The sequence below is a fragment of the Globicephala melas genome, chromosome 2 (assembly GCF_963455315.2).
Source record: "Globicephala melas chromosome 2, mGloMel1.2, whole genome shotgun sequence".
Classification (NCBI taxonomy): domain Eukaryota; kingdom Metazoa; phylum Chordata; class Mammalia; order Artiodactyla; family Delphinidae; genus Globicephala; species Globicephala melas.
The window spans coordinates 60,372,410-60,512,963 of NC_083315.2; the positions used below are offsets into that span (position 1 = coordinate 60,372,410).

The following is a 140,554-nucleotide window of genomic DNA, read 5'->3' on the forward strand; positions in this document are numbered from 1 at the left end:
TTCAGGAAGCAGCTCTCTTGCCACATTCCCTTTCAGCCTGCTCTCACCACAAAGGTCCTTTCCAACCCTGTGATTCTGGGATTTGCCAACATTTTGGTGAACTGGACTATGTAGTTCTTTCCCTCACCTGGGAATAGAAGAGGTCAGACCTCCAAGGCAATTGCTTCATCTTTGAAAACACTGGATCATTTCACTCTTGTTGACACTGAATTGAAAGCTGTCTTTGCAAAGCTGCACCCAGATTTCTGTGGTGGCCCTGGCACTCAGCAGTCCTGTAGACTTCCAGAGCAAAAAGGAACAGGAGGCCGTTCAAGCCATCTGTCCTAGAACGAGACATCTGGTCTCAGGTCTGTGCCTCTCGTCAGGGCTCTTTGGGAGCCATGTGGCCCCGCATCCAACAGAGCTGTTATAAACCAGACACCATCAAGTGCTGGTGAGACTAAGAGGAGAGGGTGCCCAAGCTGAAGTTGGCCGGCCAGTGAGGCTGGTTGGCTGGGAGAATTGTGGGTCCAACTGGTTCCTGTAAATGTGTCCACAGACACCTACACATGCCCGGGGGCTTTAATCCATCAAAAATCTTTACTCCCAAGCACCTGCACTGAAGGTTGAGTTCTCAAGAATAGTAATATACATTTTTCTATTGTCAAGGTTGGCCAGGACTCTTGTCCTTTCCATGTTAAAAGAAAAAAAATCAAGACAAGTGTACAGATGTTATGGAGGAGACTAGGCAAGGATCTTGGAAACATGAGCTCAGAAGATGCAAGGTATACTGAAGAAACTTCAGTGGAAAAGAAATTTCCCAAATATAGGGAGGGGAGCACTTGCTTTTGTGATGTTTGGGCACCGGGTTCATCATGTATTGCTCCCACACAGCACGTGCACCACAGCTGTGTTTCTGTTGCAAGCTTAATGCTAGTTAATCCTGAATCTGAGCTAAAGGAAACCAAGTATAGTTTAATGGGAGTTCCTGACATTTTATTAAGGTGAAATATATTCAGTGCCAGAGAAGTTGAAAAGGTTGTCTGTTCTCCATGCCTTCATTTGCTACTTTATGGCAAGAGCACATGTTGAAGGCTTTGATGGATTCAAACCAATCTTAACACAGGTTCTTAACTCTGCTGCAATTTCAGGGAATAGGAGATAACCCCATTTGGGAATCTGTTTCAGAAACTTCGTCTTAAAGAACTGAGCTCGGTTTTCAGTCTCTCCACTTAAAGTGAAAGTTTGATTTTATAATGCTTATAACTGCACTGAGATTAGGTTGGAAGAGAATAGAGTGGTTATAAAATTGTTAGTTTTACTAAAACTGATTTACTAATAATGTCCTCCTGACCAATTCCCTTTAATGCCTCCTCCTACCCTCACAGTAAATAGGGCAAAATACTTAGCTTAACACTGTGGTCATCAAGCATCCAGTCATTTCCTAATATGGACAGTCGAACCCTCCAGTTTCACTTCTGGAATTCAAGTGCTAGGAGAATGGCATTTACGTTTGTGTATGTTTTCTGTAGCTACTTCCCTCTCACTCTCCAACTCAATGAAGCCTCTGTGTTGTTTGCTTTAACATTAATTATGGCATCTGCAATGACTGAATTTCCTGAACCTGCAATATAGCATCAGCCTGGACCCAATACAATCTAACCCTGACAGTTTGATACAAAATTCAAATGAATAGTCACAAGATTTGAGGGCTCTCTCCTCAATAAAAAGGAATCATCCCCCACCCCCCAAATTACAGTCTTTAAAAAGAATGAAGTCAGTACATTTCTACTGACATAGGAAGTTGTCAGTTGTAGAATTTAAAAAGAGACTAGCAAGTTACAGAAAAGTATGTAAAATAAAATCATTTTGAAAAAGGAAAAATGATGTAATCTTTTAAAAAACAATTTCCCATCTTAACAATAAAGATAGTTATGATACATGTCCTAACCTTAGACTCAGGGTTAATTTTTGCTTTCTTTGGTAATTAGAAAAAAATTGTACATTAAGGAAAATTCTACAGTGCTTATTAACTGATGGTTGTCATGCACTAAGCACTTCACTTACATTATCATTTAATCCTCAAAATAACCCCCATTTTACTGGTGAGAAAACTAATGCTTATAGTAGTTAAGCAACTTGCCCAAGGTTAAGTTACATGTTACACGTAGCAGAGCTGGGATTTGAATCCAGGACTGTCTGACTGTAATTCGTGCTACTAACCACCATGCTATATTCCTCCCATCAATGTAAGTATTTGAATTTGTAACCATTTGAATTTTACAATAGTAGGCCACAGAGAATCAATATGGTCAAATATTAGCTTTGTAATTTGTCTAAAAGAAACTAAGTAAAGTCCTAATTCAGAGAGTAAAACCAGACACTGCTGGACCTGAAGCTGAACTGTGCCTTGCATTTGCAGAGTACCAGCTGAAAGAACTGCAACATAGAACACTAGCTATAGATTAGAAAAAGCCTAGATGTCCATCAGTAGGGAACTGGTTAGGTAACATTGTACTTAAGCTGTCAAAAGGCAAAAAGGAAAGAATATAAAAATGAAGTTTTTAATGTACTAATATGGAACACTTTCCAAGACATTAAATGAAAAAAGCAAGGCTCGTTACAGGATGTTTAGTTTGATACTATTAATAATTATGTTTAAAGAGGATGCATATATATAATCATTATGTTGAACAAGCATGACTCATGGGGTGTATATCAGTTAATGCAGGCTAAACTACTGCAACAAATAGATCCAAAACACGACTCAGCAAAATTGTTTATTTCTTGCTCACCTAATAGCCCTGGACAGTTATTCAGGTCAGGGAGGAAGCTTTCCTACATTGCTGTCATTCAGGGTCCTTGGATCTGTTCATCTTGTGGTCTACCATCCCCAGAAAGTGGTAAATGTTGCTTCCACTCACATTACATTGGAGAAAATTTGGTCATATGGCTACACCCAAATTGAATGGGAATATGGGAAGCTACTCTAGTAGTCCCAGAGACTAATAGCTTTCGGTAGACAGACAAGGTCTCTGTTACAGTCAGCCTCTCTGGTCACCAAATATATTCACCCTTCCCCCAAGGGAGAAGACAAAAGTCCCATTCAATTATTGAATTTCATATCAATATCTGGATCACAGTCTTTTCTAATTAGCCTGGACGAAACACATGAAAAGATGCTCAATCATTAAGGAAATGCAAATCAAAACCACAATGAGTTTAATAGTTAAAAAAAAAAACCCACACTGAGCTATCACCTCATACCTGTCAGAATAGGTATTATCAAAAGACAACTAACACAACATTGTAAATCAACCATATCTGTTCAGGACTATTAGGTGAACGAGAAATAAACTATTTTGCTGAGTCGTGTTTTGGATCTATTTGTCTATGTCTCTCTATCTATCTATATATCTATCTCTCTCTCTATATATATATCTCCTTCCACATACACACACACAATGTAATGTTAGTCGGCCTAAAAAATAATGAAATCTTGCCATTTGTAACAGCATGAATGGACTTAGAGGGTATAGTGCTAAGTGAAATAAGTCAGAGAAAGACAAATACTGTATGATCTCACTTATATATGGAATCTAAAAAAAACCACAACAAATGAACAAACAACAAAATGGAAACAGACTCATAGATACTGAGAGCAAACAGGTGGTTGCCGGGGGGTGGGGGGGGAATAAATGAAATGGGTGGTGAGATTAAGAGGTACAATCTTTCAGTTACAAAATAAATGAGTCACAGAGATAAAATGAACAGCATGGAGAGTATAGTCAATAATTATGTAATATCTTTGCATGGTGACAAATAGTAACTAGACTTATCGTGGTGATCATCTCGTAATGTATAGAAATATCAAATCACCATGTTGTGCACCTGGAACTAACACAGTGTTGTAGGTCAATTATACTTCAATGAAAACAAAAAGTTAAATGGGGGCGGGTAAAAAAAGACACCCTTTCTGGGCAGTGAAGGAAGTTCTCATATTAGACCCAATTTTGCTCTCGAAGAAGAATTCTCTTGTCATTGTTCTCCTACCCTGGTTCTGCCCTCTGGCAAGTCCTCCCTCAGCCATTTTTCTCCCTGGCTGTACGTGAAGTGGGAGCATGCCTTCCTTGGGGACTATACAGCTTTGACAGCCTGCTTCCTGATGGTGCAGGGTTGGAGACCCAAGTGTTGTTTCATGGCTTTACTTATTTATTCAGGCCAGGCTTGTGGGGTTTTTTGGCAACACAGTTCCCTCAGAAACTTCAGATCTATTTGCTTTGAAGCAGCTTGTATTCCCAAAGTTCTCTCAGACAGGTTTTAACATTATCAAAAAAGTGAGAGAAACTTCAAAAAATTTCAGAAGGTAACAACCTGGTCTATACTCCTTGTCTTATTACCATAACTTAGGTCAAGAAGAGGATCTTGGGACTTCTCTGGTGGTCCAGTGGGTAAGACTCTGCGCTCCCAATGCAGGGGGCCTGGGTTCTATCCTGGTCGGGGAACTAGATCCCGCATGCATGCTGCAACTAAGAAGCCTGCATGCCTCAACTAAAAAAAAAAAAAAAAAAAGAAAGATCCCACATGCTAAAACTAAAGATCCCGCATGCCTCAGCAAAGATCCCGAGTGCCACAACTAAGACCCGGCGCAACCAAAATAAAAATAAATAAATAAATAAATAAATATTTTTTTAAAAAAGAAGAAGAAGATCTTATCTGGCGGTTTAATCTGTGAAAATGTGAATTATGACTTTGGTGAACTTTCCAGTCCCTCCTTATTCTACTAGTTGTATATTTATGTTGCAGTCATATTCTACGTAGTTGGTGTTGGAATTAAACTCTACTATGTGGTGGCTGCCTCATCAGATAGTGCAACAGATGATCCTGAGTCAAAAACAAAATGAAATCATGATGATCACTACAACCACCATTTCACCCAGCAGGGAAAACCAAAACCATATCTAACCTAGATAGATTAGATCTAGAATTCTAGACTAGGGGTCAGCAAACTATGGCCTGTGGATCAAATCTGGCCAACCACCTGTTTTTGTAAATAAAGTTTTATTTGAACATGACCACACTTATTTGTTTACATATTGTCCATGATGCTTCTGTGCTATAACAGCAGAGCTGAGTACCTGCAACAGAGACCGGATGGCTTGCAAAGCCTAAAATATTTACCTTCTGGTCCTTTGCAGGAAAAATAATTGCCCATTCTGTTTTTCTGATTTTTAATAAAATGTGTCCTATCATATCTGTGCACATATTATTTTAACATTCTTTTTTTAATATCTTTTTTAAAATTGAAGTATAGTTGATTTACAATGTGTTAGTTTCAGGTGTACAGCACAGTGATTCAGTTATACATATATATATGTATATTCTTTTTCAGATTCTTTTCTCTTATCAGTTTTATAAAATATTGAGTATTGTTCCCTGTGCTACACAGTAAGTCATTGTTGGTTATCTATTTTATATATAGTAGTGTGTGTATGTTAATCCCAACCTCTTAATATATCACTCCCCACTTGGGTAAGCATACTTTTGTTTTCCATGTCTGTGAGTCTCTTTCTGTTTTGTAAATAAGTTCATTTGTACCTTTTTAAAAAATTGCCCATTCTTGTTCTACACAATATTTAATAGCCTCTTCCATGATCTGTCAATGAGGACCAAAAGGGAGCTGAGACTGGAAAATTCCACTCTTTACATTACAAAGCTACAGTAATCAAAACAGTATGGGGCTTCCCTGGTGGCTCAGTGATTAAGAATACGCCTGCCAATACAGGGGATATGGGTTCGAGCCCTGGTGCGGGAAGATCCCACATGCCGCGGAGCAACTAAGCCCGTACACCACAACTACTGAGCCTGTACTCTACAGCCCATGAGCCACAACTACTGAGTCCACGTGCCACAACTACTGAAGCCCGTGTGCCTAGTGCCTGTGCTCCACAACAAAAGCCACCTCAATGAGAAACCTGTGCACCACAATGAAGAGTAGCCCCTGCTCGCCACAACTAGAGAAAGCTCGCACAGCAACGAAGACCCGACACAGCCAAAAAAAAAAAAAAAAAAAAAAAAATGCAGTACGGTACTGGCACAAAAGCAGAAATGTAGATCAATGGAACAGGATAGAAAGTCCAGAGATAAACCCACGAACCTATGGTTACCTAATCTATGACAAAGAAGGCAAGAATATACAATGGAGAAAAGACCGTTTCTTAAGTGGTGCTGGGAAAACTGGGCAGCTACATGTAAACGAATGAAATTAGAACACTCCCTAACACCATACATAAAAATAAACTCAAAATGGATTAAAGGCCTAAATGTAAGGCCGGATACTATTAAAGTCTTAGAGGAAAACACAGGCAGAACACTCTTTGACATAAATCATAGCAAGATCTTTTTCAACCCACCTCCTAGAGTAATGAAAATAAAACTAAACAAGTGGGAACTAATTAAACGTAAAAGCTTTTGCACAGCAAACGAAACCATAAGCAAAACGAAAAGACAACCCTCAGAATGGGAGAAAATATTTGCAAACGAAGCAACCAGCAAAGGATTAATCTCCAAAATATATGAAGAGCTCATGCAGCTCAATATCAAAAAAGAAAGAAAGAAAAGAAACCCAATCAAAAAATAGGCAGAAGATCTAAATAGACATTTCTCCAAAGAAGACGTACAGATGGCTAAAAAGCACAAGAAAAGATGCTCAACATCACTAATTACTAGAGAAATGCAAATCAAAACTGCAATGAGGGGCTTCCCTGGTGGCGCAGTGGTTAAGAATCCACCTGCCAATGCAGGGGACATGGGTTCGAGCCCTGGCGCGGGAAGATCCCACATGCTGCGGAGCAAATAAGCCCGCAAGCCACAACTACTGAAGCCCGTGCGCCTAGAGCCCATGCTCCGCAGCTAGAGAAGCCACCGCAATGAGAAGCCTGCACATCACAACAAAGAGCAGTCCCTGTGAGCCGCAACTAGAGAAAAGCCCACGCACAGCAACAAAGACCCAATGCAGCCAAAACTAAAATAAATAAATTTATTTTAAAAAACAACTGCAAAAAAAACCAAAACAACAACAACAACAAAAAACAACTGCAATGAGGTATCACCTCACACTGGTCAGAATGGCCATCATCAGTCTACAAACAATAAATGCTGGAGTGGGTGTGGAGAATAGAGAACTCTCCTACACTTGATGGGAATGTAAATTGTACAGCACTGTGGAGAACAGTATGGAGGTTGCTTAAAAAGCTAAAAATAGAGCTACCATATGATCCAGCAATCCCACTTCTGGGCATATAACCAGAGAAAACCATAATTCAAAAAGATACATGCACCCCAGTGTTCATTGCAGCAATATTTACAATAGCCAGAATATGGAAGCAACCTAAATGTCCATCAACAGAGGAATGGATAAAGAAGATGTGGTACATATATACAATGGAATATTACTCAGCCATAAAAAAGAACGAAATAATGCCATTTACAGCAACATGCATGGACCTAGAGATTGTCACACGGAGTGAAGTAAGTCAGACAGAGAAAGACAGATATCATATGATATCACTTATATGTAGAATCTAAAAAAAGGGTACAAATGAACTTACCTACAAAACAGAAATAGAGTTACATATGTAGAAAACAAACTTATGGTTAACCCAGGGTAAGGGTAGGGGGAGAGATAAATTGGGAGATTGGGATTGACATATACACACTGTTATATATAAAATAGATAACTAACAAGGACCTACTATATAGCACAAGGGAACCCTACTCAATACTCTGTAATGGCCGATATGGGAAAAGAATCTAAAAAAGAGTGGATACATGTATATGTATAACTGAATCACTTTGCTGTACACCTGAAACTAACACAGCATTGTAAATCAACTATACTTCAAGAAAAATTAAAAAAAAAGAAAAAGACTTCCACCTTTTGGCTCAGAGGAGGCCAAGGTGCAACTTTCTTCAGTTGTCCCGAATCCGGGTTCATCCGACACCAGCTGCCACCATGTTGCCTAAGTTTGACCCCAACAAGATCAAAGTTGTGTACCTGAGGTGCACCAGTGGGGAAGTCGGTGCCACATCTGCCCTGGCCCCCAAGATTGGCCCCCTGGGTCTGTCTCCAAAAAAGGTTGGTGATGACATCGCCAAGGCAACTGGTGATTGGAAGGGTCTGAGGATTACTGTGAAACTGACCATTCAGAACAGACAAGCCCAGGTTGAGGATTGATCATCAATGCCCCAAGGAACTGCCAAGAGACAGAAGGAAGCAGAAAAGCATTAAGCACAGTGGAAACATCACTTTTGATGAGATTGTCAACATTGCCTGACAGATGCGGTATCGATCTTTAGCTAGAGAACTCTCTGGAACCATTAAATAGATCCTGGGGGCCATCCAGTCTGTGGGCTGCAATGTTGATGGCCGCCACCCTCACATCATAGATGACATCAACAGTGGTGCAGTGGAATGCCCAACTAGTTAAGAACTGCAAAGAAAAATAAAGGGTTATTTGACAACCAAAAAAAAGAAAATTCTACTCTTGCCTGAAGAACGTTACTCATGTCCTCAGGTATTTAAACGGGAAAAGGAAAGACCATTCAATATCAGTCTTGGGCTGAATCACCCACAGAAAACCAAACCCTGCTACAATAGGTCTGCTCTTGAAATCCACCTAATCAATGACTAACCCCACTTCATTTTGAGCCAGTCATAGCCAGTCATTCATATTTAACTTAAACCCCACATTTCCCCCAAGCCCTATATAAACCCTATCTTTTACTTTGTTCACAGAGATTATCTGTCTCCTTACAGTTCTCCCTTGCCTGGAAAGAAATAATTTCTTAAATAAATAATTTTGTGTGTTTGTTTTTCTTTCTAGATTTGAAAGAATTGTGATTCCTTTAATACAAGCAAACCTAAAATGCAACGAATTAACAAAATAGAAGTTTAGATTCTGCTCACCTAGCAGTCTTGAACAGGTGTTCAGCTTGGTGGGGCAGCTCTCATCCTCCCTGTCACTCATGGACCAAGATTCCTTCTGTCTGTCATCTTTCATGGCTCTGTCACCAGTTGCATCCATCTGGGAGGAGAGGAAAGAAAGAGTTTCATTGTGTGTGGGTATGGGGGGAGGTGTTTACTAGGCCAGTCCTGGAAGTGGCACCCATCGATTACACCTTAATCCATCTTACATCCCCTTACAGAGAATTTAGTCTAGAGGTTATATCAAATTGTAAAGGACAGAATGTATATAAGTAGGGAGCTAGAGGTCTCCATTACAGGGTGTAAATCAGAAAGCACCTTAATTTTTGTCTTCCACTGGCCCTTTAGTTTACTCTCTATGGCTGGTTTTCCCTTGCCCCTTTCACCTTGGTCAAATCCATCAACTTTGCTAATTACTCTTACGTATTAAGATTCCTCCTGAAATGCTAGGCTCCCAAACAACATCAGTTAAGTAACAGAAATGCCCAGCCCCCTCTAATAGTCATCACTCTAAAACTGATTTAAGACTGAGGCTTCTTCCTGTCTCCCAGCGTGGGCCTCTAGGATGTGAGTCACCTCCTATGGAAAAGGCGTGTGTGATCAGTTTCATTCTTTCTTCATTCAATGCTTCCACTTTCCTCATCTTGTTGCTACTGTCTCTAATCTTTCCAAGCTGGGTGGCTGCTAGTTCCTCTGGTGTCTTTGGATAGATTAGAAAAAGGTTCTCCCTTCTGGGTGAATGCAACCCCATGGTGAGAGAACTGCACCTCTGTGTGAAGTAGGAACAGGCAACTCTTCCTCCAAGTAGACACAACCCCGTGCCAGGGCATATGGTTTGGAGAGTGGAAAGCAGGTTGGATTTCAGCCCCCATTAGCACCTACAGTCAGGTGCCATTTTCAGTGAATAACTTACACAACCATGAAGCCTGTTAAGGTTGGAACATATGGAGGAAGTCACAAGGGAGACTGTAATGTTTGTACTTGACCAGTACTGTCATGAGTGGCATCTACATTCTCTGGGGTTTGCAGAGGTTTAAGGCTTACTCTTTTTTTTGCAGGTTGTATCTCTGAGTTCTTTAAAGCTCCATCATTCCATCTTTGGGGATCTCATCTCTGTACTTTCCTTTGCATAGATGAGTACATTGCTTTTGTGGTTGTTTGTTAACAATTCTTTCTTGAGACCCCAGGCATCTGGTGATACGACTGCACCTTCCTTCTGCTGAAGTCCACTCACTTCTTTTGGCAGCTTTCTTGAACAGGATCCAAGACAATGCTTCTCCAGAGCTCTTGCATGTATGTACCACATTTGGACTAGAGAAAACATGCTCCTTTGACCTATTGTTGGCAGTTCTGTTATATTCCAAACCATAGCCTCATCTCTACCCCACAGGATGCCTGAGCCAGTCCTTTACCTTTTATATATCCCAAATGTAATTCAGACGTCAGCCACCATGTCTCTCAGATAGGAAGCAATATTACATATTGCTGTGTGTTCCCAGCAAAATTCCTTACATCAGTGTGAGTGAGGCAAAGGGCATACACACCTCAGGATGAGGTTGAGGATGGTGGCAATGACTCAGTACAAAGTACAACAGCTTCCTCTAAAAACCTTGACTCTCCTATCTTTTTTTTCAGCCTCTCCAATGCCTTTTGTAAGCTGGAGGTAGGTGGTGAACTAAGAGTAAAAAGCTGGTTTTCTACACTCTCCCTCTGCAAATCCTGTGTTGGTGAATTTGCATCTAACTTTGAATATGACCTTACTGTTTTGGGGTCTCAGCCAAATCTGAGACTAAGTGAGGTTCATTTAAGCATCTTATCTATACATATCTCTGGAAGTATACAGATGGAACAGAAAATATTCATTACCTTTGGAGGGAAATTTGTTGGCACAGGGAAGCTGTGGGAGGGAGAATTTTTCACATATACTCTTTTGAACTGTTTTAATTTTAAACTATATATATATGTAGTAGCTATTTAAGAAATTAATCTTCTAAATGTATATTGAAGTACATTCCTGCAATAGAGCACTTTCCAACTCTTAAGAAGAATGAACTAAAAATTCTGATGTAGAAATATCTCAAAGATGTTGTTAAGGAAGATACAGAACATTTCATAATGTACCTATTTACATACAATAAAATTACACATAATTACATGTTTTTTAATACATGAGGAACATTTCCAGGGTAATTTTATTGGGATAGACTAAATTATGTTGTAGCAACATGTTAAACTTGAAATCTCAGTTGTTTACCACAGAAAAGGCTTATATTTCTGGTGCATACACGTGTCCATTGAGAGACAGGCAACTCTTTTAGGGCAGCTGTTCTCCATGTGGTAACTCAGGGATCCAGGCTGTTTCCATCTTGTGGCTTCCTCACCTAAAGGCATGGCTTCCACAATTGCTGCAGCATGGGGAGAGAGAGCTGGAGAGTCACACATTAGCACTAAATGCTTTGGCTCAGCAGGGCACATATCACTTCTGTTTATAGTTCTTGAAGTAGAACTAGTCTCATGAGCCCTGCCTCACTACCAGGCAGGGTAGGAAATATTGTCATTCTTCATGCCCAGGAAGAAGAAAACAAAATGGGTTTCAATGTCATGTTGACATTGTCTCTGCCACAGGACACATACACAAAAAGGTAACAGGAGGAGGGAATCTGAGGATCTGAAATCAGAAGACTTACTTTTCACAGTACTATTCACTATATTCACTGTATATTAAGTATGTATGTTATTTGGATTTTTTTTAACCATTGGGTCATGTATACTTTTTCAATGCAAGGAATTATTAACTTTAGCATCAAGGGATACTGAAACTAGTTTTATGAGGAATAAGGTATAGTATAAAAATATCTCCCCACATGATACTTATTAATTACAAATGGACAAAGGATAAGTTTACAATGGAAAACCCGACAGACACCACCTTAACTTAGGGATCAAAGTTAAAAAACATCACCAGTAATGGGACAAATAGATATCTTGTGCCTCCTGATTTAATGAACTGAGAAAAACACAGCATCATTTTTGTGATATTCCTGCCAAAAATGCATAGCCTGAACTTAATCATGAGGAAAAAACAGATAAACCTAAATTGAAGGACTTTATACAAAATATCTTGCCTGTATTCTTCAAGTGACAAGGTAATGAAAGGCAAAGAAAGACTGAGGGATGAATTTAGACTGAAGGAACTAAAGAGACTAGTCAACTAAATGCAATATGTAACCCTGGATTGGATTCTGAACCAGAAAAATACTATTTTCTTCGTTGCTACAAAGGACAATATTGAGACAATTAATGATATCTGAATAAAATCCGTGGGTTAGATGGTATTATTGTAACAATGATATTTTTATGATTTTATAATTGTGCTATTGTTATATAAGAGAATGTCCTTGTTTTAGGAAATATACACTCAAGTGTTTAGGGGTGAAAGGGCATCATATCTGCAATTTACTCCCAAATGGTCAAATGGTTCAGGAAGTAGTTATATATTTTATATATATATATATATATATATATATACTTATATACACATAAACATACATGCATATATATGTGAGAGAGAGAGAGAAAGAAAGAACAATAAAGCAAATGTGGTAAAATGTTAACATTTTGAGAATCTGAATAAAAGGTATATGGGAGGTCTTTGTACTTTTCATGCATCCATTCTGTAAGTCTGAAATTCTTTAAAAATAAAAAGTTTGTAAAAGTGACCAGTAACTAACTACACTTATTAAGTTTGTGACTTCTAAATATAATGCTGATCATCAAATTTTATTTGTAATAGAATAAAGGTGCAGAGTAATTATTTCAAAATTATATCTCACAGACTTATGGTGAGGGTCAAATGTTGTAATATGTATAAATACAGTCTGTTGTCATTATTGCATTGTTTATGTGTGAATACATTATTTTCATTATTATTATTATTTTCATTTTGGCTGAAGTGGGTGATTCCTACTGGAGAGTAACAGAGGTTGAGGTTGAAAGAGTGACACGAGAAAAAGACAAAATCTTTTAATTTTGAAAAAGATACCGATGAGACTTCCCTGGCGGTCCAGTGATTAGGACTCCAAGCTTCCACTGCAGGGGACCTGGGTTCGATCCCTGGTCGGGGAACTAGGATCCCACAAGCCACACGGCACAGCCAAATAGATACAAATAAATAAATACATAAAATTAAATTTAAAAAAAAGAAAAAGATACAGAATGCCAGGCAAAGGGGCTTGGATTTTGCCTTGTAAAAGTCACTTTTGGGATACTGAAAAGTCGTTGCTTACCAAAATGGGATGGGAGAAGCTGAATTCTTAGCAGTGCTGGTAGTCTCCTTAGGGATCAGCTGATGAATGGTCCAACCTCCTCATTTTAGTTAAGCTGGCGGGTTATGCAGATGAGGCATCTAGACTAGAGTCTTGAAGATGAAGCTATGAAGATTCAAAGATTGAGAGGGCAAATGAAGAAAAACAAAGAGACGAGAAATGTCACATTGCCAGGACCAGCTACATAATTTGGGGGGCCCATTGTGAAAAGAAAATTCAGGGCCCCTTGTTCATAAGTTATTAAGAATTTCAAAACAGTAACAGCAGAACATTATACCAAGCAGGGGATCCTACTGAGCATGGGGCTTCATGTGACAGCACAAGCCACTAACCCATGAAGCTGGCCCTGCACACACAATCCACCAAGGATGTCCACATTACGTCATTCACCCAAGGTCACTAGCAATCACGATGCCCCTCCTGGAGCTCAGAGTGGGGCCATCTTCCCTTGAAGCACAGGGCTACATGGAGGGAGGCGGCACCTGAACAAAATCAGGGCTCTGGTGGGAAAGAGGAGAAGGAGTTTTTGCATTGGTCCCTGACACGCTGCTGATTCCAGAACTGCTGATACAAAGGCAGGGTGGTGGGTTAGCAACGTCATGCTGTGTGAGAAGGAATGATGTTACACAATTTAACCTTAGGTGGGTCACAAAAGTATATTTTTATTTCAGTAAAGACGTGTTTATTCTTATGTATATATTTAAAAAATAAATTGTAAGAGGAACACAGAGAGCACTAAGCATAAAGAAAAAACTGATAATTCAAACTTATTAAAATGAAGAATTATTGTTCATCAAAGACTCCATTCAGTGAGCAAAAAGGCAAGCCATATATTGCATATATGTACATGCAATACATATATCTGACAACAGACACCAAGAGCACGTGCATACACACACACACACACACACACACACACACACATCAATACGTATACGTGCATGGGGTGGGGGTGGGGGGAAGATGGGAGAAGATGCTGTAATTGTGTAATTTGTGGCAAGCCAAGAAGGGTCCTTGGGGTTCTAGAGCAAACCCATGCCATCTGCAGTGGAGAATTAAACACCCTTTGAAAAATATACACACATGCTACAATACAAAAAATCAATACGAAAAAAACTAGACAACTCGATTAAGAAAAGGGCAAAGTACATGAATACTTCACAAATGAGGATATGCAATTGACTGACAAACATGAAAAGTTTTCAGCCTCATTAGTCATCAGGGAAATGCAAATTAAAACCACAATGAGATACCACTTTATGCCAATGAGAATGGCTAAAATTAAAATGACTGATGATATCAAGTGCTGCTGAGAATGTGAAACAAGTGGAACACTCATTCAGTGCTTCTAAAAGGGTAAACTGGTACAGCCACTTGGAAAACTATTTGGCAGTACCTAGTAAAACTAGGTATGTCTATGACTCGGCAATTTAACTCTTACGTATGTGTCCTCAGACAGGCATACATGTGTACAGTAGAAGACACGAATAAGAACGTGAATAGCAGTGCTTTTCATAATAGCTAAGACCTGGAAACAACCTAAGTGTCCATCAATGGTAGAATGGATAAGAAAATTGAGTTGTGATCACACAACAAAATACTATATATCAATGAGAGAGAAGAAATTATTACTATACAAAACAAAATAGATGAACTTCACAAACATAATGTCAAGAGAAAGAAACCAGCCACAAAAGAATACACATGCTGTAACTCATTCCATTTATATAAAGCTCAAACACAGGTAAATGAGTACACTCATACTCATAGCAGTGTTATTCACAATAGCCAAAAGGTGGAAGCAACCCAAGGGTCTAGCAACAGAGAAATGGATAAACAAAATGTGGTGTACACATACAATGAAATCACTCAGGCTTAAAAAGGAAGGAAATTCTGACACATGCTACAACATGGATGAACTTTGAGGATATTATGCTAAGTGAAATAAGACTATCACAAAAAGACAAATACTATATGATTCCACTTACATGAGGTCTAAAGTAGTTAAAGTCATTGAAGCAGTAAGTAGAATGGTGGTTGCCTGGGGCTGCGGGGGAGGGAGGAATGGGGAGTTGTTTAATGGGTCGTTTTAGTTCGGGAAGATGAAGAGTTCTGGAGATTGGTTGCACAAGAGTGTGAATGTACTGAACCCTACTGAACACTTAAAAATGGTTAAGATGGTAAATTTTATGTTATGTGTATTTGACCACAGTTTAAAAAAAAAGGCAGATAAATGAATCTATGGTGATAGAAGGATAGTGGCTACCTTGGGGGAGAGACTGACTGAAAGGAGGGATGAATGGGGCTTCTGTGGTGCTGGTAATTTCTGTTTCTTGAGCTGGGTGATGGTCACCTGGGTGAGTTCACTTGGGATTTATGCACTTCTATGTATATATATTATTGTGGCATGCATGGTGGTGTGTTTTCCAGATCACCCTGCGAGGAAGGACCTGCTGCCCAGCTGCAGCAAGAGTGGTCAGCAGAGAGTCTCCAGCTGTTAATTCTCTCAGAGCCTACAGAGGGCCGCCTTGCCTGAGATCACCCCCTTGCTGGGCAGCCTGAATCTGGTGACTGAGCAAAGTAGGGGTATAAAGGTCCAACCATTTAGACTTGATGCTAGACAAATCTGATGGGATTTCTTACTCCAGAGTGAGGAGCTGATTGGCTGAGACTCTTCTGAGTCTGCAGCACAGGTTGACTTTCCCTCTACCAATCCTGCTTTCACTCCCTTCCTTTCACAGGTGTAGATCTCTAATAAGCATTTTACACCCCAAACTCTATCTCAGCATCTCCTTCTTGAGAACTTGACCTTTGACAGTTGGTACCAGAAGTGGATGAGAAAGCTGATGATAAGATGGGTTTTTGGAAACTGATGACCACCCATCTGACAAGGAGAACCCCATTACTGGAGGTAGGTGGAGCACAACCAGGGGTGAATTGGGAGGGTGAAACGATAGAATGGAATGCTCTATCCAATGGAATAGAGGGCACAATGTACCAGATGCTTGAGCTGAGTGGAGGGAATAGTGCTATACGGATGATGGATTGGATGTATTGCTAATCCAACTGGATGTGCACATCTCATGCTAAAGTCAGGGTCCTGGTTGGAAAAACCTGAAATTCTGGCACATGGAATGGAGATATCAAGGTGGATATCCCTAAAGATTTTAACTCCACGAATTCCTTTGAATCTTCTGAGCCTGCAGAAGTGGCCCACTTCTCTCTAGTAAGAGCCAACTTTCCCTTTCTGCTGAGAGACAGTGCAGATGCCCCTCCCTCACAAAGCAACAAGTACCCCTGTCATGATCTGCCCCTACTCCCTTCCTAGCCACTTGGCCTATACTAGGTTAGCTGCAGCATAACCGAGCTATGGAAGTGCTGAGCCTGATAAGGGAAGAAAGGAATTGTGACCCATAGGAACAGCAAGGTCTAGCCAGCATGTACCCAGGAGCCAGAGAGGATAGATATGGAACTGGATTCTGAGGGTACTTGATGAAGGGGGAAGCAACATAAAATTGGAAATGGAAGAGTTTATTGACTTGGGATCCCTCTCTTGAGTTACAAGATTCAATGTCCTGGCAAAAACCAGGAGATGGTGCAAACTCACCACTAGGATGGATCCTAGAAGCATGGAAAAAGCGATGACCCATGCTAAAGGAAGCTTAAAGTTAGGACTGCTGTGGAAGTTGATGGAGGTGGGGTTAAAAGGCTCAGATAAGTGAGAATGCTGAATAGACTATGGATAACTAGACCTGCCAGATAATTATGTTCTATGAAAAGAACCCAAAGACACACTATTTACCAAGGCCATAAAAAATTTGCTGGTGAGAGGCTACCAGAATCTCTGAAAAAGTTAAGTGGTAGCTCTCCTCTGTATACCAGGGCTGATGAAAGAAGAAATTAGCTTTTTTTTTTTTTTTTTTTTGCGTCACGCGGGCCTCTCACTGTTGTGGCCCCTCCCGTTGCGGGGCACAGGCTCCGGACGCGCAGGCTCAGCGGCCATGGCTCACAGGCCCAGCCACTCCGCCGCATGTGGGATCTTCCCGGACCGGGGCACGAACCCGCGTCCCCTGCATCGGCAGGCGGGCTCTCAACCACAGCGCCACCAGGGAAGCCCAGCACTGTTTATTATTTAATCATCCTTTTGTCATTGAATTAAAAATTCATCTTTCATATGTTATATTCTTATAATCAGATATCTGTTCCTGGATTTTCTAGTCTGTTACACTGGTTCATTTGTCTATCCCTATCATATGGATTTTTTTATGGTAACTTTATAGTGTCCTCTGATATCTGGTAAGCCAAGTGCACCTTTAGTGTACTTCTTCCTACATTTAATGGCTATTCACAGGTACTTTATTCTTTCCAAATGAATTTTAGGATAATTTAATCCAATTAAAAAGAAATATGTGGGGATTATATAGGAATTTTATTAATTTTACATAAATTTGTAAAGTTCACCTTTGTGTGACATACCCAAGAATGAAACAATGAAGGCATTCAATGCCTGTTCATTGTTCAGATCTTGTTTCATTTCTTTATCCAACATATACTTTTGTTGACCACCTACCACATGCTAAGCACTGTTCTAGATGCTGGGGATACAGCTGTGAACAAAACAGACAAGGTCCTTGCCTTTTGCAGTTTGCATTCTAGTAGGGGGAGACAGGTAATAAACAAATATATAATACATAACACAAGTAAATATGTAATATATCCGATGGTGTTAAATGCTATTGCCAAAAAAAAAAAAAAAAGAATCCAGTTAAGAGGGATATAGAATGCTGGGAGGAGGGTTGCTTTTCTATTTCGGGTGATAAGGTGATGTGGTGACATTTGAGTATCGCTTTGAAGAGGGATCCATGCATTCCAGTCAGAGGAGCTAGCAAACGTAAGAGCAGGAGCATGCTTGGTGTGTTATATGATCAGAGGAAGAGCAAGAAGCCCAGTGAGTGAGTAAGGGGTAGTTGTGTTGTGAGGATTTTGGTTTTAACTGTGAGTGAGAAGAAAAGTGATTCCTGAGTTTTGAGCAAAGGAGTAACATGATCTGATGAAAGTAATAAAAGATCATTCTGGTGGACAGGAGTGGAAGGAAGGAGACCAATTAGGAATCTCTTAGGATAATTCTCACTCGAGATGATGGTGACTTGGACAAGGGTGACAGAGGTGGCAAGAAATGGGGGATTCTGGGGAATTCCCTGACGGTCCAGTGGTTAAGACTCTGAGCTTTCAGTCCCGAGGGCGCAGGTTTGATCCCTGGTCGGGGAACTAAGATCCCACAAGCCGCGTAGCGCCAACCAAAAAAGAAAAAAAAAAAAAAAAAGTGGGGGATTCTGACCCGTCTGACTCAAGTGCCGCCATAGTCCACCAGAGGGCACTACATACGTGTCCTGGTGAGGCGGAGCTGTGACAGCCGGTCCTTCCTTCACCCTCCCATAATGATAGGTTGTGGTATCTACCTACATAACAGCTACCCCTCCCCTTTTGATTTTATTCGAGACTGTGGAGTGCCCAGCCTCAAAGGATGAGTCATGATGGTATAAGCACCATTTCCATCTCCATGATGCTGTTATCTAATGTCCTAACCTTCTTTTCTTTCCAAGACCTTCCCTCTATCAACCTCTCCTATACACGTACATGCATCAACTAGTTTATTAAGGCATCTGGGAGAACAGATTCACTGGTTGTGACTAGGAACTCCCTTCTTTGCCATTATTTCTTTTGGGAACATTGCCTCTCTAAACCTATAGTGTTGAAAAGAAAACGAAATAATGTTTTTAAAAATTTATGTACATGTAAAGAAAAATTGAGACAAAAGAATTTACAGCAGCACCGTCCAATAAAACTCTAATGGGAGCCACGTATGTAATTAAATTTTAACTTACACATGTAACCAAATTTTTAAAAGTAAAAAATAGTTTGAAATTAAGTTTAAGAATGTATTTTACTTAATCCAATATATCAAAAATATTATCATTTCAAAATGTAAACAATATATACTTAATGAGACATTTTACATACATTTTTTTCATACTAGGTCTTCAAAATCTAGTGTGTATTTTACATTTACAGCAGGTCTCAGTTTGGACTGGCCACATTCCAAGTGCTCAATACCCACATGAGGCTAGTATCCACTGTATTGGATAGCGTAAATTTTCAGTGTGTGGAAAGACATCTTATCATCTCCCCAGTACTCATTTTTCTCTTTCTTTCACTGTAAACCCGCCCCCTCCTTCCCCCCCAAGTTTAACAATGCACATGGATGTCCTACCGCAGACACCATTTCCCGGCCTCCTTGAGAGTTGTGTGTGTATTCATTTTCTATTGCAGTGTAACAAGCTACCACACGCTTAGCAGCGTAAAACACCTACTCATTATCTCAGAGCTCTGTAGGTCAGAAGCCTGGGCTTGGCTGGGTTTTCTGCTCAGGGTTCCACAAGGCTGAAATTAAGGTGTCCACTGGGCTGGGCTCTTACCTGGAGGCTCTTGGGAAGAACCTGCTTCTAAACTCATTCAGGTTGTTGGCAGAATCCAGTTTCTTATGGCTACGACTCCGAGGTCCTGTTTCTGGGCTGACTGGGAGCTGGGAGCTGCTCTCTGTTCCTACAGGCTGCCTGGACTCCTTTTCGTGTGCCCCCAAACTCCTCACGCTTTGAATCTCTCTGACTCCCCCTTCTGCCCACCAGTTGGAAAAACCCGTGCCTTTAAAGGGCTTGTGATTAGATTAGGTCCACCTAGATAGTCTTCCTTTTGCCATATAACATAACATAATCACAGGAGTGAGCTCATTCAAAGGGGATTATACCAGGGCAAGGGGCGTTTGGGACGTTCTAAGAATTAGGCTTCCAGTTGCTCAGGACAACATTTTGGGTGTCATGCTTGTTCTCTTGCTTTTCCTCAAACCTCACCGGTCAGTGATCAAATTCTATCAGCTCAACTTCCAAAACACACTCAGAATTCAACCACTTCCCATCACCACCTCTGCTGTATCTTGGGCCAGCCATCGTCATCTCTCATGTGGTTAGTGCAGTAACCTCCTAACTGGCCTGCCTTCAGCAATCTGTTCTCAATACAGCAACCAGAGTGATCCTGGTACAACATATGCCAGACCACGTCATTCCTCTGTCACCCCTTAATGGCTGCCCATCTTGGAATAAAAGCCAAAATCCTTAATATGTACTGTAGCCACATTGTAGTCCTTGTAAGGTTCTACTTTGGTTTCCTTATTAGCTCTGCATGTGACCTTCAAATCCTACCACTTGTCCCCTCTTTCACTTCACTGTAGCCTCACATTCTTTCTTTCTTTCTTTTTTTTTTTGCGGTACACGGGCCTCTCACTGTTGTGGCCTCTCCCGTTGTGGAGCACAGGCACCAGATGCCCAGGCTCAGCGGCCATGGCTCATGGGCCCAGCCGCTCTGCGGCATGTGGGATCTTCCCGGACCAGGGCACGAACCTGCGTCCCCTGCATCGGCAGTCGGACTCTCAACCACTGCACCACCAGGGAAGCCCCTCACACTCCTTCTTGCTATTCCTTAAACATGTCACGAAGTCCTTTAGGGTTTTTGTACTTGCTATTCACTTTGCCTAGAATGTTCTTTCCCCAAGATATCTGCATGACTAGCTACACACACACACACACACACACACACACACACACACACACACACACACGAGACTTCATATACCCCTACCTTGCTTAATTTTTTTGCTTCTACTGTAGTAGTTTTTGCTATACTACATACTATATTTTTAATTTGTATCTTGTTTGTCTCCCCGCTAAAATATAAACCCATTAGAAAAGGGACCCCTGTGCCCCGCACCTGCCAGACACATACCTTTTGTTCATTATTATATCAACCTGGCACACGGTAGGAACTCAAAATTGTTTGGTGAATGAATAATAACATGAGAGGGCGCTGATGGGAGTTAAAGCATTCTAAGGTCTTTATATTGTTTGGAAGGAAGGTAGCATATTGATTAATTTTAGACTTTGCTAAGCTAAATGTGCACGCTACATTTTTCAGGGTTACCACTAAGAGAACAGAAATAGAACTGTGACTTCAATGTCAATGAGAAGGGAAGGGCAAAAGAGAAAATTTCAGCCAGTGGAAGGCAGGGATGAAGAGAAAGCAGCAGAGATATGATAAAAAAGAACTTCCTGATTCCTGTAGAATAATGGCAGATGCCTAAATCCCTTCACAATCTTCCAAAACCCACACAGATCAACAAGGAAAGCAAATTACATCACCCCAGCCCTCACTACAGCATCCTAGGAGAGGGAGAGTACCTTGAGCCTCAATTTACATGTAAATGGAGAGAGAAATATCTGAAACCAGCAGAGCCACAACATCAGCTAGAATTATCCCAGAGGGAGAAAATCCTATTGTGAGAGGGGAAACACTGAGGTCAGGTCTGAGACTCGGTGGATCAGAGCACTGGCTACTTGGTAATCGAAAAGAACATTCGTGAAAATTGATGACATATTAGGTCACAAAAGAAAATCTCAGTAAATTTATTTATTTATTTATATTTATATTTTACTTTTGGCTGCATTGGGTCTTCGTTGCTGCGCGCCGGCTTTCTCTAGTTGCGGCGAGCGGGGGCTACTCTTCGCTGCAGTGCGCGGGCTTCTTACTGCAGTGGCTTCTCTTGTTGCGGAGCACAGGCTCTAGGCGCGCGGGTTTCAGTGGTTGCAGCACGTGGGCTCTGTAGTTGTGACTCGCAGGCTCTAGAGCGCAGGCTCAGTAGTTGTGGCACAGGGGCTTAACTGCTCCTCGGCAAGGGGGATTTTCCCGGATCCGGGATAGACCTGTGTCCCCTGCATTGGCAGGCAGATTCTCAACCACTGCGCCACCAGGGAAGAGTCCTCAATAACTTTAAAAAGAGCAATAATATAAACAGCATTCTCCAATCACAATGCAATAAAAGTATAAATTAATAACAAAATTAAAAGTAAAAAGTAACTTTCACCTAGAAAATTTTAAAACTCTGTATTAAGCAACTCTTGGGTTAATAAGATAATATAAACCAAAACTGCAGAATTTTATAAAATAGCAATAATGGAAACACAGCTTATCTGAATCTATGTGATGCTGCAAAAGTAGTTGTTAGAAGAGTATTACACTAAATATCTAGGTAGAATTAAACATCAATTTAAAGGCTACAAAAATAAAAGCAAAGCAAACCAAAAGAAAGCAGAATGAAGGAACTATTAAAGATATAAGCAGAAATTAATGAGTTTGAAAACAGAAAAATAAAATAAAAAGAATAAATAAATCCAAATGCTGGTTCTTAGAAAAAAAAGAAAAATCAGTCAAATGGACAAACTACTAGCTAACTTAATCAGGTAAAAAAGGGAAAGAGCATGAGTATGCAAGGTAAGAAATGACAAGGAAATAACCATTGAAAGAGAAGAAAAATTAAAAATCTTAAGATACTACTTTTCACGAGTCTAGACAAAGACATCTGAAAATGTAGATTAAATAGATAACTTCCTAGGAAAATATTGTTTACCAAAATTGACCCTAATAAACATAAAAAATTTAAACAAATTAAATAATTACTCCTCAAAAATTCACAAGGCCCAGAAGAATTCATAGGAGAATCTACCAAACCTTCAAAGCTACTTAAAAAGTTCCAGAGCACAGAAAAAAGAAACTCCCACATTATTTTTAAATAGCCACATGCAATTTAAAGAAATCAAGAGGGAAGAGTAGTCTTTGACGTTTATCCACATATTTACCATTTCCGATGCTCTGCATTCTTTCCTGAAGATTAAAGTTTCCATCTGGTTCCAGGCAAGAAAAGGAGAAATAAGTGAAAAGGAGAGAAGTAGTGATACTTATAACCAGAAAGCAAAGCTTTTCGAGATATCTTTGGGAGAGTTTTGCTTATGTCTCAATGGCCAGAAAACTTGGATGTGATGTTTAGATGGGCACGTTGCTTTCCTAAACAAATTCAGGGTTCTGATGGTAAAGAAGACATGGAGAATGCTTACTGGGTAGAAAGAAAGCAGTGGCTGCTTATTGGGTAGAAAGAAAGCAGTGACTGCCACAGTCCACCCTTTAGGGTATCCATCCTTCCATATACAGAATATGCTCCCTCCCTGATGTGGACAGTTCCAAAGTCTCAGCCAGACACTGCATCCATCTCAAAAACCAGAGTCTCTATCCCATATGCAGTTTTCTCCACTTAGCCCTGATGTGAATCCTTATACAAAGTCCAGTAACCTACAAACTAAAAGCCAAGTTATCTTCCCCCAACATATCCCATATATAATATTGGAGAAGGAACAAAATTAAACTCCCACATGGGAAAGGGAAGAATAGGAAACACATCAAAGCTACTGCAAATATTAGAGCTATGGGCAAATACCGGATTCTGCTAGACAGGAGCAGCCAGGACTCCCTGCCGGACAGTAATTTCCTTACTCAGCCAACCTACTCTCTGGGTGGAACTTTTTCGATTGTGCTCCATGGTCCAAGTTCCGTCTGCTTTTGAGATGACTTCTTGTGTATTATCCACTCGAACCATATCTGAAGTGTAACTTTGGGGTGGATGCCCTTTCTGTTGTGTGTGTTCGGGGGCCTGGGGTTGAAAAATGATAAGGTTTTGCGGGTCAGGTCCTTACATTTTCATTGCTGGTGATATGATTCCCTCAAAAATGTTGTACGCTTCCAGTCTATTTGCTTCTTCTTCAATCCTATGTGTGAGTAACCACAGCAGAAGCTCCTATGTAGCCATAGTCTGTAAACCTGAAAACCCTCCTCTATTACGTGTTGGCCTCTGTGCTCTGCTTATCCTTCTAGCCTTCAACTTAATGCTCACTGACTTGAGACAACTGGAAACAAAAGTCTCTAGGAGGAGGAGAACACTTTGCAGAGTCCACTTCCTCTGTGGAGTGGTGATTCTTAAAGGAAGGTGCTTAGGAAAGGCCCAGGATACCAGTCTCATCTTCTATTTGGAGAACAGAAGCAATGATCTTTTTCAGCCCTGCAAGTCTCCAAATTATGAGATGTTCACTCAAAGGAAATTTGTAGGCCCTAGCCAGAGAGCCTTCCTTAGTGAAGCGGTACTTCCTTACCTTTTTTATTCAGGCTGCGTAACTCTAGCTCATTGGTCTCTCTCAGGACTTTGTTGAAAATAGAACGAAGTCACCAGCACGTGCCAACAATCTGAATCATTCCAGCTATTTTCCCTAACACAACAGACTTGATTGGCATGTGGGGTATCTCCCATAGAAGAACAAATTGACCAAATGTTCCACCACTGCCTAGCAAGGTCATTGGCATTCCAGTCTGTAACACACGTACACTCAGAACCCAAAAGCCCTTCTCTGCCACTCAACAAATCCACGTTTCAGATTATATTACTTGCAGCATCCCACTTCAGTGTACTGACTTCTCTAAGTCAGTATGCATTTGGCTGCATTTAACAGAAACCCAACAAAGTGGCTAAACCTATAAGGGGTTTACTATTCTCATGTTGCAAGGAGTCTGGTATAGGCAGTCTGGGAACTGGTACAGCTGCTCAAGGAATCAGGCTCCTTCTATCTTCTTCTGCCATCCTTAGTGTGTCTTTCGGCTTCAAGATCATAATTTGGCTGTTACTCTTCCTGCTTTGAAGGCAGGAAAAAGGGGCTTGGGAAAGGCACAATGCATGTGCCAGTTGAATCTGCCCTCTTTCTTTTTTAATCAGGAAATAAATCACTTTTCCAGAAGTATTACCAGGGACTTTCAGTAGTATCTTCTTGGCCACATTGCCACGCTTAGCTCCAGGGAAGTAGGGGAGACAAATATTTTTAAACTACGAATAAAAAGGGGGTTCTGTAAGTAAAGAAGAAGAGACTAGGGACTTCCCTGGTGGCGCAGTGGTTAAGAATCCGCCTGCCAATCCGCCTGTCCCCTGCAGGGGACACAGGTTCGAGCCCCGGTCCGGGAAGATCCCACATGTCACGGAGCAACTAAGTCCGTGCGCCACAACTACTGAGCCTGCGCTCTAGAGCCCGCGAGCCACAACTACTGAAGCCCGTGCACCTAGAGCCTGTGCTCTGCAACAAGAAAAGCCACCGCAGTGAGAACCCTGCACATCGCATGGAAGAGTAGCCCCTGCTCTCTGCAACTAGAGAAAGCCCGCGTGCAGCAAAAAAGACCCAACGCAGCCATAAATAAATGAATAAATAAATATTTATTTTTTAAAAAAAGAGAGAGAGAGAGAAACTAGATATTGGATAATCAGTTAGTTCTGCCAGACCAATTCAAACTGTTTTACACAAGAAAAGGAATATCTTGGCTCAAGTAACTAAAAAGTCCGGAAGCTGTGCTTACTTGATCCAATGGCTTAAGAAAATCACTAAGACTCCGGTTTCTCTTCAGCTCTCCACTCTGCCTTCCTCCATGTCAGAATGAACTGAGGTTGATTCCCCTTGTGGTCCTCAGATGGCTCCCAAGGCCATAAGCTTTCTCATTCATGCCCAGTGGGAAATATAGACTATCAGCATCCCAGCATCTGTAGCTGACATGCTCAGCCCATCACTGAGCTCAGAGGATGGAATGCACGGATTGGCTTGGCCTGGGTGGTGAGCTCCAAACCTACATCTAGGATGGAACCATTGCAGGAACTGCAAGGATCGGATTCCCCAATGGAAAGTATGGTCTATTGAAAAGGGGCCAGGGACCTCTGGGGAAGGAGGTGGGGAAATGGATAATAAGAAGACAACCAACATATGTCCTTAGGGTAGCTAAAGAAGAAGGAGTCAGTCAGAAGGGGGATTAGTTAACAGTGGAAACACTGAAAAAAAGGAGGGTCTCTGAAGCGACATTGTCAGTGTTCATCTGAGCATTGGCTGGGGACAGGGAAGTCTCATCCCAGGTCATATCCTGTCCAGTTCCAGTGGCAGATCCATTTTTACTGTGAGGGTCTTGGAAGCACACTCCTGCTCTTCTCGGCCCCCCACTCCCATTCTGGTGCTCTGGCTCCAGCTCACCATGCAGCCTTCTGATTATATTTGACCTCCCAAGTTGTTTTCTTACAGGGAGGGAGTATCTTAATCAGAGACTGGAATGCTTGGCAATTCTGGTTCATGATGGGAATTAAGACATCAGCATTCTGATTTTTAAATTTGCTTTTTTTTTTTTTGGCTGCACTGTGCGGCTTGTGGGATCTTAGTTCCCCAACCAGGGATTGAACCTGGGCCCTCGGCAGTGTAAGCATAGAGTCCTAACCACTGGACCGCCAGGGAATTCCTCAGCATTCTGATTTTTTCATTAATTGCTGACTCACTGTGTCAGCAAAAGCTCTTTTCTGAGCCTGTGTGGCTGAGGACCAGACCCCGAAGTCCTGGTGTTTCCAGAACATCTGACAACTTGTGAGTCTATTAGCAACAAGCCAATGGGTTTTCCTTGAAGATCCCCACATTGTCTACTTCTTGCTTACTGATTTGAGGTTTCCTAGAGTTCAGGGTCTTATGCAGGAATCCCACTGTATCATTCCTGATGCTGGAATGATGCAAAGGCTGGGTTAGAGCTGATGCAAAGTTCTTTTTCATCTTCAGGATCTCTTGCTGTGAGCCTCATGACCCGCCTAGCTGCCCTTTTGATCCTACAGTAGAAGAGTCTATGCAGTACAAACTTGAATCTTACATGAACAGACACTTCACACAAGAGGATATTCAAATGTTCATATGAAAATATACTCATGCTCATTAGTCATAAGGGATATGTAAATTAAAATCAAAATGAGATATTACTACATACCCATCAGAATGGCTAAGATTAAAAAGACTTGGGAATTCCATGGCAGTCCAGTGGTAGGACTCTGCACTCTCATTGCTGAGGATCTGGGTTCAATCCCTGGTCGGGGAACTAAGATCCCACAAGCCACACGGTGTGGCCAAAAATAAAATTTTTTTTTAATTTAATTAAATTTAATTATTTATTTATTTTTGGCTGCATTGGGTCTTTGTTGCTGCGCGCGGGCTTTCTCTAATTGCAGCCAGCGGGGGCTACTATTTGTTGTGGTGCGTGGGCTTCTCATTGCAGTGTCTTCTCTTGCTGCAGAGCACAGGCTATAGGCATGTGGACTTCAGTAGTTGTGGTTCGTGGCCTCTAGAGCGCAGGCTCAGTAGTTGTGGCACAAGGGTTTCGTTGCTCCGCAGCATGTGGGTTCTTCCCGGACCAGGGCTCGAACCCCTGTCCCCTGCCTCGGCAGGTGAATTCTTAACCACTGCGCCACCAGGGAAGTTCCAAAAAATGTTTTTAAATCCTTGACAATACCCAGTGTTGGCAAGGATGTGGAGAAAGTGGGACTCAACATTTCTGCTGGGAGTGTAAAGTGGTACAGCTACCTGGGAAGTCTGTTTGGCAATATGTATTAAACTGAACATACATTTATCCTATATCCTGGCAATTCTACTCTTAACTATGTATGGAACAGAAATGCTCACCAAAAGACATATGTAAGAATAGTCATTGCAGCATTATTCCTAATAGTTCTAACTGGAAAATAATCCAAAAGTACATCAACAGTAGAATTAATAAGTACATTGTGTTATATCCAAACCATGTTATACTATAAAGCAATGAAAATGAAGGAACTACTACTGCTATTCACAGCAAACTGGAAGAATCTCATTAATATGATGTTAAATGGAAGAAGCCAGACACGAAAGACTATATATGGTATGATTCCATTTAGAAGAAGTTCAAGACCAGGCAGAAGCTAATCTATGGTTAGATGTCAAGGTAATGGTTACCTCTGGAGGAGGAGGTGGGTAATGACTGGGAAGGAGCCTGCGAGCTGCTTCTGAGTGCTGCTAAATTCTCATTTTTTGGGGGGTAGTGATTATATAGATGTGTACACTCTGTAAAAAATTCATCTGGTTATACAAATGATAATTTGTACACTTTTCTTGGCTGGGCTGAGTGACATGTCTATAGGTCGTCTGATAGACAGCTAACCTAGGCTGGCCTCTGCTAGAGCAGTTTAGGAGACTCAGCTCTGCAACGTGTCCTCCAGCAGGCTAACCCAGGTGTGTTCTCCTGGTGATGGCAGTGGTGCAAAAGGGCAGCTCCCAATGTTCAAGTCCATTTCAAGCCTCTGCTTTCATCATACCTGCTAACATTCCATTAGCCAAAGCAAGTCATGTGGTGAAAGCTAGAATCAAGGGGAAGGCAGGTTACTCCGCTCACGGGCACTGCAAAGTTATGTGGTAAAGGGCATGGATCTAGGGAGGATGATGAATTGGGCCATCAACACAATCTACAACTCGTGGGAGAAAGAAAAATCAAGTTAATGACAATATAGTGAAACATAAACGATAATTGAGAGAAGTACAGGGTGCTTTAAGGGCGCAGAAAAGGGCACATTTTATATCTGATATTAAAATTATTCACGGAAAAATTTATGCATGGACATTTCCCCTTCTAGACCGTGAACTTCTCGTATATGCTTCATTTTCACACCTTCCACAGCTCCTGGCATAAAGTAGGCACTTGAACATTTGTGAAATAAATGTTCAGCCATAAAGGTAGTAATTTCTTCTTTGCCCATTTTTATTTCAGGCTCTAGGAGAAGAAAGAGACCCACATATGCAGCAAGACATATTTTTATATTTTACAACCATTTTAGTGAACTCATAATCTCCGTTACAGAATAGGCTCCACTCAAGCGAAGGGCTGGAGGAGTTCCAGCAGAGAGATGGGTGGAATCATTCAAATTTTGATGTGTTCCCTTTTTCTGGTGGTGGTTGGGCTGTCTTCTATGTATTTTTTAATATTGCAGTTAAATATACATAACATGAAATTTACCATCTTAACCATTTAAGTGTACAGTTCAGTGGCATTAAGTACACTCACATTATTTTGCAACCATCACCGCCATCCATCTCAAGAACTATTTTATCTTCCCAAACTGAAATTCTGTATCCATTAAACAACAACTCCCCATTCTCCCTGCTCCCCAGCCCCTGGCAACCATCATTTTACATTCTGTCTCTATGAACTGGACCACTCTAGGTGCCTCATAGAAGTGGAATCATACAGTCTTTTTGTGACTGGCTAATTTCACTTAGCATAATGTCTTCAATGTTCATCCATGTTGTAGCATGTGGCAGAATTTCCTTGCTTTTTAAGGTTGAATGATACTCCATTGTATGTATATACCACATTTTGTTTACCCATTCATCTATTGATGGACACTAGGGCTGCTTCTACCTTTTGGCTATTGAGAAGTAATGTGCAAATCAAATTCCACCCAAGTATGGAATTCTGGGGTGGAAAGTGCCTCAACACTCAATCTGAAAGTGAGATGAGGGACTTCCCTGGTGGCGCAGTGGTTAAGAATCCACCTGCCAATGCTGGGGACTCAGGTTCAACCTCTGGTCCGGGAAGATCCCACATGCTGCAGAGCAAATAAGCCCGTGCGCCACAACCACTGAGCCTGCGCTCTAGAGCCCACAAGCCACAACTATTGAAGCCCGTGTGCCACAACTACTGAGCCTGCGAGCCACAACTACTGAGCCCATGCACTGCAACTACTGAAGCTCTTGCACCCTAGAGCCTGCGCTGCAACTACCGAGACCGAGAGCTGCAACTACTGAAGCCCACGTGCCTTGAGCCTGCGCTCCGCAACAAGAGAAGCCCATGCACTGCAACACAGAGTAGTCCCCACCCGGGCACAGCAACAAAGACCCAACACAGCCAAAAAAAAATCATAGCTACATTAGGACCATATAGCTAAGACTCATGGCCTGATTAACTTTCACCAGAGTTTTCTGATAATGATACCAGGAAAAAAATAAGGATTACTTTTCTGAGGGGACTTCCTTGGTGGTCCAGTGGTTAAGAATCTGCCTTCCAATGCAGCGGACGCAGGTTCCATTCCTGGTTGGGGAACTAAGATCCCACAGGCCGTGGGGCAACAAAGCTCGCGTGCCAGCACAGCCAAAATTTAAAAAAAAAAAAAATTACTTTTCTGAGGGTGATAAATCTGGCTGAGAATTTAGGTATAGGATGAGATATTAAGCCAAGCTTCATTATTAACCCCATCAACAATATCCAGAGTGTGGCAGACACCATGATTTCAAACTAGTCTCTGGGGTGGAATGTCATAGGTAGACTGACACAGGCCATTTCTAAGGTTGGCTGCCTCTGCCTGGACACCATGCCCCCTCAACCAAACACCCCTTCCCTGACTGGCTAACCTCTAACTAATTCTTTGACAGTCAGTCCAAACACCCCTTCCTCAGAAAAGGTTTCCCTGACCTAGGCCCTCACCTCAAGCCTGGGCTGGGCTTCTCGCCCTGTTGCTCCCTTACTGCAGCAACTGCCTGGCACCCCTCCATATCAGGGATGAGCACTGGCTCGTCTCTACCCCAGGAGCTGGACCCAGGCCCGGTATATACATGCTCAAGGCTCAGTCACCACTCACAAAATGGATGAGTTGTCTCTTCAATTAAAACTGCCACAAGTATTCAAGCCAGGTGGTCAGCGGAGCCAGGCCGTGGTCACTGCGTGCAGGAGTGGAAGCCACAGGGACAACTGCCCGTGCTGGGAGCATCCTCTCCTGTCACACTGCCACGCCCCAGCTGTTCCTGGAGCAAAGCAGGCCAAGTGGGAAGGGCCTCCAGAGAGCAGAAGAAAGCTCAGTGTCCAAAGTAACTAAGAAGCCATGTGAACATCAGGAGTGGGGAAGACTGACCTGAAGGCTGGGCTGCCCGGAGGCCTGCAGCGCATGCTGGAGAGCTTGGCTGAAGAGATCATTGGTGATGGGCGTCCCTGACTGGACGCCGGATGACACCGGGGAGGTCCCTGAGGAATGGCCCTAGAGACAAACCAGGGTCAGCACCACGCTCAGAGACACCTCAGTCTCCCAGCACATACCCACTGCTGTCACATCACCCAGGGTGCCCCTGGGTGCCCCACGACTGCCTCCCAGCAGGGGCCTGCATGAGACAACCACACAGAGGTACCCAAAAGCTCTCTATGTGGGCGGGAAAGGTTCTGTTCTCTTTTGCTCCAGGGAGATGGAATGGAGCCCCCGACCTAGCCTAGGACCCAGCACTGGGAGACATGGCCTTGCAAGCTGGAGTGACCGTCACCAGGAACGCTTAAGCCTGTGACGTCTGGCCACTTTCAGGGACAAGTAAGGGTGTCCTATGTGACGGAAGGTTCTTCCAAAGTGCTGGCAGGAGTTAATCAGGCCCGTGATGAAATCAGGCCCAGACTTCTAAGCCCTAAAGACTGGTGACGGGAGGTCGCCTGAGCTGCAGCGGGAAACCCACCAGGCTCCAGGTAGAGTTCGGCTCAAAGCAGATCCAGCACCAGGATCAGCAAAGGTCAATCCATTCTACCACTGGGACCTTCTCCCTTAGGGGCCTGGCCTTGATCTTCCCGCCCTCTCTCCATACCTGGGTGCCAGGAGTTGGCATGTGAGAGCTGCTCTCCGGAGTGCTGGCCAGGGCCAGGGCGGTGGCCAGCTCGCTCTGGGTGATAGGCCGGGGCCCGGCAGCTCCACTGTACCCCAGGGAAGCTGGGCGGGAGCCGGGTGTGCTGCTCGAGGGCGTGGACCTGGCGCTCTGAACAAGAGAGGCACCAAGCATCAGGGAAGCAGCCTGTGACGTTCTCAGATGAAGCCCACCCCCGTTCCAGGAACAGTTCTTGGGGAACCTCCCCAACCTGCCAGGTTCAGACAGCAATAGTATGACATAGCTGGGTCACCAAAGGGCCTCCGATCACCTCCCAGCTGGGGCGTGCCAGGTCCCAGGGAGAGGTGCATCCCCAGCGCCATCCCCCCCCAATGGCAGGCAGCCAGGCCACTTACTGGGTGAAAGTCATCCTCATCATCAGAGAGCCCTTCAAACAGGAAGCCACCTGGAGGAGGGAGAACAGATTTCAGGAGGAAGAACAGAGGCAGAGGCGCAGCTCCAGAATCTCAGCTCCAGTTACTCTCCAAATTCATATTTTCATCTCTCCCCTTGGAAAATTACAGGACAGATGTACTCCTTGACTCAAATTGAGAGTTCCCAAGGAACGCCCTCTGCCAGCACTATACATAGCTGCTGAGTAAAGCAAACCCCTGGACCACTGCCCGCTCCCGAGGGGGCCTGCGTTCCACTGTCCTGGGGCTCACCTGGCATATCCCGGTACGAGCTGGAGGGCATGCCCCGGGAAGAGGAGTCGCCCCTGTGCTGTGGCTACTGGCTCCCGGCGTACTTTGAGCCTTACAGCTCTCTCTGGCGTGGCAGCTTGCACACTCACACACTCACCCAGACCCACACGCTCCCCTCCCCGTAGGAACAGCCCGGGACCCGCAGAGCCATTTGCACGCACTTCCTGCGGCGCCGCACACTCCTCACTCACCCAGGCAGCATCTAATCTTGCGCCCCGCCACTTGCGCCACGCTTCCTACCTTTCCAGATAGCAGAGTATAAAATATATTTATAATTTGGTATACAAAATATCAATTTGCAGAGACGTGGATGGACCTAGAGACTGTCATACAGAGTGAAGTAAGCCAGAAAGAGACAAACAAATATCGTGTATTAACGCATATATGTGGAATCTAGAAATATGGTACAGATGAAACTTTTTGTAAAGCAGTAATAGAGACGTAGACGTAGAGAATGGACATGTGGACACAGTGGGGGAAGGGGAGGGTGGGACGAATTGGGAGATTAGGTTTTAAATATACTACCATGTGTAAAATAGCTAGTGGGAATCCCCTATTTTCTTGAGAACTAGGATTCTCAGTGTGGAAAAGGAAAGAAACATGTAATATACAAAAGGTTACATAAACCCCTGTAGTCTTGAATTTGAAGTAGCACTATAAATTATTTCTATTTCTATCTTTTTTTTTTTTTTTTTTTGGCAGTACGCGGGCCCCTCACCGCTGCGGCCCCTCCCGCCGCGGACCACAGGCTCCGGACGCGCAGGCCCAGCGGCCGTGGCTCACGGGCCCAGACGCTCCGCGGCACGCGGGATCCCCCCAGAACGGGGCACGAACCCGCGCCCCCCGCATCGGCAGGCGGACTCCCAACCACTGCGCCACCAGGGAAGCCCTCTATTTCTCTCTTTATAAGCATAGATTTATATATAGATATAGATCTATCTCTCTCCCTAGCTCTCTCCACTGAAGCAGCTTAGAAATAATGACCAATCCAGTAGAAATAAGCATCCCTAGTGCCCAGATTGTGTTCTTGAAATTCAATTTCCCACTAAAACCCATCTGAGCTTTTAAATTAAAAAAATTTTTTTTTATTCCGCCCACCCCCCCGTCCCCTTTAGAGCTGATCAGGCTCTAATCCACGTGTAGAGACGTATATGCTCAGGCTATGAAGCTCAACACTTTGCTAACTGCCCTGAATGTTCAATTTGGCCCTGGGTTAACCTCAGCCTGTTGGATCCCTAGAATCTCTGGTTCACTGAGGGGTGAAGGTTTGTTCACATGTGAACCTGGAACTGCAATTCAGTTCGGACCTGTTAGTGTACTGTACCCTTAAAAAAATTTTTTTTTTTTAAATTGGGGTATAAAAAAAATTGGTGTATAGTTGCTTCATTTATTTTTTATAAATTTATTTATTTTATTTACTTATTTTTGGTTGCGTTGGGTCTTCGTTGCTGCGCAGGCTTTCTCTAGTTGCGGTGAGCAGGGGCTACTCTTCCTTGCAGTGCGTGGCCTTCTCACTGCGGTGGCTTCTATTGTTGTGGAGCACGGGCTCTAGGCGCGCAGGCTTCAATAGTTGTGGCTCATGGGCTCTAGAGCACAGGCTCAGTAGTTGTGGTACTTGGGCTTAGTTGCTCTGTGGCATGTGGGATCTTCCCGGACCAGGGCTCGAACCCGTGTCCCCAGCGTTGGTAGGGGATTCTTAACCATGCGCAACCAGGGAAGCCCTATAGTTGCTTTATTTATTTATTTATTTTTATAAAGATTTAATTTTATTCATTTTTGGCTGTGTTGGGTTTTCGTTGCTGTATGAAGTCTTTCTCTAGTTGTGGCGAGTGGAGTCTACTCTTCCTTGTGGTGCACGGGCTTCTCCTCGTGGTGGCTTCTCTTGTTGTGGAGGATGGGCTCTAGGTGTGCGGGCTTCAGTAGTTGTGGCACGGAGGCTCAGTAGTTGTGGCTCGTGGGCTTAGTTGCTCCACGGCATGTGGGATCTTCCCGGACCAGGGATCGAACCTGTGTCCCCTGCATTGGAAGGCGGATTCTTATCCATTTCGCCACTGGGGAAGTCCCCATCTGAGCTTTTTGAAGAAATGGCTCATTGTTGTGTTTGGGGCAGGAAATGTAAAGATGAGCCTGGAACTCTTGTCATGCCAGATAGTAAGGCAATGATTAGAAAATTTTAGGTTAAGTGTTAAAATGACTCAGCCACAAGTTGAAGAGGCTCCACTGTGATGGTTACCATGGTTTTCAAGATAAGCAAATGCAGGTAAATATATTGTGGAAAATGGGAGCCATTTTGGAGACTAAAGGTAAAATTATAGAGGAGGGGAAGACTAGAAAAGACTATGTAGGGCTGAATTGGAATTTGAAGTATTGGTATTAGAACATATATAACAAACTATACTCCAACAAAAATTAATGAAAAAAGAACATATACATATTATTTCATATATGTAACATATATATGAAACAGAAATATAGATGAATGGGTTTGTGTGTGTAAATATGTATTTCATAGGTCTATCCACTGAGAGGAACTGGAAATAATGACATCTCAGGGACAATAAACACACCCAGACTTGGATTCTAAATACTATTCACCACTAAAAGAAACCAAAAGTGTTTGGGTTAATGACTGATATGACCAACTTTGTGAAAATCTCCCAAATAATTTATGAAAACAGCAGTGAGGTGATCAGTCTCCACCTACCTGCGACAGTTGATGACATTTAAATTACATCTGTGGATTAGATGGTAGAACTGTATTAATTTCTTGATTCTAATGGGTTGTACTGTGGTAGGTAGGAGAGTGTGTCCTTGTTTTCAGGAAATAGCCACTGAAATATTTAAGGGTAATGGGGCATCATATCTACAACTTGCTTTCAAACAGCTTGGGGATGGGGGTGGGAGAATAATATATACAGAGAGAGGGTGAGAAAAAATGATAAGGTAAATGTTATAAAATGTTAACAGTTGGGGACTTTGGGTGGTTAAGAGGGAATTATTTCATACTATTTTTGCAACTTTATTGTAAACTTGAAACTACTTTAAAATAAAAGTATTTTAAAATATCACATTCTCAAAGACGATTTGAGCACATGGGGAAATATTCAAGTTAAGTGAATTATGCAGTTTACTAACATATGCAGTATAATCTAAATTTTGTTGAATACAAAATTTATTTAATTCAATAAAATTATATTTTTAGAAACATTAAAAAAGTTAACAATTGTCCTCTATTAGTGATAGAGCCATGTTAAAGCAAAATAAATTTGGAGGGCTTATGCTACCAGATGCCAAGACCTACTCTAAAGCTACAGAAATCAAGTTGCACAGTTAGTGGCATAAGGATATAAAAATACATTAGTGGGACAGAATAGAGTCAGAAATGGACCAATAGATAACAGTCACCTTATTTATGACAAAGCTGCCAGTAAAATTCAGTGGGGATGGGATTAAAAAAAAAGTAGTTCTCATCAATTGATACCCTGTGGAAAATAAGAATCTTGATTCCTTTCTCACTTTATACATAAAAATTAATATGAAATTAATCATAGACCTAAATGTGAAAGATGAAATTTACAGAAGAAAACATAGGAAAATATCTCCATAATTAGGGCAGAGATTTTTTTCTTTTTTTTTTGCGATATGTGGGCCTCTCGCTGTTGTGGCCTCTCCCGTTGCGGAGCAACAGGCTCCAGACGCGCAGGCTCAGCGGCCATGGCTCACGCGCCCAGCCGCTCCGTGGCATGTGGGATCTTCCCAGACCGGGGCACGAACCCGTGTCCCCTGCATCGGCAGGCGGACTCTCAACCACTGAGCCACCAGGGAAGCCCTAGGGCAGAGATTTTTAAAATAGGACACAAAAAGCTCTACCCATCAAAATAAAATTTCATAAATTAGACTTTCAAGAAATTTTTTAAAAATCCCATTAAGAGAATAAAAATACAAGCCACGAACTGAGAGAAGATATTCACAATATACATTTTTGACAAGGACCTACATCTGTTAAGTTCTTAATTTTAGTGACAGTACTTCTTATTTCTAAAAGTTCTTTTTGGTTCTTCTCAAATCTGCCTGTTCTTTTTTTTATCATGTGTTATTCTTTCTTAAAGTCCTGATAGCTTCTTCAGTGACTTTAATAAATTTTTTCATGCTTATTTTACATCTTTTTTAATTGACTCCCTAATATCTAACATTTTTGGTGTTGTGACTTGTTTGTTCTGCTCTCTCTTCCATGAATATTTGTTAATTCTTTTTGTGAAATCTTCAGTTTAGCTTTCTTCTTTCCTGTTGGATGGCATGAGTTTTGGTAGTGTTGCTCCAAAAAGGATTTATATTTGCTTTACCAAGAACCCCAGGACCAATTCCTTTTAAGCATACTTTTTTTTTAAAATAAATTTATTTTGTTTATTTATTTAGGTTGCATTGGGTCTTCATTGCTGCGCACAGGCTTCCTCTAGTTGCAGCGAGCGGGGCTACTCTTCTTTGCAACTGTGCAGGCTCCTCACTGCGGTGGCTTCTCTTTGTTGTGGAGCATGGGCTCTAGGCATGTGGGCTTCAGTAGTTGTGGTTGCGGGCTCAGTAGTTGTGGCTCACGGGCTGTAGAGCACAGGCTCAGTAGTTGTGGCACATGGGCTTAGTTGCTCCACATGATGTGGGATCTTCCCAGACCCGGGCTTGAACCTAAGTCCCCTGCTTTGGTAGGTGGATTCTTAACCACTGCGCCACCAGGGAAGTCCCAAGCATACATTTTATTGTATGTAAATTATTTCTAAATAAAGTTGACTTAACAAAACTTGAGAAAATACCTAAGATAACATTTTGAGGGACATCCCTGGCGGTCTAGTGCTTAAGACTCCACGCTTTCACTGTAGAGGGCACGGGTTTGATCCCTGTTTGGTGAACTAAGATTCTATATGCCACACACCATGGCCAAAACAAAACAAAGATAACACTTTGAGCATGCTAACTTATTTTATTTTCATGTCTTTAGTTTTTATATTTTTTATTCATACAGATCTGGTTTTTGTTGCTTTCTGTAAAAGAATGAACTGGATTAAAAATTTTAAATTGTAGACCTCAAGTGACATGTTATTTGCCTTTTTCTCCCTTAATAAAAAAGCAGGGCAGCTAGTCAACTTCACTCACCCAAAAGTCACTGATTATACATTTCCTCCTGCCACTGAATCTTTAATCTAATAGAATGCCCTAGTTTAACTGTATGTTAAAATGCAGACCCAGGGACCAATTTTGGACATTTCTGGGAAAGTTTGGCCACAAACTTACACAAAGTACAGGTCTAGGGTTTCAAATTCTCAGGGAAGACTGTTCTTTCACACATCAACTCCCCTTTCACTGACCTGCCTTCATAGCAAGCAGAGAACTTTTCTTATCTTCTCTTAGTGCCGATGCATGGGTTTGGGCTTTTGGTTTTTTGTACTCTGCCCTTTTACTTAGGAGGCATATCTTTTAGTTTTTAAAAAATATTTATTTATTTATTTATTTGGCTGCATTGGGTCTTAGTTACGGCACGCAGGATCTTCGTTGCGGCATGTGGAATCTTTAGTTGCGGCACGTGGGATCTAGTTCCCTGACCAGGGATCGAACCTGGGCCCCCTGCATTGGGAGTGCAGTCTTACCCACTGGACCACCATGCAAATCTTTTCAAGGTTTCAACTTTATGTAGTGGTATCAGTTTCAGTTGCTCAAGGGCCCAGCCCAATGTTTTGGTGGTAAAAGAAAAATCTCCAAGCAAGGCTTCCAGGACCACTATTCTCTCTGGAAAGGTGCTCATCAGCTTCCAAAGCTCACTGCTTTTTTCCAGTTACCTCTTCATTTCTAGCATCTGAGGATTTCCTATTTCTCCTGTGACCACAGTTACGTGATTTTTAAGATGTATTATTTTATACATTTTTGTTTGTAGCAGGAGTACTTGCAGATGATTTTCATTTGCTGTCTTGCCAGACCCAGAAATCCCCATATTAATTTTATAGTTATTTTAAAAATGCAAATGTACACTTTTTTTATTTTAATAAATTTATTTGTTTGCTTTTATTTTTGGCTGTGTTGGGTCTTCCTTGCTGTGCGTGGGCTTTCTCTAGTTGTGAGTGTGGGCTACTCTTTGTTGTGGTACGCAAGCTCCTTATTGTCGTGGCTTCTCTTGTTGCGGAGCACAGGCTCTAGGCACGCAGGCTTCAGTAGCTGTGGCGCTTGGGCTCAGTAGTTGTGGCTCGTGGGCTCTAGAGCACAGGCTCAGTAGTTGTGGCACATGGGCTTAGTTGTTCCGCGGCACGCGGGCCAGTGCTTGAACCCGTGTCCCCTTCATTGGCAGGCAGATTCTTAACCACTGCGCCACCAGGGAAGCCCAAATATGCACTCTCATAATTTGTTTTCCAATAGCAAATGATTGGGCAAATAGTCTCTTGAAGGTTTAATGAGAAATTGTCCACCACTTTCTCAGAGAAAGCTAATGAGGGTATAAGTCTCCAAATATGGACTGACGGAAGGACTGGGCCTGGACACTTTCTTTTTTACCATGTCTGGTCATTTGTCTTGTGTCCAGACTTCTAATTTTATCTAGAACCTGACCCTTGCATCTGGCCACCGCACCTATTTGGTAAATTGGTTCCCAAAGAACCTGTTCGGTCCTGGGTTATTCCTTCATTCATTTACTCATTTAATAATTTATCATTACAATGTACAATTCAGAACTCAGAGAGGCGTACCTCCTTTCCTGGGGGCAACAAGCTACAGCAAGACAGCCACATTTGGTAAATGAATTCTTTATTCAACACATATTTATTGCTCACCTACTATGTGCCAGGTCCTGGTCAACTGCTGAAGATAAAGTGGAGGGTAAGATAGTCATTGCTTATTCTCCTATGGAGCTTATAATGAAATGAATCAAAACAAGAAACTCATAAGCACCTAGTATATTCAGTTCTGCTATGAGGAAAATCAGATGAAGACAGGGTCCCTGTCTTCTCCGGCAGGCAGTCAAGGCACAGTATTGAACAAAGTTTAATAAAACACTAAAGTATGTGGTTCAGGTGCAAGTACCTTAGTAGATAAGAGAAGAAGGAGCTTAAAGAGGGCTGGATAGTTAGGAAGGATTTCTGAAAGAGGTTATATCTAAAAATGGGTAGGATGGGGGAGAGGTTACTTTGGGGACAACTATGAGGAACCTAGGGTTCAGCAAGAACCCTAGTGACAGACTTTCGTGAAAATCTCCCGTATTAGAAGAGCAGAGGAGTGACTAGCCTCCAGTGTCAGGCCCTCCGAGACCCTGCAGTTTATCTGCTCTCCTCAGTCAAGCTATCCTGCTCACAGTTGCTGCCCCAGGCTGTACATTGGGACGTTGCAGAGTCATCCTTTTACGTTTGTGCACACCGGATCAGCCTTTAGTTGCTAGGACCAACCTCATTATTTTTTTATTCACCTGTGTTTTTTTTTTTTTTTTTTTTTGCTTTCCTTAGTCCTTGAATTAATTCCTCGAGTAGAGTCTAGTCAGAATAGTTGGCTAATCCTAACCTCTGTGCAAACACCATCTGTTCTAATCGCGCATCTAACAGTCAGCCCTCGGTACAGGCGGGCTCCGCATCCGAGGATACGGAGGGCCGACTGTACTATGCCATTTTATATAAGGGATTTAAGTATCCGCGGGTTTTGGTATCCACGGGGTGGGGGGTGGGGGTCCTGGGAGAAAGCCTCCGCGGATACCAAGGGACTACTGTATGCAGTTTCTCTAAGAATTCAGCGGAAATTGCCCTCCCCGAATTGATTCCCACCATTGCATGCTGGGGCGTAAGAGGAACCCGGCTTGGTAACTTCTCTCTACGAACCAACTTTTGGAGGAAGTCATCGCTGGGTTCCTGGTATGCCCTCAAAGGTAGGGTCGCCACGAGAAGCCTGAGGCGAGAAGCACAGAAGAGGCTGACTTCACCCGAAGGCAGGCCGTTTTCTGGTGACGGCTGCAAGGTTGAGGCGTGTCTGAAGAGGCCGCTCGGGAAAGGGCCCTCTGGGAGCGAAGGGTCGAGGCAGGAGGGGATCCGGGGTCCGCGATGTGCCCAAGAGCCCGGCAGTGGGAGTTCCCACCTGCGGCGCTGTAAGGACCCGGAGTAACCGAAGGACTCTGCATGCGTCCCAGGACAGTGGGGGAATCGCAGGGCTGTAAACCTCACGCCAAGCCCCGCTCTCGTGACGCGCGCCTTGGAACACTGACAGCTCTAGACTCCTCTCCGACGAAAGCACGAAGACGCTCTCGCGCCGGAACTTTCAAACCGCGGAGGAGCCACGCCCTCCCTGGAATCGGAAGCTTTTCAACTAGTGCCATTTGCAGGCTGCCTATTTATAAAGGGGCGGGGGCCATAGTAGGAACTGCAACTCCCAGAATGCAGCGCGGAGCTTCCTGTTTCCGGCGAGAGGACCTGAGTGAGTGTTTACACCGGCGGCCCTGCGGCCGGGTTCCTTCCGCGGGACGGGTGAGGGCGCTGGGTCCTGGGTCGCGCGGGCTCGACGTGTGTTGACTAGTTAGCTGGTCCCGTGGGAGCGGTGGGGTCGTTACTCAAAAGGTAGTGTCCCTGTCCCAATATAAACTATCAGTGACCTTGGGCCACTGACTTCACCTTTCTGAATCTCGGTTCCTTTGTCTGTAGAATGTAAATGAGAATTCCTGTTTCAGGGAACAGTTGTGAGGATTAAATGAGATATGGTAGATTAAAAGCCCCATTTCCTTCCCTGCCATAAACCTGGAGATGGACGGTTTGAGGATGCCTTAGGGTCTGCTGGGCAGCCTCTGAAGCCTTTTCTTTCCTCTTACAAAGAAGCCACTTTGGAAGCAATAATGATAATAGCAAGGGCTTATCTTGCCTTACAAGGTTCTTCCCTCAGGTTTTTGATTCATTTTCTGGGCACATAAGTACTGGGCATTGGGACAGTAGCGACCAAAAATTCTGGTCTTTGCTTTCAAGAGCCTCTAAGAATGGGATGCGGGGGAGATTGAGAAGTAAATAGATATTTGTAACCCTTTGCCATGAGGGAATATGACAACAATAGAGGGAAGAGAGAGGGGACAGGAGAGGTTGTATTTGGGTTGGTCTTGATGGGAGTTTGCTTAGAGATGGAAGAGAGAAGAGGAGTTACGTGCAGAGTTAGCAGATGAGTGGAGGTATAAAGTGGGGGAGAGCTTTGTTTTGAATCCAGGCTTGGGGAGGGTGGGGCAGCCCAGAGCTCTTGAAGAGGAAGGCTGGCAGAGAGAACAGTTGTGAATGTCTTTTAAAGCCAGGCTGTGCCGTTTAGACTTATTCATAGAGGTGGTCTGGAGTCATTGGAGGGATTCTAAGCAGAGGAGTGACTTGATCAGATCTGTGTTTTAAAATGATGGCTTGGGGGCTTCCCTGGTGGCGCAGTGGTTGAGAGTCCGCCTGCCGATGCGGGGGACGCGGGTTCGTGTCCCAGTCCGGGAAGATCCCACATGCCGCGGAGCAGCTGGGCCCGTGAGCCATGGCCGCTGAGCCTGCGCGTCCGGAGCCTGTTGCTCCGCAACGGGAGAGGCCACAACAGTGAGAGGCCCGCGTACCGAAAATAAATAAATAAAAAATAAAATGATGGCTTGGGTGGCAGCATGGATATTTGGTAGGGAGAGGCCAGAGGCAGGGAGCTTGTTGTAAAGCTGTGTGGTAGTTAAAGCAAGAGTTGATGAAGAAACACGGAGTGTACATAAGGGAGAGTGTTGGATGATCTCATTTGAACCTCACAGCATTCCTATTAACATGACTTTTTTTTTTTTTTTGCGGTACGCGGGCCTCTCCCTGTTGTGGCCTCTCCCGTTGCGGAGCACAGGCTCCGGACGCGCAGGCTCAGCGGCCATGGCTCACGGGCCCAGCCGCTCTGCGGCATGTGGGATCTTCCCGGACCGGGGCACGAACCTGTGTCCCCTGCATCGGCAGGCGGACTCTCAACCACTGCGCCACCAGGGAAGCCCCTGGCATGACATTTTTATGTCCACTTTAAAGCTGAAGAAACTGAGGCTTAGAGAGCTGAAGTCCCTTGCTGTCTGTCATAGGATGAGTGAAGAGAGGACCCCAGGTTCTAGTTCTGGCCTCCTGATGCTGCATCTTGCGCTTTTCCAAGTGTCACCCTGAATTACCTCTCATTCAGCCCCCTGGTGGGGTGGGGGCAGTGTAGGGTCGTGGTCTGTCCTTTAACCACTAAGGCTTTGTTCCTTTACAGGGAGAAAGAGAGAGCGCGAAAGAGAGAGGATGTCTCTCTCAGATTGGCACCTGGCGGTGAAGCTGGCTGACCAGCCACTTGCCCCCAAATCTATTCTTCGGTTGCCAGAGACAGAGCTCGGAGAATACTCACTGGGAGGCTATAGTATTTCATTTCTGAAGCAGCTCATTGCTGGCAAACTCCAGGAGTCTGTTCCAGACCCCGAACTGATCGGTGAGTCTCTGTGGACTAAGGATGGGCTGCTGCTCTGATCTCTTTTGGGGGAGAATAATTCTGGAATTAAAGGGTAAATTAAGAGTTTGGGATTTGTCTCCTAATGTTAACGCTCCAGGGAGTTGATTGTTGTTGGGTGAATGGAAACACAAATCATAATGGAAGTGATTGTTGTTGGGTGAATAGAAACACAAATCATAATGGAAGTGATTGTTGTTGGGTGAATAGAAACACAAATCATAATGAAACTATTGTTGCCATTTTAGTCCTTCATTATACTGAGCTACTTTATCACAACATTCCTTAACTATGACATTGTTGAATTATTTCTCTGATAGAGCAAGAGTTTGGGGTAGGGAGACTTCCCTGGTGGTCCAATGGGTAAGACTCCGTGCTCCCAATCCAGGGCGCCTGGGTTCAATCCCTGGTCGGGGAACTAGATCCTGCATGCGTGCTGCAACTGAGAATTCGCATGCCCCAACTAAGAAGCCTGCGTGCTGCAACTAAGACCTGGCACAGCCAAAAGAAAAAAAAAAGAATTTAGGTTAGGAAGGAGGAGCTGGCTAGGGAAAGCCCCTCAGTATATGGCATTTGAGCTGGGTATTAAGGGGTGGTTAGAAGGATTTTTGGTTGGTTCGTTGGTTAGAGGGAAGGCAGTGAAAAAGGACAGATGGCAAGGGCATTCTAAGTGGAGGAAGAAGGAATTTAAGTATAATTTCTTCCTTCCTTCCTCCCTCCCTCCCTTCCTTCCTTCCTTCCTTCTTCCCTCCCTCCCTCCCTCCCTCCCTCCCTTCCTCCCTTCCTTCCTTCCTTCCTTCCTTCCTTCCTTCCTTCTTCCCTCCCTCCCTTCCTCCCTCCCTCCTTCTCTCCCTTCCTTCCCCTCCCTGCGTGGCTTGCGGGATCTTAGTTCCCCCACCAGGGATTGAACCCAGGCCCCGGCAGTGAAAGTGAATATAATTAAATTATATTACAAACTCAATGTCATATAAACTGACAAAATGGTATATGCTGGCAAAAAGTGTGTTTTCAGTCATAAAAATATGGGGTTCATCCTTTTTTATTGTTGCATTTTCCCATTCATTTAAATTGAGCAGTCTCCATGGTGTTAAGCTCTATAGAGTTTTCCTGCATAGCTTCTGTGTTTTATCAGTTTGTGCTCGCTAACCGTTGTTATTAAAATGTATTTATTGGGCTTCCCTGGTGGCTCAGTGGTTAAGAATCCGCCTGCCAATGCAGGGGACACGGGTTTGAGCTCTGGTCCGGGAAGATCCCACATGCCACGGAGCAACTAAGCTTGTGTGCCACAACTACTGAGTCCACATGCCACAGCAACTGAAGCCCGCGCACCTAGAGCCCGTCCTCCGCAACAAGAGAAGCCACCGCAATGAGAAGCCTGCGCACCACAAGGAAGAGTAGCCCCCGCTCGCCACTATTAGAGCCTGCGTGCAGCAACGAAGACCCAACACAGCCAAATAAAAAAAATTAAAAATGTATTTATTAAGTAAGAGTACTTTTAAAAGCATATATCATTCTCTAGCTATCTGTCCAATCAAGATAAGGTTCTTAGGGGACAAAAATCATTTAAATTGTTTTGAGGAGCAAAATATAAATGAACAGTTCTTTTTTTTTTTAGATCTGATCTACTGTGGCCGGAAGCTAAAAGATGATCAGACCCTTGACTTCTATGGCATTCAGCCTGGGTCCACAGTCCATGTTCTGCGCAAGTCCTGGCCTGAGCCTGATCAGAAACCAGGTGAGAGAGTGCTGTCTGTTAGACAGGCAGGGCTTCTGTAATATCTACAAGGGAAGGAGGGTCTGTGTGTGTTCTTGAGGCAAGGGCCTGGGTGGAACAAAGGGGTGATTTACTGAGATGATAATAGAGGCTATCTTTATTACTTATTGGATTAGACCACATTGATTAACAGAGTACAATTTTGATCTTGCTGCCAGTGCCACTAACAGAAAGGGATTTGTTTCTCTACTTTTAAGTTCATTACCCACTGTTTTAATGGGGTGGGGTGGATGTGTCTATTTAAATTCCTTTAGGGAGTGAACTTTGTATTTTTGTTATTGTTGTTGTTGTTCTCATTAGAAAAAAGCTGGAAACTGCCTGCTTTCCTCTAAATGCTGTAGTGTGCTCTCATGTTAGCAAATCTTCGCACAAACTGTTGGAGGCGGTGATTTGTTCAGTCACCTCACTCCTGCTATACTGATAATTTATTTTCCTGAAGTTTGAAAATATTCGAGTGGTATGAAAGTAGCTCTTGGAGAAAACATACAAAGCTTGTAATGCTTCTTTGACTTATTAATAAAAGGTGCTGCTTGGAGTTTAAATTTTGCATCTGTGTTTTAAAAGCGTCCCCAAAGATAAGGCTAAGCTGTGTAAGAGATTAGCTTTGTTAAAAACGGGCAGTTTGACATATTTTAATAATGTTCACGATTGCTTTGACTGGTTATCAGCTTGAAATTTTTCCTCTTTTCAATTCTAAACATAAAGGACAAAAAGATCTTCTTTTGTACCCTGATGGGAAGTGAGAAAGAGAAAGGCAGTCTCTGACATCTGGGGGCTGGCCTGGCCTTCAGCTAGGCCTTGAAACATGAACAATTTCACAGGTCACCAACATCTACAAGGCCACTCACTCTGGGACTGTAATGGATCAAGACAAAAACAAGATTCTTCTCATTTCTGAGCAGAGACAAAAACATGAACATTGTCCAAACCACAAAAATGACCAAATATCCCTCTATCCTGGCTATTATGAATTACTGCTGCTTCTTTACCAATTACAGCTTTCATCTTGCGCTAGTTTTCCTTCCTTCTAGATAAGAATTATTAAGATACGTGATCATAAAATCACCCCCACTTCCTGACAGCCTCTAATCCGGAGCAAAACCCTGCTTCCTTAAACTTCACCCGCCAAGTCACCCAACCAAAGCCCAAATCCTATAAGTTCTTTCTGACTCCCTCTTATTGAGATGCCCCATGGTTCTCATGGTGGCATTCTCTCTGTAAGAGCAGTAAACGCAACTTGCTCAACTGTAGGTGTACCCCTCTGATCTTTGGCTGGAGGGGATTGACAGAAGGAAAGTAGCATTTGTTGCTTCTTCCAGCCAGATTGTTTCTCTTTGATATCTCATTTAATCATTACAGTGGCTCAGCAGGGTAGGGTAACAGCATTAGCATTTTATAGACAAGAAAAAGAGGGTTAGAAAGGTATTTATTCAAGGTCACCTGCTTAGAAAATGAATGTAAGAGCTGGGATGTGAATCCAGGTTTTCCTGGCTCAAGAGTCCATGTTCTTTCCACTGAGCTGGCTGCCTCTCACTTCCAAAGGGTGAAACTAGCTCAGAGATGTTAAAGAGACAAGCATAACTCTTAGCTGATTGTGGGCTTAAGATTTTGAGTCCTTTTCATCACTCCTTCTGCCTGGAGATTTATTTTTGAAACAAACGGACTTTTTGTTGGGAGGTGAAAATAAACTTTTGGATTTGAAAATAAACTTTTGTGACAGCATTTTAGGTATTTTATCCTTGAGTGTTCTTCCAAAAGGAAGCGCATTTCTTTTATCTTCCACCAGATTAGATCCTGTAGGAGGAAAAGGTGTCAGTTTCTTCCTTCCCACCTGGATCCTTTTGGTGGTTCTCCGCAGAGCGTTACAAATTCCTTTAGGATCTCACTTAGGCCTGCTGTTTGAGCAGGGGTGTGTACCCCGGGCTCCAGCCACCAAGAACGACTTACTGTTCCTTTGAAGCACCTCTTATATTCTTCCATGCCTTTGCACTCGTTCTCACTTAGGCCTGGAATACCTTCTCTTCCCAGTAAACATCTGCTTTACCTTAAATATCCCTCTCAAACGTTCTCTTCTGGGAGGCAGCTCTGTGTGGGCCTCCCTCTCAGTAATGGCTGTCTGCCTCCATGTTCCTAATGCCCTTGCTGTGGTCTGTGCCTCTGTTGAAGTCCTCAGCATGGTATTTTGTAATTGTGTGTGTGTGTTTAATTCAGTCTCATTTCTCCTACTGTTAAGTTCCTTGATGGCAGGGACTCTCACTTTTTGTATTCCTGTGCCTTGCACAAAACAAGATTTACTCCAAAACCATGGAGTAAATGCTTAGCACAGGTTTGTTGAATGAATAAATTAGGTAATTTACTTGAGGTGAATATTTTTCAAAAGAGACAACCCTCATGATTAGAGCTATAGGTAAGGATGTGGTTGCCACACTGAACCCTAGGGGTGCTGTTCACCTTGCTCTGGGAATGATGCGTCTGGAGTTGGGCAGTACACAGTCCATATAATCACAAGTAGCCGTTTTGGGTGAGGGTCACCACACTTTTTAAAAGTGTGACCGAGGGTGGACTTCCTGCCTACTCCCCCTTCTTTTACCCAAATTTCTTTACCTGTGAGATGGGCTGATGTCCTAAATAGTAAAGTGACCAAGTAAAACTAAGACAACTGCTAAACTTTCCCATATATATGAGTCATTGTGTCCAAAGATCAAAAAGGAGCTTTGAGTCCCAGTGACATGCTTGTTTTTGGACATGTGATGAGTTTGTTAAGAACCCTAGGAGTACAGTGTTTTCTTGGTCATTGTTGTATTTGTTTTTTTTTAATCAAAATAATATTACAGAGGCCTGAAAGAAAATATCCAAAAGAAAAGAGTTACCCCTGATCCTGTCACCCTAGCTTGTTCCCTTCCAGCCTTGGCCCACGTGCACACTGACACACATCACAAAGTTTTACTAGAGAATGCGCATACAACTATGTTCTATTTCTTTCTCTTAACATATTGTGTCAACATAGCTCCATATTGTTCAGATGGCTTGCAGCACTTATTTTAAATCATTGCACAAAAGTCTGCTGAGTTCCTTATACCCTCCTCCTTTTCAAATGTGAAAAGTCTAGAACTCCTGCAGTGGGATATTGATCAGAACAGTCTCTTTCATGTGGTAAGATTCCCCTCTGCTGGAACTTGAATTTGTTTATCTACTGAAGATACTTAAATGAGAGTGCAGTTTTCACATCTATGGCGTAAATGTTTTTTTTCTGATCGGGTGCCCATTTTTAGTGGGGTGATGAGGGAAGGGAACCTGCATCTGGGCACTTGCTGAAGTGATGTTGTGCGTCTGCAGCAGGGGCAGGGCCGGGTTGTAGGGTAACTGAGTGTCTTGTCCCCAGAACCTGTGGACAAAGTGGCTGCCCTGCGGGAGTTCCGGGTGCTGCACACTGCCCTGCACAGCAGCTCCTCCTACAGGGAGGCGGTGAGTATGTGCCGAGCCCCCTGCGAGATGCTTGCCAGGACTGCTGGAGAGGGGTTGAAGTGGTGTAGAGAGGGAGCTGGAAGCCGGTTGCCAAGGCTCCCAAGGGTTCCTTGGGGAGTTTTTGCCATGTCTGTGGGTCTCAGTAGAGCCCTATCTTCCCCCAAAGAGGCTCTCAGCTAGGCATTGTTGATTCCCTCTAATGATAATGATACAACCTCTCCTGACATTGGCCTCATGGAATGAATATGGTTACAGCAAAGGATGCATATACTGTTTCTGCTGGGCCTCATTCTTTGACTTTGGCTGAACTGCCTGCCCCCCACTCCTTACCAGGATTTCCTCACTGGGAAAATGCACTGATGTCTTTCTATAGGAGAGTCGATAATCAAGATTAATACAGCTGCAGGGCTTCCCTGGTGGCGCAGTGGTTGAGAGTCCGCCTGCTGATGCAGGGGACACAGGTTCGTGCCCCGGTCCGGGAAGATCCCACATGCCGCGGAGCGGCTAGGCCCGTGAGCCATGGCCGCTGAGCCTGCGCGTCCGAAGCCTGTGCTCCGCAACGGGAGAGGCCACAACAGTGAGAGGCCCGCGTACCGCAAAAAATAAATAAATAAATAAATAAGATTAATACAGCTGCAAACTTCCCAATATATATAAATGTGAAATGGTAATTGTGTGGAGATTGAAAAGGACTTTTGGGATCTAGAGAAACCTTTGTTATTGGGCTTTTAATGAGAGCTTTTATTTTAGAAGCACTAGAACTGTAAATGGGGGAAAAGACCAGAGATTGAAGGTTTATTGTGCTCTTGCTTTTATATTGTTTGTTTCCCCTCCAGTAAGCCATGATCTCAGAGAAAAAAGAGGTTCATCTGTTTCCTGGGGCTACTGTCCCATTGCGGTTGTGTATGTGCAAGCACTTAGAGGGAGGAAGTACTTCAGCAGAGTGTGGGTATTTGCTGAGTGCATTGAGCTAGTTGGAGTGCTCAGCCCTCCCCACTTCTCTTGCAGGTCTTTAAGATGCTCAGCAATAAGGAATCTCTGGATCAGATCATTGTGGCCACCCCAGGCCTCAGCAGTGACCCCATTGCTCTTGGTAAGTGCAAGGCTGAGCTTAAGGAAATAGGAGCTGTTGGAGAAGGAGAAACCAGGAGGAGGCAATGACCTTAAAGAACCTTTGACCATCTTGTGAAGAATCACTGGTCTTGTGGCTGGAGGGGGAATAATCCAGATGTATTCCATACACCCAGCCCTCCAAGAGTTGTCAGTCCCACAGCGAAAATATGGCCTAACATCAGAAATGAGACTATGAGGAAGCCATGTGAGGGCAGCTGTTAGCCCAAACCACAGCCATCAGGGAAGACTTCCTGCACACCTTGATGGATAAGGGAAGAACCCAGAGATAAGGGGAAAAGAGGCTGGTGTAGTGGTACACAGCATGTAACCTAAGTGCGGGGGGCAAGTAGGGAGCAAGATGGAGAGCACGTGGTTGTGCTGCTGGGGCTTTGCTTCCCCCTCTTCTCGTGAGGGCTGCTTTGTAGTCTCGCGTCCCTGTTAAGCCGGTTGCTCTGAGGCCTGAAAGTCTCTTCTCCCCACTGGATCTGGCTAAATTTCCAGTCTCTGAGGTGAGCCCTGTTCTCCTTCAGGGGTTCTCCAGGACAAGGACCTCTTCTCTGTCTTTGCTGATCCCAACATGCTTGATACGTAAGTATACCCATCTTATTAAGGGGACCCTATCTCTCCTCATGGTCGGGCCAGAAACCTAATCGTCGCCCTGGATTCTGCTCTTGCAGCCCATCCCGCAAATCTGTCTTTTAAATGTGTCAGGAGGTGAGAAGGAGCAAGGGCTATGGGGGGAATAACAAGCCCAAGGGCAGGGGCATGCAGAGATGTTGGGATGAAGCAGCGTTCTGAGGGAGGTGGCTTTGCAGGCCATGCTCACTTTAGATCTCATTCAGTAGATATTAGGGAGCCTTTGAAGGATTTTAAGCTGGGAAGGACACAGGTGCATACATCCCAAAATTTTAGAGCTGGAAGGGACAGTAGAGGTTGTGTCCCCTTATTTGCAAGTGAAGAAAACAGCCAAAGCCTGGAAAGAGAAGGGACCTGTCAAAGATTGCCCAGTGAAGTAGTGGTGGAGTCCAGACCAAAAACTGACCCCTGAGCCTCCTGGGCTGTGCATGTCCCATCATACATTGCCAGAGGGGAAGGTGAAGCATCTGCAGGGGTGCCCGGGGGTGAAGGCCTTGCTGTTCCTGGGGACAGAGCAGCAGGAGCACAAGCCGACTGGAGGGAGGTGCTGAAGACTGGGAAATTGAAGGGCAGGCGTGGGTGACTTGATTGTTGTTCGGGGCACCCAGAATTCCTGTCATGGCCAAGGGTGCTCTTTCCTTCTTAGTCACACTTGGGTTTCTTCCTGCCCCATCTCAGGTTAGTGCCTGCTCACCCGGCTCTGGTCAATGCCATTGTCTTGGTTCTGCACTCGGTGGCAGGCAGCACCCCGCTGCCGGGGGCCGACTCCTCCTCCCGGGGCATGCCCTCCAGCTCGTACCGGGATATGCCAGGTGAGCCCCAGGACAGTGGAACGCAGGCCCCCTCGGGAGCGGGCAGTGGTCCAGGGGTTTGCTTTACTCAGCAGCTATGTATAGTGCTGGCAGAGGGCGTTCCTTGGGAACTCTCAATTTGAGTCAAGGAGTGCATCTGTCCTGTAATTTTCCAAGGGGAGAGATGAAAATACGAATTTGGAGAGTAACTGGAGCTGAGATTCTGGAGCTGCGCCTCTGCCTCTGTTCTTCCTCCTGAAATCTGTTCTCCCTCCTCCAGGTGGCTTCCTGTTTGAAGGGCTCTCTGATGATGAGGATGACTTTCACCCAGTAAGTGGCCTGGCTGCCTGCCATTGGGGGGGGATGGCGCTGGGGATGCACCTCTCCCTGGGACCTGGCACGCCCCAGCTGGGAGGTGATCGGAGGCCCTTTGGTGACCCAGCTATGTCATACTATTGCTGTCTGAACCTGGCAGGTTGGGGAGGTTCCCCAAGAACTGTTCCTGGAACGGGGGTGGGCTTCATCTGAGAACGTCACAGGCTGCTTCCCTGATGCTTGGTGCCTCTCTTGTTCAGAGCGCCAGGTCCACGCCCTCGAGCAGCACACCCGGCTCCCGCCCAGCTTCCCTGGGGTACAGTGGAGCTGCCGGGCCCCGGCCTATCACCCAGAGCGAGCTGGCCACCGCCCTGGCCCTGGCCAGCACTCCGGAGAGCAGCTCTCACACGCCAACTCCTGGCACCCAGGTATGGAGAGAGGGCGGGAAGATCAAGGCCAGGCCCCTAAGGGAGAAGGTCCCAGTGGTAGAATGGATTGACCTTTGCTGATCCTGGTGCTGGATCTGCTTTGAGCCGAACTCTACCTGGAGCCTGGTGGGTTTCCCGCTGCAGCTCAGGCGACCTCCCGTCACCAGCCTTTAGGGCTTAGAAGTCTGGGCCTGATTTCATCACGGGCCTGATTAACTCCTGCCAGCACTTTGGAAGAACCTTCCATCACATAGGACACCCTTACTTGTCCCTGAAAGTGGCCAGACGTCACAGGCTTAAGCGTTCCTGGTGACGGTCACTCCAGCTTGCAAGGCCATGTCTCCCAGTGCTGGGTCCTAGGCTAGGTCGGGGGCTCCATTCCATCTCCCTGGAGCAAAAGAGAACAGAACCTTTCCCGCCCACATAGAGAGCTTTTGGGTACCTCTGTGTGGTTGTCTCATGCAGGCCCCTGCTGGGAGGCAGTCGTGGGGCACCCAGGGGCACCCTGGGTGATGTGACAGCAGTGGGTATGTGCTGGGAGACTGAGGTGTCTCTGAGCGTGGCGCTGACCCTGGTTTGTCTCTAGGGCCATTCCTCAGGGACCTCCCCGGTGTCATCCGGCGTCCAGTCAGGGACGCCCATCACCAATGATCTCTTCAGCCAAGCTCTCCAGCATGCGCTGCAGGCCTCCGGGCAGCCCAGCCTTCAGGTCAGTCTTCCCCACTCCTGATGTTCACATGGCTTCTTAGTTACTTTGGACACTGAGCTTTCTTCTGCTCTCTGGAGGCCCTTCCCACTTGGCCTGCTTTGCTCCAGGAACAGCTGGGGCGTGGCAGTGTGACAGGAGAGGATGCTCCCAGCACGGGCAGTTGTCCCTGTGGCTTCCACTCCTGCACGCAGTGACCACGGCCTGGCTCCGCTGACCACCTGGCTTGAATACTTGTGGCAGTTTTAATTGAAGAGACAACTCATCCATTCTGTGAGCGGTGACTGAGCCTTGAGCACATATATACCGGGCCTGGGTCCAGCTCCTGGGGTAGAGACGAGCCAGTGCTCATCCCTGCCATGGAGGGGTGCCAGGCAGTTGCTGCAGTGAGGGAGCAACAGGGCGAGAAGCCCAGCCCAGGCTTGAGGTGAGGACCTAGGTCAGGGAAACCTTTTCTGAGGAAGGGGTGTTTGGACTGACTGTCAAAAAATTAGTTAGAGGTTAGCCAGGCAGGGAAAGGGTGTTTGGTTGAGGGGACATGGTGTCCAGGTAGACACAGCCACCTGTTTGAGTGAATGTGGAGGTACAGGTGACAAAACTCAAATAGGCAAGCCCAGAAGGCGGTGTCCTTGTGGAGAAGATCCTGAGATGGAGCCAGAGTAAAGGAGAGCAGGAGCCTGAGTGTGAAGGCCTCATTGGGTGCCTGCGTAAGGAGATTAGTCTTGTCTGTGGTCACCAGGGAGCCGTGGAAGATTTTAAGCAGCAAGTGACACCATCTCCCCTGCCTCGCGGAATGTGGAAGCTTAGCTAGCAGCACACCCAGCTCCCGCCCAGCTTCCCTGGGGTACAGTGGAGCTGCCGGGCCCCGGCCTATCACCCAGAGCGAGCTGGCCACCGCCCTGGCCCTGGCCAGCACTCCGGAGAGCAGCTCTCACATGCCAACTCCTGGCACCCAGGTATGGAGAGAGGGCGGGAAGATCAAGGCCAGGCCCCTAAGGGAGAAGGTCCCAGTGGTAGAATGGATTGACCTTTGCTGATCCAAAGGTGCATGACCCAAGGGGTCCACATTGTACTGCATGCCTCTGTGCACAGGCTGTTTGCTTCACTCTCTTTCCTTTGCTCCTAAGCCTGGGGCATGAAGGTCATTTCTGGAACTTGTCCACGGTCATCAAGCCATTAGTGATAGAGACAGGGTCAGGCTGTGTGGTTTTCGGCAGCCCACGTGGCCCTGGTCGACAGTGAGGGGAACGGGAGCAAGACCCGTGGACAGCTGGTCTTTTCCGTTCCTTCATCTTCCCCATCCTGATGCCTGTTCACTCTGCTCTCCAGCTCAGAAGCTTTCATGTGTCTCCCTGGCCTGTAACATGAGTTTGAGTTGGTTTGTGCGGTTTTTTAAAAGCCCAGCACATCCTCACCCTTGCCTGCCTACTTCTCTGAATTTGCATTTCATCCCCACTGCCTTCTCCTTCCCATAGTGTGAACACAGCCTTTTCCCTCAGGTGTGCACTTCCTTCTGCATGGGTTAGAGAAGCTTTGAAAATATGAAATTTCTTTAAACCCTTATGGTAGAGAAGGACTTTCATAGCTGAAAGTCAAAATCGAGGAACCATTGTATAAAGAGTAAAAGATATTTTGAGTTAATAAATGTGAACGTTGCTGCATAGCAAATCAAACCCAACCAACCAACCAACAAAAAAAACAAGCGAAGTCTGAAAGCTAATAACAAACCGGGCAAGAAATCTGCACGTATCAGACAAAGGGCAAAACCTCCCTGAACTATAGAAGTTCTTGTGGTTTAGGACCAAGAATGCCATAGAAAAATGGGCAAAGACATGAACAGACTATTCATGAAGAAGGAAGTACAGATGGCCCTTAAAGCTGTGTAATTCCTTGCAGTCCCATTTCTCGAAATTTATCCTGAAGATGTATGTGCATGTAGAGGATGAGATTTGTACACAGTCAGTCGCTGCAGTGTTGTTTGTAATGGCAAAGACTGGGAACAGCCCAGTTGTACATTTCAGGACATCCACAAGTTGGAATGTTATACAGTTATTAAAAAGTTCTTTATGTATTGGCATAGGGAGCTCTCTAGGATACATTAATATGTTGGGGAAAAAAAAGGAGGGGTGTAAGGAAAGGGTAAATATAGGAATATATATTCATATTTCTTCAAAGAAAATAAAATATGTTATCGGGGTGGGGAGGGGAGTAGATGAGAGCGAGACTTTTCACTGTGTATCATAGTAAAAAGCGAAGTTAATTTAAAAATGTACCCCCCCACCCGTTTGTGTGTGTTTGTGTGTCTATACATACAGCAGGAGAAAGAAACTTAATCTTTTGAAATTTAGGCATTGAGTACTTTGTGATTTCTCTTTTGATCCTTATGTTACATTTTCCCCTTTTTTATTGGAAAGACTTTTACTGTAACTTGTTCTCTAAACCCTCAGGCCTCTCTTCTAGTTCTCCTAGAAGCGCTGTGTTGTATGGAGCTTCACATCAGCAACTTTACTGGGGGAACCCACCTTTCTGTCTCCCCTACTGCAAGTCACTGCAGTAGCCTAAGTAACAGCTTCTGCCTTTCCTGTCTTTCTGCAGAGCCAGTGGCAGCCCCAGCTGCAGCAGCTGCGTGACATGGGCATCCAGGATGATGAGCTGAGCCTGCGGGCCCTGCAAGCCACTGGGGGTGACATCCAAGCGGCCCTGGAGCTCATCTTTGCCGGAGGAGCCCCATGAACTCCCTGCTCCTCCTGAGCCCCCAGCAAACTGCCAAGGCCGCTGCCCATGGGAAGCACTCTTGAAGGTGCCCCATCCCTCCTCTCCCCAATACACCTGATGGTCGACCTTCTGCTTTGCCCAGTGCTTGGCCTTTCTGGCTGATCTGAGCTGGTAGAGGCAGTGGGGCAAGCATGGTGTGCAGGTTTTGGTGCCGTGGCATCAGGGAGCACAGCTGGTCCCTGCTTCTGGGCCCTGGGTGGAGAATTTTAGATCCACATCCTGAGATGCTGCGTGATGCCCACACTGGTATTTTGGCAGAAGTTTCCAGCGGTAGCCCCCAGAGCCTTTGGTGCTTTGGGTGTGGCATCCTCAGGATGTGCCCAAGGACTGCTGCCCAGTCTCCATGTGGCTGCTGTGTTACAGCTGTGGCCAGAAGAGGCTGTGCTTCTGAGGTGACCGGTCTCAGGAGGGGCCAGGTGGACTTCCGGGGCAGCAGGTCGGGGAAGCTCACCCTCCACATCGCTCCCTCTCCCAAAGGCTTTCAAAAGATTTCTTGTCCCTCCCCTGGCCTAGTCTCACCAGGCACTCTTTGATGCCTGTTGTGTAATGATGCCAGAATCCAGGCCTCAGAGCCATGCCAGGAGGCAGGGCCCTCTTCCCTCTCCTGAAGATGTAAATACAAGAGCAGTTAAATAACAATACTAAACAACACCACCAACACAAACAGGGCCCGGCTTTCATACTGAAGAGAGGGCACGAACCCCCGAGCTGCTGCTCCATCTGCCCGAGCTCTCATTCCCCTGGCACAGTGTTCCCTGGCACGTCGCAGACATGTCCAAGTTGAGCGAGTGGGTTTCATGTGCTTTGACTACTTTGTCAGGAAGAAAATCCTTCAGCTGGTGTCTCGGTGGGAAGTTGCTCAGAGGTCTGCTCCTGCTGTGTCCTCTTGCCAGAGGTTTCATCCACAGCATCCGCAATCACGGTCGTTCGTCTTCTGCTTGTCACCCCCTGGGACAGAAGTTTTACCACTGATGAGGACTGCCTGCTCTGTCCTTTGTTCCCCAGAGCGTTTACCCCTTGGCCCCCTTTCTGTCTTGAAGGACCACACAGAACAGGCCTGCTCCCTCCGCTCTGTGAGCTGGGCTCCGTGAGTTCAGGAGAGTGGTAGCAATTCATTTGTCCTCTGACCTGTCCTCCTGGTTTTGGTCCCCAGCACGTCCTGTTTCTCTCTCTGGATGACCACCAGTCTATCAGCGATACTCTTAAAGAGAGGTACTTGGGAGGCCCCCCTATTCCAGACATGGCCTGAACCGCAGGCCATATCTGGAATAGCGGCCTGCCAGAAAATGTGAAGTCTCCACATGTCCCTCTCCATCCTAGAGTTAACGTTGAGGGGTGTTTGAATTGGCTGAAGAGACTCAGAGCTCACCAGGCTTCTTGGTGCCAGGTCTCTGTGCCTCAGTGGTCTGCCTGGAACCCAGCTGCCTCTTCGTGGTCAGGAGCAAAGACCAGGAAGCTCTTTGAACCTGATGTCTCTGGTTTGTGATGGAAATAAAGGCCAGTTCCATCCTCACAGGCTTGCCGTGGTCACATGGGGCTGACACAGCCCATCCCGTGCCCGTGATACAGCCTGCCTAGGGCTGATTTCCATTCTGTGGCAACTTGCACCCTGCCCCCAGGGACTGTGCTGGGGCTTCTTAACTCCCCCGGCCCATTATGCTGCTAAACTCTTGGGTGACCTTGCCCTGTCCCTGGAACTGACTCCCAAGTACCAGTTATACTGTTTCCCAGAATTGAACTGTCCCACGGTTTCCCTTTCCCTTCTTTGTCAGCTTTTTCCTCCAGGGTCTTGGCATGTTGGCTTTGCTTCCTGTAGCCATGTTTTAAATAATATATGTTGAGTCTGGTAAGTTCCTCCGCCGAGCCTGGGGCTTTCCATGGGCCAAGGACTCCTTCCTTGCCATTGTCTGCTTTACCCTTTCAACAAACATTCAGTCTCTGCCTTGTGCCAGGTAAACATGACAAGGTCCTTGCTCTCACAGAGCCATGCCATTGGGAAGACAGACCAACAGATGTTTACACTAAAGCCTGATGAGAGTGGGCCGGGCAGATCCTGTGGGCTTGGAGCTCATAGGAAGGGGCACTCACTTGGGTTAGGGTGGGGCTGTGTGTGAGGGAGAGCTGCTTGGAGAAGGTGGCGTCTGACTTGAGACCTGCAGCAGGTGAGGAGGAATCGGGCAGGGAGGTGTACGTGCAGGGTGGGCTGGGAGAGGAGAGGACACAGCTCCTGGAGCCCTGTGTGTGAGGGTGGACTTCAAGGTAGGCAGAGGCTAGATCACTTTCAGCTATGCAAGGAGTTTGGACTTATCCTAAGGACAGTGGAAAGTCACAGGAGAATTTGAATCAGGGGAGAGAGTCAGGCTTGCATCTTAGAAAGGCAGCTGGCTGCTGTGTGTGAATAGATGGGGATTGGGGCGAGCTTGAGGAGGGGCGACCAGCGAGGAAGCTGTTATCCTCTTAGAACTGACAGTGTGTGACGGGCAGTGTGGCAGCTGGGAAGGAGAGGAGTGGGGGGGCGGGGAGACTTCAGGAGTTAGTGTTGATAGCACATCTTGGGAAAGGTGAGTGTGTTATGATTAGCTCCATTTATCCGATGGAGACACCAAGGAGGAGAGGTGAGATCATCTGTGCACAGTCTCATGGTGGGGCAGTGGGCAAATCGGCCTTGGAAACTCAGGTCTTACTCCAGAGGCGGCACCCTTCCCGCTGCTGCCTTCTGAGTGTGGAGAAGTGGGAGGCGGTGTGTGGGTCTCATCAGGCTGAGGAGCTTGGGCTTCATCCTGAAGGCAAAGAGCACCCCTAGGATGGCTCTAGGCAGGGCAATGGAGGACCAGACTCGTGTGTGAGAGAATCTGACAGCTGCGTGGAGGCTGGATTTGTGGGAAGTGAGATTGGGAGTGGGAGACCAGCTAGGAGGCCCATTGCCTCCGGATGGGACACAGTGGGGGTCTCGACTAGAGCTGCAGTGGGGGAGCTGGGAGGAGGAGAAGGAGGTGAGATGTGAAGGACTCGATGGGGGGGGCAGGCAGGTTGTGAGTGGGTAGATGGTGGTGCAGCAAGAATGAGGGAGTGGGGGTGGGATCTGGAGTGCAAGACCAGTTTTGGAGATACTGAGCTTGCGGTGCCATGGGACGGCCAGGTGGGGATGTCTTGTAGACAGGTGGAAGTTTCTAGGATGGAGATAATGATCAGGAAGTTTCAAGTTGAAGGCTAGGCCTGTGTCAAGTGCAAAGGGAATCCAACTTTCCGGGGAAAGGTAGAGGAAAAGGGATGCCCACTAAGGAGTTAGACTTTCTAGGAGATAGTGCCTGATGGGCATGGGCGTGGAAGGGGGAGATGTGCTGCCTCTGGGAAGGCGAGAGCAGAGGTCATCAGAGCTGACGGAGTGCAGAGAACTGGACAGTGGGGCATGGTCAGTGGTGTGGAATGCCACAGAGAAACGTCGTGACCAGGGGCTGACCTTTGACTTGACTCGTTTAGCCATGGTGACCTTGGGGACGTGTCACAGAGCTCAGTTGCAGGGGTTGAGGCCTTGAGTAGGTGGGAGCGGTGGAGGCAGGGAGGGCAGAGAACTCTGGAGTACCTTTCCAGGGAGAGGGTAGTTGGAGGGGAGATGGGATTGAGAGTGAGCTTTTGCAGTTCAGCAGAGGTGAAGTTGGAATTGATCTCGAGAACTTTTCTAGGAAGCTAAGGGGAAAAAAAAGGAAGAGACCCCAAAATAGAACATGCAAATATGCAGAGATGGGTGAGTTTTCTGAACAGATCCCTTCTCCTGATATAACTCATATTTGGCTGGGCTGGCATGGGCTGGGCTGGCACAGCTTGCTGGGCACATGGGCCCCGGTTCTGCTCCTTGCCTCAGCCCCATATGGCCTGGGCCCCCGACCAAGCTCTGAGTCCTACCCTGAGGTGGCCTCTTGTTGCCTCTGCCACAGACTTCGGCAGTGAATGTTTGGTGGGGGTGGGGGGGTGGTATTTAGGCTTCCCTCTATCTGCTTACCCAGCCTCTGCAAACCCCCTCTGGCCCTGGGCTGGGGTGGGGTCAGCTTGGCTGTGCCCCTGGTTTCCCTGGGCTCAGCCGCGTTTGGCTCCTGTATCCTCTGCAGTTGCTGGTGACAGAATTCGGCCTCTATGCTTGAAATGCATTTTGCAGAGACCCAGGCACTGCCCTATTCTACCTTGGCAAAAGCGGCTCACAGCAATGCAGTGCAATGGTGCTCACTTATCAAGCACCCTCTCTGTGCCAGTCATTGAGCTAGGCATCAATACGCCATCTCAGTTGATCCTCATAACAACCCTGAAAAGTAGACATTATTATCCCCATTTACAGATGAGTGCTTCCTGTTAACCGGACGTGACTGTTCTGGGAAACTGGTCTTTCTAGGACTTGGGTGGGATTGTATCAGCACAGTTCCATCAGTGCACCCACCTGGGACCTTGTGCCTGGCTGGCAGGTCGGAAGCTACTCAGAGGGACTGAGGGTCTGTTCACCACTCATCCTTCCTGGAAGTGGCAGCTTGAGTCCTGGAGGGAAATCGGTCTTCTAAGTCAGACTGACTGAGCTGTAGGTCTCTTTTCCACAGAGAACCTAACCTCTTGGAGCCTCAGTTGTGTCCTGTTTGATATTTCCCCTCAATTTATATAAGTGGATGTTGACAATGTGTATATCTGAGATGCCAAGGCACTCAGAGCTGGACTGGTGAATGTTCTAGGTGACCGAAAGAGTCCGGATCCTGACAATTAGGCATCCCTAGCAAGAGGGAGAGTAACAGGGACACTGAGGTCCTGTGGTGGGGACTAGAAAACCATTTGCTCTTCTGCAGGATGGGGTCTCATTTCTTCCCCACTTGAACCCAGATTCACACTCAATCTTTCTCAGCCAGTATCTCAGAAAGCCACTGCTGATAGATGGGAATGGCTCAAGGATGACCCTAGGCTAAGATCAACAGGATTTAACAGCCCCATGTCTCAGCCCAAGGAGGCAGTGCCTTTGGAGGGGCTGTAATAGGAGCCCTTTACTTTCCACCTTTCCAGCCCTTTACTCCTCCACCTCTCTTCTAAGTGCTGTGTTCTGATCTGACACCGACCTTTGAAGGAGATGGTCATAAACCAGACTGCCTAGCACCTAGGAGAGCCTCAGTAGAAGTTTGTTAAATGACTGGCTGATGATGTTGTAGGAACCAACCAGGATTAGAGAGACCAAGCAAAGCCCCACGGGGGGACCTAGTTGGAACTGGGGTTATTTACCCTGAAAAAGAAGTAGATTTAGAAGGACATGACCTCTATGTTGAAATCCCTGAAGGGTTCTATTCCAGGAAGAGGGATTAGACGTGGTCTGTGTAGCCTTGGAGGATAGATTTAGGACCGATGGGTAGAAGTCTTCCACTGGGGAAGAAGACTTTGTGTCAGAGCTAAACAAGAGGGGCAAGGCTGCCTTGTGGCTAAGCTCATCGCCACTGGAGGTATGTTAGCAGAGGCTACATGACATCCAAAAGGGCTGTTTGAGGGGCTCCCAGGTTGGACTGAATGACGTCTGAGAGTTACTTCTGATCCCAAGAATTGGGATTCTTGGATCACGGTATCCATGAAAGAAAGTGAACTGTTTGTGGGAAACCACATGTCTGCATGCATTTCTTTTCCTCACTCAGGTGGCCCCAGCAGGCCCAAGGATCACATCAGAATTGGGTGGGTCCTGCGACACCGTCCATCCTCCAGAGATTTAAAAGCATGTTTATTTCAGCCTACAAACAAGAAGGAAATGCAGAAGATAGAATGAGAAAGTTTTGTCTACTCTGGTCCAGATAGGAGATAGAAGAACTGCTGATTTAGCTCCTTTTTCTCATTTTGTAAACAAAGAAATGGAGGCCTGGCCTGGGGTAGGGTCTTGCTTAACTTGGGTCAGTGATCAAGCTGGGGCTTCATCTTTGGCCTCCCAGCCATGTCTGGTCAGGAGACTTCGTTAGTCTTGATGGGTTCCGCATGACTCCCACAAGATCCTGCTCTGCCTCAGGCCTTGGGCACTGAGAATGGAGGCTCAGAGATGGATTTTGAGTGGGGCGGGCAGGAGAGGGAGTAGGGTGGAGTGGAGGGAGGAGTTTGTCTCCAGAAAGGCTTGGGAGTGTATATAGTTGACCCTTGAACAAGCCGGGTTAGTGGTGCTGACCCTCTGTGCAGTCGAAAATCCACGTATAACTTACAGTCTGCCCTCGGAAACTGCTGTTCTGCATATGAGGACTCAACTGACCGGGCATAGGACTGTGTAGCACTGTAGTTTCTATTAAAAAAAAAAAAATCCACGTGTAAATGGACCCACGCAGTTCAAACCCATGTTGTTCAAGGGTCAACTGTGTTACCTACACACTTGGTCTCAGCTAAGACTCTGTTCTTAAGTGGCCACCAGGTGGCACTCCCGCCACAAGCCCCGTGACATATGGGCAGAGTTTTGGGGCTGGGGATACCGGGCTGTCCTTGGAAGCCATGGGAGGACTTACCATGTTTTGGAGTGAGCTGAGTGCCCTGACAGAAGGAGAAAAGGTCTCTCTTCTGCCAGTCTCCTGTTCATCACTGAATATCCCCCTGTGGATTTTTACTTTTTGTCTCTCAACTTGACTGGCCAGACTCCGATCTTAGCAGTTTAGGGTAGGGCCAGTCAAATAAAAATGCATCTAGAATGACTAGGACAGAGAACAGAGATCCAGGAATGGGATGCTCCTGGGAAGTAGTGACCCTCAGAGCTAAGAAAGGTGGTGGCAATTCTGAGAAGTTCTTCATTTAGGGTGGCTCTGAGCTGGCCTAGAAGGAAGAGGAAGCCTGGGGTAGGAGGGGAGCGGCAGGCACTAGAGGGGACATCCTGTCAGAGGTTTAGGGGTGGGCAGACCACTGAGAGAAGGGTGAGATGTGGTATTAGCGTCTGTATGAGCCGAGGTGGTTTCCTCTGCGTGCCTCGCTTGGTCCAGCCCTGAGCCCTTACATGGTCTTTCATGAGTTAGGCCAAGTCCAGTGGTAGCTGAGGCTATTATGACCATGCCTGTGCCTGTGAGACAGGGGCCTACACACCATGAGCACACAGTAAGTTGGAATTCTCAGATGTGGCCTACATGACCATCAATATCTTAATTTTGAATTATTTGCAAATATTTTAAAATTGGGAGTGTCAACAAAAACTCATTTTTAGCTTCTCTTGAAAAATCAGCTGTCTGTCATATTGAGTGTACTTTCCCATGGCCCCAGGGGCTGGAGCTGTCTACAGCTGCCCTGAAGACAGATCACCCTGGTCTCTCTGCCCCTGCAATGGGTGGTGGTGGTGATGGGGGGACAGGAAGAGTTGGCTATTATTAGTAGCTGCAGGTCCTAGGTGGGCACCAAGCTCTGAGGCTTCATGAAGGGGCTGTCGTGGGCTTGGGCTCCTTATACCTCCCACAGGCCTGTTGTTAGGGGTGGGTCACTCCTTTGAAGACCAGGTGTAGCCATGGGATCAGGGCTGAGGAGGGGTCAGAGGAAGCCTGGAGTGTGAGGAATGCTCTGAGTATGGCCCTAAAAGGTCTTACTTGGAAGGCTGGGGAAGGCTTCCAGGGCCTCTTGCGGCTTTGGGACCTCAGGTCTATGTGTGTCCATTTCTCTGACTCCCCAGGGGGCTTCTTGGATTTGGCTGTGCCTCCACTGCCCACAGGGAAGACCTCTACAAGGTAGGTTTCTCCTAGATAGAAGCCCCCGCATCATCTCTTTCTCACAGCCTCCTCCCCCTATTCCCCCCATGTGGAGTGGCAGGGAAGGGGAAGGCAGGACTGTGCCTCCCCCTCAGACCTGTCAGCGTCCACATCTGTTGCTTCCTCTGCTGATCCATTTCCCATCATTGACTCTGAGTGTGGATTGTGCCCCTGTCCTTGGTTCAGGCCCAAAAGCCAGCCTTGGGCCCCAGTGAAGAAGGCAGGCTCCTGTCACCACCTACACCATTCTGGTTTGATTTCCCCGTGCTACCTGAGGCAGGCAAGTCCACGCCAAACACTGGCCCTGTGCTCTCCCCACCCTGGGTACCCGTTCTCCTTCATGCCCTTACTCTAGCTGCACTCTTTCGCTATAGAGTTACTGTCCCAAATCACTTTCACGGGCTCGCTTCTCACCTCCCCTGGCTGCCTGTAGCCAACCAGGAGTGGGCTGCCATCTGGTGCTGGCCCTTTGCCCTTAGATTGGCTGGCTCGGGGTGTCAATTGGGGTGAAGCAGGTGCTGAGATGAGCATGGAGGAGCCCAGCCAGAGGCCCTCCCTGAACATGAGGTGGGACGGTCTTCAGCACTACCCCGTCACCCTCACCCCAGCCTGGAAAAAAATTCCCTGGCACCTGCCCCAGTTTCCATCTGCTGCCCTGTTTCTTGGGAGGCTGAGCCCAGCCCCTGACCTGCCCTCCTGTTCAGCACCTGGTAACCTGGGCCCCTGTCTGGGTCTTTCTGAGGATCGTTTGGATCCAGCCACACACAGGAGGCAGTAGCGGAAGGGTGCGATGCATTGAGAGCATTATGATATAGAAGATAAGGGGGTGGGCCCCAGAGAGACTGCCTGGACTTCAGTCCTGGCCCTTCACTAATGAGCTGTGTGACCTTGGGCACATCTCATCCCCTCTCTGTTCCTCGGTTTCCATGTTTGCAAAAGGAGCCAAATAATAGCACCTACCTCTTAAGCTTGCGAAGATGAAATGAATTAAAACGAAGCTATGAAACGTTCACGGCACATAGTAACCTCAGCATTAGCTATTGCTATTGGAGTCAGAAAACCCGGGTTCCCATCATGGCTCCATCAGCTGAGCTTGGGGAGATCTCTCTCCCTCCCTGTGCCTCAGTTTCCTTCTCTAATATAGGGATGTGCTCTCTCGCTCACTAAGGGAGAGAATGTAGGACTGGCAGGGAGAACGTAGGTGGAAGTGGGTTGTGTGTTGTGAGTTGCTGTGCACGTGGGCAGTGTTAACGTCAATTCTGAATTCTCAGTTCTTAAAGGCAGGGCAGGCAATTTCTTAATTTGCTTACCTTGCAGAGAGGGCAGACACTGGGGGTCATAAAGTTCAGCAGATGAGGCTGGAAACAGAGTGTCACTCTTGGAGGCCAGCCTGGGCCAGGACGTGCTGTTGGCTTCAGGGCCACAGGCTTGGGTATAGGACTGGGGAGGGGCTGTTCGACTGTCCACAGCCTCCCTCTCTTTGTGGCAGTGTACCTCTGGGCATCATGAAGCTGTTGGCCCTACCCAGCAGGCCAGGAACCTAGTCCTGCACTATCTCTGGAGGCATCCCGATTTCACCTTTTGGCTTGTTGGGGTATCTTAGGAGCACTTAGGGAAGAAAGGAGGGATAGCTGGAAACCAAATATGGAATGGTAAGGCAGAACTTCCCGGTGATAACCTTTTCTTGGCTGTGGAGCTGGACAGAGGGCTGGAGCTGGGGCTGGGGCCAGGGCAGCCTGTTCCCTGTCTTTGGTGGTGTCTGCAGTATGTGAATCGAGTCCAGCTAGGTGTGTGTGTCTTGGAGGCCCCAATGCACCTCTGCTCCTTCCTCCTCAACCTATCTTCTCTCCGTGCAGTCCATCTGGGGATAGACATCCAATAAGCACTGGATAAGTGGATTTCCCATCCATGGTTACCTTGGGCCGAAACAGAGATGGAGGGTCTGGACCCTCTCTGGTTTGAGGGAGAGGAGACTTCTTTACAAAGGGCAAACATGTGGCTCTGAAAAGATAAGCTGACAGCAGAGCTTCCTGGGGCTGTTCAGATGACTGCAGAGGGACTGGGCCGGACCCTGCCGGGGGTCACCACCAGGTCATCAGGTTGCCTGCGCAGCTGAGCCCTATGCATCTTGTGGGCAGAGATCACTTAAAGCTGGTCTGATTCTGCCTCCCCAACAGTGAGTCCTGGGCATGCAGGATGCTCCCCTCTCTTTCTACTTGGGGAAGGGGACTTCTTAATTATATCCCCCTCCACTCACATGGAAATGAGTTTGGATTTTCTGAGCATACACCAGCTGGCTGGGGGGGAGGCAGCCCAGAAGGCTGCTGCTGGCTGGGGAAGGGAGGAGAAAGGAGGGGAGGGAGCCAGGCCAAGATGAAAATTCCGTGTTCTCACAGCAGAGCAAGGATGGGGCTCTGAGTGCTCCCCACAGGTTACTGACCCTATGCCTGAAACCCACCCCCCCTCATTAGGGAAGAGCATCTTGCTCCTGCTTATAGGCTCAGAGGAGCTGTTATCCACTCAGGCCAGTCCATCCTCTGAGCACTACAGCCTTCAGGGTCCAAACACTTAACTGACCATTAGCGAGGTTGTGCCCTCAGGAGAGGTCCTCCCTGACTTCTAGGCCAATCCCTTTATGGGGTGGGGGGAGTGAATCTAAGGCCCTGAGAGGGGACAGGACCTGGAGCCGATCACAGAAGACCACAAGTCTGCCTTGCTTCCCGCCCACCCGGGTTCTCCCCGTGGAGTTGCCCAGGAAGAGGTGGTGAAGGTTCCTCGGGCGGCGGTCACTGCGCCCCCTTGGCCAGCCGGGAGGCGAGAAAGGCTGCGGGGGGGGGGGAGGGGCGGGGTGGGGTCAGGCGTTTGACTCCGCCTCCTCGCGCTCGATTCTGCCTGCTGTCGCGCGCTGGCTCAGTCTCTGCTGCTCTCCGCTGTCGCTCCCGGGCCTCGGGATGACACCGCCTCCGCCCGGATGCGCCTCCCTCGGCGCCCCGCGCGTCCGCGTTCCCAGTCCGCTGGCTCGGTCCGGGCTCCCGCTGCGGCTGCTGCTGCTGCTCTGGACGGTTGCCGCCTCCCAAGGCCACCCAAGGAACGGACCCCGCATCTCCGCTGTCTGGAAAGGTAGGTGGCGCCGCGTGAGCGGCGGGGCGCGGGATCCGATGCCGCGCGGCGCGGGTGCGGAGTGTGCGGCACCGGAGGGAGTGCGTGCGCGCGGCTCTGCGGGTCCTGGGCTGTCCCCGTGGATAGCGTGTGGGTCTGGGTGAGTGTGTGAATGTGCGCGCTGCTACACTGGAGCGGGCAGTAACGCTGCGGCGAGAGAGCCGCGGGGGCTGGAGACCCGGCTAAGTCACTCCAAGTCCGCCCGCAGCCGGGAGCCGCAGCGCCCGGGCGCAGGGGGGAGGGAGAGGGCCCCTCTCTCGGCCCCGAGGCGCTCTTGGTCCTCCAGCGGTGGGGCCTCTGTGCGGGATCCTTTCTCCCGCCGGGACCCCCACCCAGCTCCTCTCTTCCTGCGCTGCGGTCTCCGCTGTCGCGCGGGGCGCAGGCTGGGCCGGCAAGGGGGGCGCGGACCCTTTGCCGCCGCCGCCGCCGCGCTCCGGCTGCGGGAACAAAGACCCCGCTGCCTGCCCCCCGCCCCCGCCCCGGCCCCGAGCGCAGGCCGGGTAGAGGGGGTGGGCACCCAGTGGTGAGCCGGGACGTGGTGCGGTGCGGAGGCTTCAGACACCGGGGCGCTGCCTCTGCAGTGCCGGGACCGGCCGCTCCCTCCTTGTCCGCACGTGGCAGTTGTCACCAGGAATCGGCGCCAGCGTGGGGGGCAGTGCCCGTTGGGTGGGGCGCGGCCATTGGGACCCCCAGGCAGAGGATCTGGGGAAGGGCTGCAGCTTTTAGGCCCTGGTGGTTATGTGAACTTGGGGGACCGGAGTCTCCCCCAGGGGCGCCTCAGTTTAGACCACACTGTACGATGGGTCAGAAAGCCGGCTGGGTGGGTTTTGAGGTTTTTCTGCCGCGAGGGGCTGAGCTCGCCTCCCCTGCAATGCACACATATGCTTCCCCACCTCCAGGCTGACTGGGCTCTGTCCCCCAATTTGGCGGCGCTGGGCCCCCCTGTGGTGGTGGTGGCCTTGCAGTGGGGGGTGGGGGGATCTGGCCCCTCCGGGAGCCCTTTGATGCCTGAGGCGGTTTGCAGGGATTGCCAGAGCCTGAGCATTATCTGGGGCAGGTATTCTTAGCAGAGAGAGAAGAAGAAAAAAAAAAAAAACCGCTCAAAGAGCGAGTGGCCTGAACTGCGGCTGCAGTGGAGGGGATGTGACTTGCCCAAGGTCACTCTGCATTGTGTGAGCTCACAGTGCAGTCAGGGGGCTCTGATCTGGCACAGGACCAGTGCTTGTTCTGGGTTAGGAAGTGGAGAAAGATTTAGGCAATTTTTTGGCCATAAAGAGGGTACTCTGGGGGCCAGCTCTGCTACCCAGCCAGAGAGGCATTCCTGGTGGAAGTGGAGCAGGACATCTGGACCTCTGGCCATCTATCTACTCATGGTGGACACCTACACACCCCTCAGTCGTATTAGCTCCAGTCTGAGCTTCCTCTGCCTTCCCAGCATCTTTGCCTTGCCTCAGTCCCCTTAGCTGTCTTGGACAGCACGGCATTTGTACACGCTGAAGCAGATGAATGGCCACATCTGAGTGTTCTGGAATCTCCCTCTGCGCCAAACCTTTGCATTTGGCTCTGCTTGTCCACATCCCCCATCTTCCCAAGATACCCTTCCACACACATACTTAATGCACACCCACCTCTTAGCACCTAATGCTGCCTCCCCATCTCGGGCACTTAGTCCCCACCCTGAGGCTATTTAAAACTGCTTTCTGTCCTCTTACCCACTTTCCAAAGTGCTCTCTCCCCTGCACACAGTTCACTATTGTAGCCACACTGGCCATGCCTTCTGCTTGGTAATACACTATTGACCCCCACTGGGGTGTGCCAGCCCCTCACCTATCTTGTCCAAGGGCCGTCTGTGGTCTTCTTCACCAGTGCCAGGCACCCCACTGGCCAGACAGACCCTGCCATCCACCTGTCCCCCAGGACCACCAGCTGGTAATGGTATGCCTAGCTGACAGCTGCCTCCTAGTTCCTGTGGAGTGACACATGGTAGTCGGACGGGAATGGGCTTGGGCGGGGCAAACGAAGGAGTAGGGTGAGAGGAGGACCCTTGCTGTAGGCCTAGTTCCCTATATACCAGTGGGCTGAGGGGATGCGGACGGTGGCCTCCAGGAATGACTAGATCAAGGGTAATGGTGGTTCTGGAGCTGCTTCGCCATGAGGCCTAGACAGGGCTTTTAGTTATAAGACAGGACAGGTGTGGGGACTGGAATGGGTATGGAGGGATCTTCTCCATAATTTATTGTCTGCTGCTTGGACCTATAAGTTCTAGGGAAAGATTAGATAAGGGAGCTCTGGGAGGGTCCCAGCCTGCCCTTCTCAGGGCGGTTGATGCCTCTCTAGCCTGATGAAGGCCTGGCCCAGAACAGCTCTGGACAGAGAGAGGGATGTGCTAGTACTGACCTGCCAGGTACCCTTGAGCTCTGTACCTGTTTCTGACCCTCAGAGCTTGCCAGGGCTCTGGAGGTTGTCCCCCAAGGGCTGTCGCTGACACATGGTCAGTCAAGGATGTGACTTTGTGGGCCTGACCTCCCTGCAGCAGGGACTGGAGGGGGTGGTTTGAAGGTAAGGGCAGGAGGTTGGCACGCTTGTGTAAGCTGTATACCCCTCTCCCATTCCATCCCTGGTTGGAGGAGATGGAGAAGCCCAGGAAGGCCCTGACCTCCAAGGTCAGAGGTGAGCCAGCTTGTCCACAGCAAGAAACAGAGCCCAGTCTCCACTTATCCAGCTGGTTCTGGCCTCACCCTTGTCCGGTTAAACAACAGGATGTTATTGTTGACTTGGTGGCTGCTGGGGGAGCCATTATGGGGCCGCGCCGCAGGGCAGGGGGGTGTTGTTACCTCCTCTAGGGGATGAGGTCACAGCTGGGGCTCTCCAAGCATCACCATTTCCAGTGGAAATCCTTGCCCCCTTGGGAACTTAGATGTACTCATCACCTTCAAGGTGAACTCCCCCTGCCGAACAGGGTGGCGGGGTGGGGGAGCAGTTCCCAGGAGGAGGGGGGGTTTTCTAAGCTGGGAGAGATGGGAGAGATGCTTGGTGATGTCACCTGGAGTTTCCTGCCAAGCTCTGTGGCCCCTCTGTCCTGAAGAGTGAAGATTCTACGAGCAGGCTGGGGTGAGGTAGATGCTGGCACAGGCCCAAGATGACCACGGTGTGGAGGAAAGAGATGGGAAGTTGGAAGCCTGGTTCTGGACCCAGCTCTGCTGATTTTCCTTGCGACTCTGGGCAAGTGCTTGCCTTTTCCTGAGCCTCAGTTTCCTCAAATTTCCAAAGCAGGTATAGGGAGGAGCTTATACTTATCAGAGCACTAATCCCTTGCCTCTCTGGGGTAGGTGGAGGCTGCAGTGGTCTGTTCAAAGCCTAGCAGTGAGGAGAAATTGAAATCTGGGAAGTCAGGGAAATCCTTTAGTTTCGTGTTCTTTCCTTTCTTTTTCTCTCATAAGCGAAGGCTGGTGATCAGCTGGAGGAAGCGGCTCATTTGGGTTGTGACCTCAAGGGAGGGCATAGTAATGCAGCATTTTTGACATTTATCACTTGCTGGGGCCGACCTTGTGCTGGTCCTGGGCTTGGGGACCAGGGATGAGAAACTAGATGTGTCCATAGGCTTCTCCGTGTAGATGGGGAGACAGACAGGCAGGTCAACCTACAGTTACAATGAAATGTGTCAGGGCCTGTAACAGAGGCAGCTGTGGGGGTCGAGGAGGTACCTAACCCAGTCTGCACAGTCAGAGAAGGCTTCCTGGAAGAGGTGATAAGTCAGGATGGCAAGAGGAATAGGAGCCAGCTTGGGGAGGGGTGGGACAGGAGGAAGTACCCTGGTGTGACAGGATTTCAGACTCCAGAACTTGCAACTAGGACCAAGGAGAGGAAAGGAGCTGTGTGTGGGTCCCCAAGAGGGAGACGTTGAGTCAGCCTGGGCCTGGGGGCTCCAGGAGGGTTTCGTGCAGGAAGGGATATCTGAGCTATGCCACCTGACCTTCCACAGCCAGCCCAGCAGTAGGAAGGAAGGACCATGGCAGGCAGGGAAGACTTCCCCAGTGTCACAGCTCCCTGATGGAAATCTGGGGCTGGGTCCAGGGACATCAGGGCTTTCCGCCTGACTCCTGACCACAGGAGTTCTCCAGGTGAGGAGGCCTAGTCCTCAGCAGAGACTCTTCATGGGGTGAGGAGCTCCCCCAGCATCAGCTGGGCCCTGCAGGTGTGGGAGGGGCAGATGACCTTCCTCTGCCTAGCTTCCCCTTCCAGGAACCTTCACCTCAGCAGGGGTATATCACTACCCAGGCTGGGCACTTGGGAGAAGCAGGGAGAGCTGGACACTCTTCTTGGAGGAGGGCCAGGCCAGGGCCCCTAATGTGCGGGTGGGAAGCTGAGGCTCAGCCTAGGGGGTGGGGCGCAACAGCCTACAGGGAGCAGTGGTAGGAGTGGGTGGCCCTGGAGTTGACAGCTCAGCCCTCACCTGATGTCCTACCCTCTACCCCTAGTCCCATTTCAGCCACTGCAGTGCTGTCTAGCTATGTCACAAGAGACTGACCACACTTCCCGTGCTCTGGTTGACAGCTCTGGGGCCAGAAAACTTCCCCTTTTCTTGGTTTCCTTTTTTGGCAAGGCCTGGCTGCCCTGGAAGCTTCCTCTTTTGTGGGGGCGGGGGGGAGGGTAGGGGGGAGGAAGGGGTCCTCCTAGAGCAGGGACTGTGGCCTCTTGTTTGGTACCCCCATCAGAGAACATGGACTTCTCCCTTCCCTAGCCAGCCCAGGCAGTGACGGACCGTTTGATCCATCTCTTTCTTTCCCCCTATGGTCTATTCAGCCTCCAAGCCTCTTGTTCCACTCCTACCCCCCACCTTGGCCTGGGCCCTGCTGTGTCTTCAGGACTGTGCCCTGGCCTTCTCCAGGCCCTTGCATCCCTCTGGGTCACTGTGCTGAGCATTCCAGCTGGAGCACACAGCCCACCTGATCTCCTACAGTTCTTCCCTCACCATTCCCCAGCTCCCCATGCTTTCCTGCCTCAAGGCCATTGCCCTGCCGGTCATCCCTCCATGTACCCAACTCACCCTCCTCCTCCTTTCTGCCAGTTCTATCTCACTTCCTCTAAGGAACCTTGTTGGATGACGCTAACACAGCCTGATGTCAGAAAACAAATGTCAGAGATCAGCTGGGTCAACATTCTACAGATGGGGAAACTGAGCTCTGAGATGACGGGGACTGGCCCAGCATCACCCAGTGAGACAGGCAGAGCTGGGACCAGGCTAGGTCTTCTGCCCGAGCCTGCCCTGGCCTTAGCTTTTGGCCTCCCTCCACTTGTCTGTCTGTCTTCATGCTCTGTCCCCAGGCTTATGGCTCCCTGTGCCCATTTCCTCCTCAGCCAGTTCAGCTGAGCCCAGACTCTCCCTGCCCCAGTGCTGTCTGCTCCCAGGAGCCCCAGCAGCCACGACCGTCCTCCCTTCAGGACCTTAGGTTTGGGCCAGCTCCATGCACTCTTCTGGTCTTTTCCTCAGGGCAGCTGGGCCTCAGGTCTCGGGGGCAGGTTGATCTGTGTCATGGCCTGGGCTAATCTGGGTTTAACCGTCACAGCAGCCTGGGATTAGGCGGATGCTGTCGAGCCTCCTGCACCCCCTTCTTCCAGTCAGGGGCTGGGGCTCTGAGCCAGCACACCCCTGGGGGCAGCCCTCACGATGGAGGGCAGCCAGTTCCTGTCCCGTGCCTAGGTCTGTGTTCCGCTCCTCTGGGGGAGGGAAGAGGAGAAGCCCTGGGTTTGCCCTTGGGGGGCATGCTGGTGCCTGGAGAGGTGGGCCTGCGGCCTGTGACGAGAGAGGGCACGTGGGGAGGTCAGGAACTTTGCGCAGCCAAGGACTGTGACAGGAAGTGAGAGCAGGAAGGGTCAGTGTGGGGTGGTGCCACAGGGGAAGACTTCCTGGGGAGGGGGAAGAGCCAGGCTAGAGAGAGAGGCAGGGACGTGGTGTGGGGCAGAACGGGGCACAGACTGCTGCTCGTGTTCTCTGTCTTCTGGGCCCAGGGCTCTGGGCCAGCCTAGTGAGGGAGGAAGGTCACTGTGGTAAGCTCGGCATCCTAACAGCGGCCCAGGAACCTGTTCTAAGGTGTCTCCGCGTCTGACACTGGGGTTTGACCTACCCCAGTCCTGCTTCTCCTTGCGCTCTGAGCTGCCCCCTCTTGCCCAGTCCTGGCCGTGGCTTGGCCCAGGGACCATGGAGTAGGAGGAGGGCTGGCCTTCACCTTCAGGATCCCACAATCCAGATGAAATTCCACCAAAACAGTGTGATCTGAGAGAAGATAGTGTGTGCCAGATGGTGTATAGCACAAGGTCAGAGGGAGGACGGAGCTGTGAGGGCTGGAGCAGTCTGGAACACTTTGTGAAGCCAGGGGGATTGAGGCTAGATCTTAAAGGACAGGTAAGACCACGTGCCTAGAGAGAAGGGGAAAGGGCAGTCAGGGGAAGGGAAAGCACAAGCCAAAGGGTGGAAGCGGGACTCAGCCGTGGCAGAGATGAGCAGAGACGGGTGGGCCTTGACTGCCAGGTAGAGGAGTCGGGCCCTGCTGGGACAGGCAGTTGGGACCCATGGTGGTTCTTTTTTTTTTTTGCAGTACGCAGGCCTCTCACTGTTGTGGCCTCTCCCGTTGCGAAACACAGGCTCTGGACATGCAGGCTCAGTGGCCATGGCTCACGGGCCCAGCCGCTCCGCGGCATGTGGGATCTTCCTGGACCGGGGCATGAACCTGCGTCCCCTGCATCAGCAGGTGGACTCTCAACCACTGCGTCACCAGGGAAGACCCCATGGTGGGTTCTTGAGCTGAGGAGCCAGGGTGGGTAGAAGCGAGTGTTTTTTGCCTGTGCAGGTTGGGTGGGAACCTGGCTGGCCGGATAGTAAGGAAGGGTCTCAGCACATCCTCCCTTCTCTATAGCCTGTCCCAGACTGCACAGCACTTCTATTCTGGGCAGAGACCATGGGATACTTGTACGCTGGTCAGTACTCAGGGCCGCAGTACACCCCCAGATCCCTAGTCCCCTCCCCACCTCAGGCCTGCACACCCACGCTTACTTACACACACTGTCTTTAGGGCATCGTGGATGAAGCTCGGGCATTCATTGGCCAAGCAGCCTCTGACCAGGCTCCACCCTCTCTGGGCCTCAGTCTCCTCATCTGTATGGGAGAAGCTGGCCTAGAAGCTTCCAAGGGCTCATCTATGGAACACAGTGTTATAAATACAGATTCCAGAGTCAGTCTGCCTGAGTATCAACCTCCACACCACCACTTAGCTGTGTGATCTTGGGCAAGTTAACTCAACTTCTCTGTGTCTAGCTGCCCTCATCTGTAAAATGGGCATAATAAGAGAAGCCACGGACTTCCCTGGTGGCGCAGTGGTTGAGAGTCCGCCTGCCGATGCAGGGGACACGGGTTCGTGCCCCGGTCTGGGAAGATCCCACATGCAGCGGAGCGGCTGGGCCCGTGAGCCATGGCCGCTGAGCCTGCGCGTCCGGAGCCTGTGCTCTGCCGCGGGAGGGGCCACAGCAGTGAGGGGCCCGCGTACCGCAAAAAAAAAAAAAAAAGAGAAGCCACCTTATAAGAGTTCAGTGATGATTGAATGAGTTAATACACCTGGCACTCAGAGAAGTGCCCGGCACATAGTATATGCTATGGAACGGTTAGGTCGGGGTGGGGGTGGGGATATCATCATTGCCAGTATCATCCTCCTCCTTTGGCATCTCTGATTTCTGATGAAATGCAGCCCTGGCAGCCCGGCCCCTGCTAGCTCTCCCTAACTGCCTATGTTGGCTGACTGCCCTTGGTCTCTGACCCCTCCCTCCTTCCCCACCGGCCCAGGCTAAGGCTGAGGTAAGGAACCTTCTGTTTCTCAGCAGTCTTCCTGTCCTGCCTGCGTTCTTCTACTTGGGGTAGTTTAGCCCTCCTCTGCCCTCTCCCTGACCCCTGCCCTGGCTCTGGGCCCAAGGGCAGGCCCTGCACCTCTGCCCATCCTTTCCTTTGAAGGATCCACCAGCTGACTTCAGCCTCACTCTAGGGCTTTTGGAACCTGCTGAGCTGAAGAATGGGCAGAATCTTGACGTGGCCTCCTGCCTTCCCTGGGCTTGGAGCCTCCTCCCCCCTCTGGCTGGGCCTCTGTGCCAGCCTTCCCTCCCCGAGCCCCCGGAATCTGCTTCGGCTCGGCCCCGCCCCCAGGACACACTCAGCTTTCTCTCCACACTACTTCTTACCCACAAGCCTTTGCCCCACCAGCCAAGCCTTCTGGTCCTTTGAGTACAGTGGCGCAGTGCAGAGAGCACACAGCCCTTGCTGGCGTGGAAGGCCCTCAGTTTTCCTGTCTATAAAATGGGCACGCAGATGCTGTCCTGCCTTCTTTACAGGGTGGTTGGGGGATTTGGTGAGCTAGTTGCTGGAAGCAGATGAGGACGTGGTTTCTTCTGCTGCCTCCATCTCTAGGAAGCCATCTCTGACTTATCCAGTACTCACTACCCCACACTTTCCCCAAACGCCCCCAAACTTAACCCTGATTGTTTTGTTCCAAGAGTCATGGTGGGTCATAAAACCTAGACCTTAGCCCCTCCAGTCCACAGAGGAGGAAGCTAAACTCAGGAAGGCCCAGCTCTTGGTCACAGTCACAGCCAACCAGCCGCTTGGCTGAGAGAGGGAGCACAAAGCTTTTTAGAACCATGGCTGAGCCCACACCTGAGATGCGCTCCCCTCCCACCCACGGCTGACCTTGGTGGGCGGGAAGACGCTCCCCCTCGGCCCAGCACACAGCTCACTGTTCCCATGGCTGGTAAAGAGAGACACACCTCCCACACCCCCATGAACTAAGTACCACCTCAAGGACCCACCGCCTGCCCCAGCACACCGGCTCTGCCCATCAGGCAGCTGTGTCTGGAGCCTTGCCCTGCTGAGTGTCGCCAGCACCCCAACGGCAAGCACAGCCCTTCCTTAGCACAGGCCCGTGCCTCCCAGGAAACTGGGCTTCTGGATATGAGGAGCGGCTGCTCGTGCCCTCATGCCTGGCCATACTGCGAGAGGCAACATCGATGAAACATTTGTTCCTTTGCCCCCCCTCCCCCTCCTGTGAAAGGTTTCCGTCCACCAATCTGACACACGCAGAGTTCCACAGTTAGTCATTCCTTTGAGTTTAAGGCTTTGATTGCTGAAGGCCCCTGGAGATCAGAGTCTTACCTGGAAGACTGGTGGCTGGTTGATTCCCTTCAGTTATCAGGTCAGTGACTTATTCCCTGGCCTGCAAGAGAGCATAGGGTGGAGAGCAGGAGATGACACAGGGAAGTGGAGAGAAGGTGATGTACAGCTTTTTGAAGATCAAGAGGCGCTCAAGGAAGTTCCGGCTGTGGTCCTGGTCTGGAGCCGGGTGATGGGCACCAGAAACCCTGAGCGGCTGCCTCGCTCTGCTTCTGTCTCCCTTGTTCTTTTTTTTTGGCTGCACCGTGTGGCTTGCAGGATCTCAGTTCCCTGACCAGGGATTGAACCCGGGCCACGGCAGTGAAAGCCTGGAATCCTAACCACCAGGCTATCAGGGAACTCCCCTGTCTCCCTTGTTCTGTGCCTTGGGCCAGTGGTACGGGCTCTCTGGCCTCCGTGCCTCCCTCAGCTTAGTGACTATTCTCTTCCCTTCCACCTTGACCTGTGGGGTTCCAGAGGGTGGCGAGGCTGCAGGCTAATTCCTGGGCCCCGCACGGGCCTTCCCTCTTCCTCTGGCGAGGGTGTGAGGGGGGACTGGTGATTCAGGTGGGGCACGACTGTGGGAGGAGACTCCTGCCTGATGTGGTTGGGCCTCCAGTCCGAGGCAGACCTGGCTCCTGCCCCACGCTCACTCGGGCCTCCCTGGCTGCCTGACTCAGGCACTCCCTGCCGGGCGCAGCATTCCTGCCCTTCTCAGAGCCCGCCTCACTGCCTGCTCTCAAAGGGCTCCTTGAGGTTAGGATTCAAGGCCCGTCAGGTCGCTGGGTCAGCTTGGAAGGCTGTCCCTGCCCAGACCAAACTGTGGGGTCCATCCCTTGTTGCTCCCTTCACAGGTAACGACACTGCCCCCCATCCTAGCCGCCACTCCACCCTCCCCCTGAGCAGCCCTCTTTCACAAGTAATGAGGATACGGGGTTGGCGAGGACCAGATGGGGACAGCACCCAGAGTGAATGAGGAGGAATGATGCTCCACCAGGCAGACCTGCTTTAGGAAAACCCACTCCACGGAAGTGCACACTTGTCCCAGCCAGTCGGTTGCTGGGATTGTGCTGGGAGGGTGGGGGGTATGAGAGGAAGGTCTGATTCATTCCAACAGGATCAGAGCCCCATGGATGGCCTGGCTGGGGGCCTGTGATAGGGGAGGACAGCCCCTCGCACCCAGCCATCTTCTCGACCCTCATTTCTGGCGGGGCTGGGGCTGGGCCTTGTTGGTCCTGCCACTGTGAGGAAGGTGGGGGCTTCGGGGGCCATGGAATCTAGCTGGGTATGGGGCAGCCTGACTGTGCCCTTTCTTGGTCCAGAAGGAGCCAGGATTGGCTCAGAATCACATGGGGGTGGGGTGGAGGCTTGTGCTCGGCCCGCCCCTGGGGCCATGCCCACCCCACGTGTCCCTAGCCCCCTCCCCTGCCTGAACCCCTGGTTATTCTGGGAGCTTTTAGCTCCCACTTAGTCAGCCACTAATGCGTCAGGCCGGGGAGTGAGGGGGGAGACACGGTGCCAGACGGTGCTCCTTTTAGACATCCAGGATGGAAAGCAGAGGGGGCTGGTCAGGCAGGGGGACCTGGGGGGTGATGCTGGAAGAGAGGAGGCTTTCTGGATCCTGGCCCTGCTCATAGATAGGAGAGGGCAGCTCCGCAGACTGACAGGCAGTGGGTTGGTGTATCCTTGGGCCGCTGCAGCTCCCTTCCCCCATCACACTCAGGGCTTCAGCCCGCCTTCCTGATTCTCCTCTCATTAGGTCTCTGTACCCACCGTACGGTCAGCTTCCCCAGCTTCCCCACCGTTGCTCAGGCTGTTTCCACTGGCCGGAATTCTCTTCCTGCCTGTTTCTGACCCATCTAGCTTTGGTCCGCCTTCCCCATCCTTTTGGATTCCTAAGAAAGCAAAAGGACGCACTTAGGGATGCGGCACTTGCTCCCTCGGCTGGGCCTCTTTAGGAGCAGCCCCCAGCCTTGCTCAGCCTCTGCGTGGGTGGAGCCTTGAATGCCGCCACCTCCCCTCTTGGTGCCAAGGGGCCACAGATCCTGGCTGTGAAGGCTTGGTTCTGCCTTCACTTCCAGGCAGCCCTCCTGCCCCTGAGCCCCCAGCCCCCGGCTCCTGTGACCTGAACAAAGCTTCCTTTCATGTATTCATTGAGCTGCTGCCGCTCAGACACTTCCCGGGCACAATCAGGCCCTTTGAGGGCCTCGGGCAGTACGGGAGCCGGGCTGGGGCTGGGGTAGAGAACGGGTCAAGGCCTCGTCCTGGGGCCGAGCTGGTGCCATCTCCCCCATGCACATCACCGGGCACAGAGCCGGGAGGGGCGGGTTCTTCGGGGTTGAGGGAGGCAATGCTCCTGGGCTCCTGTTTGTTCTTCTGCAAAATGAGGTGAGCAGTCGCTTCCTCCCTCCATATCCTGACCCTGGCAGCCGCAGCCAGGATTTGAGGGGAACAGGGCTCATACTTGCAGATCTGTGCAGGACTGTCCTGGCTGGGAAGCCCCCGACGCCGCACCCAGCAGCAGGCAGCCCTCCCCCTCCCTCTGTGTTCTCAGCAATGCTTTGTGAGCAGCTCTGGGGTCTGTACCAGCAGTTTTGCTTGCGTGGTATGGAGGCTTGCTTTGCTATTGCAGTTTCACCTCTCCAGCTGGATTCCGGGATAGGGCCGGGCCTCCCCCTCAGGCCTTGCTCTCTGGGGCCAGGCTGAGTCTCTCCCATCAGACTAGACTTCCCAGGGCAGGACTGCATCTCCTCCTCACTCTGACAGCCCTGTGACCCCAGACAAGGGCTCCCTCAGGGCCCCTTCACGCACCCCTTTCTCCACCACTAGAGCTGTGCATTGGCTGTGCAGGCCCCTCTTCTGAGGCCTGGGGTTGTGGCCTTGATGTGAGCCGAGGTGACTGTCTGGAGGTGGCCAGCATGACCTGAACCGTGGGGCTCCTCCCCTGTGGCCTCTGGAGGGCTTCAGATCTCAGGCCCCAGCCCAACATCTTCAGACACAGACATATAGCTTTTCCCAGTCGCCTGGCTGTCTGGGGGAGTAGGTGGGGAGCTGGGGCTACAGACTGTCTAGATTCCAGGCTAGGCTGTGGGAACAGTGGCCGCTGCTCGGGCTGCGGGTGAAAGGGGAGCTGGAGCCATGGAGCTGAGTCAGGAAGGCCTTGTGTCTGTCCCCTCCAGCTGGTGGGGAGGGGGGGCCTGGGGCCTGAGACCTATCAGCCCTGCCCGAGCCTTGGCCAGCACCACACCCCTACCACCCAGCAGGAAGTGGGCTGTCAGCTCCCACCTTGTGCAGCCCTGGGGTCCTGGGAGGCCTGACGTCCTAAGCTGTCAGGCTATTTGCGGAGCACCGGAGGAGACCCAGGTGAACCCGAGGGCAGTGAGCTCAGCACTTCTCTGTGGCCTGTGGTGCGGGCATCTCCCTGAACGCACCTGAGAACCACTACTCAGTCTGGATGAGCCAGTCTCTCCTGCCTCCTAGTGCGACCTTGGGCTAGAGTATCCCTGAAGGCCCTCCGTTTCTGCATCTGTACAGTGAGCTGGGCCACAGCTGAGGTGGAGGGTAAGAATAGCCCACTTCCAGGGATGACTTGGCCACGCGGGGATGTATCTTAAGGAAAGGAAAGGGAATGAAGGTGGGGGTCGCGTGGTAGGTCGTGCTCTTCGTCCCTGCTGAATGCAGCATCGGTAGGAATGGTTCAAGCGGCACCAAGGGGAATTGGGGGTAAACTCAAGGACATGGCAGTTCTGTTCTCTCTGGGCTTGGAGGGTGTCCTGCTGGGATGTCCCTGCTAAGTTGGCTGCCCCTGAGTTTGCTGCAGCTGAGTAAACAGTGGTCAGGCTGAGGACCCAGGCTGGTCCGAGGTGGGAAGATGGCTGATTGCTGGGGGCGCAGCCACAGGCTGTCCCATTCCTGTAATTTAGCCCTGCAACCAGGACAACCTCAGCAGTGTCACCGGAGATGAGACATCTTCTCCCCGGAGGCAGTGGCTACAGGCAGTTTCTATCTTGGGAAAAATTGTCCCGGTCAGCCCTTTTACTTAAAGGCCCAGGCTGTGCTCTGTGAAGGGCCCCCTGTCCCAGAGTTGCTGGGGAGGGAGGGCTGATCTTTTCCCCCCGGGGTGAGCTGGGATCTCTGTGAAACCAGGCCAGGGCAGGCCAGGGTGCAGAGTCCAGCTTGGGGGCAGGAGCTCTGGTTCCTGGCCTGCTACTGACCATGTGAGCTTGGGCTGCCCCTCTCTGGACCTTTGTTTTTCCATCTTTAAAATGGGAGAGAGTGGACTTAAGATTCCTTTCCAGCTCTGATCTGTACTGACCTGCTCACTAAGGGGATGGAGTGGGCTGGGAAGGGTCAGAGAGGGCTTCCTGAAGGAGGGGATAGGGTTCTGAGCAAAGTGATTCCTGGGAACCTGAACTGTACGTGGGGTTCTTAGAGGCAGGGGGTGGAAGTGGCTGCTTGCTCTGTCCTAGATAGCAGAGAGCCTCAGAGCAGAGTTGGGAGCCCTGGTCCCTCCTGCCCAAGCCCAGCCCCTTAGGAACAGCAGAGTGTGTGTGTGGCGGTGGGGGGCGGTCTGTTCTCCCCAGGGGTCCCTAAATTCTGCCCCCCTCTGAGGTCACACATATTGTAGGGTAGGGGTCATGGCTTTGGGGTGAGGACATCTGGTTGCTGGACCCCACCAGAGGACCCCTGTCTTCTCCCGCTCACAGCTCTTGAGTTCAGGCGCCGCCCTAGCCATTCCAAGCACTAGTTGCTCGGGGGATGCCGGTATGCAATGGTGGGGGGGGCCCAGGATCTTCCAGCCCAGGGTCCAGCCTCAACGTTTCTGCCAATTGTTTCTTCCTTAGGCCATGCAGGGCAGGACCATGTGGACTTTGGCCTGGCCGAGCCGCACACGGTGCTTTTCCATGAGCCGGGCAGCTCCTCCGTGTGGGTGGGTGGACGCAGCAAGGTCTATGTCTTCGACTTCTCCAAGGGCAGGAACGCCTCCATGCGCACAGTGAGCCTGGACCCCTCTCCCTGCCCCCTTTTCTCTTCCCCCTTCCCCATCTTCTTATCTCCCCTCTGGCCTTGGAGAGGAGCCTCAGGGAATCCGGGGGAACTGGCATTTCTTCCAGAACTGGTCAACCCCCTATTATATCCCATAAATGGTCCCTGGGGGAGGCTCCCTGAGGGTGGTCCCAACTGGCGTGGGTGTTGGGGCAGTGTGGAGAGAAGCGCAGAGCTAACACGCCTGGCTGGGCGGGTAGCGCCGACTGCGGAGGCCTAGCGGGAAGCTGGGCTCCAGAACCCCATGGCCCCTGTCTTCTGAGATCTCTGGGCTGGCTCATGAGCTCTGGGCTTTGGCTCCGGGTATCAGGCTGAGCAGCCTGTGTGATGTTGGGTAAATCACTCCTCCTCTCAGAGCCCTAGTTGCTCATCTGTCAAATGAGCCTATCCTGAGGATGCACGGAAAGCACTTACGGGGGCATCTTGCCCCTGGCAGAGTGGACTGACGCTCCCCCTGTTCCCCTCAGGTGAACATTGGCTCCACGAAGGGGTCCTGCCGGGACAAGCAGGTGAGTGGGGGAGAGGGAGTGCAGAGGGGAGGCTGGACCCCTTGGAAAGGTTCCTGAGAGTCTGAGGAAGGAGGCCTGGCCCTGTCTTGGGAGCCCCAGTCCGGGAGGAGAGAAGTAGCCCTGCCCCAGGGTTCCCAGTCTGAGGGGGAGACACTCCTTCCCTGAGGCCCTTCCTCTGGCGTCAGCTGCACCCGCTCTGGGCCCTCCTTAGAGGCTGCCTCCTGTGCTCAGACTTCTGATGCTTTCTTCCCCAAGACCGAGGGTCCCAGTGCTAGGCCTGTCAGGGCCTCCCACCAACAAACCTCTCTCCTTCCCCTTCTCCCGAGCAGGACTGCAAGAACTACATCACGCTCCTGGAGAAGCAGGGCGAGGGGCTGCTGGTCTGCGGCACCAATGCCCGGCGCCCCAGCTGCTGGACCCTGGTGAGAAGGCACCTCCCCCTGTGCCTGGTCAGCTCACCCTTGTCTGATGGGCTTCTGCTCCCCATGGTGGGAAGGAGGTGGGGGGACTCTGAGGCTGGCCTCACCTTGTACAGAGTTCCGGGGAGGATGGGGACCCTGGCTGGGCAGCTGGCACCCATGGGAGGCAGTGACTGTGGGATCACATGGCAGTCTGACCCCCTTGGTCTCCCCCAGGTGAATGACACTGCAGAGTTGCTTGGTGAGAGGAGAGGCTATGCTCCCTTCAGCCCGGATGAGAACTCCCTGGTTCTGTTTGACGGTAGGGCTGTGGCTGGCGCAGGAGGGTTCCCAGAGGGCTGCTACCCTGGGCAGGGGGAGGGTGGTCAGCTCTGTGCCTGGTGCCCCAGGTCCGGGGGAGGGATTTCCAGGGCCTGTGTGCCCTTACCCGTGCTCCTCCCGCTGTGCCCAGGCTCTGAGGTGTACTCCACTATCCGGAAGCAGGAATACAATGGGAAGATCCCTCGGTTCCGGCGTATCAAGGGTGAGATTGAGCTGTACACCAGTGATACCGTCATGCAAAGTGAGTCAGGCTCCAGCTGGGCTGGGCTGGGCTGGGCTGGGCTGAATGAGGCGGTGTGAATGCTCAGGGCGGCAGATGGGATCCGCACGTTTATGGGGAGGCTCCCCTAGGGCCGCTAGGGCCACAGGCCAGTCGGGAAAGCGGGAGCTTGGTACAGCCCTGGGAAGATAGAGCTGAGGAGGTTGGCCTGGCAGGGAGCAGGGGAACAGCAGAGAGAAAGATGTGGAGGCAGGATGGGCCCAGCACCCTCTGGGAACAAATCAGAGGAAAGCCCAGACCCAGTGTGGAGTCCCCGGGTGCCATAGCGTATCCCTCTGCTGAGCTCACATGGGGGCAACACCCACTCCCTCCTCATTAGGGCTCTGCCACTTAGTCAGAAGTGACATAGGGGCCCCTAGGGCTCTCCCCCCAGTCCCTAGGCCTGAAGTCATTGCTCCTGGGCCAATGACATCTTTGTAAGAGAGGGCAACACAGGTGTGGGGTGGGAGTGCAGAGGCTCAGGCCCTTTGGGGTGTTAGATCTGTTTTTCTGAAGTTTATTCCAGGTGTGATTTGACCCGGGTTTGTTTGTGCAGACTCAGAGGGTGGGCAGGGTGTGGGTGGGTCCTTTGAGGGGCTCCCCGCCTCACACCCTTTCACTTCTGTCCCCGGTAGACCCGCAGTTCATCAAGGCCACCATTGTGCACCAAGACCAGGCCTACGATGACAAGATCTACTACTTCTTCCGAGAGGACAACCCTGACAAGAATCCCGAGGCCCCTCTCAACGTGTCCCGAGTGGCCCAGCTGTGCAGGGTGAGCAAGTGCTGAGTGTCTGTGCCCGAACAGGAGCGAGTGAGTGTGTGACTGCCTGTGTGCAAATGTGCAAGTGAGTCTGTATGGGACTGTGGGAGGAAGTGTGCGTGCACAGGAGTGTCCCTGCACCTGTGAGTGGGTAAAGATGGTTGGGCTCAAGTGCACGTGTGATAGTGTGCAAATGTGTGTATTCGTGGAGAGGGTGCATGAGCGTGTGCGTGCGAATGAGAGTGCAATGACGTGTGTGTGTTTCCCCTGTGTGGAGGTGCTGGGTTGTGCAGGTCTGTGTCGTGTGTGTGAGCGTGCACGTGTGAGAGTGGGCAGATGTGTATCTGAGCCGGTGTGCTCTGTGGGGACCTGGTACCCGCACCCTGCAGGTCCCTAGTGTGAGCCCTGTGCCCTGGGTCAGCCAGGCCTGCCTCCTGGAGCCTGGCCCAAGAACCTGGCCTGAGTGGTGGGGTACCTCAGCCTCGTCCCCTCGCAGGTCCCGACCCCTTTCAGGGCCTCCCTTCCTCCTCAGAAGCCTGGGTGCTGGCATTCCCGGCAGCAGGTGCCCCGGGTGTGTGGGGCAGCCCAGGCAGGTGCTGAGGGACCTCCTCTCCCTTCCACCCTTCCAGGGGGACCAGGGTGGAGAGAGTTCACTGTCGGTCTCCAAGTGGAACACCTTCCTGAAAGCCATGCTGGTGTGCAGTGACGCCACCAGCAACAAGAACTTCAACAGGCTGCAGGACGTCTTCCTGCTCCCTGACCCTAATGGCCAGTGGAGGGACACTAGGGTCTATGGCGTTTTCTCCAACCCCTGGTGAGTGGCCCTTGTCCTGGTGCTGGGGCTGGCATTAGTTAAGTGTCCAGTGGGGATCAGAGGGTTTGGGCCCTGCCCAAGGGAGGGCTGGTGTGGTAAGAGCAGGGACCCCGGCTCAAGGGACAAGGCTGTTGCTGGGCCTGGGGTGGGTGGACACACAGTGCTCGGGGACGTGTGTGTCCTGGTGTGTTTGTGAGTCTGTACACATGGGTGTGTGCGCATGCGCCGTATGCATGCTCACGGCTTCACTGTGCCTGTGTGCCCGCCAGCTGTGTACTCAGAGCGGTGCCCGGGAAAAGGCTGCTGCGGCCTCTGGGGTGCTGGGTGCCGGGTGCTATTACACCCGCTCAGGCACTGCCTGCGCCTGACAGTTCACACCTCTTAATCACTCTCATTGATTGAAAACAGGCAGGCAAAAAGTGTCAGGTGTGTGTGGGGAGAGGTGGGTGGCAGGGTAGGGAAGCCAAGACCCTGCTCTGGGGCTCTTGTGTGCATGGACCCAGCAGTCTGGGAAGGGGATGGAGGTCTGGCCTCCTTGGGCATCAGCATTCCAAGGATGCACGTGTTGGGATTTCTCCTGCCCTGGGGTTGGCCTCTGAACTCAGTGATTCTGTGGCAGAATAGAGGATGTGGTTTTGCACTGCAACAGAAAGAAATTAGGTTGAACTTCCCTCCCTCCCTCTTCCCGTCCTCCCTCCCTCCTTCCTTCAATGGTTTTTGGTAATGCTCAGGCGCTGGCCATGGCCCCCAGGATAATCCCTGCCCTCATGGAGCTCAAAGGCCAGGGAGCTTGGTCGGAAGGCTGCAGTTGTACCCCATCTGGTGCTGGGCTCGCCTGGGTGAGTGGAGGTGGGTGGGTCCTGGGCCTCCCACTGAGGTGGCCTGTGTGTCCCCCAGGAACTACTCTGCCGTCTGCGTGTACTCCCTCGGTGACATTGACAAGGTCTTCCGCACTTCCTCACTCAAGGGCTATCACTCAGACCTTCCCAACCCACGGCCTGGCAAGGTGAGCGGTGACACCCACCATGGCCCAGGCCCCAATCCCATGGCCCAGCCACCCCATTGATCTGGACCTGTTCTCCTTTCCCAGTGCCTCCCAGACCGGCAGCCGATACCCACAGAGACCTTCCAGGTGGCCGACAGTCACCCTGAGGTGGTGCAGAGGGTGGAGCCCATGGGGCCTCTGAAGGCACCGCTGTTCCACTCTAAGTACCACTACCAGAAAGTGGTTGTCCACCGCATGCACGCCAGCAACGGGGAGACCTTCCATGTGCTTTACCTAACCACAGGTGAGGGGCTACCCGGGACCAACCCCTCCTGCCCCCCCCCACTCCGCCCCTGGTCTGCTTTGTAAAAATGGGTATAAAGAGTAATGTAGTTAACATCTGGTTGGGAGAATTGAGTGACTAAGAGCTGTCAGGAGTTAATGTGTGTGGCTGTGGAAGAGTCAGGCAGTGAGAGCTTCCCGGAGGAGGTGGGGCAGAAGGGAGAGGGAAAGGCATCATAGGCTAGAAGGTGCCAGGATTCAGAGGCAGAAATGTTGTAAGTCTGAGCAAAGCTGGGTATAGCTTTGGTCCAGCTGTCTGACTCCTGAAGATGGTAGGAAAAGATGTGGAAGTCAGGAGGAAGGACCTGGTCCAGGGTGTCCTGTGGGCCTCTGCCACGCAGAGCGAGGAAACTGGACCCTCTCCCTGTCTTCGGGATTATGCAGATGAGAGGAAACTTTTGATGTGGGATGCAAAGAATTTAGTGAGATGTGACCAAGGACTTGCAGATGGCAGGGCCTTTGCAGAGAGATACTATTCTGGAGTCTGCAGCAGGAAGGATTGGGGCTAGATATGAAATAGACCTTTCTGAGCCCTCTGCAGAGAATGGGAGGCTCTCACGGCTGGGAGAAGCGATGGGAGGCTGTCACCACGCTGTGTGGAGGAGGTGAAGGGCAGTGTGTGTATGAAGGTAGTGACTGGGCTGGGAGCTTGTCGGGCTGGAGGAGCAAGGGGCCACATCCCAGAGCCTGCAGAGGCGGGTCACAGACACATAGAGGAAAGGTCCTAGGCAGGCAATCATCTGATCATCTGACTGCTTTTTTGGGGCAAGTGGTACCCTGGGAAATTGGGAGGGAGCAAAAGGGAGGTAGGCTATTCTAGAAACTGGGACAGCCCGTGAGGTCGGATTGGGAGGACCCAGGGGTCAGGATGCCCATTAGTCCCCGATAAGTGTGAATGGAGAGAGCACTGGCCTCTGAGGCAGGCAGCCTCTTGTGTGACCTTGGGTTCCCCTATGCTGAACCTAAGGTCCTTTTCAGATCTAAGATTTTATAAAAATTTTAAAATCCCCTAAGACTACATGCAATGTGGAATCCTGGATTGGATCCTGGAACAGATGAAGGACATTAGTGGAAAAACCCGTGAAATCCCAGTAAAGTCTGTAGTCGATTTAATAATTATGTACCAGTGACAACTGCTCAGCTGTGACAAAGATCACAGTTATCTAAGAGGAAACATTAGGGGAAACTAGACGAAGGGTGTACGGGAACTCTTTGTACTATCTTTGTAACTTTTCTGTAAATCTGAAATTATTTCAGAATAAAAAGTTTATTTTAAAGACAACAAATCCCAAAGAGTCCAGGAAGCACAGGGGTTTATAGAAGAAGTTGAGGGGTAGAGTTCTGACCCCTCTGGGTTCCAGTCACCAGCTGTGTGACCTTGAGCAAGTTGCTTAGCCTTTCTGTGCCTCATTTCCTTATCTTCGAAGTGGGGATGATAACACCCACCTCCCAGGGGTGTGGAGGATTAAACGAAGTAATGCTAATGCATGTAGCTGGAGGCTTAGCAGTGCTTGGCCTTGTGAGACTGCTGGTTCTGTTCTCCATGCTCCAGCTTCCCCTGCGGCCTTGGGGAGCCCAGGGCCTCCTGCGATAGCCTCCCTGGCCCAGGCTTGGAAGCTTCCTGCGATGCCTTTGGGCTCTTAAGACCCTCCCCAGTCATGCTGTCCTCTCCCCATCCCACCCCAGTCCTATGACCCTTGCCTGAGCCATGACTTCCCAGCCCTCCCCACCGGCATCGTTCCTGGTCAGCTCAGCCCAGAGGGAGGCTGCCTGGCTCTGGGGTGGGACTCCCGCCTGCTGACCCTCTGCCTCTCACCTACAGACAAGGGCACCATCCACAAGGTGGTGGAGTCGGGGGAACGGGAACACAGCCTTGTCTTCAGCATCTTGGAGATCCAGCCCTTTCGCCGTCCGGCCACTATCCAGGCCATGTCACTGGACGCTGACCGGGTGAGCCTCCCCAACCAACCCCTGCCCTATGGGGCTGCCCAGGGATGGCCAGGTGAGGACAGAGCTCCTCTGCCTGTGATTTGCATGTCCTTTGCTGGGTCTCTGGGCCCCAGGGTCTGCCAGGCATCTGGACCAAAGCTTAGGGGCTTAGAACTCAGTTGGGATGGGGGCCCTGACCTGACTCAGTCCTTTTCTCTTTCCAGCGGAAACTGTATGTGAACTCCCAGTGGGAGGTGAGCCAGGTGCCCCTGGACCTGTGTGAGGTCTACACTGGGGGCTGCCATGGCTGCCTCATGGCCCGAGACCCCTACTGCGGCTGGAACCAGGACCGCTGCGTCTCCATCTACAGCTCCCCAAAGTCAGAGTATGTTGGCTGGGATCCCTTGTCGCTAGGAGACAGCGAACACAGCAGTGGGGGTTGATGGGCTACAGGAGGCGGCCCTTCTGGCCAGACCCTCCTCTGGGTGGGCACCACTGCTGATGCTGGGTGGGGAGGAGGACAGGGAAGGGGCCAGGCCTGTGGCCTCCTGTCTGCTTAGCCTCTCTCTTCCTTCCAACTCCAGGCCAATGCTGCAGTCCATCAATCCAGCCGAGCCACACAAGGGGTGCCCCAACCCAAAGCCAGGTACATGACCTGGCCCTGCCCCCATCCCATTAGGGTGGTACCGCCGTGCCCCGATTGCCCTGTCTGAGGGAGGCCTGGTCTGGTCCTGGGGGCTCCAGACAGGTGGGCAGGACAGTCCTGTGGAGGGAGCCCCATCGGTGTGGGGTGGTTGTGAGAGGAGTGGGGTGAGGGCAGCAGGGGAGAGTCAAGAGGAGACTGGGCGCTGGTTTCCCCGCGTTCATTCAGAAGCCTTGGCCTTGGAGGCCTATCAGTGGGGGAGGACACAGCCTGCCCTGGGAGCCCTCAGCCCCTCCTCATGGCTATCTCTCCATCCCTCCCCAGAACAAGCCCCACTGCAGAAGGTTTCCCTGGCCCAGAACTCTCGCTACTACCTGAGCTGCCCCATGGAGTCCCGCCACGCCACCTACTCGTGGCGCCACGAGAACAGTGTGGAGCAGAGCTGTGAGCCCGGCCACCAGAGCCCCAACTGCATCCTGTTCATCGAGAACCTCACGGACCTCCAGTACGGCCACTACTACTGCGAGGCCCAGGAGGGCTCCTACCTCCATGAGGCTCAGCACTGGCAGCTGCTGCGCGAGGATGGCGCCATGACCTCACACCTGCTGGGCCGCGCCCGCGCCCTGGCTGCCTCCCTCTGGCTGGGTGTCCTGCCCACGCTTACTCTTGGCCTGCTGGTCCATTAGGGCCTCCTGGGGCTGGGCATGCTGCAGGCTTCTGCAGCCCCAAGGCACTAGAAAAGTCTCACACCCAGAACCGGCTGGGCCCGGAGCTCCTTGCCCACCACTTCTTCCAGGGGAACTACATAACCCAACGGGGAACGCCAGGCCTGGAGATGGCCAGCCGCAGGCGGCTGCTGGGCCCCGGTGGGGCAGGGGCGGGTGTGGGCCAGAGAATGAAGGCTCCGACTGTGAAGCTGGCGCCTTGCTGACCCAAGACTTTATCTTTTGGAGACCATTTTTCAAAAACTGCTCCTCAAACTGACTAAACGCAATGATGCTCTTGGCCTAAGAGCCTGTGGCCCAGAGAGTGGGGTTTAAAGAGGGGAGTTGGGACCCCATCTCTGGACGTTTGGGCTGAGGCCTGAGTCCTTCTGGACTCTCTATACCCAAATCGCCCCCCTCATCCTCCCTCCTGCCATGGCTGGGGGTGTGGCTAGTGTTCCCGCAGGCCCAGGGCTGCCCTCTGTGGCCCCCTCACCAGCCCTGGGTCTCACTAGGCAGCTGCCTTGCATGTTTATTGAAGGATGTTTGCTTTCCGGACAGAAGGACGGAAAAAGCTCTATTTTTATGTTAGGCTTATTTCATGTATAGCTACTTCTGACTGCATCTGTATGAAATACCAAAACTGCGTGCTGGGGTGGGGTGGGGAGGGAGGGGCTGGGGAAGGGATGGGTCACGGGCAGGGGGGGTCCCAGTCTGTGGCTCCCGGGAATGCGATAAGAGTCCAGGGATGGGTGTGGGTTTGGCGAGAGTGGCATGAGCTGGCTCTGCCCTGGGAGCCCAGTCTGAAGGGGACGTCGTCCAAGCCCCTGATGTGGGGTGGTTATGGGAGGGGGTGGGGTGAGGGAGACAGGGGAGAATGAAGGAGAAAACTGAGCGCTAGTTTCACCGTGTTCATTTTGAAGGAGGAGCCAGGTCCTCAGGGGGAGGTTCCGGGACTCTGCCCTTGGCATTGGGGGTTGGGGGGCGGGGGGTGGGGGCTCCCTCCCCTCCCCTCCCCTCAGCCCCCTTCCCCAGGGGCTGTGCTTCCATGCTCCTAGCCTCCCACCTTCAGCTCAGGACATGTTATAACTTAGGCTAAACTGTGAATTCCTGTAGGGACGACCTGGGCCAAGCTCTCCAGGTGGGCGGCTCTGCCCCCAGTCCTGTCCATGGATTTCAGCAGAGAGCTGGGCCCTTCTCTGGCTGTGTCTGGCCAGCCTGGGGCAGGGCCTGGGGCTAGTGGCCTTCCAGCTTCGGCCCCTGCATCTCTTCTCAATGCACTTTAATAATGTAACATATTACTAATAAACAAGCTATTTATTTACCTGTGTCTGCTGCTTGCCTTTAAAGCCATTCTGGTCAGGGGGTCAGGGGGTGAGGGTGAGGGCACCTGCTGCCCCTGGGAGCATCACGCACTCTCACTGGCCCTCTGCTTAGAGCCTTAGAACTAAGGAAACACACAGCAGGGCTCCCAGTTAGTGAGAGGCAGGAGTGGGATCTAAACCCACAGCTCCTGAGCAGGGCTCTGCCTGCCAAGCAATGACCCTGGAACCCATACAGCTCCTACACCCCACCTTTCCTCACACCTCAGGAGCGGGTCTTTTCCCTTTCCAGCCTCCACCCCCTGACCATTTCCCCTGGTAGGCCTGGCCATGCTAGAAACAGCCTTGGGCCTCCCTGCCTTCAAGGGGTCCATTCTGGGAGGGAAAGCTGACCAAATAAGACCCTGTGGGGTAAACCTGTGGCGATGGAAGTGTGTGGGCAGGAGGCTAGAGGGCAGGGGAGGTGGTGGTGCCTGAGTGGAGATGAGGTCCTTATTCCAGGTAGGGCCAGCAGGAAGGGCAGGGGTCAGTGTGTGTGCAGAGGGGACAGCTGGAGAGCAAGGAGGGACCAGTGGGCAGGCTTTGTGTGCTAGTCCCAGAGCTTGGCTTTTCAACCCGCAGGGCAGTGACAGGGCTGAGGTGGGATTTGTGCCTTAGAAACTCTTGAGCTCCCTCCAAGATAAAGCAAATCAAATAGATTTAGAATCCCAAAAGGTGTGTGAAAAGGAGCCCTGACGTAGGTGTGGGAGGTGGGGAGGGGAGCTTGAGGCTTTTCAGGGGGGATAGTGGACAGAACTAGGACAGGACCAGGGATGGAGGGTGGGGCGTCCTGTGGGGAGATGCACAGGGAAACCCAGACTTTCTTCTCTCCCCTCCCCACCCCTTTGTTCCCCTCTCTCCCGCCCCTTGTGCAGGGATCCAGGCCTTTTGAGATTTGCTGGGAGATTTTCCCGAGCAGTAACTACCGGGGAGAGGGACGTGGCCGACTTGGGACAGTTCCCCTCCCTGAATCTGAGCCGAGCTTCTGGCTGGCTTGCAGATCCCACAGGGCTGGAATCGCTCCCTCCCATTCAGGCTGCCCTGTGCTCTCCTGGGCCAGCCCCACGCTGAAGGTTCTCCTTGGTTCTTTCCTCTCCCACACACTGCCTTCCCAGGGTGGCCAAGGTGGCAGCAGGTGCTCAGGCCAGGAGTCTGAGAGTTTGGGGGACCCCAGTGAACTCTGGGCCGGGGGCAGAGACCTGGGGCCACCATCACCCTTCGCGATCCTGGGCAGACCTGGCCCTTCCTGAGCCTCATTCTCCTCATGTGGAAGAGGAAGGGGCTTGGCCGGGCTTCTGAGAGGCCCCTTCTTGCACACTGTACTGGGTTCTAAGACTAATTTGGTCTTTGGAAGGAGCTCAGAGTCAATGACTTGGTCAGTCAGTTTTTCCAGATCACAGCTGGGCAGCAGTGGCAGCAGCGGCCCCCTCCACAAGCCCCTCAATGGTAGGGGAAAGGGCAGAAGGAGTGGGTTCTGGGAGCCGCTAGCGGAGAAAGTGGGGCTCAAGTCCTGGCCCTGATTGCTGGGCAGCCTCCAGTGAGGTCCCTGCCCTCTCTCTGGACCCCAGGGAGTTCCCTCTTTCCTATGGGGATTCTCTCGGTGCCCCTCTGGGCCTACAGCAGGGGTCATGAGGGACAGAACATACTCCTTTGTCTCCATGGAGGCACCGGGAGAGGCCTGGCGGGCAGGCGGGGCGGGAAGCCGTGTGCATTGAGGCATGAAATGAGCCCGTGTAAATCCCCTGTAAATGAGCCGGCGGGGAGGGGGCAGGCCGGGCACAAGGCTGCTGCCTTGTTCTCCCCTGACAGGTAAGCAGCACAGTGGGCCTTGGGGGTGGTGGGTGGGAGGACCATTAAGTTGGGCCCTGGGGGGCATGGAGAGCCACAGAGTATCACGGCACCAACACCAGCCTCTTGGGGGCCAGGAGCCAGGCGCGTCCTTCTGTCTCCTGTCTTGTGCATCCCTCCCCAGGGGGTCACAAAAGAGAGAATGAGACTGTGAAAAACCAAAGCTCAGCTCTCCTGGAGAAGCCAGCAGGGGATGGGGCACTCCTTTAGGCCTCCCTCTACTTCATAATTCTTTTTTTTTTTTTTTTTTGCGGTACGCGGGCCTCTCACTGTTGTGGCCTCTCCCGTTGCGGAGCACAGGCTCCAGACGCGCAGGCTCAGCGGCCATGGCTCACGGGCCCAGCCGCTCTGCGGCATGTGGGATCCTCCCGGACCGGGGCACGAACCCGCGTCCCCTGCATCGGCAGGCGGACTCTCAACCACTGCACCACCAGGGAAGCCCTCTACTTCATAATTCTAAGGGCCATTGAGGTTTACCACCATCGGTCAGTGTCCTGCCATCCTGTCTTGCTTGGGGGAAGGCCACTGCCATCTCATCTCTCTGCTGCTTGAAACCCTTTAACAGCTCGCAGCATTCACAGTCCTGAGTGCCTGGTCTTCTCTATCCCTGTCTCCCCTTTGTCCTCCACCTTCCTTTGCTGGAAACAGTCTGTGCCTTTGCTCCTCCGAGCCTCTGCCCTGGAATGCCAGGAGTAGGATGGTCCCAGGCAGAGGTTTCAGAATGACCTTGAACTCTTCAGAGGAGTTCTAGACCCCACCCGGCCTCCATGCCTCTCCTGCTCAGTCCTGAGCTGGGGGGAAGATGGAGCTTCAGGGGGAGTGCACCCGGAATTGGGTCCTGGGGTCCTGGTGAGGGAAGGCACAGGCCCTGCCCTCAAGCCCTTGCATCCTGGTAGGGGAGGCAGATGTGGGGCTGGATGGTGACCATACTTGCAAGGGTCCTAGGTGGGAGGGGAACCAACCCATTTTGGGGGAGGTGTCAGGGAAAGCATGGAGTGGGCCTTGGACGATGAGTAGATGCCCCCCCCCAGGTAGAGAAGTCACCGAAGAATGGAAGAAGGAACAGCATTTGCAAAGGCCTAGGGGTGTGCGAAGACTTGGGGTGTTGTAGGATTAGTTGCAGTAATGTGAGCTCCAGGAAGGCAGAGAAACACGTGTCAGTTTTGGTCACAGCTGCATCTCTAGCACCTAGAACAGTGCCTATGATACATTCTTGTTGGATGAGTGAATAAGATAAAAGGGGGAGAGGTTCTTGAAGCAAGATTAAATTACCCCATCAGTGCCAGTTCCTGGGGCCAAGGCCCTAGATCTTTATCCCGTAGGTTCTAGGGAGTCATTGAAGGATTTTGAGCAGGGGTGGGGTGGATGATGATGGTAATGATGGTAAGGATGATGTGGACCTGAGATCCAGTTTTTCTCATACTTTATCCTTGCCTCCCTCACTCCAAGCTCACCACTGCCCCCTCCCCCCTCCCCTCCCCCAATCCCCAGGCGTTTCCAGCTGTCTCCACGGCCCAATTTTAGCTTCTCATTGTCTGGAAAAGCAAGTGGGCAGTCTGGGATGGGCTTTCCCAGCTAGCGTTCTGGTCGGGAGGTCTGTGGGTGTGGGCTGGTGGAGTGGGCCTGAAATGGCTAATTCAGGCTCAGGAAACACTTTTATGTTGATATTATTTAGCTTTGGGAGGAAGAGGCCTTGGAGAAAAAACAAAAGCAAAACCCGCATTCCCATTGTCACTGGCCACAAGCCAGACCACACAAGAGGAAAGAGCACAGGACCACACCCAGGAGGCCCTCGTCCTGTTGATGTGCTGGTACCATTTGGTAGGATGGTGCCCATGCCAGAACTACTGGACCGACACCTGATTAAAGTCCCAGAAGTCAGATTGGTAGTTTCTCAGGTTGGGCAAAGTGGATGGGCTCAAAAGGGCTAGGTAGAGATGAACACGTGCTTTGGGTTGGGCCTATAACACAGAGGCCAACACATGGCCTGCAATTTTATACAGCTCAGGGGACCAGCCCAGGTCCATAGCAGACATCACTAATCAATCGTGGCATTCCTTTCTCCTGCGCTCAGATGAGCAATTTCCTCCAGAACTGCGTTCTCCAAGGGCTACTGAGAACTTGAAATGTGTAACTCAAGTGAATTGAGATGTGCCGGAAGTATAAAAGACATACTAGATTTTGAAGATGTAATATACAAAATAATTTATCTTATTAATAAATTATCAGATTGATTACACATAGAAATGAAAACGTTTTGGATAGATTGGGTTATATAAAATATATCGTAAAAGTTCATCTCCCCTGTTCCTTTTAACTCCTATTTAATGTGGCTGTTAGAAAAGTTAAAATTACCTGTGGGCCACACCGCTGTAGAATTCCTGCTTTGTGAGCGCATTTTGTCATTTTTGCTCACAGCTAGATCTCCATCACCTAGAATAGTGTCTGGCGCACGGTAGATACTCAAATGAGTATCTGTGGATTGAATAAATGAATCCTTGTCAACATTGCTCTTCAGGGAGCTACCACTGAGTGATCAGATGGAACGCACTTGCTACCCTGCTAAAATCCCCTGTTTGTGCTTTCTGATTTTAGAGCTTCATCATCCTCTCCTGACTTTCCTGATACCCAGGAGGGGCAGCTGGAAGTGGACTCGGGTGAGTGTGCTTCTCCACCAAGGGTCCTCTGAAAGGGACTTTTCTGTTCCTTCTGATGAGGAAGCAGGGCAGTGTGCAAATGATATGGAAATCCCTCATGGGTGTTTGCATGTCTGGGTGTACTGGACATGCTTCTGGTCCACTTCCTGACCCCAGCTCCTGGTCTCTAAGGACAAAAGAGCAAGCTCTGGAGACCTTGAACTCCAAGGGGAACCGGTCCCACTTTAGTCTTTCCCCAGTGAGCAAGGGCTGTAGCCTGGAGCATCCTTGTCTCTCCAATCCAACAGGAGCCTAAAAATAGTCTGCGGTTCCAGCCTCCCTCACAGCCAACCGCGCGAAGCTGGGCCCTGTGCCCACCAGCTCCTCCGCAACCCAGACTGTCTGCAAGGTCTGTCCCAGCTACCAACCCCTGTCTCCTTGGCCTTGGTCTGTCTTGGCCCCTGGGGACCCTGAGCTCAGTGTGCTCACGGTCAGGCCTGATGAGGGTTTGCCTACTGCTCTGCCCTCCCTAGCAGACAGGACCCTGGACCCCTGGACCTCCAGACTCCATGCTCTGTTCACTCTCCTGTTCTTGAGGGGATGCTGGCCAGACACAGAGGCAGGTGAGGGTGTTCCAGGCAGTGGAGCCAGCACATGTAAAACCAAGTGGTATGAGGGACCATGGGAAAGGGTGAGCTGTTTGGAAGGGCTGGTTGAACAAGATGGAGCGGTGGGGCTGGAAGGTAGTAGGGCAGGTCTGCTGCCTCCCTCCCTCCCAGGCATGGGTCCTTCAGGTGTCTCCGTCCTGCCCCATGGGGAGGGAGCTGTCCCTCTTACATCTGGCAGCCCATGGTAGGGCTGTTGCCATTCTGTCCCTACCGTGTGTAGAGCCCAGGGGGAGCGCTCAGTGCCAGGGCTCTGGTCCCCCATATGGGCCTTCCATATCTATGATTTGTGGGAAGCCCTGGTGCCTTCCAGATCTGAGCTTCTGGGGTCCCTGCCTACTCATCAGGGCTGCAGGTGGGCTCCCCAAGGAGGCAAAGAGGGAGAAGGTACTCAAGGCAATCTGGAGCATCTGACAGAGCTGGGACCAGAATCTCTGAACACTGATGCCCAGCTGGGACCTATCCCCTCACTCCGAGGCTGGGTAATCATTGTTGCGGGCACGCCCCGGTCTGAGTCTAGAGTGAGGTTTGAGGCCCGCCTCTGTGGGGGGCCTTCCTCGTGGCAAGAGTGAGCATGCAGGTGACACTGTTCGCCCATGACGGTTTCCCGGCTTGAGCTGAGCAGGGTCCCAGCTGCAGGAAGTGGGGCCAGCAGATGTCACAGTCACTTTCCTCTTCTGGTCGGGGGTGAATTTGGGGGAAACGCTGAGGTCATGGAGCAGTTCTTTCCACAGCAGGTGCCGGGAGTCCTATTACCAAAGCCCCTTCTTGCCCTGACATCTTCCAGTAGCCTGGCCACAGTCCTGAGAGGCAGACAGCCTGTGTGGGCATCAGCTTCTCCCCCAGCAGAGAGATGGGCCGGTGAGGCCAGGGGGAGGGAGCCAGAGCTACCTGGCCTATCAGAGCCTGGCCTAGAACCCCGGATTCTTTTTTTTTTTTTTTGCGGTACGCGGGCCTCTCACTGTTGTGGCCTCTCCCGTTGCGGAGCACAGACTCCGGACGCGCAGGCTCAGCGGCCATGGCTCACGGGCCCAGCCGCTCCGTGGCATGTGGGATCTTCCCAGACCAGGGCACAAACCCGTGTCCCCTGCATCCGCAGGCGGACTCTCAACCACTGTGCCTCCAGGGAATTGTGGGATTCTTTACCTCTTCCTGTTCCCACACAGCACCCTCCCCCAAGGAAGCAGGGGTGGGTGTGATCTAGATGCTTCTTGGCCAAGGTGAAGGTGTTGAAGGAGCTATTTAGATGTTTGAGGTTTTCGCACCCCCTACAGCTCCCTCATTTCCCAGAAGGTGGAAGCCCTTCTCTGTGCCCATAGGCTACCTTGAAGTGTCAGACAGTTTCAGGACATTTGTTCCTCGTTCTGGGGCCTGTCACAGGTGCTCCCCTCCCCCAGCCACCTCAGGAACCCAGAGCTACCTGGAGCCCTTCTGTGCCCTGGATAGCATCTTTGGGACCTTAGACCCATTTCTCAGCCTGAGGAAACTACAGCCCTTGGAGAAGGCCAAGACTGGACCCGTGAGTGAGGAGGTGTGGGATTGTTGACGTCCTAGCCCTGATAGAGCTTTTCCTGAACTCCACCTGCTGCTTACTCACCTCCCCTGGAGACACCCACACCTCTACCCCAGGTCATGAGTAGAAACACAGGCAGAGTGTCAGTGTAATGAGAGAAGAGTCATGTCCCCGACAGCCCTCACCAGGGAAGATGCAATTGTGGGATTCTTTACCTCTGTGCCTTTCATGTATACACATAACAGGCACATGGGACCACACACATTACCTGCTCACATGTACACACATGCAGACATGCACATATGTGCACCCACCCACAGAACCCTCTCCTAGGGTCCTGCCTACATACTCAGATAGCGGGGGGGTCGACAAGCTCTCTTTTTGTGTGTCCGCACGCTCAGGGCAGACCCATGTCTAATTTCCCAGCTGTCCCTGCCTCCCTGGAACTGGCAACTGGGAGCTTGAAGACCTAGGCTGGGACCCCCACTGATATCTGGGGAATTTAGTGGGGAATCCCTGGGCCAACAAGACCTGTAGAGAGAGAAAGAGAGAGAGAGAGAGAGGACTCCCAGGAGGTGAGCAGGGGAGGTGGAACAGGAGGGTGCCATGTGGGGATGGTGCCCTGGCCCAGAGGGTGTCTTAGACGCTCCCTGTGGTCCTGCTGAGATGTTGTATGACCCCTCTGGGAACCCAGAGGACAACTGGACCACAGGAAGCCCCAGGGTGAGGTGGCTGCAGGGAGGAAGGCTGACTCTGCGTGTACCCTGCCCACAGAGAGCAGGGTGTCCCTGGCGGTCGGGAAGGGGGTCATGGTGACAGAGGCCTCTGTTCCCACCCCTTTAGGACAATGGGCCAGATGAGGCCATGCCAGGTACTTGGGTTTCCTGGGTGAGTCAGGGTTTTCCTGGAATAAGCAAACTTCCTGGTCTCCCAGGGTTGAAGTGATCTCACTGGAATAGGGGGGTTGTGCAGGCAGGAAGCCCCTGGAGATACTGAGGGCCTGCCCTACCCTGGCATCCGGGCTCAGGTGGTCCCTGGAGCCTCCTTGTCTGCCACCCTCAGCCCATGACCGGCCCTCTGTTCGGAGCAGCCCACTTACTGAGCACCTGAGTGCAGGCTCTGCGTGCAGGAGACTTGTGAGGGGCAGAAGGAGCCAGGGCTGGGCACCTGGGAGGGGGCACATATCACCACTGGGGCAAGAGCTAACGGTGCTCCAGGGACTGGGGCTGACCCAGCAGGAGCCCAGAGGTCTCCTGAAAGGTGTCACTGATCTCCAATCTCTTTGCCAGAAAAAGGCGTCGGTCAGCCAGCCACCCGGCTTGTCTTCAAAGGGCAAGACTATGAGGGCTATATTACAAATAGTGATAGCAGTGACTGTACACCATAGATCATCACACATATGCCTGGGACTGTTCTGGAAGTTTTATATGAGTCATCTTAGTTACTTTTCTCGCCAGCCCTATGAGGTTGATACTATCATTGTCTCCATTTTATTAAAGGAACTCAAGCACAGAGAGGGTAAGCAGTTTACCAAAACTTCACAGCAAAAAAAAAAAGAAGCAATTAATCCTTGTCCTCAAAAAACTGGGCTTGGGCTTCTCTGGTGGCGCAGTGGTTGGGAGTCCGCCTGCCGATGCAGGGGACACAGGTTTGTGCCCTGGGCCGGGAAGATCCCACATGCCGCGGAGTGGCTGGGCCAAGGAGCCATGGCCGCTGAGCCTGCGTGTCCGGAGCCTGTGCTCCGCAACGGGAGAGGCCACAACAGTGAGAGGCCCGCAAAAAAACAAACAAACAAACACAAACAAACAAACAAACTGGGCTTTTGGGCTGTTTTATCTGATCTCATTCACTCATTGTGTAGTTATTTATTAAGCTCCTCTTCTTTGCTGGGCTTGTGGTTGACATACGGGATATATAAGGCAGAGGTGAGCATACAGGTAGATGGACAGGTCACTCTGGCAAAATGAAAGAGATCAGGCCTGGGGCAGACTCAGCCCCAGCAGACCAGGGCTCCTCTCACACCATCCGCTCAGACCTGATGCTTGGACATCAGAGGAAGATAACGGGACCACTCATTCTAAAAGGCTCAGTGAGGGGAGGGCCACCTGCCAATCTATCTATCCTCTGAGGGACTAGAGGCAGGTTTCGTGGGGTCCCAACCCCTCTGTTCTGGCTAGAGGGCTGCCGCAGGAGGGTGGGGAGGGGATCAGCCTTCTCTTGGCTGGAACCACTTCAGGGAACAGCTGCTTTGGGGGCTGGAGGGAGCCCACATCCTGCTTCATCAACATGAAGTGAGCATTTGAGCACAAGGACCTCCATGGCCACCCAAAGTTGAGTAAGGCTGAATCAGGCTGACTCAGCGGAAACCTCTGCCCACTAGTGTCTCCAAGCTGGTTACAGCAGTCAGACCAAAGGAAGAACTTCCCAACTGCTGGTCCCTACACTGCTGGAATGCAAGCCAAGAGAGAGGCCTTTGGGATGGTGCCCCAGTCTCAGGCTCTGTCATACCTCATCCTACCCTGTGAGGCAGATTCCTGATGGGGAAACTGAAGGAGGAGACAGGACCGGTGCCAGAGCCCAGAGTGCAGCCAACCCCCTAGTCCCCTTGTCATGAGGGCACCTGCCCTGAAGGTGGGACCCAAGGTGAGGGCTTCATCCTCCTACAAGGCCCACTGGGTCTCTTCCCCTCCCACCTATTCCTTGCAGGCTGAGTCTTGAGGGCAGGGGTGGGGTGTGAGTGTGTAGCCTTCCCCAGGACAAAGAATGGCTCCTGTGGGCTGGTGTTTTCAGAGGGACATGAATAGGTGAGCAAACCAGCCAGACCGACAGGTTTGGCCTTCCAACTAGTCCCTAGGGAGGTTGTTTGCTTTTATTTGTTTATGTATTTAATCGAGATAAAAATCACCCTTTTAAAGTGTACAGTCCAGTGGTTTTCAGCATATTCATAACATTGTGTGGCCACCACAACTATCTAATTACAAAACATGCCATCACCCCGAAAGAAATTCCATACCTGTTAGCAGTCACTTCCCCTTCCCCCTGCCCCCACTAATTACCTTTCTGTCTTAATGGATTTGCCCATTCTGAACATTTCATATAAATGGAACCATATGTATGGACTGTGTGTCTGGTTTTCTTTCACTTAGCATAATGTTTTCAAGATTCCTCCATGCTGTAGTAGGTATCAGTTCTTCACATCTCTTTATTGCCGAATACGAGTCCATTGTGCCGAATTATTGCCGAATACGAGTCCATCGATACGCCATATTTTGTTTATCCATTCATTAATTCCTGGACACTTGGGTTGTTTCCACTTTTTGGCTATTATGAATAATGCTGTATGAACGCTGGTGTACAAGTTTTTGTATGAACATATGTTTTCAATTCTTTTGGGTATCTATCTACCTGGGAGTGGAATTGTGGAATCATATGGTGATTCTATGTTTAACTTCTGGGGACCTGCCAAACTGTTTTCCACAGAAGTCATACCATTTTACATTCCCACCAGCAATGTGTGGTTCCAATTTCTCCACCTCCTCACCAACACTTGTTATTTTCTGTGCCTTTATTCTTTCAACACATGTTTTGTTGAGCACCTACTTGGTGCGGGGCCTGTGCTTGGGCTAAAGGATGCAGGCGGTACTGAGCCTCAGGCTGCTCTGACAGAGCCAAGGGGACACAGACATAAAACAGTGGCAGCTGGTGGTGAGTGAAGGAAGAGTAACAGGGGCCCCGACCTGCGAGGGACAAGCAGGGCAGTCTTCAGAGCAGGTGACATTTATGCCGTGGTCTCCAGTTCCTTCCCCGGCCCCCTTCCCGGTACTCATGCCCCTGGGAAGGGTGGTGGTCAGGTGCCAAGTGCCTCAGTGTTGCTTATCTGGGAAGTCCCCTCCTTGCCTGAACTTCACCCACTAGAGCCTGTTCCTTTGTGCCGAGTCCTCATCTTCACGTCACAGGTCAGCAGCCCAAGCCAGAAGAGAAAACTGAGGCTCAGGGGGGAAAAGACTTGCCAAGGGTCACCCTAGAGGCCAGTGGCAGAGGGGAGACCAGAGCCCTGATCTCCAGACTCCCAGCCTGGGGTCCTTTTAGCCCTGCTGGGGTGAAGCCTGGGTAGCATGAAGCTGAGGGGAGGGAAGGGGAGTTGTCAGAAGGCTGAAAGGGTGGGGGCCCAGGTAGCAGGAAGCCAAGTTTCGAAGATTTTCCCAGGCCAGGGGGAGGGGGCTCTGATGTGAGTGAGGGGTGAGCAACAGAGGTCCCTGGGGACCGCTCAGACTGGTTTCTCCCCTCCCCAGTTTCAGTTCTGCTTCACATGCCCCCTGAGACCCTGGGATTGGCGGTGGGTTGGGTGGTATCGGGGTGACTGTTAGTCAAGCTCACCTTGTTCCTTGGGGGTGGGGGTGGGTGATGGGCCCAGCACCTGTCAGTGGGCCACCTCCTTCAGCCTGCCTTCCTGTCCCCACCAGATCCCACAGACTGAGAGAGGAGACTGGAGGCCTGGCTGGGCCCGTCCTCAGTGGGTGGGGGTGAGCTAGGGCAGGGCCTGGCTGACAGACAACGTGACAAGCTGATGGCCTCTCCAGGGACTAGTGACTGGCCCCAAAACAGGGCTTGGGGAATGTTTGCTCAATGAACTCCTGCTTTATAGGGCTAAGCTGAAAAGCGCTCACCCCCCTCATTCCATACTCAGGGACTCACGGGCCCAAAGGTAAGTCCCTGGCCACAACAGGTGTTGTGGGCAAGTGGGGACAGGGTGGGACACAGTCTCCATCCTCCCAGACAGCAGGAGAGGCCCTGGTTCCCCAACCAGTGTGCTCAGGGCACTGGAAAAGGCAGTGGTGGTGGTGCTGATGGGGGTGCAGACAGGTGGGACCAGCCTGACTGGGGTGCTCAGGGGGGTGGGCTGGCAGTCCCGGGCCCTGCCTCAGCCTGGAAGAACACTTTCCATCTCCCCACGGCGATGTGAGCTCAGAGACCACACCCCAGATTTATCAAAGATGGTCCCCATTTGGGGCCTTGGACCTTTGCGGCCCTGTGGGAGAGGTGTCTGGGGCTGCTTCCATGTCTTTGGTTCTCTGGGGTTTTTCCAGGGTTGGGGTGCATCCTTTAGGGGCTCTGGTCAGTGGCAGAGGGACCTCAGGCCCGCCTTGACTTCCCCTCACACACCTCGACCTGCCGGCCCTGGGGGCCTGAAACTCTGGGAACTAGGAGGGACCACATGTCTCTCAAGCCCACCATCTGCCCCCTTGTTCCCCTCACCCCACACCTCATTTCCTCCTCTTGGGGGGGAGCTCAGCTCACTCAGGCTGACGTTATCTTTTGATCTTGTTCCCCGGAAGTCCCCAGGCCTGTCCCAGTGGCTGCTGGGAAGAAACTTGAATCGTGGGGGAAAGTCCAGAAGATGCTGTCATTGAAGCGCCTCTGGTCACCCTGGGCTCCCGAAGGTCTCACTTCCCCGTCTCGGAGCTCCCGTAGGGCTTCGGGGACAATTGTTGGATGTTTAGCAAAGGGCCTCTGAGGGACTGGCTTTCCTTGGGGCTGCCCTGCTGCTGCAACACTGCAAGGTGGGGGATTTTGGCAACACCAGAGGTTCGGCATGGCTGAAACTCCCCTGGGCCGGCTTAGCTGCCCGAGCATAAGCCCTGGGCTGCCGCAGCCGGGCCTGTGCCCCTGTGAGGACAGACATCAGGATGGCATTGTGCCTTTGGGATGGGCACTCTAATGCCGGCCAGAGCGCTGACAGCAGTGAACCCAGGCGGGGAGCATTTAAAACCAACGAGGTACTGTGTTAGCACAGCAGGTACTACCTTAGGCTGGCCAGAGCAGCTCCTGAGTTCTGCCTTTGTGGGCAAGTAGGAGTTAGCTAGGCACAGAAGGAGCAGAGGGAAACTTCGTGGTCAGAGGCACAGAGGAAGGGAGCAGAATGACACATCTGGGGGAACTGCAAGCGTTTCCATATGACTGACTGGAGCGGAGTGGATGTGTGGAGACAGAAGGGCAGAGGGTGGGCAGAACCGCTCTGAAAGGACCCCAAGGACTCAGGCAAGGAGCAGGAACTCTCCCTGAAGCCAGCGTGGGGGTGGAGAGCTGGGACCCTCCTGGACCACTTGCACGTCTGTGCAGGGAGGCCTCCTGCACGAAGCCGGCCTGGCAGATGGCAACTGACTCAGCTCTGCCTCTGTGAGGGCCAGCAGGAAGTTGCCTGCCTACATGAACCACCTGAGCTGTGGTGTGGCCCGGGGCTGGCTCCTCTGGGTTGCCCTCAGTCCCTTCCTGAACTCGGGTCCTACTTCTGAGGGTAGGCAGGTTGGTACAGAGGGGAGAGCATACATTTGGAGTCACCCAGTCCTGGGTCCAGGTCCAGGCTCTGCTTGTGAACACCAGGTTGGTAAGGCAGTGAGAAAGTGGCACATCACACCTTGCTAGTCACCTCTGACCCAGCAATACCACTTCTGGGAGTTTGTCCTACAGAGACACCTGCACACATATGACGGTGCACAAGATCACTCATAGCAGTACTGTGTGACGGCAAGAGGTTGGAAACACTCTCCGTATCCGTCAGTGTGAGACTTGCTTAAACCAGGGTGTGGAATACCACGCAGATGTAAAAAAGAATGTGGAAGCGTTCTATGTATGAATGTGCAAAAAAGCTCTGGGATTTTTGTCAAGTCAGAAAGCAAGTACAAGTCATTGAAGCACAGAGAGAACAGCTCATGCCCAGGTCCGGGGCAAGAAGCAGCGTGGCGTGCTCAGGAGACACGGAGAGTTCAGCGTGCCCGGAATGAAGGGACAGTTATGGGCAAGTGGGGTGGAGACTAGCTTGGGAGGGTCCCTGGGCTCAGAGAAGAAACTGAAAACCTCCAGGAGCCAAGGGACAGTTTTCAACAGGTGCTGACCTGCTTTTTCTGATAACAAGCTCTGGCAACTGCAAAGCAATAACTCCCATTTATAATGTGCTTTATGTACATTGCCTCATTATTTTTTTAATAGTCTTTTTAAAAAAATTAATTTTATTTATTTTTGGCTGTGTTGGGTCTTGGTTGCGGCACGTGGAATCTCTGTTGAGGCATGCGGGATCTTGTCGTTGTGGCACGCGGGCTTCTCTTTAGTTGTGGCACGTGGGTTCTAGAGAGCGTGGGCTCTGTAGTTTGCGGGACGCGAGCTCTCTCGTTGAGGCGCGCGAGCTCAGTAGTTGTGGCGCGCAGGCTTAGTTGCCCCGCAGCACGTGGGATCTTAGTTCCCTGACCATGGATCGAACCCGCGTCCCCTGCATTGTAAGGCGGATTCTTTACCATTGGGCCACCAGGGAAGTCCCACATTGTCTCATTTAAACCTCTCGACAACTGCAAACCCCATGAGGGAGGTGCTATCGTCATCCTTATTTTACAAAAGAGGGAATGGAACACAGAGAGGTTAGGGGACTAGCCCCAAATCGCACAGCAGAGCCAGAGAAAGAACCCAGCCAGCCTGGTTCCTGAGCCCACACCTGAATCGCTTTGCTATCCTGCCTCTCAGAGTGGTGGCCTGGAGGGGCGTATCCTGGAGAGGGCTAGCTGGAGGGCAGGGAGAGTCAGGAGGCTGTGTAACAACCCGGACTAGAAGCAATGAGGGCCTGGGGGGAAAGCAGTAGCTTTGGGGATGGGGATTCAGGTGTAGATTTGAAAGCTTTTAAGGAGGTGGAAACAAGACCCCCGTGGTGAGCGGGGTGTAGCTGCTGTAGAGGGGGAGGAGCCCAGATCCATTCATTCATTCACTCATGTTAGCAAAATCGTCAGTGCCCCGTGGGTGCCAGGCACTGTTCTAAGACTTGGGCTTGCCTCGGTCACCAACGCAGACAAAGATCTCTGCTCTTAAAGAGCTTTCGTTTTAGCTGGTGGAGACAGACAATAGATCATACACACAACAGGTATGTTAATTACATAGTCTGTTAGAACTGTGAAAAAAATAAAATAAAGGTAAGAGTGAATGGCAGTCCTGGTCAAGGAGGCTTCTGAAGTTTTAAATGGGGTGGTCAGGGTGGGGTGAGCCTTATCGAGAAGGTGACATTCGAATGACGTAAAGAGGGTGAGGGAGTGAGCCTTGCAGATGTGTGGGGGAGGGGCATTGCAGGCCGAGGGGCAGGAACATCTGAAACGTTTGTTAGACTCAAGTGGAGCACAGAGTGGGCAACTGGGGAGAGATCTGGACAGGGAGATGGCGGGCGGCACCTCTGGGTGTTTGGGTGTCAACAGCACAGAAGGCATTTACTGCCTTGAGACGGAAGTAGATCAGGAGGGAGAAAGTGAAAGGTGGTGCTTGGTTTCAGCATCTGGGCCACGCATGATGGAGAGAGAAGCAAGGGAAAGTTTGGGGGAGATGACAAGCTGTGAGTGTCTGAGGGGCATCGGGAAGCAGTGTCCAGCGGGCATGGGCGTTATCTGGTCTGGAGCTCCGGAGAGGAGCTGGAGGGCCAGTGTCTCGAGGTTGCAGGAGGGGAAGCTGGGGGTAGAAGAGGTCTGTTTCCTTGGGGTGGTGCGGGCAGAGAGAGGAAAAGGCCCACGACAGAGCTCTGGGTGGGGACTCACTTGAAGGTGGCACTGGGAGGAGTGGGGAGAACCAAGAAGGGGCCAGTAGGAGCAGCGGTCAGAGAGATGCGAAGAGGTCTGGCTGTGCGTCTCAGGAGTCAGGAGGGCCCATGTTTCAAGAGAGAGAGGAAGTGGCCAGAAGCATGGAACAATGCTGAGCAGCAGAGTGAGATGTGGGCAGACATGTGGCATGGAATAACCATAGAGACGCTGCCCGTGACCTTGGTGGAGTGTTGGGTGGGAGTCAGATCTCAGGGGTTAAGAGGTGGGAGGTGGGTGGTGATGGAAGTGGTAAGTGGAGTCTTGCTTTCAAGAGGCAGAGCCTGGAGGTCAGGGTGAGGGGAGCTGTTGAGAGAGGGTTCTGGTAGGATGGGAGAGACTCAAGCAGTGGGTTTGATGCCAAGAGGTAGCAGCAGGAAGTGGGGGGAGTTTGGGATGCAGGCGAGACAAGGCCCATGCCGACAAGTTTCCTGGAGCCGCTCTGGGACACGTCTGGGGAGCTGCGCTCCTGGTTCCTGAGTCTCGAGGAGGGAGGAGAGGGATGCCAAGGAGGTTACGGGAGGGGGAACGTGGTCAGGGCCAAGCGAGGGACAAAGGCAGGAGCGGAGGGAAGTGTCGACATCTTTTACAGAAAACATGATGGTTGTTTCCACTGTGATAAGAAGACCATAAAAGGAACTCCGTGAAAGCAGGGGTGCCTTTTGAAAAAATGTCCAGGACATGTGGGTACAGGCCCCTCTCCCAGCCTGGCTCTGCCCCCACGCCTAAAGTGGGCAACCCTCAGAGGGCCCCCAAAGAGAAGGGCTTCCACGTGGGGCAACCCTACAGACACAGAGATGGAAGGAGGGTGGGCAGGGTGGGAGGGCAGCTTTAACAAAGACATGGAGGCAGGGAAGCCTTGTGACATCTGGGAAGCAGGACCAAAGGGACAGCCGGGGAGAGAGGCTGAGGCCTGACCCCAGAGACGCGGGAGCATCTGGGTCCTGCTCAGCAGGCCCCAGGTGCCGAGGAGTCTTTGCCGAGCATGACCTGACCAGAGATGCCCACTGGCCCTGTGTCTGTCTCGCGCGCCCAGCCTGCGGGTGCCTCAAGGCGCTCACCACACTCTCCAGGGCCTGCGCCAGAGGTCCCAGCAGGGAATGGCCATCTGGAGGTGGGGCCACTGAGGATTCAGGGAAGGAGTGATGCTTTGTCACCTCTTCCCTTTCTGGGCACACCTGGACCTCACCTACTGCATCTTCAGAGCTACACACTTGTCTGGGTGTGGATTTTCCCTCTCCTGTCTAAGGTTTCTTAGGAATCCACCTACTTCCTTTTTTCTGAAAACTGGAACAATCTTTTTTTTTTTAAATTTACTTAATTAATTATAGTTTTGGCTGCGTGGGGTCTTCGTTGCTGCGTGCCGGCTTTCTCTAGTTGAGGTGAGGGGAGGCTACTTTTGGTGGCGGTGCGCGGGCTTCTCGTTGTGGTGGCTTCCCTTGTGGAGCGCAGGCTCTAGGCGTGCAGGCTTCAGTAGTTGTGGCTCGCGGGCTCCAGAGCGCAGGCTCAATAATTGTGGCACATGGGCTCAGTTGCTCTGCGGCATGTGGGATCTTCCCGGACCAGGGATCGAACCCGTGTCCCCTGCATTGGCAGGCGGATTCTTAACCACTGTGCCACCAGGGAAGTCCCCGGAACAACCTTTTAACTTTAGGGAAAAGGAACTAACTCCGTTGATAGCCCTCTCCCTACACACACACACACACACACACACACACACACACACTCCCTGCCCACGGTGTGAACAGGTGCCAGACCCCATGTATTGAGTGGTGAGGTCACTGACAGGACACGGAAAGGCCTGGCCATGGAGTTATCGGCATATGGCCGGCCACAAGCTTGCTGTGAGAGGGTAAATTCTTAATCTTTCACTCCTATCTTGGGTGCTGGTTTCCCGGATGCCTCGGTTTCCTGTGGCTCTCACAGATGTGAGACAGTTCCTCCATCCCTGGCGAAAGGCGCTCAGGCCCTCTGGGCCTGAGAAAGTTTCCGAGTGGGTACCTGGCACACGGCTGGCTTCGTGGACACCCTTCAGTTTCTACGGGGACTCAGGATTGGCCGCTGGTGGCCAGAGCTTGGGGTCCACGCATGGAGGCTGGACCTGGCTTCCCAATTGTGACCCCCCGGCCAGCAGTCTGCTCTCTGCTTGGCCCCAGCGCCCCACAAACACCCCAGCCAGAAATGCCCCACATTTCTCTGTGCTCGCTTGAGTACAAAGAGTGCAGGCTCTGGACTCAGAGATGAGGCTCTGCGGCCACCTGTATCACCCTGGGCGAGGCCTGTGAGCTCTCTGAACCTCCATTTCCTCACCTGCAAAGCTTGGGCGCTCACAATGACACCGTCCCCAGAGGGTTGCTGAGGATGAGGGGAGATCGTTCTAGAGCCCGGCTCATAGGAGGTGCTCAGTAAATCCTGCTTCCTTTCCCCCAGGGCCCCAGCTTCCTGGGACGGCGCTCCCCACTGTCAGCCGCTAGGTGTCAGGAATCCAGGAGCGGAGTTTTAGGACTTGGCGCTGCTCCCGGGAGGTGATGGCTCCCCCTGGGGCTCTAGAGGTCATGTCTCCTTTCAGGGCCTCCCTTAGGAAGGAGGCCATGAGCTTCAGAGCAAGAATTAGGAAGCACTGCAGGAAGGACCTCTGACAGGCCCACCCCTGACATCTGTGAGGCTCGGGGCAGAGGACAAAGGGAGGCTACTTAACACATATCTAGAGATTTGTTATAACCAAGCTACCAAACTGCTAAACAGAATATGTTGCAGCCTCCTACGTTGACAAATGAACCTTCACAATCACCTGGGAGGCCAGGCTGCATTTAGAATTCCTGGACTCCTGGAGTCCAGTGCTGGAACGTGGCAGAGTGGGGAGAGCCAATCCCCAGCCCTGCCCCTGGCCCCAACCTGGGCCTCGCGTGGGACCTCCCCGGGCCGTTGGTTCGTGGTCCGTCCACACACCTGGCAACAGCTGCTCTGGGGAAAGGCCCATGCAGACCGTGGGGCAGGGAATTCTGGGGTCCTGCCTTTGGAGGAGGGACATGGGCCTTGGGTGGGCATGTCCCCTTGGCTCACGGACCTTTTGCTCCCCTATTGGGGGTGGTGAGGGCAGAGGAGGACCAGAGTGCGTTCTTCTGGAATGTGGGGTCCAAGGCAAGAGCCCTCCTTGCCTAGGTCTAAGTTTTTGTTTTTGTTTTCTAACATCTTTATTGGGGTATAATTGCTTTACGGTGGTGTGTTAGTTTCTGCTTTATAACAAAGTGAATCAGTTATACATATACATATGTTCCCATATCTCTTCCCTCTTGCGTCTAGGTCTAAGTTTCATGCTGCTCTCAGGACACGCCCAGGACCTGGCTCCGGAGTGAATGTCCTCACCCTGCTTGCGTCCCAGTACTTGAGGCATCCCAGAGCCCCACTGGAGCAGGGTGACCTGGGCCACTGTGCCTTGCTGAGCTTACAATCTAGGGAGCTGGCCCTCCCTCCCCCCAGACACCAGGGGGCTCCTCTCCAGCACCAGCCCCTCCCTTGCTACCCAGCACACCTCACTTTCCTCTTGCGGGGGTTGGGAGTCAGGGGGGAGGCGGGGAAGAGTGTCTGCTGCCGCCTGCTCCCACCTCCCCAGGACCCTGACCCTACCCTGCCTACCCTGGTTCTGTGGATCGCTCGGAGCTGGGCCCTGTGGGCAGTGGGCAGCCCTCCCTAGCTTGTGCCAGGAAAGTGGGACACCGACTACTTTAGCCAATGTTTCTCGCTCACTCAGCTGAAAAGCCACTGCTTCCCTGAAGCTCCTAACCCTCATTGGGCCTGGCAGCTCCTTCCCTGACGCCGTGTGACAGTCCCGATGTCGGGGCTCCCACACCTGTCCTGCCGCCTGGCCGGCTCCTGGGTGCCTCTCTCACGAGGGCACAGCATCTGCCACAGGCGATCATCCTCCCCCATCGGTGCCACCTGCCTTTGGGCTCAGCAGGACCTCTTCTAGGCTCCCATTACTGTACTGTACATTCCCCCTCTTGCCCTAAAGGGTGTGGTGAACAGACCCCGCTGTCAGGGTTGAGAAGCAATTCAGAGACCATGTCTCATTGGGAGAGGAGGGCCCTGGGCCCTGGGCGGAGGGCAGTGACAGGGATTTCCCGGCAAGGCTGACCTGTGCCCAAAGCTGTGGCCAGGAGGGGCCGGTACCAGCCCTGCTCCCAAGTATGTGGTCGGGAACACTCTGGACTGGAACACTCATCCTCCCTCAGCCACGTAGCCTGTGGTGCCGGCTGCCACCTTAGGAACGAACGAACGACTCCTGCAGACTCCGCCCCCATCCCCGTCTTTGTTCGCTGATGGGCTTCGTTCTTGCTGTGTCAGCATCGTTGCTGTCCCCTGCCAGGTGTGGCCGCTGTCCTGCAGCCAGCACAGCTCCCTTGGGATGGGGACTCCTTGTCACTGGGGACTGTGTCTGGGACTGGGTGAGGGGGTGCCCACCTCATCCCACCAGGTAATGGAGGGAGGGAGATGCACCCATCACCCCTGGGCTGTGGGCCACCCTGGAGGCCTCTCCTCCTTCGTCGTCCGGATGGCCGCTGTCTCCCTCCTGGCAAGCCACCCCTCCCCACTGGGACCAGTGGTCTGATCTGTCAGTCAGTGAAGAGGCTCCATGATGGGGGGCAGTGCCTGGGGCAGTTACCACACGTGTGGGACCCCAGATTCTCCCCATGCAGGCCAGCCTCCCTGTCTCAGGTGGGACCCAGGCCAGCGGCATTAATCTGAGAGGGGAATCACTGAGACCGTCCTCTTTCCCACACCTTTGCACCTGCTGTGCCCATCTCAGTGCCACCCCCCTCCTTGTGGCCCTCGAGCCCTGCCAGCGCCCCCTTTCTGAGAAGTCTCCTGACTGCAGAGCTCCCCAGCTAGTCTGACCAGTCAGACCCATGACCCGGTTCCTGGGAAGCAGCCGTGTACCTTCTTGATTTTTCTCTGCCACCCCCCTCTGTGTGTGCTGAGCCTTTAGGACCTTACAAGAGGTGATGGGCTCGTGATGCTCACAGCACTCACCTACGCTTCAGTTGCCCATCTGAGAGACAGACACACCCTGTCCCCCACCCCATATCCCAGACACAATGACCCAGCTACATCCTGGTGGGAAGTACCTCCCTCCTCTGGGAAGCGCTCGGGAAGCAATTGAGGATCTGACCTCATGTTTGCGTTCATCCGGCCCTGTCTGATGCCACCAGATGTCCCGGGAGCTTCTGCAGGAGAGGGGGGAGTGGGCAGGAGGTGGGGCTGCAGGACGACGAGCTGGATCTGACCTTAGCCCCTTTGGGGGCAAAGCTGTCCTTCTCTCTAACTGGGGTCCCAAGCTGAGGGGTAGCCCAGGCTGCACAGCTAGGTTGCCCATGCCTCCTTGCCCAGAACTATCCCTGACGCGTGCTGGAGATTTGCAGGGGAAAGAGCACCAGTGAATACCAGGCCTTGAGTCCACATGAGGGCTGTAAAAATGAAGGTTTGTGGCTGCAGCTGACATGGAGGGGAGGCTGCTAGGGGCAGGGGACGGGAGACTCTGGGACACTGTGCCCTTCTGGGAGCATCACTGAGCTGGGCTTGTGGGACGGGCTGGAGGACCAGTCACTTCCTCTTTCTGGACCATATCTTTCTAATGAGATCAATCTCCTGCTTCACTGCCCAGCCCACCTGGCTGTTGCAGGAGCAAATGAGGTGATGCAGAGACTGAAAGCATAAAGGTGGGATTATTATTAGCAGGAGTCATATTTGACTTTCTAATTAGCTTCCTAAAAATAGCCACGTTTATAATAGCACAGGGAGAACCCTAAGCTGGAGCTGGCGCCCTGGATTCTTGGTGCGGCTCTGTGGCAGCCTTGTTGTGTGACCTTGGGCTGAGCCCTGAACCTCTCTGAGTATCTGGTTCTAGATGGAGGCTAGACAGTCTCTGAGGGCCACAGGCCCTGAGTGTGAAACAGTAGTCAGATGCAAACTCAGGGAGGAGGGCTCCTCTGAGGGACTAGATTAGGGCAGTTGGTGTCTCTGAGGCTATCTCTGGCACCTGTTGGGGAATTTACAGGGGTCTTTAGTGTGGCCTTGATCCTGGGGCCTGGGGGCAGGCTGCCTGCCCCATCCCCACCACAGAGCCCAACCATTAGAAGGCTCTGGGGATGACAGATGAGAAGGGTCAGAGAGAGAGGACCTGGGGCGGGGTTGAGGGTAGGTGGGAGGGGAGGGGCTGCAGACTCACCATGGGACATCCCGATGGCTGGGAATCCACTCATTCAGTACCTGTTTATTGAGTGCCTACTATGTGCCTGGTGCCGTGTCACACGCTGTGGAGGTGATGGAGGCCAGTTCCGATCTAGTGGAGGAGGCAGGCACTCACCACTAACCACACAACTAAACCTCACAAAATACATGCTGCTCTGACAAGAGCTAGAGAGAGGGATGCATGGTGCCAGGGGCACATGTAATGGAGAAGTTGACTTAGTTGGGAGGTCAGGGAAGGCTTCTTGGAGGAAGTGACATGGGTTGAAACTGGAAGATAATAACTGGGCAAAGCCGTTGTTTTATTTATTTATTTTTTTTGCGGTACGCGGGACTCTCACTGTTGTGGCCTCTCCCGTTGCGGAGCACAGGCTCTGGACGTGCAGCCTCAGCGGCCATGGCTCACGGGCCCAGACGCTCCGCGGCATGTGGGATCCTCCCAGACCGGGGCACGAACCCATGTCCCCTGCATCGGCAGGCGGACTCTCAACCACTGCGCCACCAGGGAAGCCCCGTCATTATTAATAATTGGTAATAACTGGGCAAAGCACGGGGTGAGAGGGGAATTCCAGGCAGAGGGAATAGAGGAGCAAAGACCGGTGAGCAGAAGAGTAGAAGAGGCGAAGGAAGAGCTGGGGTGGCTGGAGTGGAGAGGAGAGTGGGGCCCCAGGACACCTGCCTTGACCCACAATGTCAATGTGATGAAAGGCCCAGAAGGGGGAGGAGATTTTCGATTTGAAGCTCTTATTGTGGTCCAAGCCAAAGGTAATGGCAGTTGAACCAGGGTGATGGTGACAGTGAGGCAGGGCAGGGTATTCAAACGGTAAACTGCATAGCCAGACTCAGACATCAGCGGGAAGCAGTGGGAGGGCTCATGGTGACTCAGAATGCAGACCCGGACATACACCTACAGGATAAAGCCTACAGGATGGGGTGTTTCTCCCTCCAGCACGGCCCTGTCTGGTTTCGGCTCTGGGAGGAAACACCTCCTGTCTGTCCCTGTGAGTCACTGGCCCCTCCAGGGAGTGCAAGCCTAGGACCTGCCAGGACGCTGTCCCCCACGCGTCCCCATCTCGATTTTCCTTGCCCCTCTGTCCCCAGGGCACTGCTGCTGTGACTCCCCAGCCCCCTGCCCCCCCTGTCTGCTCTCTGGGCAGAGGGACCAGTCAGCTTGTGAGAATAAATGGGGAACTGGGACAACTGGCCCTTACAGGGGGCTTTCCTGAAGACAGTGCCCAGACTGGGGTGTATGGGGACACTGATGGGCTCCCGAGGAGGGTGATCCTGAAAGGGGCTCCTGGGAGACCATCCCCTACACGGCATAGCCAGGCTGGGTGCTGAGGACCCGGGAGGGTATGACTTACCCCAGCAAACTACAGCCACCTGGATGGGACACTCCAGCCTCCTGGGCATTTTAAAACTCGGGAGAGGCAGGGTTGTGGGGTCTTTCTGGCCTGGGGACCCCCGATATCCTCAATGTCCCGGACCTTGCACTGCCTCCTGCCCCGGGACTTTTGCCCCTAGAAGGTGGACCTCTGGGACTTTGAAGGGAGGCCTCTGGAGATAGTGAGATTTCAGTCAGAGCACGGATTCCAGCTGCCACCAGATTCTAGGAGACGGGTTATAGGTAACCTCTCCAGCGAGTAGTCTTAGGGCTACTGAGGGGTGACATAGAGCCCTCTACCCCAGGGAGGCCATTGCCCTATACTGAGATCTCTTCTAGGGCTTGAAGGGATCATGCTTCAGACTCCCCTCCCTTGGCTTCCTGGGGAAAATTCTCTCCCTTCGCCTAAGGGAGGCCTGAGATGGCAGCAGAGAATTCCAGCTCCTCTCTCCCCACAGCAGTCTGGTCATCCTCCTTGCCCCCCAGAGTAGGATTTTGGTAAAGGGACAGTCCCAGGGTCCATCAGGGACCCTCAGTGTGGAGACCTTGGAAAGTTAGTTCCTTCTTAGGTCTAGCCTCATTGCAAGACAACTTTCTGTGCGGGGCTGCAGCCCAGGATGCATTCTCTTTTCTAGAGAGCAGAGGTTGGATGGAGCCGGGTGCACATTCCAAAATGTTCTCTACGCTGGTGGGCATGTAAGGAGGGTGAAAGGGCTTCTTTTCTCCAGTGCTCAGGTGGGGAAACTGGACACAGAAGGAAGAGGGGACTGGCATGAGGACAGCACCCAGGAGTCCTGAAGTTCAGCCCTGTGCACTCTTCCCACCCCTGGAAACCCTGTTCTGCCCCTCCCCCCCATTCCATGTCCCCCACCCCAACTGCCCTTGGACCTCGGGATGGACCCTTGGGGAGGTGGCTGGGAGCCTGGAAGCTTTCTGTTCTGGGGCAGCACCTCTCTCTGCTGGCCACTCAGAGAGGCTCGAGGGGATGGAAGTTTCATCTGGTCCCTGCTGGTAAACCCAGTAAGCCCAGTGAGCTGCTGGGGCCCCAGAGGGGCTGATCTTTATTTCTCCCTAAGGCCAGGCTACATGGTCCCTGGGACCACCCTCAGCCTGGCCTGCCTCCCCACCAGGCCCCAGGCGGGTTCAGGACACTGAGAGTGGAGGTTGAGCCCCAGCCTAGGGACAGGTCCCAGCCTGGCCTCTGGCAGGCTGAGTGGCCTGAGGCAAGTTTCTGTTCTTACCTTGGCCTCAATTTCCCCATCTGTTCAATGAGTAGGTTGACATAAGGAGGTTTCCCCCAGACCTCAGCTTTAGGGCTCTCTCTCAGCCTACCTCTTGCCCCCATTCCTGTTTTCCTGGCCCCTCCATGCCTCTCTCCTTGGTGTCTGGCAGGCCCTAGCTCAGGGAGCCCTCCCTAGGGGCACACCCGCACCTCCCCACCGCAGCCCCTCCCTGCTTGGCCCTTGATCTGCCTTGGGCCTGGCTGGCCCTGCTGGCTTACGTATTTCCTCCCTCACCCAGATACTGTGCATTCTGAGCAGGTTCCTGATGGGTACGTAATAGGACCATAACATTATTCAGCTTGCCGGCGGTAAAATGGGATAACACCCAACTCCCAGAGCTGTTATAAGGATTAAACAAGCTAATGACATGTTTGCAAAAGAGCTTTGTAGGTGGTGTGTCAGAGGCCACGCTTCCTCACACCCCTGTCTGCGGGGCCACGCCAGCACTAGTGGCATTTGCTAGCCACAAGCTCACCTTCTGAGGGTTGGAATTCAGGTCGGACCTCTGCAGGGTTGTCCAGTCCTGGTTCCTCGAGGTGAGAGAGGCCTGAAGTCTGGTGAGAGGGAGGGCTGAGCCAGGTATAGCTCCACTGCTTACCAGTACTAGAGTAGTCCAGGGGGCTGGTGGGGTCTGGAGTCAAAGCCCCCACTCTTCCCCCCCAACCCCGCCCAGCACCCCCTGGGAAGGGCAGATCTCAGCTTCTGCAGGAGAGAAGGCGGGACATCCCCTGGCACCATCTAAGATACCAAACTGATCGGAGACTTTATCCTGAAAGCTCCCCTCTCATCTCAGGAGCAAGTCCACAGGCCTTAGTTGAACATGGAAGGTCTCAGGGACCGGGCCTTTGTGCCCTTTCTGCCTCATCTCATCCCTCTTCCTCCCATCCCCTACTGGCCACTCTGAATTCCTTGGGAACCATACTGCTCACAGGCGACACTAGGAGAGGGGTGCTAATAGTAAGTAAAGGATGCAGAGACATTAAGTGGCTTGCTCGAGGCCTGTGAGCCCAGCTAGCAGTGGAGGAGATGGGAATGGATTCCACCTGGAGACGTGCACCTGCTAGCTCTGCTGCCTCTGAGGTGGGGAGACCAGCTAGGGGGCTTTGCAGTGTTCTAGGTGACAGAGGATGGAGGCCTGAGTGGGGCAGGGTCAGGGGTTTGGATACACTTGGGAGAAGGAGGAGGTGCTGGAGTTTGAGGCTTTGAAGACTGGGCAAAGGGGGTAGGGCCCTAAGAGAGCTGGTGGCGTTCGGTTTGGGGGTGGTGTGGGTATGGGTCATGGGAGGGGCCAGGGTCTGGGGCTCAGGAGCAGAGCCACTTGGGAGCTATTTGCCCAGAGCTGTGGGACTGGACATTGGCACCTAGGAGTGTGTGTACAGGGAGAAGCCCCAGGAGCCGCAAATCAGGGTCCTCCCAGAAACTGGGGGTGCTGAGGGCCCAGACAAGGTTTGGGGTCGAGACACGTGCCCGGGAGAGGACCAGTGGGCAGCAGCGTCCATCGGTGCCCCCAGGACACAGGGAACAGTAGCCCTGGGGCGGCGGGGGCAGGGGTGTGTGTGTGTGTGTGTGTGTGTGTGTGTGTGTTTGTGTGAGAGCGAGAGAGAGAGAGAGAGAGAGAGAGAGAGAGAGAGAGAGAGAGAGAGGACTTGTGGGCAGGAATTGCACAGACGGAGGTTTCTCCCCTTTTTATTTTAATTAATTAATTTATTTTTGGCTGCATTTGGTCTTCATTGCTGGGCGCGGGCTTTCTCTAGTTGCGGCGAGTGGGAGCTATTCTTCATTGTAGTGCATAGGCTTCTCATTGCGGTGGCTTCTCTTGTTGCGGAACACGGGCTCTAGGCGCGCAGGCTCAGTAGTTGTGGCGCACGGGCTTAGTTGCTCCACGGCATGTGGGATCTTCCCGGACCAGGGCTCAAACCTGTGTCCCCTGCATTGGCAGGCGGATTCTTAACCACTGCGCCACCAGGGAAGCCCAGACAGAGGTTTCTCTTGATTTGAGGAAGAGCTTTCTCATCAGTGGAACACCCAAAGATCACAGAGGCTTCTTCTTGGGGTCCTGAGCTCCCTGTCACAGGAGGTGTGTGAGGCAGGGCTGGATGGCCTCTCTGCAGGGTGTGGGCTGTTTCTGAGGGGATTTTTCCCAGAGGTGATGAGAGATACGAGGCCAGAGAATCTGCAGCTAGTTGGGGGGCATTGCTTCCTAAACATTAAACAGACCCCTTCCTTGGCTGCAAGCTCTGACGTGTGTGTGATGGACCCCAGGCCTCCTGCATCACCACAAGGAGCTCCTGGCCCTGCCCACGTCTCAAGCCCCTCTTCTTGGGGCGCTTCCCCTGCCTCCTTTCACCCCACGCCCACTTCAGAGCAGGCCTCTGAGCCAGGGTTTCCTGCTGGCGTCACAGGAGGAAAGCTAGCAAGGAGATCCAGCGGTAGCTGCCAGCCCCCCATTCCATTCCCGTTGACAGGCTGACCCTGGGGAGGGGGCTCCCGAGAAGTTTCCTTAGACGTTTAATTGAAATTGCACTGCTTGGTAATTAGGAGAAGCAGCACACTGTTCTATAAATGACTGTAATTATAGTTCCTTTCTGCAGCCAAACCTGGAGTTTCGCGGATCACCTGGGGAAACCGGGTGAAGGGGGGAGGGGAAGAGAGGTGAAGACTTGGTAGTGGAAGGCCTGCCGTGGGCCAGAGCCTCACCACGAGTTTACTGTACTCACAAGGCCGCTCCACAGACCCCTGGGGCCTGGAGACGACGTGGTTCAAGGCCCCAGTGTGACAGAAGGGAGAAGCCTGGAGAAGGAGGGAACTTGCCTGGACTGACAGAAGCATCAACGGCAGAACGGCGCTGGAACCCAGCCTTTCCCTCAGCCAGACTGATCCTCTCATCTGGGGTCTTGGTCCATGCCGAGCGCTTTCTCCTCTCTTGGTGTTTCCTCGCTACTCCCTTCAGCCTGGCACACTCCCCTCCCCCATCTCTGGGATACCTTATTCTTTCCTCTGGTTGATGTGTGACAGCACCTCCTCCAGGAAGCCTTCCCTGAACTTCTGGGTAGGGTCAGTGCCTCCTCGGGTTCTCCATGGCTGCAGTGTGTCCCTCTATCCGCCAACAATGATCCTACCTTGGGTGGACCTGTCTTCCTTAGAGATTATGGTCTTGAGGTCATGGACCCCATTCAATTCTCAGTAAGGAACTGGAGCTGGCTTGTACTGGCTTTTAGAACTGGTGGTTACATTTTGAGGAATTTTGTGAACTGGTTGTTAAATGCAGCCATTGTTAGTAATTAAATTACATAAATTTACAATTAAATACATTTCGTTAAAAAGGGAAATACACACTAAAACCTCATCACTTCCTAATGATTTTACTGTTACCCATGCTCATAAGGTTATTCATGTCCATCGTACCTGGTGGTGGAGACACAGTATACAATGGTGTGAACCAGCCCAGCATTCAACGACATCACATTTGGTGGCTGATACCTGCTGCAGTAGAAATGTTAACACCACAGAAATGGACAAATGCAGACTTCCCTGGTGGCGCAGTGGTTAAAAATCCACCTGCCAATGTAGGGGACATGGGTTGGAGCCCTGGTCCGGGAAGATCCCACATGGCGCGGAGCAACTAAGCCTGTGCGCCACAACTACTGAGCCTGTGCTCTAGAGCCCGCGAGCCACAACTACTGAAGCCCGTGCACCTAGAGCCTGTGCTCCTCTACAAGAGAAGCCACTGCAATGAGAAGCCCGCGCACCGCAACAAAGAATAGCCCCCGCTCGCCGCAACTAGAGAAAGCTCGTTCGCAGCAACGAAGACCCAACGCAGCCAAAAATAAAAAATATAAATAAATAAATAAATTTATAAAAAAATAGAGAAAGAAATGGGGAAATGCTGCACATCGGGGCCCCTCGCCGCATCGCAGAGAGCTGGTTGTGAAACATTTCTCAGCTCACCACTGAATTCGTCTCTGACCTTCTGCCTTGACACACAGCAGTGCTCAGTGAGGTGCTGCCCAACAAGAGGAGAGAAAGAATGTGGGCTTTACCTCAAGATGCAGGGTTGTCTGCTTCCAACATCTACCACCATTGCTGACTCTGGCCGTTGCCCCATTTCCCTCTCGGGGCTCTTGTGGAGGCACAGGCAAGGCCTACGGCTGGGGCCTGCATCTGCGGGCACTGGGGTGGAGGGGAGACATATTTCCCAAGACAGGGCTGAGGGACCCCAGAGAGTCGGCAGGTGTGGGCGGCCTTGGCAGGGCTCACGGAGAACTGGGCCCGGAGGAGGTCCTGCCACTTCCTTTCCCAAATGGTCCATGGCAGCATGCCACCTTCCCGCACCCCTTCCAGCCTGGCCACGGCAACGGGTGTGGGCAGAAAGGCTGGGCTGGTTTCAGAGAGGGTGTCAGAAGTCCCCCCTCCCGCAGAACTTTGGGTAAGAGTTGGTCCTTTCAGGTTCTTTCTTAAAAGTGGCACTCCTCTCTTTGGGGAGCAGACCCTTGAGAATCCCAGGTCAGGAATGAGGAAAGAAGGGGAGGCTGAACACTTTCTACCCATTGCCACACACAAGGCAACCCAGCTCTACCCCTCATTCTACAGAGGGCGATACTGATGAACTTGCAGTTCACTTAGCCCAGGGCTTTCCTGCAGCTTTTTATAGTGGTTCTCAACCAGGGGCAATTTTGTGCCCCCCACCCCTGGCACCCAGGGCACATTTGGCAATATCTGGAGACATTTTTTAATCAGCACAACTGGGAAAGGGGTGCCACTGACATCTAGTTGGTAAAGGCCATGGATGTTATTAAATATCTCACAGTGCACAGGACAGGCCCTCACAAGGAAGAATGATCCAGGCCAAAACATCAATAGCGCTGAGGTTGAGAAACCCTGACCTAGAAAGATGTACTCGGACACACACACATAAAATGTCAGAGGACACTTCAGTCCCGAGTTAGGAACCCCTGGTCTCCAACCTCTTAATTTATGAGAGAGGAACTAACCGAGGGCAGGGGGGATGGTAAACAGCTTTCACCCAGCAAATTCTCCTGATAACCTGTGCAGTCAGCACAGTACCTGCACACAGCAGCAACTCAATGAATTGTTGTTAAATTGGGAAGAAACCCAAGAAAGGATTGGACTCTGGGCTGAAACTCCTCTCCAGGTGGTCCCAGACAGGACCCCCAGCAACGTGCTCTTGATCCTCCTTGGACCCCAACCTGTCAGCAGCCACCGCCACTTCTGACCGGCCCCTTCTTCACCGCGGTGAGGAGGCCTGAGCCAGCTGATGGTGGGGCAGGCAGGGCTGTCTGAGGGATGAAGGGAGGGTGGGTTGAAGCCAACATCGCACATCTCAGCCAGACAGGCCACAACAGTTTAAGGGTACACCATGGAGGTGGGCACCCAGGGGTAAAGGAGGGCTGGATCCAGTTGCAGGTGGTGATGAGGGCTGGTGTTACCTCCCCATGGCCCTGTGGAGGGGCCAGACTTTCTGATCTTACCTGACAGATGACCCAAGGTCCTTGATTAGCTAGAAGCCCTTGTCTGGTGCCTGCTTCCAGAACTGGCCTTGGAGAGTCCACTGGGGTTATGTCTCCAGGGACCTCAGCTGTCTCCTTCGCTGTCCATCTTCTTCACAGGAAGCAGAACTGCAGTGTGAGGCATGCAGGCTCTACAGCTCTATCCAGGGTTTATATCTGGGATTTACTCCTTACTGGCTGTGTGACCTCAGGCAAGTTACTCAACCTCTCCTTCTTCAACTGTAGAATGGGACTAACACAACTGTATCTACCTCATAGGGTTGGTGGGAGGATCAAATGAGGTAATTTTTTTATAAAGCAATTAGAAGGATACCTGGCCTAGAGTAAGCACTCAATGAATGTGAACTATTATTGGTGTTGTTTTTATTAGGCTGCTCATGCCTTCCGGGGCAGGTAGGAACTAACCCATGGCTCTTCTCTCTGGCATCTCCATCTCTCTGCTGCCCTCTAGTGTCCACTGACTGCACTGTTCTGAGGGAAGGCAAGGTGGTTAACTTGGTGTGTCTAGAAAGACAATTTCTTCCTTTAGATTTCAAAGGAAGTCCGCCATTTAAGGAAACTTTATGGTTGATTTTTGGATAGAGTCGAACAACTAATTTCTTCCCGTTTCTCCCAAATAGAACTCATGCCTGTGGACTGGCATTTGCATATTAGTTTGCTTGAAGCAACACCCTGGTACAACAAGGGGGCAGTGTATCTTCTTGATATTGATGATAACTGACCATTTCTGTTTTTACAAGTGTGATGAGCTTTGACACCCCCAACACGTTTCTGCAAACCTCCTTACTCCACCGGTTAAGGCAAACACTGCCCACCCACATTCCCAGCGGTGGGGATAACCAGTCCGCGTCCTCAAATTCTCTCTCTCTCTCGCTCTCCGTCCTACAGTTGGGTGTGAAAGCTGTGTAACAGCGGAGTCCGTGTCGGTTTTGCTCACAGCTCTATCTCTGGTTCCCATCACAGGGTCTAGTACATAGTAGGTGGTCAGTACATGTGTGGGGAATGAGTAATGCACTCGTAGCAACCAGTGGCCATGTGGCCTCCCCTCCCCCCTCTCCATCCTCCCCCTCTACAGACACTGTGAAAAGTGAAAGGACAACCACAGAAGAGTAGGGTGTTCTGTGCTGAGCGCTTTTGCTGTGCAAAGCTAAGTGCGATGTATCCGTGGGCCCTGGGGAGAGTTTTTTTTTTTTTTTTTTTTTTAAGGGAAAGATGAAGGTAAAGGGAGAGCATGGCTCCCGTGAGAGGGGGCGGGCGGGTTGGAGAAAGTCTGGATATCTATCTGGTTCTGCTGATGGGAGGTGAGTGAGACAAAGGGGAGGTGCAGGAAAGAGTCCCGGGGCCCCCGAGTCCTGGAAGTCACAAGGCTACTCTGGTAGCCTTCAGCTTGGTCTCCCGCAGCACACCTGTGCTTGGGGACAACATGGCCGATGCTCTCCCCAGGTGCCGGTCAGCTCTATAGCTCCTGCCTTGGCTTCAGTGGAATGCTCAACACCTGAGCCAGGTCCGTTCTCCGGGTTTTTACATCTCTCAGCCACGCCCTTGATCCCGCCCTCTCACCTCCAGCCAATCCGAGAACCTCAGCAACCCTCACCGCCTCCACCTGCAGCAGCTGCGCTTGGCGTGTTCTGATGCTGGGTTACCCGCGCTCGTCTGCAGAAGTCCGGGCCTCCGCTTGCCCCACCCCGTGCCACCCCTGAGGGTGGTGGAGGGTTCGGCAGCCAAGTGCCTGTGCCAGTCGTAGGCCCCCGGACCAAGCGGGCGCTGCCCGGGATTGCCCTTTCTGGAGGCGGTACCTTCTTCACGTGCGCCCTCTCCACCGGCAGGGCACGGATTCCAGGAACGGGGCAAGGGAGGGAGCTGTGGCGCGGGCTCTGGCTTCAGCCCAGTCCTGGCTTCCCTTGACGGGCCTCAGACTCGTCTGATAAATGGGGGTTTGTGGCTGCTGGGGTCCGCTCTGGGACGATTTAGCCTTTACTGCTAGGGCAGGCTTTCTAAGCCAAATAAGTCCACCTTGGGCTGGGGCCTGCTGTCCCGTCCCCTCTCTGGCCCCGCTGTAGACTCATCCTCTCTTCCCCTGTCCTCTGCCTCCCAAGCCCACCATCCTCTTAAACCCTGGCGGCTGAGCGTCCCAGCCCCCCGCTGTTGCCGTGGGCTTTGGCTCCACCTAGTGGCACAGTGTTTAACTTCAGAGGCGCTGACAAGCTCTGGGGCGAGGGAGGCGGCTGGTACACCGTGGATACCTGGATGCCTCAAAGAGATCCAGGAGAGGACAAAGTGGCATTTCTCTGCCTCAGCCCTTGCTGCAGACCTGGCTGAAGGCTGTCTCAGCCCATACCCTCCCTCCTGTTCCGAGGGAGGCTGGGGTACTGGGAGAGTACCAAGCGCAGATGTCCCTCCAGACCCCTCTGTCTCTGCAGAAGGCTTCGGTAACACCACAAGGGCTCTCAGAGGAACTAGTGCCCCTGCCATTCCTGGCCACGTCACTACACCCCGCCCCCGGGCTGGCCCTGACACCCAGCTGCTGCTGTCCCAGGGCCACCCCAATCCTGGGAGATCCTGCTTGCCTTCCCCTGAGAACTGGCACACAAACCAGCTCTATTCCCGCTTTTCTTCCTGCCCTCATTCTAGGTCCTTCTCAGCCATTTGCTCTCCCCAGCTTCTTCCTAATCTCCTCTCCGCACCATTCTGTCTGTCTGTATGTCTGACTGTATGTCTGTCTGCCAACCTTTCCACATCCTCTTTGTAGGGCACTGCCCTTGTGCCACAGAGAAGCCTCTCACAGCCCACTAGTCCTGATGTCACCTGCCCTGAACACAGGCTGTAGTCCCCATATAGGTTTGGGCAACTGGTCTGTGGCTGGCTGTGAAAACAAGGGCAAGTGGTCCCTCCCCCTCCCGCCCCATCTACTCACCCTTCTTGGTAGGGAAGAAGCACCAGTGCCAACCTCCAAGCCTGGCCTATTTCACCCTCCATGCCCTTAGCAGCTCCAGCCACTGGTTGCAGTAAGGAAGCCCTTTCTTACGTGACATATGACATGACATGATATGACCTTGTTTTCATCCCTGATCTTAACTGGTGTCTTCCTCATTGGGACCTAGACTCTGTCTCCACAGTCTAGCCAAGGTCACGTTTGTCCTTAGCGTGTGTGTGTGTGTGTGTGTGTGTGTGTGTGTAAAGGGGTGTATGTTTGGGGTGGAAGATAGGGAAGATGTATTGGCCCAGGTTACGTCTATGTTGCCCACAACAGGAGCCCATGGCCTGGGGCCTCCGCAGGGGCCCCGTTTGAGTATTTGACAGCTGGGAAAAAATTACCGGCTCTAAAATAAGAACACCACAAAATTGAAATCAATAAATTCTTAATCAAATGTCCTCCTGTAATGTTATATCAACCTCATTAATTGTTAAATTTAGTATTCATAAAAATTTCATTACCTTTGAAAGAATGTGTGGGTTAGGTTTCTCTCATTTTATAAGAATTCCCCAATTGTAATTTAAATCAGTTACTCCTAGCCAAATGGTTTCAAGAGCAAAATTATAAATATCCTTTCAAAAATTTTACAGAGGTTTAAAATATTTTACTATGTTTGCACGGATGTGGGGTACAGCTGTCAAAAATAAAATGCCTGGGCTTCTAGAGGTCCTAAAACTGTGCTTTGTCTCAGGATGAGGCAAGGGTCAGTGAGGCAGTGAGGCTGCTGGGGTGGGCATGGGACACAGGAAGGCCTGGGGACAGGGAGGGGACAGTGGTGGTGATGGGGAGAGAGAGGCGTAGTGTCTCCTCCCCGAAACCTGCCAGGGAATACTCTGGGCTACTTATTCACCTCTCAAGTTGGGGTACAGGGGCTCCTCTGGATTTACAGGGGTCTTATGGGTGCAGGGAGGGACCCACCAGGTAGATGAGGGAAGAATAGGGCTCGGGCTTGCGCTCACCCCTTGGGAAGTCCATGTGGGTGCTCGGCCCTTGTAGAGTAAGTTCTCAAAGGAGGGCTGTGATGGGTGGCACCAGGGGGCAGCCCTCAGAGATGTCCTTTGCAGGGATCCCCAAACTGGGAACACTTCTCTGTTGAGGGCTATGGTCCCCTGGCTTCCAGGTCCTAACTTCTCCCCTCCTCCACCCTGTTTTACTCTCACCACAAAAGTTCTGTCAACTCTGTCCCATAGTTTCCTTCATTTCACTCTCTCTGGCCAGAAGGAATAGCCCAGGATCCACTAAAAGAAACAGTTCCCCAATGGGCTTCCCTGGTGGCGCAGTGGTTGAGAGTCTACCTGCCGATGCAGGGGACACGGGTTCGTGCCCCGGTCCGGGAGGATCCCACATGCCGCGGAGCGGCTGGGCCCGTGAGCCATGGCCATTGAGCCTGCGCATCCGGAGCCTGTGATCTGCAACGGGAGAGGCCACAACAGTGAGAGGCCCGCATACCACAAAAAAAAAAAAAAAAAAGAGTTCCCCAAGTGGGGTCCCCTCTCCTCCGGGGCATGAGCACTCAGTCTTTATCAACCTTGGCTACGTAATCGCCAGCCTGGGTAGGGAGGACAGATGTCATTCCATCCTGGGAAGGTCTCCTGACCCTCAGAAGACCATATGACCCCTCCTAAGGTGAAAGAAAGAAGGGAAGGAAGGAAGGAAGAAAGGAAGGAAGGGGGAGGGAGAAAGAGCAAAAGGAATTTAGTGCTAATTTAATAATAATAAAAAAATGTCTGGGACTTCCCTGGTGGCATAGTGGTTAAGAATCGCCTGCCAACGCAGGAGACACGGGCTCGAGCCCTGGTCCGGGAAGATCCCATATGCCGCGGAGCAACTAAGCCCCTGTGCCATAACTACTGAGCCTGTGCTCTAGAGCCCGCGAGCCACAACTACTGAGCCCACGCTCCATAACTACTGAAGCTCACACCCCTGGAGCCAGTGCTCTGCAACAAGAGAAGCCACTGCAAGGAGAAGCCCGTGCACCGCGAGGAAGAGTAGCCCCCGCTCTCCACAACTAGAGAAAGCCCGCGTGCAGCAATGAAGACACAATGCAGCCAAAAATAAAATCAAAAAATAAAATAAAATTTAAAAATGGAATAAAAAAATATCTCTAAAAAAAAAAATGTTCTAAGAGTCACCTTCTGCTCCTTAATATTAGAAAGGCCACAACCTTGAGACTTGTCTCCAGGGCCGATTTCTCTCCAAACATCTCTAGGTTCTTCCCACCTCCCACTCCAGACTATTTAGACTGTTTGTTAGAGTCAGGGTAGGGTTAGAACATAGAAGAAACTCACTCTGAGGAGGTAATAAGGTAGGGTGAGTGCAGTTTGACTTAGTGACAGTTTGACACAGCCTGGATCTGTGCACGAGAAAAGAAACACGTAATTTTCATGTATGGTATCCACACCCTAAGCTAAGTCACAGGGGGTAGAAGGGTGCTATCAAATGCAATGAAGTTAGGTGGGCTGCTTTGAGAACCCATGATTTTCTAAGTACTTTATTATCTTACTTAATCCTTACAACAACTCTGAAGAGCAGGAATGATTAGCCCCATTTTATAAAAATTTATTTATTTTTTGGCCACGTGGCGCAGCTTGTGGGATCTTAGTTCCCTGACCAGGGATTGAACCCAGGCCATGGCAGTGAAAGTGCAGAGTCCTAACCACTAGACCACCAGGGAACTCCTGATTAACCCCATTTTAAAGATGAAAAAATTAAGGCTGAAGTAGCTTGTCCAAGACCACATGTTCATTCAGTGGTTGACCTAGGATTTAAACCCACGTCCCTCTGGCTCCAAAGCTTTTGCTTGTTTCACAGTGCAGAATAGTATTACTGTGTCTGTGGTCTGCCCAGTGCCTCCCTGAATTGGAGACTGTCTTTTTCCCATCCTGAGGCCCCATCAACCACAGAGGCTGCTGGTCCCTGGCTGCAGGGGTGGGCGGTGACACAATCCTGCCCATCAGGCCTAGTATAATGGCCCTGTTCACTATGATTGACTAAGAGGTCTGCATGTGTCCCCAGCTGGCCAATCAGACCTCCTCTGTAAGATCTGTGGTTGTTGGAGTAGGGGGGTCCCTCTACCTCTAGGAGGGTGAGCTCTGGGGATCAGGGAGTCTGCAGCTGCCTTGGCTGCTTCTTGCCATATGCAGGTGGCTGCAGGAGGGCACAGACAACATGGAAGAAAGGAGAATCAAGAGACAGGGAGAGGGCTTCCCTGGTGACACAGTGGTTAAGAGTCGCCTGCCAATGCAGGGGACACTGGTTTGAGCCCTGATCCGGGAAGTTCCCACATGCCGTGGAGCAACTAAGCCCGTGTGCCACAACTACTGAGCCTACACTCTACAGCCCGCGAGCCACAACTACCGAAGCCCACATGCCTAGAACCCATGCTCCGCAAGAAGAGAAGCCACCGCAACGAGAAGCCTGCACACCTCAACGAAGAGTAGCTCGCCGCAACTAGAGAAAGGCCGCGCGCAGCAACGAAGACCCAAAAGAGACAAAAATAAATAAATAAAATAAATAAATTAAAAAAAAAAGAGAGAGACAGGGAGAGAGGGCATGTGAGCCCTGAAACACCACTGGCTCACCAGCTTCTATGCTGACTTTTCCAATTTATGTCAATAAATTTTTATTTATTTATGTATTTATTTTTGTTTAAGCCAGTTTGAGCTAGATTTCTGCCACTTGCTACTGAAAGAGTTCTGACAAATATTACTCTATAATTAAAAGTGTTATAGACATGAAGTCTCTTCCCTATTGGAAGGGGAAAGGTAATTGCAGTAGTCAGAGTTGTTGATGGCAAGTGACAGAAACCCAGCTTGATTTGGGTGGTGCAGACTGGGGTTTACCAGAAGGAAAGAGGTGTAGCTGGGCCTCTGGGGCTCTGGGAACAGAGACAAGGTCTTGGCCATGACCTGTGTGCTTAGAGCTCTTCTCTGAGTTTTTCTGGCTCTGGTTTCGTTCTCTTCATTCACTTCCTCCCTCCGGGTGGACAGAACGCGGCCTTACTCCTCACTGCTTGGCCGCCAGAGAAGGATTGTTGCTCTTTCCTCCCATAAACTTTGGAAGGTTCTGGAAGGGACCATGAATGGTCCAGTCTGGGTGAGTCGACACTCGAGTAGAATCGTCCTCTGTGGCCAGGACCCATCTCTGTGTTTTTGGGGTCTTTCCCAGAGAAGAGGCTGTCATCATGAGACATGGAATTACCCCACAGTGTCTACCACAGAAATGAAAATACTGGTCATCTATTCTGTGCCAGGCACTGTGCTGCACGCTGGGGATTTCTGAGTTTCCAGGCACATTTCTGCCCCCCTGCACGTTCTGCAGTGATTAAGTAATAGACCCAGATGTCAGACAGGGTCAGAATGTCAGCTTTATTCTTGGATGGAAGAACCAGGCTTCCTTCACCTTCTTCCCTGACTTGGCCTAATTTACTGCAGTCAAGACTGCTATCTGGGTGTGTTGCCATCAAGATAAAAACTACATTTCAAGCTACATTCCTTGTAGCTAGGTGCAATCGTTCAGGTAAATTCTGGCCAATGGGATGTAACTGGACTTGTGTGGGACCTCGAGGAAGGCTGCTTACATGGAGCTGGCTCAACACGGAGGGCTCCTTTTGTCTTCTGTAGTTCTTCCTCCTTTTTCTGGCCAGAAGCATGGTTAGAGCTCTGACAGCATCTTGGACCATGACGTGGCCATGGGGCTGCAAAGCGGGTGCTGGCATGAATGGAGCAGAAAGATGGAGCCTGAGTCTTCCACAGGACTGACCAACTAGCCCCAGACTGACCTTTATGTGAGAAAAAACCCACTCCTATTTTGTGTAAGCCTGTGGTTTGGATTTTCTGTTTATCCATCCAAATCTGATCCCAGTCAATATAATCACCTTCTCGGTCATAGGCAGAATTTTAGATGGAGTTAAAAGTGTACTACCTCCACTCTGAGAACTACAGGATAGTTCCAGAATGCAAGAGATGAGGGGAGAGGAGAGAACAAGGGCTTTGTAAGCACTGGCTAGCCCTCCTGAGAGAGCCAAGAGGGGCCCGGGCATGCCTGCTCATGAATCCAACCGCACCCCTCAGAGAATTCACGTTCCCATTGTGAAGGGCTTGGTGAGGGTGGACGATAACTTCCCGTCACTTTTGAGAAGGTGAAAGTTTCAGTGTGGGCACTGGCAGGAACAGAAAGGGAGGAAAAAATAATATACATATGTAAATACATATATATATATCTCTATATATGATTTCATTACTTCCTACTATACTTGGTGGGCTGGGGCTAATTTTTCCATGAACAGATGAGGAAGCTGAGCATTTGCCCCGAGCCCCACAGCTGGTTGGGGTAGATATGAAACTCGACCACATATTTGTCAGATTCTTAAAATTGTTTACGATTTTTCCATGACATGCAGGTGTTGAACAGAGTTGGAAGTTGAAGGCATAGGGAGGGTGTAGGACCCATCAAAGTCTGAGTGCACGAACCTGGTCTCATTGCTGGGACTCAACTAAAAGGTCTCCCTGGGTTTGGTTTTGATCTTAAAAATCTAGTATTTGAACATTCTGTCTGGGAAACAAAACGAGAAAATGCCAGCTGTGTGACTGTCCTGGAGTTTATTCTTTTTTTAAAAAAATTAATTATTTATGTATTTATGGCTGCATTGGGTCTTTGTTGCCGCATGCGGGCTTTCTCTAGTTGCGGTGAGCGGGGGCTACTCTTCGTTGTGGTGCGCGGGCTTCTCATTGCGGTGGCTTCTCTTGTTGCGGAGCTCCGGCTCTAGGCACACGGGCTTCAGTAGTTGTGGCTCACGGGCTCTAGTGCGCTGGCTCAGTAGTTGTGGCGCACAGGCTTAGTTGCTCTGTGGCATGTGGGATCTTCCTGGGCCAGGGCTCAAACCTGTGTCCTTTGCATTGGCAGGCAGATTCTTAACCACTGCACCACCAGGGAAGTCCCTGGAGTTTATTTTTGACCGAGTCTCCTCATCACATGGAGGGCGCTCCTAGGCTGATTGTTACTTAAGAAAGAGCTCACTGGCTCCTGTGCGCAGGGCAGCCCAGTGGGTGGGTGGGCAGTGTCCTGTATACTGTCCAGGCAGTGGGTAGGATTGTCCTTGAAATATACCATAGGTTGGGAATTCCCTGGTGGTCCAGTGGTTAGGGCTCAGTGCTTTCACTGCTGTGGCCCAGGTTCAATCCCTGGCTGGGGAACTTAGATCCCACAAGCTGTGTGGTACAACTGAAAATATATATATATATATATATATATATATATATATATATATATATATATATATATATATGCGCCACGGGTGATTAGACCATGTGACTCTGTGCTGTCTTTTTCATTCCTACCAGGGGATCAGAAGACATTTGATTCCAAGCAGTAGAAATCCCCACTCAAACTAGCTGAAACTATAAAGAGAATTCGTCGGCTCATGTAACTGGAAAGTCTCCAAGTAGGCTCGGTTTAGAGCTGGTTTAATCCAGCATTTCTACAGTGGCATCAAGGGCCTGATTTCTTTACGTCTTTCTAAAAACTGGCTCCCCTTTGTAATTGCAAAGATGGCTGCTCAGAATTTGGGGGGCTGTAGGCTTCCTCAGTGAGGATTAAAATATGTCCACAAATTCCTTGACATTTCCTTTAAAAGGTGGAAACCCAATTCCCTTCTCCTTGAGTGGGGCTTGACTTAGGGACTCGCTTCTAACGAATAGAAAAAAGCAGAAGTGACAGCGTGTAAATTCAGAGATTAGGGCATAAAAGAGAATGCAGCTCTCAGCTTGCTGTCACTCAGATCACTTGCTCTGGGAAAAGCCAGCTGCCATGTTGTGAGGACACTCAAGTAACCCTGGAAGATGCCCCTGAGGTGAAAAACTGAGGCCTCTGACCAACATCCCGGGAGAACTGAGTCCCCCTGCCAGCAGCCACTGAAAGGTCTTGAGGTAGCGCCAGTTTAATCCAATGAGCTTGGAAGCTCATCCTTGGCCCTGGACAAACCTCAGGCGACAGCAGCTCTCATGAGAAACCCTAAGCTAGAGCCATCCAGCAGAGTTGCTCCTGGATTCCTGGCCCTCAGGAACTGTGAGGTAACAAACATTTGTTGTTTAAGCCACTAAGTTTTGGGGTAGTTTGTTAAGCAGGAATAGATAACTAACATAGTCATCCTTGTCCAAAGAGAAAGATATGCTTCTAGAAATTCTTTCAGAAAAGTGAAGAAGCCTTTCTCCCAGAAGCCGTCCTCATACCCTTCCTCACGTCTTATTGATCACAGGCTCAGACTGATCACAGGCCTGTTCTTCAACCAGTGACGGGCGAGGGGGTAGGATGAAGCTGATAGCCTCTGGCCTGGGCCAGTCCTGGGGGTCAGTGCCCCAGACACACGGGCTGAGGGGGAAGGATGGAGGCCTGACCAGAGTTGGGGTGCTATCAAGAAGAGGACCATAGTCTTTCACACCGTGCCAATTAGGGTTCCTTCCACGGAGGACTGTGGGACCCACTTAAAGAGATTGGCTTTAAGTCAGAAATATACAAATTTCACCTTGGTTCTAAGAGTCTATGAAGGAAAACAAGTTGACTGCTTTTCTTTGTGGAAGCTCATTGCCCCAGTGCTGCCTGTGAGACTTGACCTTCCCGGGCTGATGTCATTCCAGGCTCAAGGTCATCAGTGAGGCAAAACAGGCTCCCGCCAGACTCTCTTTATCAGAAAGTCATGCCTGGCCCCTCCCCTATAGGAGAACAACGACCACTCTTGACAAGTGCAGATAGAAAATATATATAAATATAAGATAAACAAATATAATATATAAATATACAAATATAATATATAAAATACATATAAATTTTTAAAAATATTTTTTTTTCTAAAAAACTGCTGCTCCGAATTTGTTGGAAGTGATCCAACACTATTGGACTCCTGGGTCAAGTGGCTGTGTAGGGACAACTTTTACTGTTCCGGGTGATCTGCGGGCTGATAAACACAACAGAAGGGTTAGGAGGATGTCAGCTTGTGAGTGTGTGAGCCTGTGTGTGCATGTGTGTGTGTGTGTGTGTGTGTGTGTGTGTGTGTGGTAACAGCTTTGCTGAGATGCAGTTCACATACTACACAATTCACTCACTTAAAGTGTATAATTCAATGGTTCTTAGTATGTTCAGAGAGTTGTACAGCCATTACATAAATCAATTTTAGAACATTCTCGTGTTCATCCCCCCCAAAGAAACCCATTCCCTTTAGATATCATCCCCTTAGCTTGAAGCAACCACCACTCTTTCTGTCTCTTATATGTGTACTTTAAATACATCCTTTATTTGCCAGCAGGTAACATTTTGGGGGGGGAAAAAAAGAGAAATATCATATTGTCCAATGTAAAACATAAGGGAGAGTGTAGATTGTAGTCATGAAGTGCGCTACATGGCGTGTGTGCTTCCTGACAAGTACGCTTTCAAGTGGGCTGTAGTTTTGTTGAAATTCTATTATGATTGATCCTTGTCTGGGGAAGTGATGGGTGCAGGGAGAGGCCGTGTGTGGTGGCTGGGATGGGTCTGGGGGTGTGGTGTGGTGGGAAGGGGCTGAGGAGACAGATCAGAGAGGAAAGCAACAGAGCCAGTGTGTAGACTGGAATTGACATCCTGGGTTTGGTGCTGACCTGATTTGCCAAGATCTTGAAGTGAGTCCAGAGTGGCCTGACCGCAGACCTCAACTCAAGGGATCCGGGGCTCCTTCTGAGTCAGCCATGCTGAATTACAGCCCCAGATCAGGGCCAGCTGGGGAGGGATGACGGGGATTGGAGTTCAAGGTGAAATTGCTTTGTTTGTTCAAGTTCTTCCAAGGCCTGGGAAATAAAGGCCTTCTCATCACCTCCTCTTCTTGCTCTGGTCTTCCCCACTGTCATAGCCAGGGACCTACTCTGTGGAAGTCTGCAGTGATTGCCCAGCTGGCCTTACACAGGGCAGGCTGTGGGGAGGAGTCAGCCATGCCTCTCCAAATGGCCACTCCTTTTTTTTTTTTGGTTTGTTTTAAATGATAAATCTTCTATGAGGCTGAGTTTATTATTATTATTATTATATTTAAAAAAATTATTTATTTATTTGGCTGTGATGGGTCTTAGTTGTGGCACGCGGGATCTTTTGTTGTGGCGCGCGGGCTTCTCTCTAGTTGTGGTGCTGGCTCCAGAGCGCGCGGGCTCAGTAGTTATGGTGCGCGGGCTTATTTGCCCCGCGGCATGTGGGATCTTAGTTCCCCAACCAGGGATTGAACCTGCGACCCCTGCATTGGAAGGTGGATTCTAAACCACTAGACCACCAGGGAAGTCCCTCTAAGTGGCCACTCTTGACTTGGGCCCCTCTAGCTCTTTGGGGGCCTCGAGGCCTGGCTTCAGGCTTGCTTCTGCTCCTGCCTTGCTCTAGTGACCCAGGGTAGGTCTCCGCCCCTCTCTGGGGTCTTCCAATCTGTACCATGGGAAACCAAAGAAATGATCCTTAAGGGCCTTTCCAGGTCTCTCAGCCTAGCTCACTTTGGGTAATGAGGTCACTGCTCTACAGTTTGCAGGGTTTTGTCACATTGTTACTGCTCTCATTAGTGTCCTCAGGTCCACTTCTCAATGGCATGGTGATGGGGCTGAGAGCCCAGGCCTGGGAGAGGGATAACCTGAGTTTGAATCCCAGCTCTGTCTCCAGTTAGTGCTGTATCTTTGGGCAAACCCCCATTCTGTCTAGGCCTCAGTTTCCTCATCTGTAAAACAGGGAAAGCATTGGAACCTACCTCATAAGGGAAGTGTGAAGATTATGTGGAATAATGCCTGGAACATGCCCTGCACATAGTAAACATTCACTATATTCTATCAATACAGACAGGGAAAGCTACGGGCTTTTCCGGGGGCAGAAATGAAAAACCAGGCTCTTTTTGATTTTTCTGAATCCAGATGCTTGGGAGGCAAGCAGGCTGGGAGCACACCTCTCTACTTCTGTTGAGGCTGTCTGGTTGGCCCCCATTGGCAGTGTGTTAAAGGGGGCTGAGGAGGATTCGGGAGCCATGGACCAGGAGGTCAGGATGAGACAGAGATGCGGGTGGCCTGCGGGGTGAGTGTCAGGAAGCTGAGCAAGGCTGTGTGCTGCTCAGTGGGGGCCGAGTTCTTCCCTCTTGTAGGGGTACAGGGCAGGGCCCCAGGCAGAGATACAGTGCCCAGGGAGTCATTTCCCATCTTGCAATTTGTTTTACTCCTCCCTCACCCCGAGGCCTTCTCATCACTGCCAGGCATGGTGTGACTCAGAAAGAGCTTTCTCTGAAGCCGATCTCCTTCCTGTTCTCACCGGCTTTGCCCCCACTCCCTCAATCCCCTGCACCTGGACTCCAGGCCCTGCCTCCCACCCTGGCCTCTCCTTTTCCCTCTGTTCCTCTATGCCTACATAGGTTTCCCTTACATTGCCCCAAAGAAGGAAAGCGAAAGGTGCCCTGATTGGACCTGTCTGCCCCATTTGGGCACTGTCCAGTTTCCTTCCACCCATCACCTCACTCCTCCACGGGAAGGTCCACACCCATGGTTCTGGAGTGCAAGGCTTCTGCAGAGGGTTCTGAGGACGGTATTCTCTGCCTTCCGATGACCCTGTCAGGTGACTCATACACCGAGGTGGACACTCTCAGTGAAGATTCATTAAGTTTCTTAGGTCATCAGCTGGTAAGAGGCAGAACCATAGCCAACCTGGTTGACTTGATTCCGAGCTGTGATCTAACTAACCCCTCCCTGTTTCATCCTCTCCCGTTCCGTTCTCATTTGCTCTCTGGAACTGATCCTTCAACTGTTGCCTTGGAGAGGACGAAATTGGCATGAAACCAGCAAGCTTCTCCTTTCCTGGATTCTCATCTGAGAGCCCATGGAGGCCACTGAGCCTTCCTGGAGAAAATCCCGCTTCACCCCTCTCTTTGGAGTCCAGAGTCCTTCTAGCCTTCCCTGCTTCATGGCTTTCTCACCGCCTCCCCTAACTGTGTTGTCCCTGAGGGCAGGGCCCGCATGGCCCTTGGACCCCTCCTCTAAGCCATCACCTGGCCCAGTGTCTGGAATAGAGATGTCGAACGCTGCAGGTATGGGAATAAATAAAAGCACCAATCCCCCCCACCCCTTGGTTGTGACCTGACATGATCTGTTCCTACCTTATCACCCAAGTTGAATTCTGAACCTCAGAGTTTTGAACTTAAAAGAATAAGGCACAGATAACCTCGTTCACAGAATGTGATGCAACTTTTCCAAGAGATAGCTCACTAGTATTTAATAATAAGTGAGAAATGCTCATGACAATTTTGGTAACGATGCGGCAGCACAGAAAGTTGTATGAATGTGATGATCGTAGCTGTGTGCACAGAGCACTGGAGGGTTTCTGGGTCAAAGCGTGAGGTTTGCTCCTTGGATTCCTTGAACCAGGAAGGCTCTGGGCCTGGGGACACCAGCCACAGTGAGGTAAGTGAGAGGTCTCATACTGAAAATTACAAGATTCTTCCTTGGGGAAAATGATCAGCCTAAGTGAAAAGTCATACAGCCGCTGACATTGGGGATCTGTCAGAGTCCCCTCTGGTGATCTTGCCCCAAAGCCACAGCTGGGCAAGCCCTGCTCACCTGCTCCAAACTGGTCAGCCTTTTCGGTCCTGACTGTTAAATTTGGAGTCCACGCAGAAAAACTAGGGATCTGCCAAAAATTAGCAGGCATTTGAGGAAACTTCTAACATGAAAGGTAGGGACCAAAAATAGAAAAAGGAACTCAGAGGAAACAGAGATGATACAGCGAACAAAAGAAAACTGAAAACAAAAAAACTTAAAAAAAAAACCCTATGATTAATATCTTCAGAGATTTGAGAAACTGTCATGTCCATATTGTGTCCAAATGCAGATACAGTAAACGGCCCTAGGAAACTAGACAATGGATAGTGGAAATAAAAATTGCAACAGAGGGGCTGGTAGCTGAAGTAGGGTGTCTCTCATTAGGTGGAATAAAGAGACCAAGAAATGAAGTACAGGAGAGAAAAGAAAAAAAAAAAGATAAATCCAGGAGGTTCACATATAACTACTGGGAGTTCTAGAAATAGAGAAAAGAGAAAAAAAAAGGGAGAAATTATGAAATAAATTATACAAGAAAATGTCCAGGAATTTGATGATGTGAGTTTCCAGATTAAAAGGGCTTACTGGGACTTCCCTGGTGGTCCAGTGGTTAAGAATCCACCTTCCAATGCAGGCGAAGCAGGTTTGATCCCTGGTCAGGGAACCAAGATCCCACATGCCACGGGGTAACTAAGCCTGTGTGCTGCAATTACTGAACCCGTGCGCCACAACTAGAGAGCCTGCCTGCCACAATGAAGAGCCTGTGTGCTGCAACTAAGACCTGACACAGCCAAGTAAATAAATAAATAAAATAAAATAAAATAGGGCTTCCCTGGTGGCGCAGTGGTAGAGAGTCCGCCTGCCGGTGCAGGGGACATGGGCTCGTGCCCCGGTCTGGGAAGATCCCACATGCCGTGGAGCGGCTGGGCCCGTGAGCCATGGCCGCTGAGCCTGTGCGTCTGGAGGCTGTGCTCTGCAATGGGAGAGGCCACAGCAGTGAGAGGCCCACGTACAACAACAACAACAACAACAAAAATAATAATAATAAAATAAAATAATAAAATGGCTCACCCAGTAACCAGCCCAGGAACTAATGTGACAAGATGCATTGTGAAATTTGAAGCAGCCAAAATAAAGAGAAGGTCCTATGAGCGACTGGAGGGGGGGAAAAAGACAAATGTGAAAACTCAGGAATCAGAATGGATTTGGATTTTTCAGCAGCAATTCCAGAATTCTATATCCAGCTAAACTTTCCATCAGGGTGAGGGTAGAATAAAGACATTGTCAGATAAGCAGGATCTCAACATTTTACATTTCATGTACTCTTTCTAAGTAAGGTACCGAAAACAGGAGAGATACAGGATCCAGGAAACAAGGACTAAGGGAAATACATCAAAATGTATGCCCACCATCAAGTTCTACCTACAGTTTACCCTAAAAGGAATGCAGGAATGAAGGAATGAAGCACTCTGTGCTCTGGGAAAACAGGTAGAACAGGCCCTCAGAAGTTAGATATTTTCAGGAGAAAATTGTCTGAACCCAGATTCTTGCATCTTCTCATACTTAGAAAAGCATTAAAATAATTTACTGGGATATCGGTTCCTCATGACTAACAGTAACCTTCTACCGAGATGTGTGTTTGACTGCATGTACCCCTTCTCCAAAATCACGTATATACGGACCTCCCCTCTTACCTCTTTGGATCAGTTCCTCAGAGCTATCTGAGCGGCTGTCTTCTGGGCTATATTCCTCAGTAAGTCCCCCAATAAAACTGAAACTCACAGTTCTCACATTGTGCATTTTTTTTCAGTCCACATATGGTTTATGTTTATCTCAGGGTGCTGGAATGACAGGTGTTACAGTGGCAGTCCCCATACCAAACCTATTTGTTTCCATCAAACACCACTTTGTTATGAGACTTCCTCTCTTTGGTTCCCAGAATGTCCCCATAATGAGTCTATAGGGCATAAATTAAAAGTAGGATGGTACATGATGGTCCATCTTAGCTGTATTAATTTAGTTGCAAACGATGTTTGTCATGTAGAAATGTGGTGGACTTTTAGCAATATAATAGTTGTTTACTATTGATTCATTGAGCATTCTTAGTTGTCAAGAACAGACTTCACTCTAGCTAATATTTCTCAGGGAAGGAATTTATCAAGGGATACTATATAGTTCACAAAATCTCCGGGAAGGAAGATAATCAGGCTTGGATGCCATGGTGTCAGGAACGTCAGTTGAATCACATCCAGGGATGCCTTGGTGGCCACCCACTGACCCCACAGGGCTCACATGCTGCAGCTGGCCCAGGCTGGAGGTCTCTGCCACCATGGGTGCCAGATACCTTCCACATGGTGCTGCCTCTCCATGTCACTACCTTCTCAACTAAAATTTCACAAGGGAGCATTTGATTGGTGGAGCCCAAGTCATCGGCTTGCCTGTGTACCAGGTATAAGGGATGCTGGGAAAGTGAGCTTCTGGCTTCTGCCTCCAGCGGTGGTGTGGAGTTGTCAGATGGAGAATCTCCAGAAAGAGCAATGTATGGGCATTTGTCCCTGGGCAGCCCAGCACTGGATGTCCAGCAGTTTTTGATAAAAGCCAGTTTTTTTTTTTTTTTTTTTTTTTTGTGGTACGCGGGCCTCTCACTGTTGTGGCCTCTCCCATTGTGGAGCACAGGCTCCGGACGCGCAGGCTCAGCGGCCATGGCTCACGGGCCCAGCCGCTCCGTGGCATGTGAGATCTTCCCAGACCGGGGCATGAACCCGTGTCCCCTGCATTGGCAGGCGGACTCTCAACCACTGCGCCACCAGGGAAGCCCTAAAAGCCAGTTTTTGATTCATTGGCCCCATAAACAGTGAGTCTGATGTCTGCCTTCTGGGCCAGCAGGACAGAGGTTCAGATGTGGCAATGCTGTCATCCTTGCGGGAACCCACTGAGCGAATTGCTGCCCCCTCCCTGCCAGAGGGCAGTGCTGTGCAGAGCTTCTCAGGGCGGGGGCTTCCAGTACCCTCCCTGGTCCTCTGGGCTCTGCCCCCAGTGACTATTCGCTCACCCACAGCCAGGGACTTCCTTCCTTCCACTGTACCTAAGGATCGAAGATTTGCACTAAAGCTTGATTTGGGTTTAACTCCTAATTAGAGAAGCAGTGTCCTCTTTGTAAAGGCCCATCATGTTTTTTTGTTTTGTTTTTCAATTTATCTATTTTATTTATTTATTTTTGGCTGTGTTGGGTCTTCACTGCTGCTGGCGGGCTTTCTCTAGTTGAGGCGAGCAGGGGCTACTCTTCGTTGCAGTGCACGGGCTTCTCATTGTGGTGGCTTCTCTTGCTGTGGAGCACAGGCTCCAGGTGCACGGGCTTCAGTAGTTGTGGTGCACAGGCTTGGTTTCTCCAGGGCATGTGGGATCTTCCCAGACCAGGGCTCGAACCTGTGTCCCATGCATTGGCAGGTGGATTCTTAACCACTGCACAACCAGGGAAGCCCTAGGCCCATTGTTTTTTTATAGGAAAAAGAATCTATTAGAAAAAGATGAATGTTTTTCTTTACATTTTAATTGTATATATTCCATAGGATGCAAATGTCACAAGTTTATGGCTCAGGTGAATTTTTACATATGTAAACACACAGATCAAGACAGAGAAATTTCCAGCAGCCCAGAAAGTTCTCCCATCCCCTCTCCTAGTTACTACCCCATGAGAGAACCACTTCTAACACCATAAATTCATTTTGCCAGTTCTTGAACTTTGTCAAAATGGAATCCAACAGTATGTACTCTTTTGTGTCTGGCTTCTTTCGCGCAACATGAAAGACTCAGGGGGTTTTAATTTTTCATGTTTGTCCTTTTCCTTAGTGTTCTACAGTGAGCAAATATGACTGTAATTCAGTTTTATTTTTAGATAGTAATATCTTTAAAAATAATAATAGCAATACCTGTTAATTACAACATTTTCAGAAAATATAGGGTTTTTTTTAATGAGCAGAAACAGTAGAACTTTAAAAATCATGAAACTATACAAAAACAGTTTATAATCATATACCTATAAATAATGGAGCTGCAACTAAGATGTATGTTGCCCCAAAGCTGCAAGGTGGCTCCGGCCTCTTCTTGGGCCCCTCATTATTATCTCTAACCCCAGGCTGTCTGCACATGCTCATGGATGTCTGCCAGCAGCTAGTGTTACCGAACCAGATTTGGGTCTGTTTGTCTGATGTGCAGCAAAGCCAATCTGCTGACACCAGGTTGTGGCGAAGGAGAGTACAGTGTTTATTGCAGGGCGCCAAGCAAGGGAGTAGGAGACAAGCCTCAGATCCATTCCCACTCGGTCTTTGAGTTAAAGGTTTTTTAAAGGGGAAGAACAAAGAAGTTGGGGTTAATTACGGTCTTGTGACATTTCTGTGACATTTCTTAATCATAGGAGTCAGGATGTCTCTGGTTTACAATCTCTGGCCAAGTGGTTCATGGCTTGAGGGTCTGTTAGCTCATCTTGTCCTGGAGAAACAACCTGAGTTTGTACATTGTTGATGATGGCTACAGCAGCAATTTTAGTACGTTAACGATGTTATTGACAACAACAATTTTAGTCATCTGACTCTGGTAGCACAGTTAGAACAGGATTGAAGTCAGAGGGGATGAGAAAGGGAATAAAGTTTTGGACAGAGAGATTAATCATAAACTCGGTAAGGGAACTCAGTTTTAGGGGGACTCAGTTTCAATGCGTCCCAGAGCAGGGGTTAGCAGGAGGCCCCAGCACAGGACTGGCACAAATCTATACCATTTCAAGGGCCCACTGGGGCTGGCACTGAGGACAGAGACAGAGGGGTCTCCTTGTGCTTTGGGGAGCCTCTCTGACTGCAGGAAATCCAGACCAAGCCTCGGTACTATCAACTGAAAAAAATGCACAACGTCAGAGCAGCGGGTTTCAGTTTTATTAGGGGACTTACTGAGGTCTGTCAGGAGGAAAACATTTTCCTCTACCTTTCTAGTTTCTTCTGGCTGGTCTAGGAATGAAATTGACACGAGACAGATTAACAGGAGAAAATAAAACAAAATTTAGTAACATGAACACAGGACAAAGACTCAGAAGACCTGAGTAACTCGCCAAAATGGCTGCAACCTTCACCATAAACACCATCTTCAGCTGGAGACAAAAGAGGACGCTGGAGGTAGGGGTTTGGGACTTTGAAGGGATGTGGAGATGGGAAAGCAAATGTTTGGTAAATAAATGTTTGCTGGCCATGCAGAGACTATGGGATGCAGAGTGGTCTCTGGTCTCTAAGAATTTCCCTCACCACACTTAGCCCATATTCTTTGCCGATGTCTCTGGTGATTCCTGAAACAGGCCTTCTATCTAACTTCTTTAGGCAGTTAGGGAGAAGGTCAAAAGTTTCCTCCTGAGTCTTTTGATTGTTCTCATCTTGAAATAATCTGCATTCCAAAGAGACATTTTGGGGTGGCAAGTTTTGCTTCCCTACAGTCCTGCCTTTGAAACTTTTAAAGAATTTTCACCGTAGAAGCTGAGTTGGTGGATAGTTCCACTTCCTTAAACCACTCTCTTAGCCCTGACAGCAGGTCAGTAAAATTCATTTTAGGAAATGGTGATACAGAGGGATTCTCAAAGTTAGGCCTATGAGGTGCAAGCAATCGGGTATTTAATAAGAGGCATTAAGGATTGGAGCAAATTACAAACCCAGTGTCTGAGTCCTGAGAGCTGTCAGTCAAGAAGACTTCTAGACGTCAGGGTCGAAGCACCTTTTGAAGTTTGAAATGTCTCTGATGATGTTGTCAGGTATGTAAGCTTCCTGAGTGGCCCAGACAACAGAAATTAAAATTGCCTAAACATGAGCTCTTGTGATTTCTCTGAAATTTCTATCAAGTCATCTAGATTTAGTTTGCAGGGCTTCAGAAAAGTGCAGTTTTAGTTCTCAATGATTCCAAGTCAAAGTAGGAGAAAAATTGGAAAAGTTTGGAGCTTTGTAGTCAAATCTTTGAGGAAACTATAAGAATTCAGGATACAGTCCAGTTTATAGAAAAACAAAACCTCAAAGATGATACACAGAACTAGAATCTAATATCCACAACCGTTGTGTTACAGTTTCTGCTGAAACACTGTTTTTTCCTCTCTTAAATCACCCATCATCCCAAGATATTTTTCTTGCTGACAAATTTTGTAACAGAGATAACATAAACTTATTTGACTTTTGGTAAACTTGGGTAGAATAAAAGTTTTGAGTTTTAATTTTTTTTTTAACATCTTTATTGGGGTATAATTGCTTTACAATGGTGTGTTAGTTTCTGCTTTATAACAAAGTGAATCAGTCATACATAAACATATGTTCCCATATGGCTTCCCTGTTTGAGTTTTAATTTTAATGCTGATAACATTAAGACATGCCTATTTAAATTAAACCAAAAATTAAAAATTTGCTTTTATTTACTAAAGAGTAGTCCTACATCACATGAACTTGAAAAACATTTGGGTTCGTTTCTATTACACTTTTGAAATTTAGAAATATTTCATTTATAAGTGCTTACTTTTAAGCCAATTAAATAAAGCTCTTTCACAAATTAATATTGGCAATACTATCAAGAGGTAGAAAAATACCACACCAATAATATACACATTGAGACCTATAGACAGACACAACCAGAGACCTCATAGCTTTCATTTAAAAATTTTACTCATGAATCAGGCATGAACTAGAATCAGGCTGTGAACAAGATTTTGGGTAAGGGAACCTTTCCAGCAGTTTGTAGTTTTTAAAAGGTCACTTTTCCTCTTTTTTCCTTTGGTTTCAAGTTCTACCTGATCAAATTAACTAGGCTCAGTCTCAGGCTATTGCATGCTGTATTTATATTTCTGATTTTGTAAGTTTTGCAAGACAAAGTTGCTTTCAATTTCCTGAAGAACTGGGCTGCTGTCTAAATGATACCAAAAGATTGATTTGCCCAACTACATTTTCTTTAATTTGCTTCTTTGTATCAGAGAGATTTCCAACTAAACTAGAAATCAAAGGATTTTTATATTCTACAATGTCAGGGTTCAGTGTATCATGCCTTCAAAAGTTTGCATGAGGCATTCAACGAAGACCCTCTTTCCAAGCGCACAAGTCAACCCCAGACCAGTTCACCCTAGAGGCAAAAATCTTTCACTATTGCTCATGTTAGCACCTGAATATTAGTCCCCAGGTTTTACCTCACACTGTGTGGGTTCAGGCAACCCTGCCGGTTTCTATAGCATGTTCAGT

The 140,554-nt window shown here is 50.4% G+C and overlaps 3 protein-coding genes and 1 pseudogene across 11 annotated transcripts; 3 read left to right on the top strand and 1 right to left on the bottom strand.

The window, feature by feature from the left end:
• The first annotated feature begins 7,993 nt into the window (after positions 1-7,993).
• LOC115862805 (large ribosomal subunit protein uL11-like) lies at positions 7,994-8,468 on the top strand (annotated as a pseudogene).
• Positions 8,469-21,788: 13,320 nt separating this feature from the next.
• Positions 21,789-32,579, bottom strand: LOC115862810 (ubiquitin-like protein 7). Of its 5 annotated transcripts, none has more exons than XR_009562931.1 (6): positions 32,420-32,579; positions 32,111-32,160; positions 31,698-31,965; positions 30,989-31,111; positions 23,034-23,078; positions 21,789-22,109 (listed from the first exon to the last, which is right to left on the bottom strand). XR_009562931.1 is itself a non-coding variant. In XM_030874997.2 (6 exons), the coding sequence occupies exons 1-6, from the start codon at positions 32,448-32,450 to the stop codon at positions 22,020-22,022; spliced, it is 507 nt and encodes a 168-aa protein (XP_030730857.2). In that variant the 5' UTR covers positions 32,451-32,578; the 3' UTR covers positions 21,789-22,019. The 5 variants fall into 5 exon arrangements, 2 of the variants coding, with proteins under 2 accessions (XP_030730857.2, XP_060149980.1); XR_009562930.1 differs by having other exon boundaries at positions 21,789-22,165; XM_030874997.2 differs by having other exon boundaries at positions 31,698-31,865; positions 32,420-32,578.
• An 8,168-nt stretch (positions 32,580-40,747) lies between these two features.
• Positions 40,748-65,446, top strand: LOC115862809 (ubiquitin-like protein 7). Of its 4 annotated transcripts, XR_009562933.2 has the most exons (12): positions 40,748-40,885; positions 42,686-42,898; positions 44,532-44,651; positions 48,073-48,155; positions 49,164-49,248; positions 49,799-49,856; positions 50,583-50,716; positions 50,976-51,025; positions 51,271-51,438; positions 52,025-52,147; positions 54,740-54,944; positions 62,550-65,446. XR_009562933.2 is itself a non-coding variant. In XM_030874994.2 (11 exons), the coding sequence occupies exons 1-11, from the start codon at positions 40,846-40,848 to the stop codon at positions 54,875-54,877; spliced, it is 1,212 nt and encodes a 403-aa protein (XP_030730854.1). In that variant the 5' UTR covers positions 40,748-40,845; the 3' UTR covers positions 54,878-56,773. The 4 variants fall into 4 exon arrangements, 3 of the variants coding, with proteins under 3 accessions (XP_030730854.1, XP_030730855.1, XP_030730856.1); XM_030874994.2 differs by lacking the exon at positions 62,550-65,446 and having other exon boundaries at positions 54,740-56,773; XM_030874995.2 differs by lacking the exon at positions 62,550-65,446 and having other exon boundaries at positions 40,834-40,935; positions 54,740-56,773.
• A 93-nt stretch (positions 65,447-65,539) lies between these two features.
• On the top strand, positions 65,540-89,029 carry SEMA7A (semaphorin 7A (JohnMiltonHagen blood group)). 2 transcript variants are annotated; one of them, XM_030874992.3, is made up of 14 exons: positions 65,540-65,745; positions 79,816-79,967; positions 80,485-80,526; positions 80,856-80,948; positions 81,162-81,246; positions 81,397-81,507; positions 82,161-82,300; positions 82,918-83,102; positions 84,000-84,108; positions 84,193-84,391; positions 86,252-86,379; positions 86,583-86,743; positions 86,943-87,004; positions 87,326-89,029. In XM_030874992.3, exons 1-14 carry the CDS (start codon positions 65,577-65,579, stop codon positions 87,685-87,687), a joined length of 1,998 nt encoding a protein of 665 aa, XP_030730852.1. In that variant the 5' UTR covers positions 65,540-65,576; the 3' UTR covers positions 87,688-89,029. The 2 variants fall into 2 exon arrangements, with proteins under 2 accessions (XP_030730852.1, XP_060149982.1); XM_060293999.1 differs by lacking the exon at positions 65,540-65,745 and adding an exon at positions 65,749-65,884.
• Positions 89,030-140,554: the final 51,525 nt, after the last annotated feature.

Excerpts from the sequence above, each read along its gene's own strand:
- LOC115862810 (XM_060293997.1), bottom strand. The coding sequence starts at position 32,133 with ATGATGAGGATGACTTTCACCCA. Across the intron at positions 31,966-32,110 it reads ATGAGGATGACTTTCACCCA|GTTGGGGAGGTTCCCCAAGA; the intron begins GTAAGTGGCCTG and ends TGAACCTGGCAG. Across the intron at positions 23,079-30,988 it reads CCGGGCAGCCCAGCCTTCAG|ATGGAAACTTTAATCTTCAG; the intron begins GTCAGTCTTCCC and ends GCCTGGAACCAG.
- LOC115862809 (XM_030874994.2), top strand. The coding sequence starts at position 40,846 with ATGCAGCGCGGAGCTTCCTGTTTCCGGCGAGAGGACCTGA. Across the intron at positions 49,857-50,582 it reads GATCCCAACATGCTTGATAC|GTTAGTGCCTGCTCACCCGG; the intron begins GTAAGTATACCC and ends GCCCCATCTCAG. Across the intron at positions 51,439-52,024 it reads CGCCAACTCCTGGCACCCAG|GGCCATTCCTCAGGGACCTC; the intron begins GTATGGAGAGAG and ends GTTTGTCTCTAG.
- SEMA7A (XM_030874992.3), top strand. The coding sequence starts at position 65,577 with ATGACACCGCCTCCGCCCGGATGCGCCTCCCTCGGCGCCCCGCGCGTC. Across the intron at positions 84,109-84,192 it reads CCAACCCACGGCCTGGCAAG|TGCCTCCCAGACCGGCAGCC; the intron begins GTGAGCGGTGAC and ends CTCCTTTCCCAG. Across the intron at positions 86,744-86,942 it reads TACAGCTCCCCAAAGTCAGA|GCCAATGCTGCAGTCCATCA; the intron begins GTATGTTGGCTG and ends TTCCAACTCCAG.